General features: G+C 45.9%; 1 protein-coding gene across 1 annotated transcript; it reads left to right on the forward strand.

Annotated features, from left to right (window-relative positions):
- Positions 1–17,824: 17,824 nt before the first annotated feature.
- CACNG3 (calcium voltage-gated channel auxiliary subunit gamma 3) lies at positions 17,825–103,733 on the forward strand. The gene is made up of 4 exons (XM_039234434.1): positions 17,825–18,496; positions 91,458–91,541; positions 97,101–97,241; positions 102,646–103,733. Exons 1-4 carry the CDS (start codon positions 18,286–18,288, stop codon positions 103,155–103,157), a joined length of 948 nt encoding a protein of 315 aa, XP_039090365.1. The 5' UTR covers positions 17,825–18,285; the 3' UTR covers positions 103,158–103,733.
- The last annotated feature ends 40,446 nt before the right edge of the window (positions 103,734–144,179 follow it).

Raw genomic sequence — 144,179 nt, forward strand, 5'->3', positions numbered from 1 at the left:
GCCTTTAGAGGGGCTCACTTGAGAACCTCACGAATGGTAAGAATCGTGGAACCCAAGTCCCCAAGGGACCTGGCTGAGGGCAAAGGGACCCTCACACTTGTCCCCTCCTTTGGAAGGAGTGTGCCTCTGCTCGGTTGGAGCTCCTGTGATGGTAGAGATGGTGAATCTCCTGTGAGCCGATGCTCACTGTGCTTCTACTTTTATCACATCCGCTTCCCAGAGAGGCCAGCAAACTGGCCTAGAGTCTCCAGGCTAATGGTGGCAGAGCCAGAATTTGAACCTCAGTGGTACAAACCTAGCGCTCCAACATAATAATCATAATGCCTACCAGGAAGAGAGCACTGAATGTGAATGTTTGGAGCCACTTGACAACGGTATTTATTTCTGCTAATGAGTAAAGAACCAAGATGCTTGGATGGCTCAGTGGGTTGACTGTCTCTTGATTTTGAGTCAGTTCATACTTCCAGAGACATGGGATTGAGCCCAGCATCAGGCTCTGCACTGAGCGTGGAGCCTGCTTGAGATTCTCTCTCTCTCCCTCTGCCCCTCTCCCTTGCTCTTTTTTTTTTTTTTAAATGTTTTATTTATTTCTAGGAGAGAGACAGACAGCGTGAACAGGGGAGGGTCAGAGAGAGAGGGAGTCACAGACTGAAACAGGCTCCAGGCTCAGAGCTGGCAGTCAACACAGAGCCCGACGCGGGGCACGAACCCAAGAACCGAAAGATCATGAACTAAGCGAAAGTCAGACGCTTAACCGACTAAGCCACCCAGGCGCCCCCCCTCTCTCTTGCTCTTGTGCTCTCTCTCTCTCTCTCTCTAAAATTAAAAAAAAAAAAAGAATCATCTGGCCCATACACCAGTTACCTCTCATTATGGCTAGTTCACTGGTCTTATACAAGTCCACAAATTCTTTGACACATCATCCACCCAAAGGTAGAGACTAATGCACCTCCCCTTGAGCATGGACTGCTTCTCACAAATAGAATGTGGCAGAAGTAATGCCTTGTGATTCCCCAGGCTGGGTTAAGAAAAGCTACTGAGCGTCCAGCTGACTCCGTGAGCTGTCTTGGGATGCTTGCTCTTGCCTAGGCTGCCATGCTGTGAGGAAGTGCAGCCACACAGGGGCCACATGTGGGTGCTCCCTTGAAGAGCTCCTGCTGAGTGAGGTCCCAGCCCACAGCCAGCATCGGCACATGAGTGGGGAAGCCTCTGAGATGCATCGAGGCCCAGCCACGAACTAACTGCAGCCAGGGAAGAACTCTGAACAGGCACCACACAGCTGCTCCCAGGTCAATTCCCAGGACCATGAGAGGTAATAATAAGTGGCTGACGTGAGCAACAGTTAGTGTCGATTAGTGCCTGTAAAAAATGATCAGTCTTTGGGCCCTGGCAAAAATAAATAAGTAAAATAAAATAGCAATGAGCTGTTTGACTTGTATGATTTTGCTCCAAACTGAATAGATTCCAATCCTACAAAATCTCATCTGGGCAACGCTCCACCTGCTTCTTTCATGGTGCTTTTATTAATTAATTGTGATGATGGTAGTGGTGGTGGTGGTGATTTGTGCTAGTGCTTCTTGAGAGCTTTGTGGTGCCACATAGGGAGCTAAGGGCTTCACCTACATTGTTTCTCTCTCTCTCTCTCTTTTTCCTTGAAACATTTCCATGGTATTGTCAGGTTTTGAGGTTTGGGACTGTGCTCAAGGAGCTAAGGTGTCCAGAGACGCACAGCTAGGATGCAGCAAAACCAGTTGTCATGGATTCCTGGTGCAACGTGGATGAAGTGAGCTCCTACTACGTGCCCCACTCTGTGCCAGACTTGGGAGACACTGTGGAGAAGACTTCATGCATGCAGACTCCAGGGCAGTGGCAGCTAATAAGGAAACAGACAAGCAAGCAAGTCAGTCATAACTAACCACATTGCTGTGTAACCCTTGCTGGGAGGAGCAATGAGGCTGGTCGTAGCCCAAGAGCTGCCTTCGATCCCCTCCGAGGAAGTGGCCTTTGTGGGACATGCATCCTGGGCAGCAGAAACACCCAGAGGGGAGCCAGAGTTGGGTGAAGGACCTGGCACATTCAAGAAGCAAAATAAAGAGGCCAGTCTTGAAGGGAACAAAAGAAAACAGGGCACAAAATGAAGACTAAGAAGGAGATGAGGCCAGATGTCACATGACCCTGTTGGCCAAGGTGAAGAATGTAGGTCTGTTCTAAGAAACATGGGAAATGTGGAAGTTTTTGCTTTTTAATTGGGTAGTGACATGATCTGGTTAACTTCTGAAAAGGTGGCATTTCTGGCTGTTCCCTGGACCAAGCCCAAGGGGGTGATGGATAGACTGGGAAACTACTCGGTGTTGGTGGAAGGGAATACAATTGGACTATGTAACACTGAACTTGAACTGAACATCAGACCCTTGGGATCTGAGACTTGAACTGTTTGGCCTGACCAGAACACTCTCTCCTGAGTGAGAGTTCTCTCTACTCAGGCAACAGGGACTTGACAAACCAGTGTGTGGAAGGGCCCAAATGATAAGGTTGTGAATTCAGGATGATAGAGTGGGCCAGGAACATGAGAGGTAGAGGGTAGCCACAATAGTTTCCATTAATTAAAAAATATATATTACCTAAAAGTACAATGTGCAATTCTATGCTGGCAAACTAGAAAATCTTGATGAAATTGATATGTCTCTGGAAAACAGTTACTAGCATTCTTTCCTAGTATAATATAATCTTAAATAAAGTAGCATAGTGATTAAGAGTGTAGGCTCCTCCATCAGATGGATGTGGGTTCAAATCCAGCCTCCACTGCTTACTAGCTGTGTGATCTCGAGCAACACTCAATTTCTTCCCTTGTATTTTATTTTATTTTATTTTATTTTATTTTATTTTATTTTATTTTTTTGAGAGAGAGAGTGGGGGAGGGGCAGAGATAGAGGGAGACAGAGGATCTGAAGCAGGCTCTGCACTGATAGCAGGGAACGCAAAGCAGGTCATGAGATCATGACCTGAGATAAGCCAAAGTCAGATGCTTAACCGACTGAGCCACCCAGGCACCCCAGTTTCTTCCTTTGTAAAATGAAGATAAAGAGAACAAGAAGCATGCAGAACATATGTGAAGAAAAATCATCCAGGGAATTTAAAACAAGATCAGACCAACAGAATTAAAGAACGATTATTCCATAATGTCAGTTCTTCCTAAACAAATACATGGGTTTGATGCAATCCTAATAAATATCCCCATACAGCTAATTTTATATTTGTTGTACTTGTTTGCCTTCGGCAGGAAGGAAGAGAATTTGACAAAGTAACTCTAAAATTCAACCAGGTAAGTAAATGGCCAAAAGAGCCAAGAATGACTTCAAAGTGAAGAATAATTAAGGGACACACTGAATCCAGATACTAAAATGGGCTATAAAGTTTCAAAGATGAGAAAAGCATAGTGCACGTAAGTACTGAAACACAGATCAATGGAATAGAGCAGATGATGCTGAGACGATCTTTCAAGTACCTGACTTTATGAGATAATAAAAGCAGCCACACAAAGGCAAGAAAGAAAAAAGTATTCAATAAATGACAGTGGGATAGTTGATTAATATTTGGGGGGAGGAATAAATAAAGCAAAATTAAATTTTCATCTCACACTATACATCATGTAAATTCCAGATTGAATAAAGAGTATAAAGTAATTTAAAAGTTAATTGAAACTAATAAACAATCTAGACTTCTGGGGACAAAGGAAACTTCTGGGGACAAAGGAAACTTGATCACTTGATCCCATATCTAACATCTTTCTGGTCCTCCTACCTCCCAGATGCCTGTTTTTATTTTATTTTATTTTATTTTATTTTAATTTTATTATTTTATTTATTTATTTATTTTTTAAATGTTTATTTCTGAGAGAGAGACAGAGTGCGAGAGGGGGAAGGGCAGAGAGAGAAGGAGACACAAAATCCAAAACAGGCTCCAGGCTCCGAGCTGTCAGCACAGAGCCCCACTCATGGCTCAAACCGATGAACCATGAGATCGTAACCTGAGCCAAAGTCAGATGCTTAACCTACTGAGCCACCCAGGCACCCCGATACCCATTTTTAAAAACTTTGATATGTATAGGGACGGTTGGGTAGCTCAGTCAGTTAAATGTCAGCTCTTGATCTCAGCTCAGGTCTTGCTCAGGATCACAGTTCAAGTTTCTTAAAACTTAAAAAAATGTTAAAAAATAAATATGTGTGTATATATAAGTTTATACATAAAAATATATATGTTTGTATGTGTACACATATGTGTGTTCACACAATATATATACTTATATAAAACCTACTAATTTTTAAAGAGAGGTAAAACTATCTCTCTGCCAACAATTATGGAAGGTGGCCATGCATATATTTGAAACTTTAAAATATTTTACACCCAAGATGATATGGATGAGACAAAATTCAAAAGTGGATCTTTGGTGGATGTTGGGGGTCAATAAGAAAGAAGGAAATCTTTAGTTAATCTGATCAAGAGGAAGGGAGACAAGGAACCACTAAACAGGAGAAATCGAAACAATAAAAAGAATATGATAAATCAGAATTAGCATTAAGGAAAATAAATGAAACATGCAAGAAAATATTATGCATAACTACATACAGACTAGGAAATTAGAAAATTTTGATGAAATAGGTTATATAATAGGAGAATATAGATGGCCAAAAAACCGATTTCAAAAGAAGATTCAAAAGATCTGAGGATAATATAACACGGGGGGGGGGGGGAGGGCTGAAAAAGTGGTCAAAGAATGGCAGCGGGCCCGCTTGGTTTCATGAATGAAATCATATGTTGGGCAAACTGACAGAACTTTGTGGAATCCGTCCTTCCATGTCTCTGTTTATTCTAAACTAGGGGTCTTGGGGCTCCTGCATGGCTCAGTCGGTTGAGCATTGGACTTCAGCTCAGGTCATGAGCTCACAGCTCGTGAGTTCAAGCCCCACATCAGGCCCTGTGCCAATAGTGCGGAGCCTGCTTTGGATCCTCTGTCTCCCTCTCTCTCTGTCCTTCCCCTGCTTACGCTCATGCTCTCACTCTCTTTCAAAAATAAAAAATTTAAAAAAACAATTTAAAAAATTAGAAAAATAAACCAGGGGTCTCACTGGGCCCGGCAAATGACTTAGGAGTGGTGTAGACAGAGGATCATAGAGGAGGCTGGGGCTGCGGGTAAGCTAAAGCAGGTATGCCTCATTAAAGTGAGTAGATGGCTATCCTCCTCCGACTAACTGCCGGCAGGAATATGGGCCCACACTCAATTCACTGCAATGCAAACTGCAAAACTAAGTGGGCACAGCCAAACATTAGCAGACTGAAAGGATCCTGGGAACTACCAGTGTGCAGGAGACACTATACATGGCGACCTCCATACCACTGGAACCATTTTGAAAACTGTTTCTCTAAAAGGATGATTAGTCTTTCAAGGTGGGACATTGAATGACTTTGCACCAGTAATGAGGCATGACAATTACGGAAGATAAAATAAGATTTCATGTTTTACCACAATCTGAGCACCTCTCGGGTATGGTAAAGGATTATTTTTATTTTTTTATTTTTATTTTTATTTATTTATTTATTTTTTAAAAATAGTTTATTGTCAAATTAGTTTCCACATAACTCTCAGTGCTCATCCCCAAAGTGCCCTCCTCCATGCCCATCCCTCCTCCCTCCCACATCTAACAGTCCTCAGTTTTTGTCAGCATTCAAGAGTCTCTCATGGTTTGCCTCTCTCCCTTCCCCCACCATTTCCCCCCTTCTTCTTCCCCTTGTTCCTCCGTCAAGTTCCTCCTAATCCTCCTATACGTGCAAACATATGATATTTGTCCTTCTCTGCCTGACTTATTTCGCTCAGCATAACACCCTCAAGGTCCATCCATGTTGCTACACATGGCCAGATTTCATTGTTTCTCACTGCCATGTGGTATTCCATCGTATAGATAAACCACATCTTCTAGATCCATTCATCCGTTGATGGACACTTAGGCTCTTTCCATGTTTTAGCTATTGTGGAGAGTGCTGCTATGAACATTGGGGTGCATGTGCTCCTATGCCTCAGCATTTCTGTATCCCTTGGGTAAATTCCTAGCAGTGCTATTGCTGGGTCATAGGGGAGTTCTATTGTTAGTTTCCTGAGGAACCTCCACACTGTTTTCCAGAGGGGCTGCACCAGTTTACATTCCCACCAACAGTGTAGGAGGGTGCCCGTTTCTCCACATCCTCGCCAGCATCTAGAGTTCTCTGATTTGCTCATGTTAGCCACTCTGACTGGCGTGAGGTGGTATCTCACTGTGGTTTTGATTTGTATTTCCCTGATGAGGAGGGATGCTGAGCATCGTTTCATGTGTCTGTTGGCCATCTGGATGTCCTCTTTGGAGAAGTGTCTGTTCATATCTTCTGCCCATTTCTTCACTGGGTTGTTTGTTTTTCGGGTGTGAAGTTTGGTGAGTTCCTTATAGATTCTGGATATTAACCGGTAAAGGATTATTTTGAAAAGAAAATTGCCTTTCGTTCTTTTATTCAACAAATATTTATCCAGCACCTGCTAAATGTTGTGTGCTATTATAAAAGTTTGGGGATGGGGCTCCTGGGTGGCTCGGTCAGTTAAATGTCCAGCTTGGGCTCAGGCCATGATCTCCCAGTTCGTGAGCGTGAACCCCTGTCCGGCTCTGTGCTGTCAGTGCAGAGCCTGCTTCAGATCCTCTGTCCTTCTCTCTTTCTGCCCCTTGCCCCCTTGCACTCTCTATCTCTCTCACGGTCTCTCAAAAATAAACATTTAAAAAAATTTAAGTATGGGATAGAGCAGTGAGTAAAATGGAAAAAGTCTCTGCATCCAAAAAACTTTATGTTCTAGAGATTGTAAAAGTAAACAACAGACAGAAGCCAGGGTCTCCTGGTCAACCTCAATGTTAGGAACCTGAGTTTTGTAATTAGGACTCATTCGTTGGCATTCAAAAGCCCGGAAACAATATGGTATCTGGGACCTTCTTCAAAATAATTCAGTGAGAAGGGACGGTAATGGAACACAGAGATGAGACGAGATGGGCCGTATGTCAGTAGCTGCTGCAGCGTGTGGCAGGTAGTATGGGACGTTCATTCATTATACTTCCCTCCCCACTTTTATGCATGTTTTTTAATTTTTTCATAATGAAAGGGTTTTTAGGTCCAGTTCCCTCAAAATCGAAACCCCAACTTTGCACTCAATCCAAAGCCTTTCTTTCTCTACAGATCCAGCCTGGCCATGAGTGCCAGGCCTCCGCAGTGGGAGAGGAGGCTGGGATGTTCTTCTCTGCTCCTTCTCCTCTCCGGCTGCTGGCCCCTGTGGGGCTGAGGACCAGGAAGGGATGGTAGCCACAGTGGTTCTCTTGTAGCTGCTGATGCTCTGCTGATGACCTCAAACGCTGCCCTCCCCAATGCTGGTCTCTTGTGTGAATGGTCCTATGAAGAGAGTGTGAGCTCGGTGACTTTCCTCAGTACCTTTACAGCACTCAGTGCATCTTTGCATCTGATCGTCCTTGATCGTCCAGGCTGCCTTTCTGGAGTCCTCTCTCCTCGCCCTATAATGGGGGAGCCACTCCAGCCAGCCACTTGCCTCCACCGTTCTCCAGGCAGGAGCCAGGCACCTCTCTACGTCCGTGCCTTCATGGATGCTCCAACAACATTCAACACTTGTCAGTTTGTCTCGCGTGCTCCCTCCCGGGGCTCTGCTCCAGCCCACCCTTAGTTTCCGGCGCCAGCCTCGAGCATCCATGGCTCAGCAAGCACAGGCCAGGGAGCGAGGTGTCCTTCTCCCCTCTTGCGTATGCAGAATCTCTCCAATGAGTTGGCTGGAACTCTTCTTGACTGGTTTGGTGGGTGAGAGCCATCCCCTCCTCCACCACGGGGATGGGACAAAAGAACCAAAATACCTTTCTCCTCCCGCCCTCTTATTTCCCTCACCTCATTGAATCCTACTCTTCAGCCCATAGAGTCTAGACGGGAGTTATCAGAGGCAGAGCTGCAGAACCCATCTGGCCACCTCTTCCAGACCCCAAGGGAGTTACTTGGCAGCCCTTCGGCTCCAGATGTGGGAATATTTCGTTTGTTTTTGGCCCTAGGGCTTTGGCCAACATTCCAGGCTGTAGGAAAAGTCCTAAGCCACATCCTGTTCCATTGATTTTAGGAAGGTGTCCAAAAGAATGCTAAGTGTCTTAGTTACGTATTGAGGTGTTTATCCTACCTCTCAATAAAGACACCTTTTGAATCTCTAAGTGCCTCTTGGGTCATTTTGCTTTCCTAGCACAGAGTTCTCATGGAAAGTGATTAACCATGTAATAGTCACCCGTTTGTTATTCTGAAGGTGACAGATTAAAACTAATCTCGTTAAGAGGATGGGCTTCTTTGGCATCATTGCTTTATTTATAGCTACAGCTGACATTTATTGAGCACTTCATATATGCCAGGCACTGTGTTAAGCCTTTCTATGTAGTGTCATATATAATCCTCATTATATAATACGGAGGTCACATGGACCAAAGTCCTACCATTTTATTTACAAGGGAAGAGTGGCACAAAAGGATTCCGCAGTTTTCTCAAGGTCATAGAGCAAGTAATGCAATTAGGATTTAAATCCAGGTTTCAACGGACTCCAAACCCACACTCTCCACCAATTCTGTCAGACGCCAACCAAGTAGAGGGTTTGGTGCTTCTGTGGATATAAGCTTCTGTCCCCCAAAACTGTTAGAGATAAGAGAAGAACAAAGGCTCCTTCTCCTAATTTTTCTGGCTAAGTTTGTCCAGGTTTCCATTTGAAGGTCTCTACCCTGAGTCTGATTCCCTTAGTCAGGTCTTGAGGAAAAGACGATGCCCTCGTTCCACATGTCTCAGCCTAGAAGGTGGGAAGGCAAGCAAATCTCCTGGAGAGAAGCTTGGGGCCAAAAGAGCCTGCTATTTTCTTGTTATCTTCTTGGTCTCTGCTGTAATTTCTATTCCACAGAGGAGAGCCAAGGCTCTGATGTAACACACACACACACACACACACCCAAAAAATCCACCCTGATCACATCATTCCCTGCTACAGCATCCCAATTCCCCACTGCCCTCAAGAAAAAGTCAGAATCCTTAGCAACCCTACTCTGAGATGCGAATACTTCTAGCTTGAGTTAAAGAAACAGCTTTCTGGGGCCCCTGGGTGACTCAGTCACTTAAGCATCTGACTTCGGCTCAGGTCATGATCTCAAGGTTTGTGAGTTTCAGCCTTGCGTAGGGCTCTGTGCTGAAGACTGAGAGCCTGGGGCCTATTTCGGATTCTGTACCTCCCTCTTGCTCTCTGCCCCTCCCCCACTCATGTTCTGTGTCTGTCTCTCTCTGTCTCTCTCTCTCTGTCAAAAATAAATAAACATTAAAAAAAAGAAGAAGAAATAGCTTCCTAATTTGTGACCAGACCTTCACTCTTGTCCCTGTAGAGTCTACCCCTCAGTGATCAGAATGAAATTTCCAAAGTATAGATCGAATCATTTTACTCCCCTCTCTGACATCATGCAGTAGCTTTACACTGTTGAAGAATACTTGTTTACCCTGGCCCCTGTTCTGCATAATCTGACCCCGGCACACCTGCCTGACCTCACTTTGCTATGATTTTTTGTCTTGTGCATAAGATTCCCACCACACTATCCTTTCTGTTCTTCAGCGAGCCACATTCATCCTCATTTCAGGGATTCTGCACCTGATAATTCCTCTGTTGGGGAACACTTGCTCTAGATCCTTTTAGGGCTGACTCCTCTACCCTTGACTTTTCTCAACTTAGTCACCTCCTCAGAATGCCCTCCCTGACCACGCTACCTAACGCAGCCCTTCCTCCACTGCCAACACCAGTCATATCCCATTAGATTACCTGATTTTATATCCTTCACAGAATTGGTCATTGCATTTTGTTTGTTTGTTTGTTTGGTTACATGTTCACTGGCTGTCTCTCTCACCTAGAATGGAAGTTCCTTAGGGGCAGAGAGTCTGTGTTGATCACTACTGTATCTACAGCAGGGCCTGGTAAACCAGTGGATCTCAAGAGATAATCTGTTGAATGATCTAACATGCCTAAAAGACCCTGGACGATCTGTATCTTCTTATCTCTGGTGCACCACGAACATCTGTTAGCTTTGACATCTCATCATCTACTTATCCTTCTTCGGACAACACCTCCTTGATTTCCCCTACAGAGTCAGCCCTTTATCCCACTCTCAGGCTACATGAATTAAGGTGAGGCTGATCATCCTTGTATGTTCAAGGACAGAAAGATAGCCCAGGCCCGAAAATCAGTGAATCTTACTTTCCGGGCACAACGATTGATTCAGGTGGTTATGAACAAAATGACCTGTCCCAAGACCTTTACTGTAACTGTTGATGGAGAAATGTTCTCTTTCTTCTAGGGCTGCTCAGTCAGGAGGATGCAAGCCAGGAATTCTTGGTCCTTGAGAAGAGAGCCAATCTAAGAATGGACCCATCTAGAGGGAGACAAGGCTGAGAAGAAGATGCAGATCCCAGGTCCAGCCATACATGAGTATATCTACTTTGCAGTCATGTGTACTGATTGATGGCTTTTGTTTGTCTTATATGCTTGGAGATGGGTTTCTGTCAACTGTGACTAGAAACTTCATGAGCAATAGACTACTTCTCTAATTTCACTTCTTGTCATCTATATAAATTGGGATTTATGTTCATCTGCTAAACTTGAAAAGGGATGAAATAAATTGAATCTATTTTTGTCATGTAATAAAAATTTTGGAGATAAGCAGTCCTGGCCTGGAAGAAGAGCTCCTTTTAAAAGCAGAGACTGAGGTACCCGTAGCAGACAAAGTTCATAGACATTACCTAATCCAATTGAATAGGAATAACAAAAATTCCCCTTTTCTGAGAATGGAAGAAGTTTCCTAGTGAGCAAGGAGGAACTCCCTGATTTATTGCTTTCCTCCATCCTTCTCTGTGCCCTCTAGGAGATGCTCTTCTGTCAATCTCTCTTCCTGGACTTGTCTGAGGTGGAATGGGGGATGACCAGCTCCCAACTGGGCTCAAGGATCTTTTAGAGATTCACTTGTTTCAAGGTTTAATATTCACAGGTTGCTACCTATCAAGCTTGGGAATCAGTTGGCAACATAGTTCCTCCCAAAAGCTAACAGGCTTCAAATTTTTCTTGAAGAGTATTCATGGCCAAACATCTTACCTGTGGCCTTCATAATATTCAAGCATGAAGAGTCAACCACGCTAACTCCACATTATACACCTGCCACACTAAACATCTTTCATTCCCTCAAGTCCATTATGCACCATCCTTTGCACATGCTAGTCCAACGCATGGAACACAATTTCTCCTGCTCTTCACTTGGTTACCCATCCTTAAGCATTCAGGTTAAATGGGACTTCCTCTGTGAAGCCTTCTTCCATGACCCTCTATGATATTAATTGTCCCTGACCTGCGCTTCCCCTCACAGAGCCCTTGATGGCCCTCCTTGTTTTCTTAGGAAGAGTTTCCTAGAAGCAGAACCTGAGGCAGGGATTCAGATACATGTAATTTATAGAAGGAGTGATCTTTGGGGAAAACCTGTAAGGGAGTATGGGGAGCGGCATTAGGAAAGCAGTGATTCTCCACTTGTGATTTCTCAGAGGAGCACCATTAGCATCACCTGGGAACTTACTCGAATGACAATTTTCAAGAACCACCCTAAAAGCTCTGGGGGTGGAACTCAGCGATAATCTGTTGTGTAGCCAGTCTCTAAAGCAATTCTGATACACACTGAAAGTCTGAGAACCACAGGGAAATGGGACAAAGTCAAACAAGGGTGTGGCCCCAGGTAAAGTCTAGGCTTGGCCTCGCCCACGGAGGACTCTGGAACATCAGCTGTGCCACAGAGTTGTCTGACAAGAGGGCAGCCTTTTGTCCTTTGTTTCAGCCACTGGCTGACTGCAGGCTGCCCGAGGGAGGGCCTGGCAGTTCCTTGGGTGGGGTGGCTCCCATCGGCTGAGAGCAATTCTCCCAAGAATAGGCAGCAGGTAGAGGCGCTAAAGAGATCAAGATTGGGGGTACAAATGCACCAACCCAGGAAAGGAGATCTGAGCATCTGGGGGGTGCCAGCAGCATCTACTACAATTGCTCTTATTTGTTCAATTACCCCTGTCCTGTCTAGTAGACTAAGAGTTCCAGGCCATTAATAACATGTCTGTCTTGCTTATTATTACTGACTTTCCAGTGTCTGTTGCAGGGTGTAAAATGTAATGATTCTTTATGCAATTAATTGATTAATCAGATGCTAATTGAGTACCCACTATATTCTGGGCACTGTTCCAGGGTCTTCTAATTTAAATGTGAACAAGACAAAACACCTACACTCTCAGTATTCTTTTGCTCTAGTTGGGAGAGATGGCAATAAACACAAAAGCATACATACATGCATATGGACAGATATGTATATACATAGAACAATGTCAGATACTAATAAATGTTATGGAGACAGAGAAAAGAGTCAGAGGACAGAGAGAAGCACAGGGTGTTATTTTAGAGAGAGCAGTCAAAAAAGGACTCTCTGGGAAGGTGACATTTGAGCTGAGATATGAATGAAGTGAGGGACTGAACCAGGAGAACATCTGGTGGCAGTGACTTTTATGTAAATTCAAAATTATTTCAAAATAAATGTGTTTTTATGTAAAAAGGCTATCTCAGGGAAGAGCATTCCAGGCACAGGGAATAGACAAATGAGTCACAGGAAACACCTGGCATTTCTATACTGATAAAGCAGGAGGCGGCTGAGAGAGATGGACAGGTGGCAAGCTGCATGCTGTTGTCATTTATTTTATAATCGATTAAACATTTATCAAAGGATACACGCACAAGATTTGTAATCAAATAGGATGGAAAGCCCTACGTGACTGGTCCCAAGGGACTGGTCTCACTCCTGTCCCTGTCCCCAAAAGGCAACCACAGCCACCCATTTTTTTTGGTCTTAGTTCAACTTGCTTCACCCTAAATACAATTGTAGAATATTTTTAGTTCTTCTGTTATCTTTGTAACTCTCAATAACATGCTTCAACCTCTAGCTCTCCTTCCGTTAACTCTAGATGGTATATCTTGGCTGTTCTCTTTGTAATATCGGGGTGCTACATGTCTGCCATCCATCCCCACCACTCCACTACCCACTGTCCCATCACCTTCGTATATAGTGGGAACAGAACTTGCAAGTACTTGGGTGTGAGCAAGTGAGGACAGGGGGCTTCAGTTTCCTAAAGGTCGGTAAGACTAGACTTTCAATAATAATGGGAAGATGTGCTTTATAGCCACATGTCATTTTCAGTGCTATTTTTCCATTAAGTTGAATCTAAAAGTAGAAAATGAAGAGCTAGACTGTGTGAAAACATCAAGGAGAAATTACAAGATGACAGGAACTATACTACTCAGTCTGAGTCTGCTTGGTTTTCACCAGCTTCCTTGACCTTTACCTTAGGTAAGTCTGGAAAAGTTTTTCTCTTTTAATCTTTGACCCTTGGAATAAGGGCATAGACAAAAGGTGAGGCTGGTGTGGTATCACTGGTACTTAGCCCAGCACCACTTCTATTAGATGCTCCAACAGTCCCCCAATCCTACCATGTTGTCTCCTCATTCATGATCCTGCTTTACTGTTGAGTCCCTGGGCTTCATGGAGTGGCTCCAAATGTAAACCACGTGGACTTTTTGTAGTAGTCATTTAAGACGTCGCAGAAATTTCTCCTACTTCGGGATCTTTCCCCCCTTCCTCAGCTCAACAGCAGCTGGTCCTGATTGCCATGTTTATAGCACACGACCCTGTCTCCATGTCCACAGCTGGCCGGGCCGAGAAATGGCACATGACATAAGTAGACCAATCATTTGCTCTCCTGGAAATTTGGAATAGGGACTAAAACTTCCCACTGCAGTTTGGGACTCTTGAGTAGAGATGATGTAAAAACTCAAAATCCAGGTTTTATCTTAAGGACTGAAGAACAGAGAAGGCAAAATGATTTTTCTCAACAACAACAAAAAAAAAAAAAAGAAAGAAAGAAAGAAAGAAAAAGAAAAAGAGGCCGAGATGAAAAATAAAGTGACTGGCGAGATTCCTGATGGTTTTTATTTCCTGGTTTCAACTCCTTGCTGAGGCCTGATTGTGTCTTTGCCCTAAACTTCCTTGAAATGCCACCATTTCTTTATACACAATTTAAGAAAATACAATTTCTTAAACTATCTCCAGGGAGTTTCCAGTGTTTACAGCTGAATGTAGTAATGAAATACTCTCTACTATATAATGGGCTCCTTGGGGGACAGGAACCATATCTTTGTGTTCTGCAAAGTGCTAGGCCTTGCACAGAGTAGGCATGCAGGAAGTATTTACTGAATAAGAACAACTGTCAGTACACCTTCCTGAAAGACACAACCACCTTCAGGGGACACTGACCCCTCCTGAGTTGAGGGTGACTCCAATATATAAATGGATACACAGGGAAAAAAGCAGATATAAAATGCCAGCTACTCAACTAAGGGTCCAATTTTTTAAAAAAAAGAGAGAGGGAGAGAGAGAGAGAGAAGCCTCGAGGCACCTGGGTGGCTCAGTCAGTTAAGCATCCATTTCTTGATCTTAGCTCAGATCTTAATCTCAGGGTTTGAGTTCAAGCCCCATGTTGGGCTCTGCACTGAGCATGAAGCCTACTTTAAAAAGAGAGAGAACGAAACCTTAATAAGAGGATCAAGCATCCGTTTTAAGCCACTTAAGTGCCTCCCAGTTTCCCACCACCAAAGTAGGATCAGAAAGTATCAGCAAACAGGGAGAGCCAGGCTCCATCACTGTAAGAGGAGATAGTGCTTTGAATCTGTTTGGTCCCTGATTGATCTGGTGAAAGAGCCCTCTAGTGGTAGAAATGAGCAATTAAACCTAAGTTTAAAAGCCGATTCTACGCTCCCATGTACATACGCCTACACATTCAATTGAATGAAAGGATGAGGTCACCCCCTAGTAAGTGGGGAATCATCACGGGGAACTAATTGATGGCCTCCCTACCTCTGCACTCCCACTCCAGGCAGGTGTTCTTACTTGCTCCAAATGCAGGTTCAGAACTTCCCGCATTCTGTGCTCAGCTTTGGCCCTGGGCAGAAGTGGCGAAGAGTAATCCTGCCTCACAGGCCAAAGGCTCAGTATAAAGCTCCATCGTGTAACACGTGTCTCTTGCTTTCCTTCAGAAAAACTGTCTACAGTTATCCTGACCTACAATTATCACCTTCATCCGCCTAAGCCCCTGACTCTCCCCTCCCTACCCCACAGCATCCAACTTGGATACCGAATTCCTTCTGCTGGACCTCCTGGGCACAGACAGCTTAGCTGAAGCTGCTCTCATTTTGCGGCAGGTCTGCTGAACAGTGACTGGAGCATACTCTCTGTAAGCCCAAAGTCACTGACCTTCCATCTACATGGCCCTGCTCTGGGAAAAGAGCTTTCTCATCCTTACTGAACTAAGGGAAGAAAGAAACAGATCTTGGAATGGCTTTTGTGATCATTTTTAAATTATTTTTTATTATTCAAGTTTCTGAGAGGAGGGAAAGAAATTTTTCACTAATTTAATAACACCTCCCAGGGAAGAACAACTTCACCTCCAAGTTCCAGATAGCTTTTTCCTTGAAAAAGAGAAAAAAAAAAGTCAAAGCAGAACTTTGTAATAAGAAGCAAATTTTATTCTTAAGAAAAAAATTTAAGTCACTTATAGAAGGCCTTGGAGATCTTCCTCCACGGTGTCTTATCATTCTTTGGGGTAAAGCTAGCTATGGTTCTGGGCCCAAGTTTATCTTTTTCATTTTGTTTATGGGGTAGATTTTTCATATTTCTACTTTCTGCCCATAAAACAGTATTTGTGAACCATGACATATGCATATGCAATTAAATGCATAGAGGTGCACAAACATATGCTATGCCTATACACAAGCATGCACACCCACCCATGCACACAGCTATGCATTTGCAGCAAATCTATTCATATGGCCCACAACACTGCCGACAGGTACATGTATATATTTGCATACATTAGGCATTCAGAACTCATAACTAAATGGAACACAGCACAGGTTAACATTTAAACATAATCACACCATAACCTTATATTCAAACCCATGTATGCACAGGTATGTTTATCTAACACCAAGAATCAAGTCTTCCAGTGACCTTAACCGCCCCCCCCCACACATACAATATAGCAAAGTCACCAAGAAGTTGAGATCTACATCTGAGAACTCTTCAATACATTACTGCTACTCAGTCATCTGTATAGAAGCTCTCAGACAGAGAGCCTGAGATGGCGCCAGGGGACTGTATGTGTTTGCGATTACTTTCCATTACATTTTTGTCCAGTTTAATAATACTCAAACATGACAGTTGGCAGTGCACACGTCTCAGAAACTGCAGAAACATCCCAAGCAGCCTCAATTCCAAACACCCAGCTTCCCATCGTGCCATAGAAAATGATGATGATGATGATGATGATAATAACAATAATAATAATAAAGGCATTCTGTGGACTGTCCTTAGTCAACTCTGTGTGCTCATGTGTATGCCAGAATACATGGTAGTAGAAAGCTGGTCAAATGCTGATCATTTGCAACACTGACTATTTTAAAGGGAGAGTCTCACTAGATTTCAAGTGTGCAATGGTACTTGCACTTTGGACTAACAAGGAAAGCAAACCTAACTTCACCAAAGATGTTAACAAATGAACATTCCAGGGACCTTTGGAAGGAATTTGACATTTTTATTGACTATCCCACCTTGAATCCATCAACCCCCATCACCCGCAGATGCAAAGATGTTAAAATATATGAGGTGTATTCAGAGACCGATATCTCACACCCCATCGCCCCAAATCTGAGATATGTGTACAACAGAGTCTATATACATTCAGTTCCTTCTGTCTTTTAGGAATACATGATCATATGTATATGAACAGTTCCGGGTCTGATCTGAGCACGTTGTCTCCGGTGTAAACGAGAGCTCCAGAGAAAGGAGGGTAGACATATTGGTTTGTTTTCTGGAGAACCAAATTGAGACAGACTATACACAGATGTGCCTGTGACAACACTTTTTACCCGCCCAAATGAGACATAGATCCGTCACTGGGAGTCGCCGGTCCCTTTAAGAAGACTCGGTCTTCCCCAATGGGCTCCAGCGGCGCCCGCAGCAAAAGGCAAACTTGCCTGGCTCATTGGTGGGGGGGCGGGGGGGGGGGGAACCGCCGCGCTGGGTGGGAGCTGAGAGCGCGCCTGAGTGCGCTGCGGGCTTCTTTCCCCTTCCCCTTTCCTTAACCCTTCCGGGAGCGGAGGAAAGGGTGTGCTGCAGCGCCGACGAGCCGGGGCGCTGACTGCCCTGGGCTCCGGAAACTTTGCGCGGAGCGTGGGATTGACCAGGCAGAGCCGAGCCGGTGGCTGGCCTGGAAAAAGACGCGGGGGAGACTGCGGGAGGGAGGACCTACCCTCCGGCACCCCAGGTCTCTAGCCCCGACGCGGGAAAGGCAGCCGCCGCCGCCGGGGAGCTGTCCCTTCAGCACCACAGACCTAACGCCTGGGTGTTAGGGAGGCGGAGGCGGGGCAACAGGCGGGAGCTGTCCCTCAGCACCGAAGACCTTTGCCCTCCGATGAAACCGGCCGGCCCCCGCCCCAGGACTCTGTCTTTTTCTCCAGTTTGAGCGGGGGTGTCAGGAGCAGGCGGAGAGCTTTCCTGGGAGGCTGGGGAAGCAATGAACACTCTTCTCAGCGACTCGCCTCCCAGCAGTGCTATTTTTTGCCATCCGCCCTCACCCCCAGCACACGCGCTCGCACACACACGCACGCACGCACACACACACACACACAGACCTCTCTGGATTTCTTTGCCTTGAGTCTCCCGGGGCTGTGAGGAGCCAGGCTCATCTCAAACCAAGCTGGCAGCTCCAGGCTCCGGAGCCATGCCCTGCACGGACCCTTATCTTTACCAAGCTCCTGAGGAATGAAAGGAACCCAGGGATCCTCAGAAGGCAGCAGTGATGTGGACCAACCCCCTGGAGCCTGCACCCTTCCAAGGGCCATAGGCGACCCAGGGAACCGGAGAGAGCTCCAGACAGGAAATCCCAGCTTTCCTAAAGTCTCTGTGGATGCTGACAAAAGGAGACCCGAATTTTTGGAAGAGCCTGCCTTAGGTTACCCAGCTGCAGAGTGATTTTCCCCTCTGGCATTGAACCTACCCCTCCAACCCCCAGCCATCCAGAGTACCATGAAGAATTATGAGGATGTGTGACAGAGGTATCCAGATGTTGATCACCACCGTGGGAGCCTTCGCAGCTTTTAGTTTAATGACCATTGCAGTGGGCACGGACTACTGGTTATATTCCAGAGGTGTGTGCAGGACTAAATCTACAAGTGATAATGAAACCAGCAGGAAGAATGAAGAAGTAATGACCCATTCAGGGCTGTGGAGGACCTGCTGCCTAGAAGGTATTTACAAATTTCTCTCAATGGCCCCAAATAATGCAGTTTCTGATATTCTGATATTCCAGCGGGTGTTGGGGGAGATGGAGTGATGGGGAAAAAGGAATAGTTGGAATTATTGCTGAGAATGTGCAGATGTCCACACTGTTCCCAGCAAGACGAATGTTGTGTGAGATGAAGGGGTTGGATCTTGTTGATTGTTTATGGTTTAAGCTTCGCGAGATGCGATTTTGGGCACTCTAGGCAGCTTCTGCAGTTGAGCAAAGTCTTCAAATCCAAAATTCCTAAGCATCTTGTGAACTACTTTGATCTGTGGCTTGAAATGGGGTCTTTGGCTCTGCTTAAATTGCCTTTCAGTGGAGGAGGGAGAGGGAGAAGGAGGAAGGAAGAGAGAGGGCAAGGGAGGGAGGAAGGGAAGGAGGAATGGAGGGAGGAAGAGGGAGAGAGAGAGAGAGAGAGGGAGGGAGAAACTGTGACCTAGGCTGGCACAACTCTGAGCTATTTCCTTCTTTCTAACATAGTCTTATCAGTTTCTTCTGAGTTTGGTCTAAGTAGATATTTTCACGAACTTGCATTGCCAACCAGACTAACATATGTGAACGCTTACACACGCACATGCACACACACACACACGCACCCATTTTAACAAAACTTCCATATTAATATGTTTCACTATTTGGGATCAAAACAAAACTGAAGTGTTAATATTTGGTATCCACTGGTCTTCTTTCTTAAATCATCTCCAAACCTAACAAATCTATTCTCATGACATTTGCATAAGATTGATTCTCCAAAAATCACAGCTTCTAATTTTAAAAACTGAAGATTTTCTCTAAATTATAACAAAGAGGACAGACCAATTTTTAGAATGTCAAGCTCTTGGATAGCCTGACTGATGATTAAACTCACTTTCACTACATCAGGAGTCACTCTCAGCATCACTGGGAAATGCTTGAATGTCAGTGGTAGTAAATAGGAAGATAAGAGAATAAAATCAAAGCTCTATGAAGCTTATGTGCCTGAGGGAAGGCACTGGATTAGAGGGGTAAAAGGGAGTTTTCTCAGCTTCTGAGGAATCTGTGCAGCTTGTCACAGTGATGAGCAAGGAAATCTGGGTTTCCTGTATGTTCCCCTCCCCTGTTTGCCATTGGTTCTCCATGCCTGCATTCCCACTGGCTGGCATTTGTCAGGGTTTTTTGAGAACTTGCATTTATGTAAATCGCTTAGGAAATCATGCTATGACATCACTTGCTAGTGTAATATTGCATCATTCCCTGGCCTTCTTCCCATGTCCTCACACTCTGAACAACTGCTCTCCTGACTGTAGCACTACTACCATTGATTCTGTTTCCAACACAAATTTGCAACTGGTGGGAATCCCAGGTAGGAAAAGATTACTTTAAATGCAACAAGGATCGTTGTACTTGAAGTCAGAAGACCGGGGTAATGCTGCAAACTATGCATGTGACCTTGGCTAAGACATTTACCTACTCCAACCCTCACTTATTAATCTGGGAAATGATTAATTTGAAATAGGTGATCATGAATTAGCACTATCCAAAGCTCTTATTTTATCCAATGTTCTGACAGAAATTTTAGAATAATTCTTTCGCAAACATTGACAAAAATCTAATATTTGTGATCATTGGTGATCAGATATGGTGAAGTCATTTACCTTAGGGAAATTCCATAATTCCCTTTCCTATATTGACAACAAAGAATTGAGTTGTCTTTTGTAAAGTTGTGATTTGGTGGATGTTTTGATGTATACATGGTTCTAAGAATGGCATAAAAAAATTCTGAGTCAAACAAGGTACATATGTAGAACTTACTTTAGTTATTTCCAATTCTTCTGCCTCTTGGAACAAAATCTGGGAATGTAGAATTAAACCCCAATTTTGGATTCCCCCATTAGGGCCTAAAATCCCTGAATCCTTGCTCAGAATTTCTCAACTGATGGTTTTTCTTTTCTCCAACATCATGTCCTACACCCACAGTTTGCACAAGAAACTGGAATCCCACCCAGGCATTCTGTGGGCTTAGTGGGAGAAGTGAGAATTTGAATCAAGACAGAAATGGATGAATCTAAGATATGTTCTTGATCAGGTGAATTCTTTTGAAAAAATTTGTTGCAGTCTTTATGCAACTTTGACCCAGCTATATATATATATAGATCTTTGAAGTATTGAATACAGTAATATGCATGAACTTTAATGAATCACAGTGAATTTTTAGCTATGTGTACACCCATAGAACTATCACCTAGATGGGACTGGCTGAGAGTCTGAAGCCAAGATTTTTCTTCATGTACTGAATATAGCAAATGTTCAAGGAATTTTCAGGAACCTCTGATTTCCTGCATGGGAAGACACATGCAGTAGGCAGTATCCATCCTGTGAAATAAAGCTGCATAACCATTTTTCATTCAGTACCCCCTGTCTCCTCTCCCAGAGTCTTGGCATACTCATTTTTCTGGTTCTTTCATGTCAAAGGATAACTGGAGGTCTTATAGCTCAGTTTTCTCTGATATCAAATTAAAAGAGTCAGTTTATCCACACTTTTTTAAGATTCATGAGAGAATGTGACTATTTAGTCCAAAAGAGAATGTTCAGGAGGGACATGACAGCTGTCTGCAAATATCTGAAAAGTTGTCATATGGAAAGGAGATTTGAAATGTTCTGTGTGGCCTCCAGGGGGTAGAAGTAAGAGCAAGAGGAAAATAGGTGTTACCTCAATATAAATAACTATGCAATGTGGAGTGGCCAGCTTTAAGAGGTTAAGAGCTCTCCACAACCAAAGATATTCAAGAATAAGGAAACCACATCAATGTTTCCAAACTTGGATAATCATCAGAATCACATGGACAGCTTTAAGAAAAAAGATTATGAGGCCTCACAAGTAGATTCTCTGCTTCCATAGGTCTGTGGTGGATCACCGGAATCTGAATTTTCTGAAACATCTCCAAGCCATTATGATGTTAAAACCAACAAGTATTGACTATTTACAGTGGACCTGGCAATTATTATATGTGTTAAGAAAGAGCACATCACTCAAGTGAGAAAAAGGATGTTTCCAGTTTTCATTTCTGTAACTCACCAGAATGTCAATTATATTTAGTACCCACTATGTGTTAGCACTACTCTAACAAATTTGAAAATTTAACTTTTTCCTCTTCAGAGGAGCTCATTGATGTAGGCATTATTATTGTCTTCATTTTTTAAGTTTATTTATTTATTTCAAGAGGGAGAGAGGGCAGGAGAGGGACAGAGAGAGAGGGAGAGAGAATCCCAAGCGAGCTCCACACTGATAGCACAGAGCCCGATGCAGGGCTCAATCTCACAACCACGAAATCATGACCTGAATGGAAATCAAGAGTTGGACGCCTAATCGACTGAGCCAACCAGGTGCCCCTATTATCCTCACTTTACAGGTGAAGAAACTGAGGCCTAGAGAAATTATATGACTTGCCTGACATTACATACCCAGCAGGCACTACTTCACCTGAGCCATGTTTCTTCTCGGAGCATTTGCTAGAGAACATTAATTCATGGCCCAGTGGATAGGTTGCTATTGGTGCAAACATTAGCTTGTGAGAATGCCCAGACACATGGGTTTTTCCATTCAGAAGTCCCAGGTCCCGGAACACTCAGCATGCCTGTGCAGCGTCAGCAGGGGTGCAGGAGACATCAGACAGCCACACACTCAGAGACAGCAAAGGACACGTTTTGAATGAAAAAAACAATCGACCTATGTAGAGACACCCACACTCAGAAACCAAAACGAATGCCTGACTCATTATCTGGAAAGCACGCAAGGCATTCACAAAGTAAGGCCCCAACTTGCTGCGTGTTTTCAATGACAGCATGTGGATTTGAACGAGAACTTGTTCAATGCCTGATCCTCTCATTAAGACCCCTTGAAGTCCTAGACACAATCAAAGTGATGTATTTACATAGTGGAAAGACCGCTGGCCGTGCAGCAAAGAACCCTGAGGACTCATCACATTTGTGTCACTAACAGTTCTGTGAATTATGCACATTATTTTCCTCCCTGGGGCCTCAGGTAAGATTAAGGAGTAACAAATCCAAATGTCCATGTGGACAAAGCAAGTAATGTAACAGTTGAACTAGTATTTCGCTGTCCTCTCAATTCTATGAAGGGTAAGGGAGAAGTACGAGCATTTGAGAAGATCTATAGTAACTGAAATGTGGTCTCAGGGTGGGGCAACAGAGAGTGGTGGGGACTGAAGCAAACCAGAGAGCAGAATCCCCCATCTAAGGAATAATTACTATGGGACTTGAGTCAATTTTTACTCTGGGAAAATGTGTACCAGATTCATCCCAATGTTCCAAATATTAAAAAGCCTGATGTAAAATATCTTGATTTTTAAAATGTGAGCAACTAGGGGCGCCTGGGTGGCTCACTTAGTTAAGCATCCAACTTCGGCTCAGGTCATGATCTCACGGTTCCCAAGTTCTAGCCCCGTATCAGGCTCTGTGTTGATGGTTCCTAGCCTGGAGCCTGCTTTGGATTCTGTGTTTCCCTCTCTCTCTGCCACTTCCTGCTCATGCTCTGTCTCTGTCTCTCTCTCTCTCTCAAAAGTAAGCAAACATTAAAATTTTTTTAAGTAAATATAATGTGGGCAACTAGATTAAAACAAATTTTTAATGCAGTACCTGCCAAGCCAAACTTACCTTGTTGTTGAATATGACCCATGGGCTGCCAGTTTTGAGCCCTAGAAATTATCTAAAAGGCCTTTTTAATCTAAATTTCTGATATTTTCATATTTTATTCCTGAATTGTTCTCCATTAGTCAATGATCACTTTTTCAATTCATTAAAAAAAAAATGCTTACTAAGAAAATAAAGCCCACTTAGCTTTTAGGACAAGGAACTTAAAATTACAGAAAAGAGTTTCAGCAAAATGCTATTTCTGCTACAGATGGGCCTGAATGACATCAAACATCTGGCTGAAAAACTGAAAAAAAATTAGCCAGTCATTAGAAGTTCCCCCATATTTCCAAATCTCCAGATGGTTGACTTTTTCAGCCAGATGGGGTTGCAGCTTTATTTATGTGTTCAGAAGCCTTCGGGGAAGCTGCAAAGATGTGATTGAGGACAGGGATGAGAGAAGGACATAACATTTGTTGAGTATTCCTATGTGCCAAGCTCTGTGCTGGGTACTCTCACATATGGTAACTCATACTTTTCCGATTTCCAAGCTTCCCTCCAATAGAATATAAGGACAAGGATCCTTGGCTGTCGGGAACACTGCTCTATCGCCAGAGCTTAGCAATGGTACCAAGTAGTCACTTCTGCTCCTCCACTCCTAGATCCGATGCAACACCTTCCCTTAAATGTGGGTACAGAATGTTCTGATGCTCTTCCCTACTCTTGATCTTCTTCCTGTTCCTTTCCCTGCATGCTTCCTCTTTGTCCCTAAAACCCCAGAGGCAAATGGAGGGGGAGAAGTGGACTGGAGCTTTAAGGCAGGATGGGGGTGAGTGACTATGCCTGTGTTTGTAGGACCAGTCAGGATTGGGGAGGTGGCAGAGGTTGAGGTGTGAGCATGATAACATCTAACTAGAACATGTCTGTATGGCCATATTGCTTGTTAGAATGTTGAAATACTTTCCTACTTCTTGGTAAACAGCATCTGGCCCAAGTCCCCCATCAAGCCTCCCCCTTGCACTGCCACTATAGCTAACCCTAGGCTATCCTGGAACTTCCCAGACACCTATGAGATCTGTCCAGTTAAGGGTTAAGACTCAGCAGGGATCATCATAATCCTGCCCCAACCCCATGGGAGCATCTATTCTGCCTGGCTGGTCTCATGTCTTACCTGTGATTAAATATTTCTGAAGTTCTATCATTGGTGAAAAGGACCGACTCCTTTCTACCTCAAACCCAGCCCCCTACCATCCTACTCATTCTAGAAGTAGATGATTTGAAAATAATTCTGTTTGCTTCATCACTTGACATTTTATCTTCTGGATTAGAAAAAAGGCAAGTGATCTGAATTCCAAGGTTGGGTAAGCAGTGTGGGTTATTAGCTTGGTGACTAGTGTAGCTTACTAGCATCCATCGTGAAAAAAATAAAACAAGAAAAAACCCACACAAAAAGATGACTGTGTCCCTTGAATGTTCTCTCAGAGCAGCGTCTAACAGTCTTACCAAAAGGGATCATCTGATCCTCTAGGGAAATGTAATTTTGTTTGACTTAAGTTTTATTATAGATTCAAGGCCAGTGGTATATAGATGTTTACTTGTAGAAACTTGGAAAGATGAAAATTAATTTGCTCATTAGAGCTGCAAATGATTTCTATTCATTAGAAGAGGCAACCCCAAATGTTGTAGATTTATTGCCCTTTCTCTAGAACATGAATCAGCTTCCTATCTAAGTTGACAATCTTACTTCAGAATTTTTTCCCTGAAGAATATATATAACATCCCCCTTTGAACTAGCTTTGTCATTCTGCCAGTTCTCTCATTGATGAGTTGAATAAAACTTGACACAAGCTCGTTGTATATTTTAGGAAAATTATGTTTCTGACTATTTAAAAATTATACTCTGACATGTGGAAGTGCCCCCCCCTCAATGAAACCAGTGTTTCTAAGGCTAAAGAGAAGCCCACAAAACTCCAATGTTATCTTTCTTTTTCCTCCATCCACACGACCCTGCCAGAGCCCACTTTTTCACTGTAGGAGCAAACGGGCTTTTAATCATTTATGTCTTCTTCTCTGACCACAGAGAACATGGGATAACAGCAAGGGCCTTGAGAGCAGGTATATTTTGGGTTCTTACCTGGATCCTGCCATTTATTGCCTGCAACACTTGGAAAGTGAGTTTCCTTACCTGTAAAATGAAGAAACACAGTAGCAAGCATTTTCAACTATTTCCATTTTTATGCTTCTTGCGATTCGTCTATTCCGTAGTACCTCTAAATAATATGTTGACCAGTAGTCCTTCATTCATCCTTTAAAGATAATACCTATGTGCAAAGACAAATGATAAGCTAGCTTTCTTATACTACCTCCTTTCTCCCAATACTTGTGGTGCTTTGGTGAGTTGCCTGTGGTCCCAAGAAGAATCATTCATAAAGATTGAGGGTACCTGGAAAAAAGAGAGACTAGCTTCACATTTCTAGGTTGGACACTGCTTGTGTGCCTATTTCGGCAAGGAAGTTAGGGGGAAACACCAGGCTGAGAGAGGGAATGACCCTGGGGCAGACTTTTTGGAATGGGGAGGTTCAGTGGGTTGTGTGGATCTGGTGAATAGCTGAGCTTGAGCCATTTGGTCAGTATCCAACCCAAGAGAGCAACCCATTAGGCAAAAGGATCCTGGTCATAGCTACACGATGTTCATGAAAGTGTTCAAGCCTACATTGGGGCTCTGTGCTGACAGCTCAGAGCCTCGAGCCTGCTTCAGATTCTGTGTCTCCCTCTCTCTCTGCTCCTCCCCTACTCACTCTCTGTCTCTCAAAAGTGAATAAATGTTAAGAAAAAAAAATCTTTTAAGAGGGGCAAACAGGGATAGAGCATTGCAATCTGGAAGTTTTAACAGGCACAAGTGACTGGAAAGTTATGACATCTGCTCAAAATATCATTAAGGAAATAAGAGATTAGATACAACACACTTGAAAGCTAAAATGAAACAGTTACACATTTACACTCCACTTATTTGACACTCTTCAATAGATAGGGTATATGTCCTCATGCTATGTTTCTAAAATTGTGGAACTTGACAACCCAGTAATATATATCTACTGTGATACATAACTATATCTCAGGGGTTGGCAAACTATAGCCCATGGACCAAATTCAGCCCTTTGACTATTTTTGTACAACCCACAAGCTAAAAATATTTTGTACATTTTTAAGTAGTTGAAAAAATTAAATAATGTCCAATAATATTTCATGACACATAAAAATGATGAGAAATTCAAATGTAAGCATCTGTACTTCTGAATGTTGCCAATAAAAATTTTATGGAAATTTGTTTTCTCTCTTGTTACATATGTACCTACATAGTATCCTCAATTTTGCTGCTTGGCCTGCAAAGCCTAAAATATTTACTGTCTGGCCCTTCACAGACGAAGTAAAGTTTGCCAACTCCTGTTATATCTCACTGGAGAGGCATGTAGGAATCCATAATAACATTTTATTTCTGGAAGTAGCCTTTGTTTTCCCAGGAATATTGGTGGGGAGAGGGCTGTACTATTAGTCTTTATCATAGACTCTTCATCTCACCAGGTATTCTGGGAGTCCTCTTCTCTTTCTTGGAGAACTGGCACTTAGTTCTTTGCCCAGGCAGTACTTTGCTTCTTCCTGAGACATGGAGAGGGTGAAAGAAAGTCAGTGAGATCCTTCCCTCTTAAAGGTTCCTGGAGGGGCGCCTGGGTGGCTTAGTCGGTTGAGCGTCCGACTTTCGCTTAGGTCATGATCTCGCGGTTCGTGGGTTCGAGCCCCGCGTCGGGCTCTGTGCTGACTGCCAGCTCAGAGCCTGGAGCCTGTTTCAGTCTGTGACTCCCTCTCTCTCTGACCCTCCCCTGCTCATGCTCTCTCTCTCTCTCTCTCCTAGAAATAAATAAAACATTTAAAAAAAAAAAGGTTCCTGGAAAATCAACTGCTGCCCGGGTATACAAGGAACAATGTCTGTCAGGTCCGGCAAAAGGGGGAAACTTTGGGAGTCAGTGTTCTGAGGGCAGTGAAAAGAACAGGATGCTAGAGACTAGGATGAATGCAGACTCCATCATAGATAGTTACCGAGTGAGGGTGAGGGTAAAGAAATTGATGCCCACAAAAAGCAGGCACTTGGTACTGGAAGTCTACATAGCAGGATCCCTCCATTTGCTCAATAGATGAGGTTCAGTGTGTTCATGAAAGTTGAAGAAAAATATTATGTAAATGGGTGCTTTTAGGGAGAGAGTTTCATCCTCCAAAAATGTTAAGGAGCAGTAATGTAGAGCTTAGGTCAGAGGTGAAACCCGGGATGGCCTTAGGATCACCCAAACATAGATGGAAACTGAAGACTTGAAAGTACGCAAGAAGGGCCAGAGAAAGATCAATGACTATAAAGAGGGAAAATGACAAAACCCTAGGGACCGTGGACCCTTAGGGGTCAAGGAGCAGAGGAGCTGGTGAAAATTGGAAAGAAAAGCAGAGGTGAAGAAGAAGTTGTAAGGATTCGACTAGCATTTTAAAGGGTCTCTTGAGGCTTGCTCCAAAATGATGTAGATGAACAGTAAAGTCTAGACTAGCAGCTCTCCAGCCCAAGATGGTTGCGTAAGAGCACCCCCTTTGAGGACAGGTCTGCCCTGTCTCCTGGAATCAGTACACGGTGGGGGGGCGGGGGGGAAGCTGTTGTCCATTAGAGGTCCTGGGGACTGCTTCCAAGGAAGCTGAAGAAAGAGAGGCTGGGGCATGAGAACCCGGAAGTGTCAAGGACACTTAATGAACACCTTCCGTGGACCAAGCTATGATGACTAGGGCAGACTGAATGCTCATGTCTGGGCTAATTCCTGAGCATTTATTTGCTTATTTAACAGACACATACTGGGGTGCCTGGGTGGCTCCATCAGTTAAGCGTCGGACTTCAGCTCAAGTCATGGTCTCGCAGTTTGTGGGTTCAAGCCTCGTCATTGGGCTCTGTACTGACACTGACAGCTAGGAACCTGGAGCCTGGAGCCTGCTTCAGATTCTGTGTCTCCCTCTCTCTTTCTGCCCCTCCCCTGCTCATGCTCTGTCTCTCTCTCTGTTTCTCAATAATAAATAAATGTTTAAAAATTTAAAACAAAAAAACAAACAAACAAACAAAAACAGACACATACTATAGAGGTGACTGGGTGGCTCCATCACTTAAGTGCCTGACTCTTGGTTTAGGCTCAGGTCATGATTCTCATGGTTCGTGAGTTCAAGCCCCACATGGGGCTCCATGCTGACAGTGCGGAGCCTGCTTGGGATTCTCTCTCTCTCCCTCTTTCTCTGCCCCTTCTCTGCGCGCACTCTCTCTCTCTCAAAAATAAATAAATAAACAACAACAACAAAAAAAAACAACAACCCAGGCACATACTATATACCAGCCACTGTTCTAAGTGACTGCTTGACAAATATGATTTGATCCTTGTTACTTCTTCAGGAGGTAGATACTATTATTATCCCCATTTTACAAGGGAGAGAATGGAGAGCCAGAGAGCACATGGTTAATAAGAGGCAGAGCTGGGATTCCAACCCTGCCCTGTGCTGCCTTTCATTACTGTATTCCATGCACTTGGATAAGCACTTAGTGTAAACAGATGCAACTTACAATAGCCCCACGTATGGCTAGGAGTCCTACTCCACCCATGAGGAGACAGGCTCAGAGAAGCAAAGTCCCTTGTGCTGGGTCACCTGACAGTGTGATCACCAGAAGCTTCACCCTAACCACCACACTGCACTGCCTTCACTGAAGGGCCCAGGACCTGGCAGACAGGTCTTTTCCAACTGGTGCACTCCTGTGCCAAGGAGTGTTTGGTGTTAGTCACTGGCTCTGAGCCATTCAACAACTGAAATAACTGTGAAAAATAATTGTCCCAACCTTTCCCAATTTTTATTCTAAATCCAGCAAGGAAAAGAAATGGTAAAGCTAAAGAGATTCAGATACTGTAGCACTGGGCTATAAATCAAATGTAAATTTTTTTAAAAATTTAATGTTTATTTACTTTGAGAGAGAGAGCGCGGGAGCAGGGAAGGGTCAGAGAGAGAGGGAGACCTGGGGAAGCCTTTAGGTTCATGGCTGTCCCACTTCCTGAGAAGTAAACATGGACACATCATTTGTTTGGCTTCTTTGAGTTTTTGACTCTGTGTCAGGCAGGAATCAAGTTCTGACATAGATACCTGTTACTTAGGAACCTGCAGCCTGATTCTCACACAGCACTCAGAAAGGCTGACACCATCTATTTTTTTTAAGTTTATTTGTTTTTGAGAAAGAGAGAGAGAGGAGGGAGCAGAGAGAGGGAGACAGGATCCTAAGTGGGCTCCATGCTGATAGCAGAGAGCCCGATGTGGGGCTGGAACTCACCAATTACAAGATCATGACCTGAGCTGAAGTCGGACGCTTAACTGACTAAGCCACCCAGGCGCCCCTGAAATCATCCTCGAGGAGCACTAGACATGCAACAGATCAACGTACCACCAGGCCTGCTTCTTGGTGACCTTGGGCTTGGAGGGGCCAGAAGTGGGCACCTGGGATGAGATTGGGGCGGGCAAAACCTGACACCATCTAACTACCTTTTAGCCTGCGTGTTGTAAGAAATATTATCAAATACCTTATTGCCACCCACTCTACCCACCACATTTTGCTAAACCACCTAGAACTGGAACATACTAGATACTCAATAAATATGCATTGAATCCGTCACTTCAGGGTAGGTAACTCAATTACTTTGAGCTTCCCCTAGTGAACCCATGCTAATCCCTACCAATCGCTGTTCTGCTCTTAAGCACTCACTTTAACCACTTTAAAAATAATATATCCTATAATCTCTGCCATAATTGTTGGCAATTCAGTAAGCATGTCTTTTGAGGAAAACTGATGTCATGATGTTGAAATTCTCAACATTATTTGTCCATCACTTTTTTCTCACATTTCCCCTAAAAGATTGTCCAGAATAGTTCAGCAGTCTCATTGCAAAATTCTCTCAATACTCTGGGTACATGCTCAGGGAAAGAAAAAATTAACTACATGTTGTATGGACAAACTGTGCACAAATCCAGCAGACCCTGTTTCTATTCTTTGTATATTCGGTTACCTGCATGGTTAGGAAATGGTAACTCCGCCGCTCTGTATCCTGTGACGTAAGCCATTCAGCATGATGCAAAGCTGCTTGCAACACAATACCCACCTGTTAAAATGGTTCCAAAACTCATGGGTGACTGAGTCACATCTCAGCCATTTCAGCCATTTCAAAATTCTACTGTTGCCTGTGGAAGGTGGTTTTGGCATGCCACAGTTAATACAGATGCATTATTTACAACAAATCATTTTGACCCTTTTCAAATTACAGGACCGCAGGACCAATTAGCGGTTTATCAGCTGAAAATGCCTTAAAATATATACTACCCAGTAAGCCCTGGTTTTTCAAAATAGCACTTTTCACCAGAGATGAATCCGGCTTGTGATCAAAACGCTCTAAGTGTTTAGAGAAAAATAAAAAGATCAAATCAAGAGGCAATGATGTTAATCTGAGTCAAAGGTCTGCTGCACAGCATAATAATTGCTCTTCTCTGCTTTCTCACTCTGTGGTGAGTGATGGCTCAGCTCCCGAGTGCTGGGGGGATGGCAAGGGGTAGGTTCCAAGAGATCATAAGGTCTGAACCGAGGAAAATTCTTGCTGGGCCACCCTCAAAGATGATTTTCCAGTTACAGTCCCTGGGGCTGAGCGGTGGGGCCATCCCTTTAGCATAGGTAATGGAGAGCCCCAGCCCAGTACGATGGACTTTCTCCAAACTGTCCAAAAGCTGGAAGTTGCACTGGAGCAGGAAGGAGGGGGAAAGTGTGGTGTGATCAAGGTAGGCTTCCCTGAGAAGGTGACATTTAACCCCAGATATAAAGGAGATGAGGAATCAAGCCAGGAGAAAGAGCATCCAGACAGAGGGGAAAAAACAGCAAGTGCAAAGCCCAGTGGTGGGATGTGGCCGAGGTGTTCAAGGAGCAAGGGAGCCACGGTGGCTGAAGAGGATGAGCTCAGAGGAGGAAGTTCATCAGTGGAGGGGGCTAGACGCCAGACTGTATAGGGCCTTGAAAGATGTTGTAAGAACTTTGACTTTGACTCTGGGTAAACTGGAAGGCTTTGGAGGTTTTGAACCCAAGACTGACATGATCTTTTTTTTTTTTTTTTTTAATTTATTTCTAGGAGAGAGAGAGAGAGACAGCGTGAGCAGGGGAGGGTCAGAGAGAGAGGGAGTCACAGACTCTGAAACAGGCTCCAGGCTCCGAGCTGGCAGTCAGCGCAGAGCCCGACGCGGGGCCCGAACCCACGAACCGCGAGATCACGACCTAAGCGAAAGTCGGATGCTCAACCGACTAAGCCACCCAGGCGCCCCAAGATTGACATGTTCTTGAGTTTGCCAGGTCTGGGTCTCCCCCTCAATGAAGTTATTTGCTTCTTGATAAAAGGAGTGCTTTGTCCAGTGACCTCCCTTGTTTCTTGCAGACACAACCTTCTTTAAAGTTTTTGCCTTACCTTGCCCTGGTGATTCTAGAAAACTGGGCTCAGTGGAATAGCACCCCTTCACCATCGTCTTCTTTCCTTCTTTGCCTGGAAGCAAGCTCTTGGCCCCTTACTATTTTCAGCATTGTATCTCTTATTGTGAGGAAATGGGGTAGATTACAGTGACATGGAAGTTTCTAATGTTTAGTGAATCTTGCAAAGTTCTTAGACTCACTCGTCCCAGTGGGCAGCCCCTCCTAACTCAGATCCTCGCCCGTCTCCAGCTCAGGCTGACATCTTCTCCTGGACTGGTCCCTCTTCTCAGTCTGGAGATCCAACAGGGGGTATGAAATGAGTGGTTTGCATCCGTGGAAGATGCAGCCTGGGTCCCCTGCTCTCCAAGTCCTTACTGAGCACTTACCGTGTGCTAAGTGCTGAGGATTCAGCAGAGAGTAAAGTAGACAAATTCTCATCGTTGGTATGTCCAGAAATGTGTAGGAAAGATGCTGAGAAAGTACATCCAGGTGAACAAACAGGCTGTCTCTTGGACCAGATGACTCTGGGAGCATGGAGTTAGGGTCCTGTTATTCATCAAGGGGAGAGGGGGCTTGCCACAGAATGTTCTCTTGAGGCTTGTATGTCTCCAAGGGGCCTGACCTACAATAAGGGCTCAAAACACATTTGCCAAATGCACTCACTGGAAGGCTGTGTAGCTTACACAGAGGAGAACTGACTTCTCCTAAGTGCCGGGGGCTGGAGTAGAAATGAATTCAGAGCTCCTGGTTTCTTATCCTTAAGCAGACGGGAAGGAAAGCAGGACAATAGCCTACTTCTAGAAAAATCCATGGAGACAAAATGAGAGATTATACACGTTGGTTAAATTTTTAAGCTCTCTTTAAAAAAAAAAAAAGCAAGGATATTTGATTTTTATCACGTTTTCTAGTGGTATATTTTTCTTATTGTATTTTCTTAAAACACTGGTAACATTCAACACTGGGAACATACAAGTACCAAGTACTCGTTCTTGATACAGATTTCGGAAACAAAACGGGCCAGGCAAGGCTCCCTGTGCTGGGTCCACATCATTGTAATCTCAACCCCTTGTCCCAAAATGACTACTACTTCCAGTTTGGTGAATTTGTAATAAATATCAGTTCCCTGTCTTTGTGATCCACCATGTCAGCAAGATGGGAAAGGGTGTATTTTTCTCCTCCAGTTCAAAGTCTTCGCAACTTACTCAAAAGCTTTTACAAATTATCTTATAATTTATTAAGGCATTTAATCATGCACGTTATTTTAAAAATTAGATCATGTAGAGAGGCGCCTGGGTGGCTCAGTCAGTTAAGCATCTGACTCTTGATTTCAGCTCAGGTTTTGATCTGAGGGTCATAAGTCTGGGCCCCACATTGGGCTGCACGCTAGACACGGAGCCTACTTAAAAATTAAATCAGAGGCTCCTGGGTGGCTCAGTTGGTTGAGCATCCAACTCTGGCTCAGCTCATGATCTCATGGTTTGTGAGTTCTAGCCCCACATCAGGCTCTGTGCTGACAAACAGCTCAGAGCCTGGAACCTGCTTCAGATTCTCTATCTCCCTCTCTCTCTCTGCCCCTCCCCTGCTCATGCTCTGCCTCTCTCTGTCTCTCAAAAATAAATACGTGTTAAAAATTTTTTTAATTAAATCATCCAGAAGGGCTTTTAATGACAAGCATCTGCCTCAGGGGTGCTTACTCCCCCCACCCCAAGTTCTATTCTTCAGAGCAAGATTTTTATTTCCTCTTTAACCATTTCGGATTCAGTTCTTCCTGTGGTTACATCTGTATGTCTAAATAACATGTTTATCCTTTATTTCCTGATTTATAATCTATCGACTTCCTGCCGTAATAGGTCAGGATCTAGCTAAATCACTCCACCCTCTGTATTGATTGCCTTTCCAATTTCTAAAAATAACGTAAATCTTTATTTCTTTCCCCATCCACTTTGGGGAGAATGTCTCAGCTTCCCACTTTCTGGAATGATGGTGTCCACATTGTCCCTTCCACTCACCCACATCTGTTTTATTTTTATGTTTCATTGTCAAGAATTCATTCCTTTTGCATTATGTTCTGTAACCATGCCAATGCCTCCCAGGTGGGGGCTCTAGGTTGATTCTGAGACTTGAAAGCCAATGAAATTATGATGATTAGGTGGACAATGTTCATTGCAAAGCTAAGTTGTTTTCTAGGATTTCATTTTTATTTTTGTGGTTTCAATGTCACAGTCTCGTAGCCATTCAAAAAAAAAAAAAAAAGGTCCAAATGGAATCTTTTTTTTCTAACACTTAAGCAGTTGTTCAAAATCATGCCATGTATTTATTTGCATTGCACTGTGCTTTTTGGTACAGTTTTCATTTTTCCTAGAGTTTCTGAGTGACACAAAGGGTTTTTTAACAGGTCATTTCAGAGCAAAATTGGGCTTTTAAAATATAAGTCCTGTGGTGGGGGAAAGAACCTTCTGGAAAAAACATTTGCCTCCCCCCTCCTTTTTTTCTGCTTTCCTAGTACAGTGTAGTAGTTAAGAGCTCACTTCTACAGTCAGGTTACTTGGACTCAAATCCCAGGTCAAGAGTGTATAACAATGCACAACAGTATACCAATGTTACTTAACCTTTCTGTGTCTCTTTCCTCATCTGTAAAATGGGGGCTCTTATTATACCACTCAGAAGGTTGCTATGGGTATTTGATGAGCTCATATCTGTACAGCATATAGAAGAGTGTCTGGCATGTATAGGAACTAACTTGGTATTGGTTATTACCATCATCCTGTGATAAACAGATTAGACAGAATATCCCCATCTTCGTTGTCCTGCCCACAGCAAGGAACTCTCTAGGCCATGGTTACTATTCTGTTAGTCCCTCCCCCCCCCCACCTCCATGACCACCAACTCTCACAAATCTTCACGTCTTTGCTTTTTAGGGACAAAGCCAGTGATACAGCTGATGGAGATCCTACCAGGGAATCAGATTCATGTGATTCTCTGTGACACATCTTTAGGGTTTTTTTTAATGTTTTCTTTATTTTGGAGAGAGAGAGAGAGAGAGAGAGAGAGAGAGAGGCAGGGTACGAGCAGAGGAGGGGCTGAGAGAGAGGGAGACACAGAATCCAAAGATGGCTCCAGGCTCTGAGCTGTCAGCACAGAACCCGACGAGTGACACATCTTAAGCCTGATTCTTTTCATACTGGTTGATGAAGTGGTCAAAACCTTAGGAAATCTGTATTCTGGAATGTCCTCCGGGATGAGCCACATTGAGGAATCATTAGTTCTATTAGAACCTTAATAAATAACATTAGAAAGTTCATACTGAGTGCTTACATGCATTATCTCACTTAGTTCTCTCAAGGACCCCGCAGGGTATTATACCCATTTTACTGATGGGCAAACGGAACTCAGCATAGTAACTTCCAAAGCTTCACAGCTAGTGAGTAGTAGAGGTGGGATTCAAAAATCCGCGTCTTTCAAATCTGACAACTGAGATCCTTAATGCTGTTGTGATAGTTCAGTGTTCTCAGAGTGTGTGCTGTTAACTCCAGCAGATAAGGAAGGTCTCCCAAGCCATTTCATGGCGGCGAGCCTGCAAGGTCAAGTCTATTTCAGAGCAATAATAAGATGTTATCTGCCTTTTTCATTGTGTTGACATTTGCACCAATGATGGCAAGGCAGCAGTGGGTGACACTGCTGGAGCCTGAGCTCGAACAAAGGCAGTGGCACCCATCCACACTGGCTGTCACTGTGTTTATCACCATCGCTAAAACTCACAGTGCAAGAAAACACTAGGGTCCCTTCAAAGTGTCCTTATTAAATTTTATGAAATCTCCAGCCTCACATGTGACAACATGGGAAGCACACAGAAAGCTCTTCGTTGGCAAAGCCAGTCTACACTGTTGGTCTCCAGCAAAGGTGTTTGTGCAACTGAGTTGTGTGCTGAGCTAGCTGCTTTTTTTCCATGAAACACCACATTCGCTTGAAAGAGTGACTGACAGGCAAATGATGGTTATTTGGTCTTGGATATTTGGCAGGCACTTTCTTTAAAATGAGCTAAGTGAACCTGTCGCTTCGAGGAAAGCCACTGATGGTATTTGTTGCCAAGGATAAAATTCAAGATTTCAAATGAAAATTATAATTTTGCTTGTATCTGCCCCTGTGAGCAAATATGATTTTTTTATATTGTGTAATGAAATGTGCCAAATTTGGAAGACCCATGTAACTCAGTGAACCGATATTTCTCAAATGACCAATGTGTCATGTTAAAAACTATTCCTGGGGGCGCCTGGCTGGCTCAGTTGGTAGAACACATGAGTCTTGATCTCAGGGTCATGAGTTCAAGTCACACATTGGGCATAGAGCCTACTTAAAAAAAATTTATCCCCGGGTAAAAGATTTGGTCAAAATACAGGACTATAACAAAGATTCTAATGTATAAGAGCATGAAAAGTGGGGCACCTGGGTGGCTCAGTCGGTTAAGCATCCAACTTCAGCTCAGGTCATGATCTCACGGTTTGTGGGTTCAAGCCCCATGTCGGGCTCTGTGCTGACAGCTCAGAGGCTGGAACCTGTTTCAGATTCTGTGTCTCCCTCTCTCTCTGACCCTCCCCTGCTCATGCTGTCTCTCTCTCTCAGAAATAAATAAATTTTTTAAAATGTTTAAAAAATTTTTAAAAGAGCAGGAAAAGTTAATTAATATGGTTTCAGATTCCACATGGCCATCAGCCTTTAAGAAATCAGTGTTTGTTGAGTTTTGGTGTAGTATCAAAGAAAAATATCCATGATTATCTCTAAAAGCTGTTCAGATACTCCTACGTTTGCCCCCCACATACTGGTGTGAGGTTGGGTTTTCTTCTTATACTTCAACCAAAACGTTTGGCAGCAGATCAAATACAGAAGCAGATATGAGAATCTGCCTTCTATTAAGCCAGACATTAAAGAGATTTGCAAAAACGTAAAAACAAATTCCACTCCTCTACTTTTTTTTCAGGGGGGTGGTTGGAAAATAGCACTATTTTCCATAGAAAATGGCTGTATTAACATGCAGTTGGGTTTGATATTATTTGCAAGATGAATTTTAAAATCACTAAATTCTCTGAGTTTTATTTTCCAAAACAGGAAATACCGGTAAATATAACCCACGTAAACAGCAGCTCAGTAATTTGCACAAATAGAAAGGAGTCCTGAGATCAAAAATGTGGAGAATCGCTGCTACAGCTGTTATTTTAATTCTGTTGGCAATCTCCAAGTGGCTGAGGGGAGAAACTGAAGGAGCCGCTTTCGTACTTCCTTCAGAAGATTTCCTTCTAGTTGTGCCTTATCTTCCCCACTGGGAGATGAAACAGTCCCCTTGGCGCGTTCCAGTCTCTCTGCTCTGAGTTCTCTTTAGCTGCAGCTAAGCTCCGCCATTGTTCTGCCATCACTGGGATGTAGGAGGCGACGTGAGTTTCCAGCAAGCATTGAAAGCGATGTCTTTGATTAAAATGCAACCCTGCTGGTAGAATGCCCGACAGGGCCTGGAGGATTCATCGCGCCTTGTGTCTTTGTTCAGGAGCACCAGCAAAGCCCGGCCATGACTCCACAGAGAGCTGGAGGCTCAGGATCTGTGGAGAGATACCTTACATGCGAGACAAAGCAAAGTGCAGGAAAACTGAGCTGAGTCCTCAGGTTTTTAGCGGATGGGGGCTTAAACGTATAAACTGTCTACCCTCTACCTGTAATTAAAGGACCTTGTACGGGGCGCCTGGGTGGCTTAGTCGGTTAAACGTCCGACTTTCGCTTGGGTCATGATCTCGCGGTTCGTGGGTTCGAGCCCCACGTCGGGCTCTGTGCTGACTGCCAGCTCGGAGCCTGGAGCCTGTTTCAGTCTGTGACTCCCTCTCTCTCTGACCCTCCCCTGCTCACGCTGTCTCTCTCTCTCCTAGAAATAAATAAAAAAATATTTTAAAAAAATACCTTATAAAAAAAATAAAGGACCTTGTGCGTGAAGATGGAGAGTTTGGGGGGTGGGGGGAGGTGGATGCTGCCAGGCTACCAGAGAACAAGCATTGCCCCTGGCCAGTCCCAGTGCTGGGCACCAGGACACAATGTGAAATGAGGAATAGGAGGGCTACTGTGGGTGCTGCCAGAAGTGTCTGTTCTGGTGTTTGGCCAGCCCCGCATCCATCCCCCCCCTTCTGATAACAGTCTTCTGATCTGCTTTGGGGGCTGCCCCATCACTCTATCACCCTATCCTCTCTGTCCATGTGGCTGGAGTGGCACTGACCTCAGCCTGGCTCTCAGGATGAGCATGTGACCCAGGAATAACCTTGAAGATCATCATAAGGTATCCAGAGTTTATGCTAAGGCAGTGGTTCTCAACAGGGGATGGTTTTGCCCCTCAGGGGACATTTGGCAACGTCCAGGGACATGTTTGGTTGTCACGACTTAGGTAGGGGTGTAGGCGGGCACTGGCATGTACTGGGTGAGGCCAGGGATGATTGCTAAACATCTTGCAATGCACAGGACAGTCCTCACAGCAAAGAGCTCCCCAGTCCCCGTGTCAACAGAGCCACCTGGAGTTGAGAGGCCTGACTGAAAGATCATGAGAAGCCATTGAAGGGTTTTGAGCAGAGGAGTGATGTGGTCTGAACCGACATTTTTTAAAGTATAGTCGGGTGCCACATGGAAACAGATTTGAGAGATTTAAAAGGGAAGCAGAGGGATTAAGTCATGGGGCTATTACAGTAATCCCAGAGAGAAAACTTTAGAAGTTTGATCTGGAAATACATACTTAGAAATTGTCAGTGGCAAAATGTGGAGCCTTGGGTGTGAAAAATAAGAGAACAGAACCAAAGAAAAAGCCTTTCAAGCAACTGTGTATGGAAGTTAAATAATAATGATAATATCTAACAGTGCTTCAGAGCTTATGTGCCAGCTACTATGCAAAGTAATATACGTGATCACATTTGATTAACATTAACAATATTTATGGTCTCCATTTTACAAATAAGACAACTTAGGAATGGAGAGGTTAAGTAAGTGGCCCAAAGTCACACTTCTAGTTTTTATCTGAGAAAGAATTTGAATTCACAACAACACGACTCTATGGCTTTTCCCTTTAACCACCAAGCTGCTTTCTTCCTGGGCTAAGAATCTTCCAAAATAAAAGTTACAGGGGCATCTGGGTGGCTCAGTCAGTTAAGCGTCTGACTTCGGCTCAGGTCATGATCTTGTGGTTCATGGGTTCAATCCATGTGTAGGGCTCTGTGCTGACAGCTGAGAGCCTGGAGTCTGCTTCAGATTCTGTCTCCCTCTCTCTCTCCTCTTCCTCTGTTTGCACTCTCTCTCTCTCAAAAATAGATGTTTTTTTAATTAAGAAAAATGCAATTCTCATAAGAGCTGAAGGATGAAGAAGAGTTACAGAGACGAAGGAATAAGATGGTTGTTGCAGACAGAGGGAACAGCATGTATCGAAGTCTCAGGGCTAGAGAGACCATGGACTAATAGGGAAGCCCAAGCATTCAATAGTGCCCAGAGGAAGGCGTAAATTCACAGGTGGGGTGAGTCCCAAGAAAGCAGGAGTCATTCAGATCGGCCATTCAGATCTATGGAAGGTATGTTAAGTTTGTCCTGGGAACAACAGGAGTCCTTTGGAACATTTACAATGTAAGTTTAAAAATTGGATATGATAAGGTTTTCATTCTTGAGGCTCATTCTGGCTGTAGTGTGGACAGTCAATGAGGGAATGGAAGAAGAATATTTGAAGGCCAGTTAAAAGTCCTTCATGCAGGAGCATCTGAGATGGCTCAGTTGATTGAGCATCCAACTCTTGATTTCAGCTCAGGTCACGATCTCATGGATCGTGGCCTCAAGCCCCATGTCGGGGTCTGTGCTGATGGTGTGGAGCCTGCTCAGTTTTCTTGCTCTCCTTCTCTCTCTGTCTCAAAATAAATCAGTATTTAAAAAAAAAAAGTCTTTCATACAATAATCCAGGTGCAATGATGGATTTCCCTAGTGGGAAAGTGACAGTGGTGACAGAGACATTGGCTGTCACTTTGGGAGATGCTTAAAAGCTGCAATCAACAGAATTCCCTGTTTGTTGGACATCAAGGACAAGGGAAGACAAGATCAGGAGACTCCTATGTTTCTAGCTTTAACCTCTGGATGACAGTGATGCCTTCTATTGATGGAAAGTTTATAGGGGGAGCTGGTAATTAGGCTTCAAACATGATGAATTTGCAGCTTCCCGTCTAACATTCAAGCAGGGGTGTTAAGAAGGCCACTGGACACACTAATGGTGAACTCAGAAGGGATGTTTTATCTAATTTCTTCCTCATATTCATCCTGTATTTTTTGATCAGGAAACACTCTAACATGGATATTCCAACCCCTGCAAATTCTATCACAGACAACCAGCGAAAGGTTATTAGATGAGGTTCCATGTGACGGAGTAACTGATGTTAAAAGTCTGAACGCAACCCGGGGAGGTCATTGCCAGTCTAATTGGGCACAAATAGAGTTTCCTGGGTCATGGAAAGCAAGCCGTGTGTAACCATTGTTTCAGCTCCTTCTCTTTTCATTTCTGATTTATCATCTGGTTTTGGGTGAACATTAAGGAATCTATTCATAAATGGTGACCTTTTGAAATTTGAAATGATGGTTTCGGTTAATTTCCATTCTAGCCCTGGGGCTGCTGCTTGAAGGTCATAAGCTTGAAGCTCCTGATTTGTCTCTAGTCCGTGCTCTCAACCAGTATTTGGAAAAGGGCAGTGTTGTCTTCATCCTTAAAATGCCCATCATTTGGATGAAGGATCATCATTCATAATTCTGTGACCACACACTGAGGATGAAAAATGCCGAGTTTGTGTTAACAGCAAGACCCAATCTATTCTGATGAATTTGGGAACATATTGTCTGGGCTCATAATAGGACAACAACACTGCTGTGTCGTATAGAATTCATTCAATTGTAAGTGACAGAAAACCCAGTTCTAATGGACTTAAGAAAAGAGAGACAGACAGACATTCAGAGAGATCTCTATTGGCTCATATAATTGGATAGTTAAGGGATGGCTTCACACAGGGATCAAACTCAGAAGTACACAATTTCTCTTACCATTCTTTTCTCTCTTCCTCTCTGTTGACTTCAGTTCAGAGTAGCACAGGAGTGGTGCTTTGTAAACTTCCCCACATACCCCAAGGGCAAGGAGAGACCCAAGAAAGAGGCAGACTACTACAGATTGGAAGGTGGTCGTTTTAATAGGCAAGGGAAATTATATACAAGGCTTGTCTTGAGCGGCTGCGAGACAAGTTGTTCTCTGCATTGTGTGCCAGAATTGTAAAAGCTTACATAGAGGCCTTAACTGGGTTCAGTCACATTTTCAGTCCAGATGGCCTCAACACCACCTTACTCTCTCAAGATTATGACCTTGAAAATGGCTCCCACTGTGGAGGCAGTGAGCAGAGCATACATTCCAAAGGTGGGGTGGGGGCGTGAGAAGCCTCCAATTGCCCGGGTCCAGCTCATAGGTCAACTGGGAGCCACATCTTCTCCATGACCTTCTCCAACAATGAGAGACTCAGGGATGCAATATGTATGAGAGTAGCTGTCAGGGATATATTCATCTTTGCTTGAATGGAGCATCAGGGTATGAGTTTCTTTTGCAGCAGGTAAAAGTCTCATTTCATTTCATTGGCTCTGATGAGGTCACATGCCCATTATTGACCCAATCGCTGTAGACCAGAGGTCCCAGGGGGCTGATTGGCTCAGACCCAGTCTTGCATTTTAACCTTGGAGTAGGAGAGGCATAGATTCTCCAGAGATAATTATGATGATAAACAACAAACATTGATTAGCTAGTACATGTCGGCACTGTTCTAAGTGGTATGCTCCTTGTAACAACGCTTCGAGTTATCTTCTGTTGTTATCACCCTTCTAATGATGAGGAAAGCCAGAGTACAGTGAGGTTAAGTAAACTGCCCAAGGATCCACAGCTGGTAAATGACAAAACCAAGGCACAAAGAGCCTTTCCAAAGAGCCACAGATAGTAAGTGATGCAAATTAAGGCAGCCTCTAACCGCAGCCTGGGCTTTTAACCCTAAATTAGGATCGGGTTACCAGATGTCTACCATCACTCAGTGCTTTACGATCACAGAGGGCTTTCATCCATGCCTTCATGTTTCCTCCCAACTTTAGGAATGACACAGGACTTGGGGGCATTATCCTCATTTTCTGGTGAGAAAATTAAGGTTCAGGTTGAGTGGTTTGCCCTACGTCAAACATCAAGTAAACAGTGCAACAGGGACTGACACCCACACCTATTCTTTCTGACCCTGCAATAAAGGAGCCTAAGAGTTTAATAAATGTTTGGGAAGCCACAAAGCCTGGAAACTTGTGCTGGGCTCATAGCAAGCTAATCCTGAAGGCTTTATACCCCTTCTCCTGCCTCCGTGTTACTTTCCTCTTGTGTCTGTTGTAAGCAGTAGGAAAATACCAAGCACTTGGGCACAAAGTTGCCCTAGATATTTAAACTGCAAATTACACTATTTATGAATTATGAAATAGTTCATCCACATGGAGTTGAATTATGACCTTTATCTTTTATTAAATGCATGTATACACACACACATAATAGAACTATATCTGTTTCTGGATTTTCTATTCTTCTCTTTTAATCCATATTTTTATTTCTGAGGCTTTATCATTTTGTTGTTTGAAATAATATAGCTTCATGAGACTCTTTATACTGGAAGGGCATGTTCTCCCTTGCCATGCTTCTTTATCAACATCTTCTTAGTTCTTACGTTTTGACTTTCCCCTGTGAATTTTCTGACCATTATATCAATTTGCCAGGAAAACTGGGATATTAATAAAAATTTAATCAAAAGACTAATAATAGAGGTATAATCGATCTCTTTCAAACATTGAGTCTTCCCCTATTTAAAAACATAATACATATCCCATTTATTAATGTTTTCTTTTATACCTTTTAGAGAAGTGCCATTTTCCTCATTCAAGCCTGTGCATTGATTGGGTACATTGTTTGTAGGCAGGTTTTATATTTTGGTTACTAACATTAATGGATGGTGTTTTCCAAGATACTTTCTCAGTGGTTAGTATTACTAGCATATGAAGAAGCTACTGATTAGTAATTATCTATTTGTAAGCTGCTTGAACTTGGCTAGTGGTGCCATGTGCTCTGTAATTAATTTAATTTGGTTTTCCAGGTAAACAATCATATCATCTGCAAATAGTACATAGAACTGTTTCTCCCCTGCTCCTTTTCCTTTGAGGCTTAGAGAAGAGTCAAAGCATAGTTAGAGGCTTAGTTAAGTAATGGTGATACTCAAAGGTCACTTTGCCCAGCTCCTAACTGTAATTGTAATGCTTTGCGGACAGGATTTCTCAAAGTGTGGTTGCAGATTTGGAAATAAATCACAGACTTTGTGCAAACCTAGTAATCTGCATTTTAGCAGACTCCTGGGTGTGATTCCAGCTCCCCCTAAAGTGAACAGCTGCTCTGAGGTTTCACCGAGAAGCCTAGCATTTGCTACTGGCTTAAAGCATTTTCTTTATCATGCTATGGAGTTTTCTATCACTCTATAGCTAAGTAAGAACTTTAATTGGGTATGGAGGTTTCCATTTTTGGATATCTATTGACATGGCTAGCTTTTTCTCCTTTGGCTGGCTAATAGGCGAAAGTTAATGCCTTTCATATTCACCAACTATCTTTCATTCTTGTGATAAATCTGTTTGAGACATATTTTATTTTTGATAATGCTGAAATAGATTTGCTAATATGTAATCTAGGCTTTTTTTCTGTATTTGTCAAAGAAATTTGCCTTTTTTGTACTCTTCTGTGTCAAGTTTTGGAGCCAGAGTGGTAGTGGCTTGATAAAATGATCTTCTTTGCTGTGACGTGGATTCCGCAGCATGGAATTCTTCGTATAAAACCTTCTGGGCCTGGGGCTTTTTTGAAAGTAGTTCTTTGATAACTTCCCTCACGTCTTATTCGTCTATATTGGGCCTTTTTCCGGAGTTATTTTTGTTGCCTAGAAAATTATTCTCTTCACAGAAATGTATAAAAGTTTTAGTACAGAGTTGAACAGTGTGATTGCTTACAGATTATTTTCTTTCAGATCTGTCTTTTTTAACCCTCTGTATTTTCTCATGTCTCCAACTGCATTACTAGTTGGTGTTGTTTTTCCTGAGCCTGTGCCATTAAGTTGTCTGTCAGTCTTTGGTTTTAGGCTTTGAGTCTTTATCTCTTTCTGGTATGTTATGTATTTTTTAAGAAGCTGGGAAAAGCTGTTGGGAGGTAGCTAGCCAAATGCCATTTTGAGCCACACATTCTTGCCCTAGGGACTTCTTAACCCAGATTTAAATTTGTTCCTTGTTTAGGTTGGTATGTGTTAATGTGAAGAGGTCCTTTTAGGGATCCTAACCGTCATCCAGCAAAGTCACTAGACTTCCCAGCTAAGTGTCATCTTCCAGGGTGATTGACTAGCTTGCCACTTCAATTTTTCACAGTCATTGATACAACCACTGAAAAGGAAACATTGAAGAACACAGCTCTGTGGTGAAGAGTTAGCTAAGCCTGAGCACCATCAGAAGAATTTTCTGAATGGAAACTCGCTTCGTGTTCAATGAGCTCCCTGGAAAGCCAGATCCCATAACACTGGCTGAGTAAATGCTCACTCACGTATTTCACACTTACTGAGGACTTCCTCTGGGTAAGGATGGCACTGAGCAGGTCTGAAATAAGCAAAGCTGAAAAGGTGTGACCCCTTTCCTCAGAGACTTGGAGTATCAGGAAAAGCCTATTTTATGTGACCGCCCATAGCACAAGGTTATCTCACACCGTTATTATTTTCTTACATCTGCAAATACAGATTAAATTCTCCCTTCAAGAACTGTAAGAGCAGGGCTTCTGGCCAACTCAGTTAGTAGAGCATGTGGCTCTTGATTATGGCGTCCTAAGTTTGAGCCCCACGTTGAGTACAGAGATTACTTAAATAAATAACATTATAAGAGTGGCGTGTGTTTACTCTAAGCAGTGAATCTATCTTAAATTAGAAAAGGAAGTAATAATTGCCCTGCTCAACTCCCACCCTGTCCCCTCCCTACCTCACCCCAAAGTGACCAATGTCAACACCTAGATGTTTCCTCTACATCTTCACTCTCAAAACGCACACATACATGCACATGGTGGGGCAAAAGGCATTGTTTGATTTTTAAAATGGAATCACACTGCAGATATTAGTCTGCCACTTGCTCTTCTCCCTCAGTACATCACAGATATTCCTCCAGGTCAATAGACACTGATCTGACTCCATCTTTTTAATGGTTGCATAATATTCCACACACTGGAATCACTTCAGTGTCTTCAATCTTTTCCCTGTTGATGAATATCCACCTTGTTTCCAGTTTTGTTTTGTTTTGTCTCACTTTCAGTCATTCTTACACATGTGTCCTTATATGCTGATGCTTTTGTTTTTATAGGCTAGATTACCAAACACGAGATTGCTCAATCAATAGAGGTATGGGGTTATCATCTTAACAGATATGAACAAGTATAATCCTGAAAGATTGTAGCAAGGGAGTGGTTATCAGGCAAATGTCTTAATTATTAAAATACCTCCCCCCACACACAAGTTCAAGAATTTTGTGTTGAAAGGAGACGACCTAGCATGGGTTGGAAGTACAAATATGAGCTCTGAGTTTCAGTTGTCCCTAACATCCTCTGTTGCCACCCCCATGCCTAGCCATAGGGCGCACTGTTCTAAAAACAATAAAAACAGCAAAGTCATTTATCGAGTGATTCCCATGTAATAATCTAGTGCCTTAAGTGCATGTTTGTCATTTTACCCTCATCGCCATGTAAGATATAGATCTTAATAACTACCACCCTCACTTTACAAAAATGGAAACTTGGACTTGGGAAGTTTAAGCCACTTACACTAGGTCATCCATCCAGTAGGTAGCATAGCTGAGATGTGATTTTCTGCTCTTCTGGGCTCCAAACCTGGGCTCTTAACCACTGTGTGGGATTTCTTCCATGGATGCCACTGCTGGGGCTGTTTCATCAGAGCCCCAATGACACAAACTCTGCCATTTGCCTTGACCAATGGCATGGGCCAAGCCCTGTCTCTTGCTATGAAGGAGGAATACTCCTCTATAAGGTATTTAAAGTGATCTTGACCTCCAAGTAGGGCCTTGCTTATTCAAAGGAAAATGAATGAGTTCCCAGGACACTAGGTTGGCATACTTGTTTGCCCTTACACACAAATCAGATGCCAGCTTTCTTCTTGCTCTCCTTCTCTCTTTTTCCTCCTCAAAGCAAAGAATGAAGCAATTAAGAGAAATGGAAACACTTGGTTTCACCTCTCCCCATTCTCTCCTGAGAGAGAGTAATATGGTAGTCATAATAGTCATCGTTGAAAATATAGACTCTGGACTCAGAATGACCTGTTTGGAAACCACTTTGTTATCCTTGAGCAAATGTCCTGATACTCTCTAACCTCTTGGTCTCCCTGGAAACATAACCATTCTACTCAGGTTTTGTCTTACCTATTAGAGGATCATCTCCTTGAGGACAGGTCAATGTCCATGCCTCTTGGCTCACAGGCCCTAAGGGAACCTGCATTAAACTACAAATGCTGATTCTCAATAACTAAATTCAGTGATATTTTAAAGTAAGGTTGAGAAGGACAACCTTGTGAGGATTGCAGAGCTAGAAATGATGGTGGTAGTGATGATAATGATGATGATTATGATGATGATGGTGATGATGTTGATGTTGAGCTGATGATGATGATGATGATGTTGGTGATGGTGATGATGATGGTGGTGGCGGCGGTGGTAATGATCACGGTGATGCTGCTGCGGCTGATAGTGTTGCTGCTAATGGTGGCGGCGATAGCTATTGTTTACTGAACATTTGCTCTAAGTAGACATGATGCTAAGAGACTTCTTTGCATTCTCCCATTTAAGCCTCACAAAAACCCAACAGGTGAGCCCTATTATGCCCAAGGTCCTAAAAGATTAAGTGACTTGTAAAAGGCATTCAGTTAGTTGAGGGTTGGGGCTGGGATTTGAACCCAGGTCATTCTGATTCCTTAGAAGCATCTCTCTACTTTGGTAGTGAAGGCCTTGGTGGCAGTTATTCAAATTTAAACATTCAGCGTTTTGGACCACTCCCAAATGGAGTGTCAGGCAGCTATACAGAAGGCCAGGACTTTGGAAGAAGAAACCAGATTCTGCCTCTGCCTGTCTTCATCCCTTCAGCTTTTGGGCTCTGTGGGCAACACTTTCATTGCAAGATTCTGCATCCTGTCTCGTGGTCATACATACCGTCTGTGCTTGGCACAGCCTGCTGTCGCCATGGAACATCTGTGGCTCACTACTACTGTGAGTGATTCTATTTTCCACACATCCCCAGCTCGTTAGAAAGCAAGGCTCCTATTTGTTGGTGGATGTTTGCAATCTGAATCTGAAACACTGCAAAATGATGATTGAGCTGATTCACACTGGGGAAGAGTCTGAGACACATAAACACACACACACACACACACACACACATACATGACACCTAATTAGTGAGGACTGAGCTGACATCTGATCCAATAAAGGTAGGAACTTTGTCCACTAAGAGGCCATCTGGCTCCTGGTGACAGTTGCTGAGCCGGGAGCTTTTCATGCAGTGATGGTGGTCCTCTCTGGCCAGGGCCGCACTCCACGTGTCCTCTGGGCCACCCAACCAGCTGAGGTGTCAGTATTTTAAAGAAACTCTTGGTCACCAAAGGTAGCAAGAAAGCTGAAATAAACAACATCCACCCCAGCAGACCCAGGGGTCTGCAGAGAGGAGCGAGCTTCCCCCCTCCCCCTCTGTGAACATCCCTTAGAACTTCCTCAACATTCCTCCCAGATTTTCCACTTCTGGTCTTTGGCCAAATGCAATCTTTAAAAATACACATTTGGCAAGAATCTGCAAAAAAAAATCCCTTCAGATTGTTATGTGATGGTGGGGAAAAGACACTTTTTTTAACTCTAAAAAAAGCACCTTAGCATTTGTAGGCTTTTATAATTCTGAAACAGCTGAAATGCTAAAAGTTTCAAGTTGGCAGGATTGAAACTGAAATCTGCAAAGCCGGTTCAAATTGACAAGAGTGGGAGCCTTGCATTTCAGAGGGTTTTGATGAGCCTGTGGGCCTGAGCCATCAACACAATGGGTGGCCACCCACTCACAGGGAGCCCTTCATGCCTGGGTCCCGGTCTCCCCTCTAGCTACCTGCAGAGCTCACTCTAAGAGACTCTCCTGGCTTGGTCCATGAAGGCCTCCCCATTGCCCTGGTAGCTCTGGTAGCTTAGCAGAGCGGGGGAGGATCCAGCCTGTGGGCCAGACCACCTGGGTTTGCAGCCCTGATTCCACCACCTGTAAACTATAGGACCTTATTCGAGGCACTTGATTCTTCTCTGCCTCAGTTTCCTCATCTGTGAAATGGGGCTAATAACTACCTAATGGGATTACTGTGGGGGCTAAGTGAGTTAAGTATTGAAAATGCCTTAGAACACGTATCAAGTACAAGGGAAACATTCACTAACACTGGCTACTATTTATTAGCAGAGAAAACACAACCACAAAGGAAGATTCGGAGGTAGTAGCTCAACGGTGGGAAATCTGGTCCTAGGGAGGTCAGAGAGGCTCAGAACCTAGCAAGTCAGGAGTGAGGTTAGGACAAAAATCACCATAGACAGAATGCAGACCTACTGTGCGTCAGAAGCTTTACTGAGATTCAAGAGTAATATTTAATATATTTGTTGATTGATACCCATCTTGCTTTGGAAAGGAGTTAAGGGGGCTTCTAAGTTACACAAAATAAGAAAAGATGGGTCCAATGTTTTAAACTGGACTGAGGAAAAAAAGGGCACTGGACAGAACCAAGAATGAGAGCGAATTGCACCTCACAATGAACTACATTCTTGCTAAAGTGGTTCATAAAGCTGCCTGTGAACCAAGCTTCCTTGCAGCCCCTTGACTAGGGGAAGCTCCATCAACCGCACACCCGCCATGCTCAGAATACGGGAAAACCCGGTGCCGAAGCAGACCTGCCGTCAGCCTGGCTCTGCGACAGGCTCTGTGCTTTGTCCTTGAGCAAACTGCTTAATCTCTTGGAGCCTGAGTTTCTTTACGTGTAATGGGGATAAAATTGTAGTCATGAGGTTATTTTGACGGCAAAAGACAATATTATAGAGGAAGTGTTTATCACAGCACCAGCCACTTAGTACGTGTTCAATAAATAGTTGCTAGAATAAATAAGTTTGAGAATTTATAGACACATCCCACTCTCCTTGGTACCAAGATCAGATAAGAATATCTTCCTTCCTAAGAGGATGACGTTTCGTGTAACAACACAGGGAACACAGAGCTTCCTCAACATGGGCTAATGGCAAAATCCCCAAAGCCACAGAGTGCAGTGCTCTGTGTTGGAGTCCCGTCTGGCTCTGCCATTAAGTAGCTGTGTGATCTCTGGCACATTGCTTCACTTTTCTGGTTCTCAGGTACCCATCTGTAAATGGGCAAAGTAATAGTACCTCCCTTATAGGGTCGTTATGGGAATTAAATGAGATAATAACCGATAAAGCACTTAGCAAAGTGTTGGTACACAGTTACCACTCAATGACTGTGTTGGCATCATGGATACTGACAGCACTGAGTCATCCAATGCGAACCCGGCTTGATCCAGAGGGATGGATACTCAGAATACCTGGGAGATGGGCGGTCTGCATATCTTGACACCTTTGCCAAATACTCCTCTCACAGTGGCACTTCTGTACTTTCAGTGACCACGTTGTAACAATGCACTTGAAGACGGTGCTCTCTGGCAGACTTTCAAGAGCAGCTATTTTATCTTGTTGGCTTAGTACAAACCATTCAGTCTTAAATAATCAAGTGAGGGGTAGAAGCAGTATCCTTTAGGAGAAGATGACAAGGGGCCTTATAGAACCTGGACCTTGGGGCGCCTGGGTGGCTTAGTTGGTTAAGCGTCCGACTTTCGCTTAGGTCATGAGCTCGCGGTTCGTGGGTTCGAGCCCCGCGTCGGGCTCTGTGCTGACTGCCAGCTCAGAGCCTGGAGCCTGTTTCAGTCTGTGACTCCCTCTCTCTGACCCTCCCCTGCTGACACTGTCTCTCTCTCTCTCTCTCTCTCTCCTAGAAATAAATAAAAAACATTTAAAAAAAAAAACTTAAAAAAAAAAAAAAAAGAACCTGGACCGGAATGAAAGGCCAGTATTCTCCTCAGAACAGTTGTGTTGGTGAAGGCCAGGTGCACAGGGTTGAGTTATTATGGCTTACTGGCTAGAAGCATGGCATAGGGGGTCAGACAGACCTGGGTTCGAGACCTGCTTCTTCCACTTACTGGCTGTGTGACCTGGGACAAGTTACTTAACCTCTCTGTGCCTCAGTTTCATCATCTGTCCAGCAGAAGGGAATGGACAATGACAGCGCTAACCTCATATGGTTGTGAAAAGGGTTAAGTGGATTGGCACATGTAATGTGCATGGAACAGAGGCAGCCGGTAGAGCCAGCCTAAGTGTTAGCTGTTATCATCACGGTCAATGACAAGGTAAGCACAGGGGGTGACAGACAAGACAGGCTCCTGCGCACAGGTGGAGCGGATAACTGGGTATGCGGAGGTGGAAGACATTCAGGATGAGCAAGGTGGCAGCTAAGCTTAGTGCTGGAAGGGAGGGAATTGAATATGCATGAACTGCCCTCCCGCTGAGCCAAGCGGCTCAATTTTTCAATCGCACCTCCTGGGGAGTCATAAATGGGGAAACAGAGTCAGCAGGAATGCCCCTGTGGGGTACAGCCTATGCCTGTTTTCCCTGTGTTCGGGCTACTGGCTTCCCCAAAACCGGTTAGGGGACCAGAGAGAGACCTTCCTTCCCTCTGTTAACAAAACTACCTGTTTAGGGGCCGTGGAAAAGATCTTTCAAAACACACATTTGGGCCGGGCATTGATTCCTTTCTGACCGAAGCAAGGTCTGGTTTTGGGGCGTAGCTTGTACACAGCCAGAGGTGGGAAAGAGTCATGGCTGCTTTCCTGGAGCTGGGATTCCGCCTGCCCTGCCCGCTGCTCTTCCTCTCCCCCTCCCCTCTCCCCAGCCTCTCTCTTCTCTGCCCCTCTTCTCTGATTCCCTCTGGATCTCTCTCCCACAAATCTATATTCAGTTCCTGTCTTCCAAAAAGAAAAAGTGAGTAGGAAGACAAATTGTTTAGAAGCAATGCAGCTATTTTAACAAAATGCTATTTCCTTTGAGTCAGTCCTAAGAAATTTGGGTACAGTCTAAACCAGAAGGAACCAAACAATAACCCTAAAAAATGAAATGGCTTAGGGAAAAGATAACAAATAGGGAATTTTATTGATAAATCCCCCAGGCCAGGATGGGGCCCGGGGAAGGGCAGAGAGGACGGGACTCCTGTGTGTTGCGAGAAGAAACCAAACAAAGGTGTTTGGTTAGAAGAGCGGAAAGTCGGCAGGGAGAGAGCGAAACATTATTTCCATCGCTTGGATGTCAGGTTTATTCCACGCCAAACGTCTGGCTCTAGAAAACAGGTGGATGATTGTATAAACCTGGTGTTTTGTATCTTGACCACTTTGGACATGGGTTCTCGCCCAAGTCAGGAAAATACGTGTCCCTTGTATTTAAAGATCCTGGAGCTGTTGGGAAAATATTTGAAATCTTCACTGTTAGAAGAGCCAGAATCTTAGTTCTGGACTCCGCTCTGCCCCAACTTACTCTGTGCTCAGGAGTAACTCATACTCTTTGGGGGGCCCTTCTTTACAGAATGAGAGGATTGGATGATCTTAGGGTCTCTCAACTCTGTCACACAATCTCTGGTTCTCTTGTCATTCCATTTATCCAGTTAGGAGTATAGACTTCAGAGCTACCTTGCCAGCATTTGAATCTTCCACTATAGCTGGCAGCTGTGAATCTTTGAACAGCAGACTATGAAACTCTTGGTGTCCTCAGTTTCCTCATCTGCAAAATGGACAATAAGTTTGTTCACTCCACTTTCTTTTTCCACCGCATTGAAGTGAGAATATCAGAGTGAGAACAGAATCCAACCTAATTTATAAAAATTACATCCCTTGCACGTTTCAGAACCTACACAGCTATTGATGATAAGATTCTTGTGATGCCTCTACAACTGACTGGGAAATATCCTGCAACTCGGATCTGGTTCCATTTCAGTTCCGGCCTGAGAAACCTGACCTCCAGTGAAACAAATCTATCTCCCCAGCGTCAGTCCACAGATGTGCTGAGTCCCCTGGATATCACCAAGGGACCTGTAAAGAGGAGAGGTTCTCTCTCACCCCTGACCATGCATCCAGTTCCAGGATCCACACTAGAAACATGGGCGGGAAAGAAAAACAAAACATAAAAACCTTGAATCAAGAGCTTTCCAATCATCTTGCCTCGCGTCCCATCCATCTGACGCCCAGCTCCTTCCTCGGCTGCAGGAATGTGTTTTCATAGAAAACAGTGCTTGCCTTATCTCCCTCCTGGGAAAACTTGCCGCTTCCAAAATGATATATTCTTCCCACAAACAGTGCTGCGCACCTGTCGTAGGACCAGGAGCAGGAGATAAACCTAGTAGAGAAATCGCCTCCTTTGGCTTTTCTGCAAACTCTTAGTGCAGCGAGGGCCAATGCCCTTCTTCCAATGAAGAAGACACCAGAATGTCTCCCCTCCAGGCAGCTGGGCCAGCAATCCCCTTGGCTTAGGAATGAGAAATCCCCTGAATTAGCCAGTGTGAAGGGACACAACCCCGTCCCTGCTGGCAACAGGGTTGTCTGTGACAAAGCCGTGGGGTTCCCAGCCGCTGTTCATTAGTGCTGCCCACAGGCCAAGGGAGAAGTCGGCCTGCTCTGATGGGCAGGAGGTCCAGGTTCCAGAGCACTGGAGGAGATAATTGTCTTCGTAGCCAGGAGATGCTTGGCGAGGAGGTCAAGTGACTTTATACACTCCAAAAACGTCTAGGCGGATGATGGTGATAAAACCATATTGTCCTTAACTCCTGGCAAAACAAACGGACGAAAGGTATTTTAGAAGCCGCGTGCTATCGTAGAAAGAACAATGGGGGTCTGAGACCTGGAATCTTGCCAGTTACGAGTCCTGTCCCAGGTTATCCGGTAAAGTTGGGAAAATGATCCTTGCCTCGCACAGTTCGTAGGGCTTTTATGAGAATTAAATGAGATACTAGGTGTGAGACTTGGAAAAATGTATGTCATTCATTCATTCACTTGTTCATTCAGATAGATACTGAGAGCCCTAGGTGCCAGGCATTGGGGATAGAGTGGTGCTAGGTGGTGACTGCCTTCACGTGAATGCGGTGGACAGGTGTGCCATGGCCGCCTGAGCTGAGGAATGGTCTCTCAGGAGCGCCCCCAAGAGGCCAGGTCCAGCAGCCCACCTGCCAGTTTAGCCGGAAGTCCAGTTTCTTTGCTTGGGTCCTTCTAAGTCTCCAGGTTGCTTCATGGGGTCCAAATGGTCAGTCCATCTTTCTCCAAAGTCTCTGCCTGAACTGGAACCCAGGGAGATGTGTTCCCTGGAGGCTACGATGTATCACAACTGCCACCGTAGATTCTAGCTTCAGAAAGGATCCCCACTGCCGAGCCACCCAGCCTGCCTCCTGGGACAGGAAAATCCCAAATACATTCTCAACGTGCTACTCTTGGTGCTGATGGCAGCCAGATTTCAGTCTCCAGAGGTAGTGCTATTTCTACCCATGCTGCTGCAATCCTTCAAGGTGTGAGTAAAAAAAGAAAGAAAAAAGAAAAAGCTGACATTTATTGAGTGATTTAGTGATTTCTGGACTGCGTGTTATTCTTAGCATGTTTCGTACAATAACTCATTTAATCCTTAAAACAACTCTAAGAGGCGGGGAACCTGAGTGGTTCAGTCACTTGAGCGACTGACTCTCGATTTCAGCTCAGCTCATGATCCCACGGTCGTGCGATAGAACCCCACTTGAGATTTTTCCCCCTCTCTCCCTCTGCCTCTCTCCACCACTCACATGCTCTCTCTCTCTCTCTAAAAAAACAACAACAAAAACAAACAAACAAACAGAACAAAAGAACTCTAAGGGGTAAGTATTAGGATTAAACCCATATTACAGGTGAGGAAATTAAGATTTAGAGAGGTTAAGTAACCTCCTAGGTCACAGCTATAAGTGACAGCACTGGGATTACAACCAGAGCCATCACGTCCAGCCACCAAGCTCTACCGGAGCAGCTAAGGAGGAGAATTTTGCAAGAGGTACATCACACGGAAATAAGACATACAGATTTTTAGGTTCAAGTTCAAGCCTGCCTTCCGGATGTCAAGGTCAGGAGTGTTCCCATTGTCCACCAGTCCATGACTCTCTTTCCCTTTTGATGACCTCACTTCCGGGCCTATCTCCCCATCCGCCACCCTCAGGGAGGCTTCCATGTTGGGGGTGGGGTGTCCACCCTGCCTTCCCACACCTGCAGCTGGGCCAGTCTGCCCTGACAGGGTTCCGTAAGTTCCCATCTTTGTCTCCTTCCATAAATCTGTCCGCTCAACTTGCAGCTCTCCCAGAACCACGGATCAACTGTTTCTCTTGCAGAAAACAAAATTAAACCACTTCCTCACCAGACACCCAGCTGTGTACAAAAATATTAATCAATTATTTTTGAGATAAGAGCTGCAGAGGAGAAGCTCTGGGGTGCTGTGGGAGTACTCCTGTTATCTCTGAAGACACCCCTGAACTATTCTCTGGAAAGGGAGGCTGGGCTTGCTGGGGACATGTGCTCATCCCAGGGGGTGTTTCAAGATCGACAGGCTCCCCCATAATGCCTCTCTCTCTCTCTCTCTCTCTCTCTCTCTCTCACACACACACACACACACGCACACAATCTCTTAAGTGACGATATTAAAGCATTAACCCTCCTCATTCCTCATTCCTTCATGTGCATGACCACTACTCCTGTGTCTGAAGAATGAAATGAGCTGTCTGCCATAAACCCAGGATTATCTGGATGCCATGAAGGGGGGAGGGGCCGCCAGCGCCTGCATGAGCCACCAAGGTCCCAAGCAGGTGATGCCCTGTACCAAAAAGGACTTGGTCATTCATTCACAGTCTGCCGGTCACTTGGATCTGCAAGTGGCCCTTACCAGCCACAGCCACTGCCCCCCAGCCAGTACAGGAGCTGGAGCACAGCCAGCAAGGCGGTCCCCAGTCCTGGCTGCATAGAAGGTGACCCGAGGAGTGCTCAGAAGCACCGATGCCTGCCCCCTCCTCCAGATCCGCTTAAGCCCGAGTCCTGGGCTTGTTTAGAAGCTGCTCAGGGGATTGGAATGGGCAGCCGGAAGGAGGACGGCTGTGCTACAGAAAGCAAGGCCTCCAAAAACCAAAATAGAAACCCTCTCAACTGAGAACTGGAAATGAGAGAGGACGAGCGAGCAGAGCAGAAGATGCACGTGTCTGTCCACTTACCCACTGGCTCTCTCAGCAAGCGTTTATTGAGAACCTAGTGCCCGTCCGGCGGCTGGGAGAGTCCCCCAGACTTGGCAGCCTGAACAATGGAAACCTCTCAGAGAACTGTCCAAGAAAGGAGCCTGAAGATGGACAGGAAGGGACTGTGGGCAGGTGTCTGCAAAGTTCTAGAACCCCTCCACCCATGTGTGCCATTTTGTTCTCTTCCCCACACATGTCCTGCAACAAAACGTTTGTTGTTTTACTAGTGGCCCTGATGAAGAGAAAAACTGGATTTTACCCCAAAGCTGCTGTCGCCATGGGCAAGTGGGGGTCCATGGCCTGGGCCTAGAAGTCAGCGTTTCCTCTCCTTAAAAAAATACACACACACACACACACATATATACCATATACATATATATGCATATACTTAATACATATGTATATATAAACATATACAAGCTTAAACACATATGTATGTTTAGATGTTCCTTTTTTACAATAGAAACAATGTGTTTTCACTCTAGAAAACTTAGGAAATAAAAATTAGTTTGAAAGGAACAAGTAATAATTATCCTCATATTCTCCTAGCCCAGATATAACCCCCATCAAATATATATATTTATATATATATTTCTACTCTACTTAGCTATCCCTTATTTTTTTAAGTTTATTTTTATTTATTTTTGAGAGAGAGATAGAGAGCAAATGGGGTAGGGGAAGAGAGAGAGAGAGAGAGAGAGAGAGAGAGAATCCCAAGCAGGCTCTGCACTGTCAGCACAGAGCCCATTGCAGGGCTTGAACTCACAAGCCGTGAGGTCATGACCTGAGCCAAAACCAAGAGTCAGATGCCTAACTGACTAAGCCACCTAGGCGCCCCATCCCTTATTTTTCTTTTCATGTTTATCCATTTGTTTTGAGAGAGAGAGAGAGAGGTGGGGAGGGGCACAGAGAGAGGGAGAGAGAATCTCAAGCAGGCTCCATCTACACTGCCAACACAGAGCCTGACATGGGCAGGGCTCAAACTCATGAACTGTGAGATCTTGACCTGACCTGAAATCAAGAGTCAGATGCTCAACTGACTGAGCCGCCCAGGTGCCCCAGGAATCCCTTATTTTTAACCAGAATGAGATTATACCATAAATTTTTTTGTAATGTACTTTTCTATTTACTAAAGCATCACGAACATCTTTTCTACATCAGCAAATGTTTTACTGCATCATTTAGTGCCCAGATAGTATGTCATTTTCTGATGTATCATAATTTTATTTAGTTCATCCCCTATTTTTGGGTGTTTAGTCTGCTTCCAGTTAAAAACAATAGACACACAGATCATTGTAAATAAATTCTTGCACACATTCAGAATTATTTCCTTATGATGGAATTAAGAGAACACTGAGTCAAAATGAACATATGTTTCAATAAACTTTTGACTTAGAATAGTATTTGACTTATAGAAAAGCTGCCAAGATAGTACAGTGAGTTCCTGTGTATGTACATCCAGTTTCTCCTGATGTTAAGAACTTACATTAGAATGATACATTCATTCCAGCTAATGAACCAATATATTGACACATTATTAACTAAAGCTGAATTTTATTCTGATTTCCTTAGTTTTTTAAAAATTCTTTTAATGTTTATCTATTTTTGAGAAGGACAGAGACAGAGTGTGAGTGAGGGTGGGTCAGAGAGACAGGGAGACACAGAATCAGAAGCAGGCTCCAGGCTCTGAGCTGTCAGCACAGAGCCCAATGCGGGGCTCAAACTCACAAACCATGAGATCATGACCTGAGCTGAAGTTGGAGGCTTAACTGACCGAGCCACACAGGCGCCCCACCTTAGTTTTTACCTAATGTCCTTTTCCTGTTCCGGGATTCCATCCGGGCCACTCCTATTATGTTTTGCCATCATATCTCCTTAGGATTCTTTAGGAGTTTCTTAGACTTTCCCAGTTTTTGATGACCTCAATAGTTTTGAGAACTACTGGCTAGGGATTCTGTAGAATATGCTTTCTCATGATTACATCAGGGGTTACGGGTCTTCGAGACAAAGACTGCACGAAGCACCGTTCTCATCACGTTACCAAGGGCACGAGCTCTCCACGTGACTTGTCACTGTTGACGTTGACCTCCATCACCTGGCCGAGGTCGTGTGTGTCAGGTTTCTTCCCTGTAGAGTTGCATTCCCCGCCTTTCCAGACTGTGCTATTTGGAAGGAAATTCCGCTGGGAAATTATGCTCCTGTCCTTGAGGTGGCCAAAAATATATAAATTATTTGAAATCCTTCTGTACAGGAGATTTGTCTCCACCCCACCCCATTTACTTACTCACCCATTCATCGTTTTATATCACTATGGACTCATTGCAACTTATTTTACACCTTGGATTATAATCCATTACTCCACTACTACCTTGTTGCTCACACTCTTTCACCTTGGGCCTCTGGGAGCTCTTTTGGTTGGCTCCTGTGTCCTTTTTTTAAAATTTTTTTGTCATGTGTATTTATTTTTGAGAGAGAGAGACAGAGAGCGAGCAGGGGAGGGGCAGAGAGAGACAGAGACACAGAATTGGAAGCAGGCTCCAGGCATCGAGCTGTCAGCACAGAGCCCGACGCGGAGTTCTAACCCACAGGCCATGAGATCATGACCTGAGCCGAAGCCAGATGCTCAATTGACTGAGCCACCCAGGGGCCCCACCTGTGTCCTTTTGATAGACACCCACTGGTGGATGTCTTGAAGTCTTCCTTGTCTCCTGGTCTAGGAGATGCTACAGGCTCACTTTGTGTGTTCCCTGCCCCAGTCCTAGAGGAAGTAATTTCTCTGCAGAGCTCTGGTTCTCTGATTAGAGATCAAGATTCAGGGTACTGATTATGCTGAGTGCACCAGCCTGCTGTTGCTTCTAGGCCCTGCCAGCAGACAGAGCTCAAAAATGCATGTGTGTATACAAACCCAGGTATATAGACGTATCTATAATTCTTCTTGTATTTCCCTATCTATATTGATATTAAGCTAAACATGAGTTTGCCATCGTATCTCCAGTTGAAACCCAGAATCACATGGTTTATTCCAGACTTCTCCCTCCTCGGAGATAACCATATCTCAACGCTTTTTGATTTATATTGCCACGTTGCCTTCCATGAGCTTATTCTGAGGGGTGAGGGGAGGACAGGAAGGGGAGAGGTGTGCCCTGAACCTATTTGCGGCCCGTCAGGTCTTAATGAAGTCGTTTGCACACACACAGAGGCTAGAATGATGCCTCCTAGGACAACATTTCCCATGCTATTTGAGGGACTTACAGTCCTTTTTGCTTGGAGAGATCAAAATCTGAAAGTACTGGTGTGCACAACTCACCCACTTTGAGAACCAGAGACCACTGACATCAAAGGACTCCAGGTGGAAAGCGGTGGTTATTTCTACATTTATTTCTCACTTTGTAGACTCCTTTTTTGAGCTATGACTAAGATCTTTGATCTGAGTGGCTTCCAAACTGCTTTTAAGTCCAGACAGAGTCAGTCTTTTGTTCCCAGCCTGTGGATCTGGGACCTCATGGGGACCAATGGACTCTGGAATCTGGAGACAAGGGCCACAAACTCGGGTGCCTACAGAGGGTTGTCTCGAGGGAAGGGGTTGGAGGCATGATGGGAAACCGGAAATTTTATGGCCCCATACAGAAATGTGGGACCCATTGTTGCTTGGTCCTCTGATTTTTTTTTGGAAGAAAGCCAGAATTCTAGATTTTTGTTTTTATTAATATTTTTTTTTTTAATTTCTGAGAGAAAAAGAGAGAGAAACAGCGTGAGCAGGGGAGGGTTAGAGAGAGAGGGAGACACAGAATCTGAAACAGGTTCCAGGCTCTGAGCTAGCTGTCAGCACAGAGCCCGAAGCGGGGCTCGAACCCACGAACCATGAGATCATGACCTGAGCCGAAGTCAGACGCTTAACTGACTGAGCCACCCAGGCGCCCCTGAGCCTCTGCAGTTTTTAAATGCTAGCTATGACCGTCAGTCTTTCCAAAATGCTGGAAGAGCCAACCAAACTACATCCTCTGGTAGGTTGTGACCTTCAGAACCCTGGTTTTATACTCCCTGGCTGCTAGAAAAAAACATAATAACTCGATTATCTGGGGATCTATGATTGTCCTTTTATACTAAAGAGGGGTCCTGCACACTACAAAGTTTGGGTACCATTGGGTCATTTCATCTTGCAAAAGCATCCACTTTTATTTCTCTCCTGGTCAATGAATTTCCAGATAAGTTGGGATCCATTCCCTGGAGGCTGACGGATGAAGCCAGGAATGTTAGCCCAATGTTAGCTGGAGGCAGAGCAGCCCAAGTCAGCCAGCTTCTCCTCTGGCTGACTTGGATTATAATCTATTACTCCACTACTATCTTGTTGCTCACAATCTTTCAGCTTGGGCCTCTGGGAGCTCTTTTGGTTGGCTCCTGTGTCCTTTTTTTAAAAATTTTTTTGTCATATTTATTTATTTTTGAGAGAGAGACAGAGAGTGAGCAGGGGAGGGGCAGAGAGAGACAGAGGCACAGAATTGGAAGCAGGCTCCAGGTATCAAGCTGTCAGCACAGAGCCTGACGCGGAGTTCTAACCCACAGGCCATGAGATCTGGGGGGAGTATGACGGCCATAGGAGGCACGTGAGCAGGAAGGACCTCTGTCCCCTCCAATCTTCTTCATCCCCCACTATCTTCATTGCACCCCTTGCTTCTCTGGCTCCTGACTCTTTCCAGGACTGCGGAGACTGGTCTGAAGGCACTGCCCAAGGCGGGGAGTAGGACTCGGGGAATTATTATCCCTCCTCCAGGATCAGCTCTCCAAATAAAAGCCATCCTTCCTCTGCTCACCTTGGCCTCTCTTTCACCCAGGAGAGCGCCATTAGTGGTCAACCAAAGAGGTGAGACCTCAGTGATCGCTTTCTTACGGTTTAAAACAACTGTATACTTGGTTGGTCCTCCGCGCTTGCCCAGACCTGCACCTCCTTTGTGCTCTGCTCGGGGCATAGATCTGGCTTTGAAAGTCATTGCTTAGTTGAGTTGCTCCTTGTGGGATAGTTCTGAGTATCTGTCTAGTGAGATGACACAGATAGGTATTCGAGATCAAAGCCTTGGACACTGTAGATTTGTAATCTCTCGCACACTCTCCCAATGCCCACGGCCCCTAGGGCCTCGGGCAGCAGGGAAAGCAAGAGAAGTCACTCAGCCTTCCCCCTTGATGCCTTTATCCCTTACCTTCGAGCACCCACTCTTTTCTCCCTCCAGTCCACTTTCCACATTGTCGCCTGAGCAATCTTTTGAAAATATCCAGAAGGTCATGCTACCTCTCTTGCTTACTATTCTCCAATGGCTTCCCTGGCTCTTTAAAAAATAAGCCTCCTTATCAGAGCCCAAAACCTTGCTACTCAAAGTGTGGTCCTCAGACCAGGAGCAGCAGTGTCACCTGGGAGCTCACTAGAAATGCAGCTCCTGGAGCACCTGGGTGGCTCAGTTGGTTAAGGATCCGCCTTCAGCTCATGTCATGATCTCACAGTTCATGAGTTCGAGCTCTGCATCAGACTCTGTGCTGACAGTCCAGAGCCTGCTTGGGATTCTCTCCCTCTCCCTTTCTCTGCCCCTCTCCTGCTCACGCTCTCTGCCGCTCTCAAAAGGAGTCAATAAATTTTTTAATTGAAAAAAAAAAAAGAAAGAAATGTCACTCCTGAACCCACCTATTGAGCGGAATCTGCATTTTAACAAGATCCTCTGGTGAATGGGATGCACACAAAAGCTCAAGAAACTTGAATATGGGCTTCTAGTGCTCATGGTTGCTCATTTAATCACCTGGGGACTTTTTAAACACACTCAAGCCTGGGTTGCCACCAACTGTGTATGTGTGTGTGTGTGTGTGTGTGTGTGTGTGTGTGTGTGTGTGTGTGTAGGGGGAGAGCAGGGTTCCAGGCACTGGTATTTTTCAAAAGCTGCCCAGGTGCCTGTGAGGCTCTGTCCCTGCTTGCCTCTCCAGCTTCCTTCTCATCCCTTCCCCTTCTCTCCTCTCCTCTCCTCCAGCCACCTCAACCCTTTGTTCATACCCAGCAAGGTCTGTGGTATTCCCGCTCCCTCAAAGCCCTTCTAAGGGAGGTCGTCTTACCACTTAGGAATCCACTTAAATATCATCTTCTCAGGGAACCTCCCCTGGCTCTTCACACCCCCCACCAGCTCCGTGCCCCATTGCCCTGTCTGATTTTCTCCATTGCATGCATTGCCATCTGCAATCATCTCATCTCTGTATTCATTTGCCTATGGAATGGCTGCTTTCCTTCGTTAGAATTCTAGTTTCAGTAACACAGAGACCTGGTGGGTTTCGGTCACCACCGGGGCTGGATTTGGCATGTGCTTTGGGCCAGAACTCGTGGGGGAGTGGAGAGAGAGAGAGAGAAGCTTTTTAAAAATGAGCTTTGATATTTCAAAACCTGACCGGAGTAGGCATCATGGAAAAAAATTAGAATGTGTTGTATTTCCTCGTACATATGTTAAGGAGAGTAGTTTCTCTAATTGCACATGGAAAAAGGTACCATCATCTTTTTAGGACTTAGAGCTTTTCGATTGTTAAAAAAAAAAAAATCAGAGTGTAACATGCGTACAAAGAGATGCCTCCCACGCATCCCACGTCAGGAAGTTCCGTCTGCTGAACACACCTGGTCACCAGCCCCCGGCTCGAGAAAGGTGCACCTGTTCAGCCTCCTCATGTGTCTTCTGGTCACCACCAGCTCTGACTCCTAACAGTGGAGACTGGGTTTTTTGAAAGTGTTCATCCAATATCATCCCCGCTGAGGCCCGGTGACTAAGCAGTGCCCGGCAAATACCAATCGGTGTCTGTTGAATGAACTGATGGACCAATTCATTAACCATTTGCCTCCAAGCATTTCTCTGCACACCCTTGCTAGGGAATCCAGCAAGTGTGGCTCTCAGAGACTGAACTAACTTGAACCCAAAACAGAGGTAGGCTCAGAGCTGACCTCAGTCTCCTCTTTGGACACCAGGCGATGATGACACATTTTGCGGGTCCGGTTGGCGTGGAGCCTTTGGAAGGAACCAGCCTGGTGAATTTTCTGCGGTGCCTGCTCCGGTGTCGCTCACCCAGCTGCGCCATTGCCTTGAGGGGATTATCCCTCCAGTGGGCTTTTCTTGGAGTCTCACTGCCCTTTAGGTTTCTTTGCATTTGACTGGGGCTTATATTTAGCCCCATGGAAGCTCGGGGTTCCTATTCTTCCTTCTGGGCTTTTCGCTTTTTCCATTCCAGCTGATGAAGCCGCCATGCTGAGCCAGGTGAAAAGGCTGAATGGTGGTTTCAGAAGCCGAAAGGTACTAAACTCTGGTTTCCCGTGTGGCAGGAGTGTGGGGCAAAGGGAGGCGGGTGCTGACCCCAAAGGACAAGGACCACTTAGCCATCTGCGGGCTGTTTCCCACCACTGGGTTATTAGCTCCTCCTCTGTCCGTATTTCACCTCCCCGTATTTCACCCCACACCTCTCCCTGTATGGCCAGTTTCTTCAAAACTCAGCTGTCTCCAACTGTGAGATGCCTTCCCGGGGACCATCTTTCCCACCCCTAACTCCCGCCCCTTACCATCCTTCCCATCCCCCACCACACACAACTCTCCTCCCCCCACCCCATTTGCTGTGCTATTTCTGGGCATAATAAAGACCTCTCCTAACACTGCCAAGCCCTAGGCTACACTCCGCCTGCAGCCCTCCATCAGCCCTCACCCCGGCCCTAGGGAGCCATCCTGGCCTCCTCCCCCTTTTACAGATGGGGAAAATGAGGCTCCCGAAGGTTGACTTAGCCAAGATCCCTCGGCCAGAAAGCAGCAGAGCCAGGATTGGCACCGCAGTGTGTCTGATCTTTGCGGCAGGTGTGTGGGCTCCCCCTCAGCCCTCCTCCTCCTACTGCTGGGATTGCACCTGCTGGCCCGGCCTGTTCACAACTGAGCCCCTATCCCAGAACTGCCCTTGGCATGAGGAAGCTGCCCTGGCCAAGGTCACACGCCCATCCCACATCCAGCGGCTGGGCTGGTCCAGGTGGGGATGCAGAGGCCCTGCCTCCTGGCTGTCATTCAGGACACTCAGAAATGCCTTCTCACGGCGCCTCGGGATCAGGTCACCATGTCACGATTGGTGAGGTTGAGCCCCACATCAGGCTCGCTGCTGTCAATGCCAAGCCTGCTTCTGATCCTCTGCCCCCACCCTTTCTCTGTGCCTCCCCTGCTGGCATTCTGTACCTCAACAAAAGCAAACATTTACAAAAAATAATAAATAAGTAAATAAATACTGTGATAAAATGCCTTCTCATCCACAGTCCCCGTGGACCCGCTGAGACCACCTAACAGCTGCACGGCCAGTCCGCTCCCCGCCCCCTCACCCGTGCCGGCCCCCGCGGATCGGTCCCCAGAGCCCGCCCCAGTACGCCCCTGGCACGTCCGTCTCCAGGAGTCTGTGTCCTCGCAACACAAATACCACAACTCCCAAGGCACACACTGGACTCCTAGGCTCCGCTGCAACCCGTCGCCACGCGCGCCCCCTCACGGTGCCCAGCGAACAGAGAAGGGACAGAACAGGGCAATCCTCCATCTCTCCGTTCCACGCACCCCTTGGAAGAACCGGAGGCCCCCCGCATACCACAGAATGCTCGCGGGGAACACGCAGCCGGGGCCAGAGTCGTGCCTGGTGTGTGACAGGGAAGGGCTCTCCTCCCCAGCGTGGGGGTGGGGACGGGGGGCTTCATTGTGTCCTTCGCGTTTCTGAGGCATGGCTTTGCGTCTTGGGGTTGGTGGCGTCTCCAGAAATGGGGGTGGGGGGGGTTGCAGAGGCTGGATGCAGCCCTGGGCCTGCAGAAGGGTCTCTGTTTATTGTCCCCTCATCTGCACTTAAGGGGTCTGGGGGGAGGGGGGATGAGCTTGCTGATGCATCTGCCTCCTCCCCACCCTGAATTCTTTACTTGCCCCCTCAACCCCGACTCTTATTTGCATCTGAAACTTCCCAGGCATGGAACAGAGGCTTTGTCTCTATGGACACTCAGGAAACATTGCTTGGGTAAACAGATGAGCCAGGGACCCAGGAGGAAGGCCCATGCCCACGGTGGGGGTGAGACGCTGGGTCACCCCAAGGCACCCCCCATTCTAGCCATCATAATAGCTCAAGCCCCTAGAGAGAAGTGCAGTGCATTCTGCACTGAGTGTGGCTGTTCTGGAAGCAATCTGCCCTTCTAGTGCCTGCAGCTGGCCAGGGCCTGGACAGACACACGTTTCCCTCCTGTGTTCCCGGGCATCTGGCCACCTCTACAACTTCGAGGCCGGTCTTGTATTTTTCCATCCCGTCCATCCTCTCTGCAAGCCGCCCTTATCTGGGCCTGAGCCCACTCGTTAATATTGTCAGTGCTAAAACTAATCGTTTTGGTTTTTTTAATGTTTTATTTACTTTTTTTTTTAATGTTTTATTTATTTCTAGGAGAGAGAGAGAGAGAGAGAGAGAGACAGCATGAGCAGGGGAGGGTCAGAGAGAAAGGGAGTGACAGACTCCGAAACAGGCTCCAGGCTCTGAGCTGGCAGTCAGCACAGAGCCCGACACGGGGCTCGAACCCACGAACCGTGAGATCATGACCTGAGCGAAAGTCGGACGCTTAACCGACTAAGCCACCCGGGCGCCCCTTATTTACTTTTGAGAGAGAAAGAAACTGAGTACAAGCAGGAAAGGGGCAGAGAGAGAGGGAGACACAGAATCTGAAGCAGGGTCCAGGCTCGAGCTGTCAACACAGAGCTTGATGCAGGGCTTGAACTCGTGAACGAGGATATCATGACCTGAGCTGAAATTGGACACTTCACCGAATGAGCTACCCAGGCCCCCCTAAAGCTAATGGTTTTTAAAGCATTGATTAGGTGCCACTGGCCAACTCACCTTTCCTGAATGAGTCATCCTTCATAACAGCTCTGTGAATCGTTATTCTCACTTTGCAGATGTGGAAACTAAGGCACAGAGATGTCGAGCAACCTGCCTGAGGTCACACACAACCTGCCTGAGTGTAGTTAGGCTCTAGTACAAATGCTAACCACTGCTTTATATCTCACAATGTGCACAAAGTTAAGGCATTTGAACAAACAAACAAAAAAGTACTAACGAGTATGTAGGGTAGAAAAAGAAGGCAATGAGCAGATATTTAGTGCCTAATACACTAGCTACTTTTCTGTATTTTATGTCTTGTTCTCCCAACAGCAGCATCATTGGGGAGGGGAGGCTCAGAGAGGTTAAGTAACTTGCCCAAGGTCATCACAGCAAGCGTCAGAGCTGGGATTCAAACCTAGGCCTCCTGACACCTGTTAGAGCAATTGCACTCTTTACAGAAAATTCTGGGCCACGGAACAGTTTCAGCCTGAGAAAACCAGCAGACACGCTTGCAGCTCTGGCTCCGACCTCCTGGTGTGCCAGCATATGACTCATTTGTCTTGGTCTTGCACACACTTCCCAGCACAATGGCTGTTGGGTGAGCAGATGGATTACAGCTCACGTACCTTCACGCAGGGGTGCCTGGTGCCTGGTGGGACTGGGTAGAAACAGTGCAAGGGCATGCTGTGTAAGTAATGATTTCTCCACGAAGGAGGGGCACGATCTTCTTCAAGAGTAAATCAGATCATGTCCTACCATGGATGATGGGGAGGGCGTCTCTGAGGAGGTGACATCTGAGCTGAGACCTGAGTAGGAGATGAAGCCAGGCATGTGAGGATACAGATAATGTATTCCAGGCAGCCGGAACGGCATGTGCTAAGGCCCTGGGGCAGTGAAGAGCTCAGTGTGTTTGCAGCTGGTGCGACCAGAGCACGGTGACCAAGGGGGTAGCATGGGAGGAGATGGGGACCGGAAGACAGGAGGGAATCAGATGACGGAGGGACCACTGAGCCCGGGGGGACGTCAGAGGTGGTTCTAAACATGGTGGGGGTAAGGCAGTCATGTGAAGTGGTTTTCTTTGTGAGACATCAGTGGGGGCCAGGAATGAGGAAGAGTAGAGCAGGAAGAATATGTAAGTTACTGGAGCCACAGGTACGAGGTGCTGGTGGCTTGGACCAGCGTGCGGCAGAAGTGCTCCAAACGGTGACATGCTTTGGAGGCTGACAGAATCTGCTGACACAGTGAACACCTGAGGGCAAGGTATCAGATAGTCAATCTGAGACAGGAAATACCAAACAACGAATCAGCCATCGCTTAGACCATGTCCACCAAGTGCTTGGCTCTGTTGTCATCACTTACCACAGATGAACTCATTTAATCCTCACAACATTCCTATGTGATAGGTAAGGCTGTCATCCCCATTTGCAGGAGGGGAAACTGAGGTTCAGAGAGGTTAAGTGACTTTCCCAAGGTCACACAGCCAGTAGGTGTTGCTGCAGGGATTTGAACCTGGGCGGCCTGGCTCCAGAGTCCATACCCTGGAATTTCACTTTGGAATCTCCTTCTCAAGGTTCACAAAGCAGGGGGCTTTCTGGACTCCCTACCTCCTGCTGTGAGGTGCTCAGTCAGTGTGCACAGATCAGCTCATTGGAGCGACTCTCCCAAGGGTGCTTGAGCTCAAGCAGAGGTAGACACTCTTCCTGGACACACTCTAGGTGATGTGACGGCAAGGGACAAATTTCGAGGATTCTAGAAAGTTCTACAGGCTCCTGCTTCCTGGGTGCCTCTCCAGCATGGACACAAGGGACCCAGGCCCTCAGAGCATTCTCAGGCTGTTCCCCTTTCCTCTATCAGGAAGTGGGCAGCCACCCACAGGACACCCGGGTTGCCTCTTTCTTGGCCACAGCGTGGGGCGAAAGTCAAGAGCAAAAGCTCTACAGATAGACGCAAGACACATTACTTGACCTCTCTGTGCCTCAATTTTCCCATCTGTAAAATGGTAGCAGTGTCAGTATCCCAGGGGGTTACTATGAGTTACTATCTGTAAAGTGCTATTTAAAAATACCTGGTGTGGGGCGCCTGGGTGGCTTAGTCGGTTAAGCATCCGACTTTCGCTTGGGTCATGATCTCGCGGTTCGTGGGTTCGAGCCCCGCGTCGGGCTCTGTGCTGACTGCCAGCTCAGAGCCTGGAGCCTCTTTCGGTCTGTGACTCCCTCTCTCTCTGACCCTCCCCTGCTCACGCTGTCTCTCTCTCTCTCTCTCTCTCCTAGAAATAAATAAAACATAAAAAAAAAAATAAAAACCTGGTGCATTTTAAGAGCTTTTTAAGTAGGCGATAAAAAGCAATGAGAGGGAAGGGTGGACACAGGGAAGTGGGAGAGGCTTTTCCAGGCCAGGCCTACTGTCCCCAGATGCGTGTTTCCTGCACAGTTGGTTGTCCCGTCTGTCTTTGGACCTGACTTATTTGGGGGGTGATTTGGAAAAATGTTAAGAGTCTGCTTTCACCAACCTGCTCTAAATATGAAATCGGAGTCAACAAGAAGGAAGACGGAACTAAATATCGGTGGCTGGGGCTGGACTGTATCAGGCAGCGGGGAAAATGGTTTAGACTCTAAACCGTGGCCTCCTGTTCCGAGGATGCAGGTCGGAAACAGCCAGCCCACTGGGCATCTGCACTTGGCTGTTCCATAATCCTCTCTAATCGAGCTGTCTATAATTCAGCTCGCAGTTTCCTCCCTCCCCACCAAAACAATCTATGTCCCTCCCCAGCTTTGGGGAGTTGCATAGCAAAGAGGAATATAGTGTCCAAGTCCAGAGCTAGGCCACCTGTGTTCGAGGCCCAGCTCTGCCACTTCTTAGCTGTGCTTCCTTGCACAAGTCACTTACCCTCTCTGTGCCTCCATTTTCTCATCTCTAAAAACATGGATGAAAACAGCATATCTCATGGTGCTCTGGTAAGGATTAAATGAAAATATGTTTCCAGCACCCAGTAGGCACTGAATAAATAGTAATCACAGCATGTATAACAATTTGTCTTTTTTAAATAATAGTAGCTAAAACTCTCACAATTCTAGGAACTTTACATACATAAAATCATTTATTTCTTACAAAAACCCTCTGAGACGAATCTAGTATCTCTGATTTACAGATGAGGAAAGTGAGACTCAGAGAAGTAGAGCAATTGGCCCAAGGTGATACAACGTGAGCAGCAGGGTCAGAATTTGAACCCAGGCACTCTGGCTCCAGAGTCAAGGCTCATAATCCCTATGTTGTTGTTGTTTTTTAAGTTTATTTATTTATTTTGAGAGAGAGAGAAAGCACACGTTGGGGAGGGGTAGAGAAAGGGGGAGAGAGAGGGGGCGGGAGAGAATCCCAAGGCGACTCCAAGCTGTTGGAAAGCACGAAGACTTTCAAGATGGTGAGGGCAGAGCGTTAACCCAAGCACAGGACTCTTCTTTTTCTTCTTCTTTTTTAAAAAAATATTTAAAAATGTGTTTATTACCTACTTTACACTGAGCATTTCAGAAAAGGATTACAATGATTTCAAATGCAATTCCTGGATTCAATAAACACCCTTTATAATTACATCCAATCAACATAGAATCTTTGTGGACACTATGTCAGCTAACAAATAAGTAAAATAACTGTTTTAATCGCAGGGATGAGAAACATGCATGATCATTTAAGTCGTTTCTCACCGTGTTTTTTTCAAAACATGATTCAGATTTGTTTCAAGTACATATACATCCACTGCAAGAGTTAAAGCGGTCTGCTGATGTTAACACCTTCAAACTATGATCTTTGTTACCTGAAAAGAGAATTCAGTTTAGTACAAAGACATCCAAGAAGAAAATTTCAGGACCCTTGATCAGAAGATTTCGGAGCTTGTCAGATTTCTCTGCTGCACACAGAGGTTCAAGTAAGGCTGAGAAAGAAGAAGGTTTGCTCTTCCCACTGAAGATTGTGTCTAGGAATAGTTGAACTAGCAAATTCTATAAACTAGCTAGCCACCAAGAGGTTACCAGTAAAGGATGCTTTGTGTAGCACAGGACTCTTCTAAGCACGGGGACCTGTAAGTGGCTCCGGGACCAGGCCCGTGGAGCTGGCCCTGTGCAGGGTGTGGATCCCCTCTGCCCGCAGCGGGGCCCAGCGGCTGTGGCTGACCGGGTGGGTGGTGACCCACCGCCCGAGTGGGTGGCTTTGCCCTTCTGCCCCAATACACCACGATGATGCGAAAAATGTAGGAAGCCTTTCCCTTGGGGACAAATCTAGACAACAGGCTCTTCCTCGGTCTGAGCCCGGTTCTTTTCCCCAGGGTTTATTAGCCGTCACAGCGCTCCGCACGTGTGGGCGCCACAGCCCTCACGTATAGATATATATGTCCCTGTGTTCCCACCGACTCCCCAACTGCCATGTGGCAGCTTCGTTCACAAACCTGGCAAATCGTCTAAGGACTCACAGCTGCGTGTGCCTCCCTCTTCTCCTCCTCCTCTTCCTCCCCCTCCTCCTCCCCCTCCTCCTCCTCCCACCACCAACCCCTGTCCAAGTTCATGCCATCCGGGAGCCCCCCTGCCACACAATCAGGGAATGCAGGTGGGTGACAGTGGGTAGAAGACAGGAGCCTGCGCTCTGAGCATGATGGTATTTGAGAAGCCACAGTCCCCACGTGGGCAAGGCTGTGAGCCCCCTGGTCACCGCCTAAGGAAGCTGCAGATTCATGCAGCTATTTTTATGCTCTGCTGGGGATCTTAGGGAAGCTCCCGGAACAAGGGAGAGGCCCGGCCCACCTGAGGCTCTGAGGAGACAGGAGACAGCTCCAGCAGGGAGCTTCCCTAGCCCGGCAGCCCCAGCCTTCTCTCAACGCCCCGTAGAATTATTTTTGGGACCCTATTAATTCAACAAGTATTCATTGAGCACTTACCGGGGACCAGGCCACATTGTCATACAGCCCCTCTGCCTTGTGTCTTCGACCAAGATTTCTACATCTCTGTGCCTTGCCCAGACATTCTGGGAGAAAGGTCTTCTCCGAATCCGGGGAAGGGGCATTTGGACTTCTCGGGTGTATTTCTCCGGCTGTGAGAACACACCTGTCGCTTTATGGCCCCCACTCTGATCACCACCCTTCATATCCCCAGCAGCAGACGTTAACTGAGAGCATTTATTGAACATGCCAGTGTGTACTACATGCCAGTGTGCTAAGTGCCCCAGAAGCGTTGCCTCGTCAGATCCTACAGCGCACCCAGGGGCCTTGTATCTTTATTACCCCCTATTACGGAGGAGCAAACTGAGGTGAGAGAGTGTAAGTGGTGCGAGGTCACCCAGCCTGAGAGCCACGCTGGAGCCATAGGGCAGAGGTCTTCCCCACCGGGAGGGCCTCGGGAACCCTTCAGAGCTCATCCATCCTGCAGGGCTGCAAGAACAGGCATAGCCATCCTTTCCAATCCCTGGCAGGAACCCCCGCCTGGGGATGCTACCCTGGCTACGCCAGCTCCTGAAATGCGACCGCCCCACGCCTTCTGCATCAGTGACTTGGCTGGGGACCAGGCTCAGACTTACCTTCAGCCCAGCCTGATGCCCGGCACTCCAGAAGCTCCTCTGAACCCTGAGGACTCCCTGCCCACTCCGAATGGATTCTCCCTTTGTGAGTCCATGCTCTCTCTCCCCAATGAGACAAAGCTCCCGCGGGAAGGTCCTGACCTGTTTGCTGACATCCCCACGGAGCCAGCACTGTGCGGGAGGCCATGTTGCTCACTGGGGCGACAACTGATTGATCCGTCTGTGGCTTCATTCTGCTCTGGGCACCTTTCCAGATGGATGGCCTCCCAGCAGCCCAGCTGAGACACCCTAAGATTCCACCCCAGCCGCAGAAGCTCCCCAATTTGACCCAGGCTGTGCCTTGTCTGCCCTTGGCTCCTGGAGCGAGTGACAGTTCTGCCCAGTTTGTCTGGCATCCCTCACCGTCCTGTTATGGCGACCCCTTGGGGAGTGAAAACAAACAGATCCGGGTTCAAATTCCAACTCAGCTACTCGGCAGGGTCTTCCTCAGATCATGTCCTTCACTTCCCCGAGCTGGAGTGCCCTCGCCAGTGAGATGTGGGACAGAATGCTCAGGCAAACACAGAGCAGGACAAATGCCTCATGTAGCCCTGGGACACACACATCACAAGGAGGGCCAGCTTCCCAGTCTGGAACAAGGGGACTCCTGTGAATGAAGGGTTCCCCCGAGCGACCCACCAGGCTGCACAGTGACCATCAGCATGATCCTTGTCCACATAGCCCGGGACGCAGACACATGCCAAGCACCCTATTTATATCATCATCTCATTTAATTGGCCACTCCAGCTCTCCAGTTGAGAAAACTGAAGCTTAGACATGTTGAGAAATTTGAACAAGGTCACAATCAGCAAGAAGGGGCAGGCAGGTTCGAAACTGGGGATGGCTATTCCTGAGCCTCAGCTCTGAACTACCAAGTCATCGCGGCAGGCTGGCTCTTTTTAAGGCTGTTGTGTGGTGGGGGAATCAGACGATGGGAGGCGAGATGGGTAGAAGAGAGGGGATGTGTGAGGTCCTCGGCCTCCTCCAGGGACCACAGCAGAATGTGGAGAAGTCACTGCTCACAAGGATGGGTGAGCCCCCCGAGCCACAGCACTGGAGAGAGCGGGGTTTCTGTTTCTGTGCAGGCCAGCAAGTGGTGCCGGCCAAGAGAGGCCACGGCCTGGTTTGGGCGTGTGGAGTGTTTGCGGGTCCGGAAGCCCAGAGAGACTGCACAGCGCCACCACCCTGGGCTGGGGAACCTGATTGCAGGTGGCATCCGTGGCTGTAAGGAGAGGAGCTTCTCTTGAGAAGCATCATACATGCAGGAGTGTGGGGGTGCGGTCCAGACCCTGGACCGGCAGCATCAGCATCTCTGAGCAGCTGGTGCAGAATTCCGGGCCCTGCTCCAGAACTCCCGGCTCAGAATCTCTGAAGAATCTGTACTTTAGCAAGTGCTCCGGGGAGGTCTGCACCCCCTGAAGTTTGAGAAGCACTGTGCATGAGGACTGTAGACTCTGGGCCTTTGCACATGTCAGCCAGCCCGCCAGAATGCTCTCCCTCTTGTTCTTAGCGTGGCTGACTCATGTTCAGCCTCCTGCCTCAGCTCACATGCCTCTTCAAGAGGCTTCCCGCCCATCCCACTGTGACTGGTGGTCATGGCACCTTACTTAGTGCCTTCATAGCATGTTTCCAACGCAGTAATGAGCTCGCTCCTTCTCCCCCCATGTCCAGAAAGGCAGAAATTTCATGCATGTAGTGTTCCTTTGCATCCCTGTCATCAGGCCTGGTGCTTAGCACACAGTAGGCACTCTGTAGATCTTTTTTGTTCCTGACAAATGAATGAACAAACATCTTCCTGCCTAGAGTACAGCTCCTGGCCAAACCAGCTTAGAGGCTTGCCATCACCTCGTTATCAGATGGAAAGGGGTTATCTGGTCCCTTCCTTCCCCCAGGGGGCTACCCGACAGCCCACCACCATCAGAGGACATCCATGTTCCAACAGCAGATGCCTGGTGTTGGACAAGGCACTAAATAACATCTCACCTCATAAGGACAAAGGTATTTGCTTTTCAATTCACAGTATCCAGCTTGGATATAATAACATCACTTTGTTTCCATTGTATTTATTTTTTGCAGTGCCCTTCTATTTATGGCCAGTGGTACTAGCTTTCCATTTCCAGTTGGGTTATCAAGTTTCCTTTTAAAAGGCATCTCAGTTAAAAAAAAAAAAAAGTGAGTTGATTTAAAGAGCAATAGAAGACAAATGCCAAAACATGTGATATATAAATATATGGAGAAAGGCACACATATGGAGGGATGTGTGGTTTTGTGGTAGCTGTACCTCTAGTCTCTTCCTCAGATGCATTCCAGGAATCAGAATGGCAGGATTTTAGAAAGGTGCTAGGGGACACCTGCCGTAGATAGCAGCTACCTCTGTAACAGCCTCCGCCGTCAGATAGATGCGTTCATCATCGGCAGCAAGACAATAGTTGCACCAAGTGAGACCAGTGAAGGCCATGAACGCTTTCCCAGGTCAGCTCAGGTCAGGCTCTGCCCTCAGGTGAGTCCACATGATGATCTCATAGTTTTGCTCCCAAATAAATGATAAGGCACATTTATTTGTTCAGAGCTGTTTGGAATTCCAAACTTCAAATTAAGGATGGTAGCCCTGGGAAATGATACTCAGTCTGATCCATCCTAGCTGGGAGTTAATAAGTATTTCACCAAGGGGCACCTGGCTGGCTCAGTTGGAAGAGTGTGTGACTTTTGATTGCAGGGTTGTGAGTTTGAGCCGCACTTTGGATATAGGGGACATATATGTATATATACTTAAACAAATACGTTTTTAAAAATTTAGGGGTGCCTGGGTGGCTCAGTCGGTTGAACCTCTGACTTCAACTCAGGTCATGATCTCGTGGTTCATGAGTTCATGCCCTGCATTGGGCTCTGTGCTGACAGCTCGGAGCCTGGAGCCTGCTTCAGATTCTGTGTCTCCCTCTCTCTCTCTGCCCCTCCCCTGCTCTCTCTCTCTCTAAGTAAATAAAACGTTAAAAAATTTTAATTACTTTTAAAAATGAGTATTTCAGCATGCTATCTGCCTCGTCTATTTGATCTCATTCAATCCTTACAACAGCCCTGAGAGTTAAGTACTATGACTATACCCATTTTCCAGATGAGGAAACTGAGACTCCGCTTGCCAAGGTTACACAGCTAGCACCATGGTGGAATCTGCATTAGAAGCTAGACAAGCAGGGAGACCTGGAGCCACGGCCATGCCCCCCTGGTGACTCCCACTGTCCTACTTGGATTGAGCTCCTCTCATCAGCATCACTCAGTAGTTAGGAGAGACAGAGGAGATGCCATCTCCAGGTGCCCAGCCAGCACCTGAGAATAGCCCTGTGAGCTCACAAGCACTTCTAAGGGACCCTGGGGCACCCCTGGGGACCGCCAAAAACTGCCCACACGGGCTGCAAACTTCATGGCAAGGGCTTCTTTTAGCCTCCAGCCTGCCCTTCATCCCACATACTCTTGATTGCCTCTTTTCCCCCTCTGGTGGCTGTGTTCACCGAACACACAGACCCTGCACCAGACAGTGATCGGCTAGACATTTCCTTCTATATTATCTCTGCTTTTAGTTTTAAAGTTAGTTCAAGTTTTAAATTTGAAAAATATAAGAAAATGGAGTAAAAAAAAAGCAAAACCCACTCATAATCCACTTTAAAAAATAGAGAGTAAGAGCCACTTCCCAATTCTGACACTCAAATGCTATGCCCTCCCCACTGCACAGAGGTAACCACCATTAAAAGTAACTTTCTTAATTATTTCCTGTGCCTATTGAGATCTATCTATGTGCAGATCCATATCCATGACTATTTGAAATCAATATCTACCTATCTAGCTGTCAATCCACAAAAGAACCTATGTTCAGCTGCTCAGGTAGTGCACTGCTCAACTCCCAGGGCCACCAGCCACATTAACTGCCTTATAATCCATTTGCACATACTTTTTGCTCACAAAAATGAGATGAGGCCTTCTATATTGAACTGCAACTTTTTAAAAATATACCCATTATGGACCTCTTTCCTGGTCACCCATATAGTGTATCCAACCTTTCCTGCCCTAAGAGTTGTCTAAGATGTTTCCAAGCTTTTTGGCTCTCACACTGTTCCTTTAACACTTATAGCAGCCCTCCAAGGATGGAACCACTATATCCATTTTAAGCCAAGGAAACTAAAGCTCAGAGAGGTCAAATACCTTGCCTGGGGATAAACAGCTAGTAAGTAGTAGAGCCAAAAGGCAATCCCAGGTTGCTCTGATTCTATGTTTATGTAAAGTACTTGATACTGAGCATGGACCCCAGCATCTCTCGATAAGTCGGGCACCTTACTACATGCATTATGTACATTATTTTATTGCATCTCAGAGACACCCAACAGTGATGAAGCCTTTTAGAAAGATACCAGTGTCATCATTTACAGAAAACTCTAGCTCAGGCAAAGTAAACCACCCAAGGTCGCATGGGAAGTGGTGGAGCTGGGATTTGAACCCACTTCTTTGCTTCTGTTTCTAATAGATATGTATCTAATAGATACCACAGCCCACAAACCCATGTGTGCATGAATGTAATTTCATTTCTGACGGTGAACTTAGGGTCTCCATTTCCTTTTTCCTTCCTAAACCTGCCCCTTGCCCCTTGCCCAACCTCCTTTCCTGGTACCACTATTTAGTCCAGTGCCACGAGCTGGAAACTCAGACCACTCTGATGCCTCTTTTCTCCCCCCGCATCCACCATCCCACTCCTTACTGGCTCCTCTCCGTCCCTGATGCCCCAACTCATTCCCACCCGGGGCCCCAGCACTTCCACTTCCCCCACTGCCTGAATGTACTGGGCCCTGATTTGGAATGGAGCTGGTTCCTTCCCAATTCAGCCCTCAGGCCGCACTTCCCCCTGAGAAACACCCTCCCAGCCTGGCACCCCTAACCCCCTCATCCTGCTTTAAGTTCTTCACAGCTCTGCCCACTGTCCAAAATCACTTCTTTTCTTGTCCTCCAGCTCTCCCCCACCCTCGGAGGGTCCCGGGGTCCTCTCTGCGTCATGCGACAGTGCTTAGAACGGTGCCGGCCACCTAGTAGGTGCTAATAGTTATTTACTGGGCAACATGAGTGAATGAATTGCTGTTACAAGCCCTGCTCCCTTGGAGGAGGGGGGACCGGAGTTTCATCTCAGCCAGTCTCTCTCCTGGAAGGGCGTCTAAGCTCGGAGGGGCAGGAGGTGTGGGTGCATCTGGTCTGGGTCATCTTGTATCCATTGCCGGCATCTGCTGAGATACTCTCCGTCCTGGAGCAAAGCAAAGGATGATAAAAGTAAGGGTTGGGGAGCATCCGTTAATGTATGAGACCAGTGACCACCACGTTCCTTGCGCTGCTCGTCCCTCCGCACACGGGACATGCAGTGCGGTGCAGCTGAGCTCTGGGGCTTGCTGCTCAGCGCTGCTCCTGTGCAGTGACCAGCGACCCGCAGTCTGCAAGGCGCCTGCGCTCATCAACTCTTTGATTGCCATAGAAAGCCTGCAAGGTAGGAAGGGGAGGGCAGGGGAGCTCCATTTCATAAACACAGACATCAAGACCAGAGATCGTTATTTGAGCTGCTGGGTTTGCAGTGCAGGTCTGGGGCAAAGCTGGTAAAACTGTGAGACAGATCTGTTCAGCTCTGGAGTCCACTGGTTCTTTTCAACGGGTAGCTTTTCAGACAGTTGCTGGAGGTTGAAACCACAGGAGAGTGATGAGAGATCGAATCCTGAGGACCTTACCTGAGATCCTGGATCCAGCCGTGCCTGAATCAGCTTTACCTCCTGGGCGTACCTATAACACCTGAAGTTTGGTAGCTGCTGAATGCCATCCCGGTCCTTTTGGCAGAGGACACCCAGACTCATTCATTTATGTAAGAAATATTTAAGAAGGAAGGAAGAAAAATTTACAGAGTAAAAGGAATAAGAGCTCTGGATTCCTAACAGTGAGACCCTTAGCTTAGTGAAAGGAAGGGGTCCAAGCTAGGCATGCACTGAGGCTGAAAACTCTCACACCCAGACACGGCCCTTTGGAGGAATTCAGCAATGAGAGCCTGGTTACTGAGCCCCTGCTTCATCAGTCACAAGGAAGCCCACTCAGATACTCAGAGTCAGAAGGACCTGCAGTTAAGCTGTGAATCTGCTGCTCCTAGGCTGCGTTAATTGGGCAAGATGCGGAACTTGCCTCTCTGAACTTCAATTTATACAGCTGTAATAAGGTCATAACAAGGGCTGATCGTATGAGGATGAAACAGGATAATGTGTATCAAACAGTGTGGTAAGTAGAGGAAAGAGAGAGACAGGATAGCATAGCGGTAGACGTGTTGACTCTGAAATCAGATTGTGGGTCTGAATCCTGAGTCCACCACAGACTGAACATGTAATCTTGGGCAAGTTACTCATTTCTCTATGAGTCAGTTTCCTCATCAATAAAATGAGCACATAATAATAGAGCCATCTAAACGGATTAGAGCTAAAGTTCTTAGAAATGGGCTTGGCAGTAACAAAATCTTTCATCATCATCATCATCATCATCATCATCAATTACATAGTTAGCGTTTGGTATATAGTAAAAACTACGGTTCCAAAAAAATGATCATAAATTTGTGAAAACTCTCAATGGCAAAGGACAGAAACCCATCTCAAATAATCATAAGCAGCCAGAGCTGCTGGCTTACATAACTGAAATACCCAAGGATTAACTGACTTCAGGCACAGCTGGATCCAGGGGTCCAAGTGATGTCATCAAGATTCAGACTTTGAATACCTGTCAGCTCTATGTTCTTGTCACCAAGACATTTGTCTTGTCCTCTCCAAGAGGAAGCCCTTGGCAGCTCCAGGTCCAACCCACTGGGGGAAAAAACATGTTGCTTTCTCAACAGCCAAGCCTTCAGGACTATCTTCCCTGGGCTAGCTAGGTCACGTGCCCATCCCTGAACCAATCACTCTGGCCAGGGAGGTAGAATGTGTTGATTGGTTAAATCTAGGTCATGTGGTCTTCCTCCAACCCACCACAGGCACATTTGGAACTCTGACTGGTAATGAATTGAATGCCCACCCCAGACTGACAGCAGGGGTCCCAGCCACTCCCCCCCACCCCCATGCACACTGACTGCTTTGGAAAGGCGGCTCCCTGCAGTGGAATCAGGGCACTGTTAGCAGAAGACAGGAGAATGGATACTCCTTAGGCAGCAAGAACAGATGTCCCTCCAGAGTCCTGGTCAGCCTCCCTGACATCAGAGAGGGACCTGCCCTCATCTCTCCCCGCTGCCCACCCCGCCCCCGGTGCTGAGCCTGCCTGGCTAATGACCCCTCAGGCTCCAGGCCTGAGGCTGGCTGACCATTCCCAGGGGACAGGAGGGGGCATGGGAAGGTGCTGTGAGCCAGAGCGTCCTCCCCCTGAGGAGCGAGGCATGGCTCTAGGGAGTGGGCTGAGCTAGGGAACCCCAGAGGAAAAAGCCACAGCCCTGGAGGAGGAAAAAGGGAAAGGGGTAAGCGAGGGCCAAGGCTTTGAAAGTCTCTGGAATAAAAGGAAGGTCTCAGGTGGTGAAGACATATCCTTCCAAGAAGCTTTGAGAAGAATCTAGATACGGGGGAAATACTCAATACTCATTGCTTCATTTACTCATGTGTTTATTTGATGACCTACTATGCCAAGCACTATGAAGACATCAGGAGACAAGATGGAGATGCACTCTTGGGATTTATGGTGGTGTAGGATAAACAGACACATAATTACACCCATAATTATTTATTTATAATATGTCCCCCAAAAGAAAAGCATGGAGTGCAATGGAAGCAACTAATTAGATAGCCTCAGCCTGAGGACCTGCTTCTGGTAAGATCCTTAGGACAAGGAGAAATTAATCAAATAGAGAATGGTTAGAAGAAGGATGTGTGAGGCAGATGGAGTGTAGGGGCAAAGGCCCTGAGGCAGGTGAGAGAAACAAAGTGGGTGGAAGAAGCTTGGATGGGCAAGGGCCAGGTCACACAGAACCACATAGGCCAGGTTAACAACTTTGATCATTATCCCCTGAAAAGCCACCTTATCTGAGATTCCCTCTGATGCAACACACAATGGACAGACATTTGATAAACACCTAACAAATTACCTACTTTGTATGAGGTCTCACGTAAGATGTTTGAGATACACTGGTGCTTGTATTCTAGTGAAGGAGTCAGAAACTAAACAAGGCAATGAATAGAAATAAGATAATTAGCACACTCACACAGAATCATAAGCTCCATGAAGGAAGTGACAGGAAGCGATCAAGGCAGGGGGAGACCTGAATGTTAAGACTGAGCCAGCTCCCTGAAGGCCCAGGAAAGAGCAGGCAGGCAGCCACGGCAAAGGCCTCACAGACAGGCTATTTGTGTTAGAGGAACAGGAAGGAGACCGGCAAGCAGCTGTGTGGCTGCACCTTACAATCACCTGCTGGAGCCTCTAAAAAAGACTGGGCCTGGGGGTGCCTGGGGAGCTCAGTTGGTTAAGCCTCTGACTTCGGCTCAGGTCATGATCTCATGGTTCATGAGTTCAAGCCCCAGGTGAAGCTGTGTGCTGACAGCTCAGAGCCTGGAGGCTGCTTCACATTCTGTGTCTCCTTCTCTCTCTGCCCCTCCCTTGCACGCTCTCTCTCTCTCTCTGTCTCAAAAATAAAAATTTAAATAAATAAGGCAAGGCCCACATCCACAGGCTCTGATGGACCATCCTTGGTAGGGTCCAGGCACCAGTGCTATTTGAGTTTCAGGGGAAAAGGGGTGCTTCTGGGGTCAGCCAAGACTGAGAGTCAGGCCTGGCTACTCAAAGTGTGGTCCTTGGACCAGCAGCAGCAGCAGCAGCACCCAGGAGCTGGTTAGGAGTCCCAGAAGCCGGCAGAATCTCGGGGCCTCCCCCGGAACCTACGCATTCAGAACCTGTATTTTCACAGGGCGCCCAGGCTGGTCGCACACATATTCAAGTTTGAGAATGCCTGACCTAGAAGACAGCAAGAGGGAGAGCAGGCGAGGAGGACAAGGTGGGATAGCGGATGGGAGAGAATGTCCAATGGGCCCTACAGGAAGTGCATGGTTCCGGTTCAGGTGCAACACTGGCAAATGTGCGCCACGCACAGGAACACACACCCCCGCCAGCGCACGCAAATATAGTCAAGTGCACACCCAGGCACCACACACCCCTTTCCATTCTCTGTTTTTCTGGAATACGTTTGCATCCGCCTCTGCCAGCCCCAGGTGTCCCCCTTCACCTGCACACTGACCCCATCACACACACACACACACACACACACACACACTGCTGCCCTCACACGTCCCGCCCAGAGACGCCCTGCCACACCTCCATCATACTGCAGGTCCCGAGGAGATTCTGGTGGGGGAGTGGGCAGGGGGCTGGGGAAGCTAGAAGGAAAGACCCGCCTCCTTGCTCCTGCCCCGAGCCTGGAGCAGAGCTCAGACGGCAGGGAGAAGCCCGCGCAGGCTGCAAGGTTACCTTGCAGAACGAAATCCCAGTGTGGTGTTTGCTTCAAAATGCCAGAACTATTCCTGGATGTCAGGTGCAGTTAATGGTTGCCATGGCAACCGCCCATGCTTAATGAATAGAAGAGAGTAAAAGACGCTGGATATAAATGTCAGGGCCTGGGATGGATTTGCTTGGGAGCAAATCTGTTAGCGCTGGGCAGAGCTGACCAGTGGAGGTTGAAATGAGCAGTCTGGGGAAGCGGGAAACAGATCGGTGAGGTTCTCTCTCCCTTTTCTCTGCGTAGCAGAGTCAGAGGGGCATAAAATGTCAAAAAGTAGGACTTTCTGTACAGACAGTTTAAATGCAGGCTCTGGTGCCCTGGGTTTGACTTTGCAACATGTTTACAAAGTTTGTAGGGGCAGAAATCTGAACCCAGCTCTTTCAAGAGTTAAGAGCTGCCGCTTTTTAAAACACTCCCCTGGATTCTTTTTTTTTTTTTTAATGAAGAAAGTGCCAAGTCAGTGTTTAAAAAAATAAACTTTTGGACAGACAATGTCAAGAAGATAAGAAGACAAGCCACAGGGTAGGAGAGAACACATATGCACAAGACACATCTGATAAAGGGCGATGAGCCAAAATATACAAAGAAGTCTTAAAACTCAGCAATAAGAAAACAGACAACCTGACTAAACCTGGAAACAACCAAGATGTCCTTCAGTAGGTGAATGGATAGAGAAAACTGTGGTAGATCCAAACAATGAGATTTTAACCGGTGCTAAAAAGAAATGAACTATCAAGCTAGAACAAGACATGGAGGAACCTTAAATGCATATTACGAAGTGAAAGAGGCCCATCTGAAAAGGCTGCCTACTGTGTGTTTCCAACTATCTGACTTGCTGGGAAAAGGCAAGACTATGGAGACTGTGATAATGTGTCAAGGTAGGTTTGTGGATGGTAACAGATGCACTCTGGTGAGGGACGTTGACAACGAGGGAGGCTGTGTGTGTTGGAGGATATGGGAAATCTCTGTACCTTCTGCTCGGTTCTGCTGTGAACCTAAAACTGATCTAAAAAATAAAGTCAATTCAAAATAAAAACAACCTTTCGAATCCCACACCTCCACATGCTGTATTGTAATTGTAGCATTTGCATGTGACATACGGAAGTTAGAGAGCAAATGGAGGGGTCCGGTCATGAGGGGTAGGTTGGAAGCTGTTCACTGAATGTCCCTCAAATGTTACTGTGTCTCCGTGATCATGTGCGGGGCTGCGTTTGGGAATGATGCCGAAATCCACTGATGCTGGTGAATGTGAAAGCCAAGTTCAAGGCACAGGTGTGCTCTGAGCCCACAGCCAGGGACGGGCTGTGTGGTGCTCACCTGTTGGAAGACTTGCTGTGTTTTCAGCTTCTTCCACCCTCAGATCTTGTAAGAGGGAATCGCTGCCCTTAAAGCCTACAAACTCCAGAGCCTACCTTCCCCGACCTCCGGCCAAGGTCTCAAGCAGAGGCCAAGTCCTTTGTGTGCGTGACAACGACCTTGCGTCCACTTGGCTGGAGGGTGTGGCTCTCAGACTCTGAGGCGCTGGAATCTGAGGCATCTGATAAGAAGCACAGATGCTCAGACTCTAACTGGTGCAGCCGGTAAGAGGCCCAGGCTCGCGCTTTTTAAAAACAAAGGTCCAGTTTATTCTTTCACCTTCAGATCCACTTTCAGGTGGGTCCAACTTTCCCAGGCCCCTCTGGAAGGAAGCAGGCTACCAGCTAGGTACAGAGGAGACAGGTAACACCCACAGTTCCCTCTCCTGGCTGAATTTCCTGTCCTCGGTGGCCTGCCTTTCCACCCCCAATTGCCAGTTACTTCTTCAAAGCGTTCACAGTGGCTTTCAATGATTCCTCTGAAGGTGCACTCCATCCCTGCTCCTCTGAAAGCCGCTGGCATCCAGAGATCTTTTAAACTATAAATCAGATTGCATTTCTTAGTGGCTTAAAGCATCGTCTCACTCCTCCATGGACCTGCTCTCCCCCTACTCACTCTGCATCACTTCTCTTGGTTCCAGAAACACACTACGCATTATCCTGCCCCAGGGCCTTTGCATATGTGATGCCTTCTTCCTAGAAAGCTCTTCTCAAATCTCCCCGTGGTTGGCTTCCTCTTGTCACTCACACCACCTACTCGGAGAGGCTTTCCCTGTCCACCCAATCTCATGATTGTCCCTCCCTGAGTCAAAATAATAGACTCCACGTTTATAATTTTCATAGCACATATCACTATTTGAAATGACCTTTTCCTTTTTACAGAACCATTTGTATCTATTCTTCCTTCACTGTAGGTGTCTCCCCACTAGAACATAACAGCCTTGAGATCCAGAACCTAGTCTATCTAGTTCGCTGATAAACCCCCAAGTGCCCAGGACAGAGCTCAATGCAAAGCAGGCACCTCGACAGACCTTCATTGAACACGAGTGAATCGGAATGTACACCGTCAGCAGTTCAGTAACATCAAAGAGGATCTTTCTTTCTCCCGAACTCACTCGCTCCTGTGGTTCTCTTATTAGAAGCTGTGAGCCGTGATCGCTATACTCCACATGCTCAGATAGACCAGGTCAGTTCAGGGCCCCCATTATCCAGGAGTTCATTACCCAAATCCCCGCATATGTTCAGCTGAATGGACAAGCAAGCAAACTCCATCTTCACGGGAATATGTGCAAGAATGGTCTCACCACTTATAAAACCAGGCTCAACTAGAACACCCTCCCCACCCCATCCCACACCCCCACCCCCATTCTATACCCCGCAATTCACGGCCTTTGTCTGGCAGCCTCTCTCTGACTGCCAGCTCTTGTCAACATGGGACAATCCAATGCAACGCAAATAGAGGCAAAAACGATTGCAAAGTGAGATTGCATATCTAGCAAAATCCACAGAGCTTCATGGAATGGACATGAGGAGTGGTGTGATATGCCAGCTGGGAGCCCCAGGAGCTGGGCAGAGGGACGCCCGTTAGCAATGGAAGGAGGAAAAAAATCAACAAGAAGAATGATGTGCTAGTGCACATCCCGTGATTTGAATATCAAAGGATTAAGAGAAGCTCTTGAGAAGATGATGACGTACTCAAATATTTTTTGCCAAAAGGACCTACTTTATGATCCTACTGGGAGAGTCAGACTTTATAATCCAGCTGGGAAAGTGAAGGATTTCACATTCTCTCATGTGATTTTATCAGAAAAAAATTATGTTCTCTTCCCGCCGAAAATCAACACAGCTTGCTTTTTGTTCATCCCAGCACATAGTTGGAAGAGATAAGACAAAACAAATATATGCTCATAAATGATCGTTTCATTTTCAAGATAAAGATGAAAGCGTCTCTTTGAACCTCATTCTTAACTATGAAATAAAGGCCCCTATTTTCAAATGGACTCACCTGAAAGGGGGTGGTTATCAACCTTGGCTGAACAGTTGGGCTCATCTGGGGAGTTTTGAAAACCCTATGCCTGGATGGCTCAGTCAGATAAGCGTCCAGCTTCGGCTCAGGTCATGACCTTGCAGTTGGTGAGTTCGAGCCCCACATCAGGCTCTGCACTGACATCTCAGAGCCTGGAACCTGCTTCAGATTCTGTGTATCTCTCTCTCTCTGCCCCTTCCCTGCTCACACTCTGTCTCTTTCTCTTTCTCTCAGAAACAAACATTAAAAAAATAAGAATAAAATAGAAAACTCCAGATGCCCAGATGGATTAAGTACGATCTCTGAGGGTAAAACAGAGCCCCAATATCTTCCAACCACCCCAGCCTCCACTCCGGAAGTTCCAACATGCAGCCCCTTTGGAAAAACCATTATTTTAAACTATTTTTATCCTCTGTGCTAAAGCTCTCCTGTAATACCAAGAACCCAAACATTTTCATAATCAGACAGTTACTTTGCTTTCTTAAGTATTCCTGGTGCGTAAACAAACTTGATGTTTGTTCCTTCTTTGATTCCTTAAGGCAAAGTCATCACGATAGGGACCTAACAAAAGACCTATGTTTCTGGATGGAGAGCTCCAATCTCCAGTGAGCCTTGGTTTTGAGCTCTGAGCTGCACTTTGGGGGCCTGAAATTTGGGTTCCCCAGATGGGCTGCTGGCTGAGATGGGTGCCAAGGTCCGAGCACTGGGTTGGCAGGGTTTCTGGGCTGGACCACATTCTGGGCACTGGCGCTGAGCTGAGAGGGGCGGTTAGGGGTATCCACCCTCGTTCTGAGCACAGGGTAACCATCCAGAGACTACTCGGAAGTGATGCCCCTTTATTAGGTTGGGGAACGCAGGTGCCACAGCCACCACATCCTCTCCCAGGATTGTCAGCGTGGGCTACGCACCCTGCGCACAGCAGGCAGATGGGGAGGGTCCTTCGTGAAAGACCACCTGAGGTCCTGCTGATGCCAGAGGAGGCACATCCAGCAGATTGCTGCCCCCACTCAGGGCCTCCCTTCAGGACTGCAAACTTGAGAAGGTCTGTCCGCTCTGTGTCCAGTATTTCTGGACTTGAGGCCAAAAATGCTTGAGCGGAGCTGTCTTAAGATGACCCAGAAAAGCTCTATCTGGCTCTTGCCCAAACTTGGCACAGCAGGTGGTCTAGGCTTGTTCTCACTAAAGTTTGATCCGGTAAATCTGCCACAAGAGGCCTTCTTTAACCTCCCCCCACCCACCCTCTGGGCTCCCTTCTGTTCCTCAAACAAACGAAGCTCATTCCCACCTCAGAGCCCATGCCTCTGCCTGGAAAGCCTTCTCTGCCTCTTCACATAACTGGCTCCTTCTCTTTATGCAGGTCAGAGCCCAAACATCCCCTCCCCCAACCACCACCACGCTGCCCCAAATTGCTCACCATCTGCCCCCACCCCTGGCCTAGTCACCCTGACATCCTCTTCTGTGTCCTTCAAAGCACAGGGATCTTGTTCATTGATATAGTCTGTAGACTCACTCCCCAGTGAGAATGTCAGTTCTAGGACCAGAATCTTCTGCCTTGGCCACTAGTGAATTCCTAAGAAGGGAGGGCAAAGTTCGAACCAACCAGTCTTCACAGCCCAGATGTCAGAGCTGCGTTCTCCCAGGTTGCCACCCCCTTACTGCCACTCACCCCAACCTCTGCCTCTGTCTCCCAGACCAGCCGCCACTGATGCACGCAACACCCGCAGCGACTCTGAGTTCCCAAATGAGTTTTCCTCTCCCTCCCGACAACACTCACGCCACGGTACTGTGCCTGGGGCAACAGGATTCCCTGACTCTGATGAACTTTTACTTACCCTTCAGATCTCAGCGTAGACGTGATTTCACTCAACATTTGGTTAACAGAAATCATTCTACTAAGCTATCAGGTGACAGAATTTGAGGGGATGAGGGAGATGCTTTCTCTCTGAACCTTGTGCCTTTCTGTATATACTGTCTGAATTCTCCACTTATAAATATGTCCTTTTTTTACGTTTATTTACTTTGTTTTGAGAGAGAGCGCGAGCACAAGTCAGGGAGAGACAGAGAGAGAGGGAGGGAGAGAGAATCCCAAGCAGACAAACCATGAGATCGTGACCCGAGCTGATATCAAGAGTCAGACACTTAACCGACTGAGCCACCCGGGTGCCCCTGTATACCTCTATTCTTTTCCTTTAACAGGGATTATCTGAGCACGGGATAGTGGACTGCTTCTTACTTCCCTTGTAATATTTCTCTGCATTGACAAACATTCTCATCAATGTTACTCTTTAAACATAAGTGCCACAATGACTTAATTATTACTGCTTTCTTATGTGGTTTAATATCTTAGCAGAGGCCACCTGACTGAGCTCTTTCATTCATACTAATATTTTGTCCAGCAAATTGCCCTGAGCTTTCCAAGTAGACTATTTTCTCACCTGGGGAAAAAAATGATAATTTTGTCCTATTTTTCTCTATTGCTTGTTACTCGCAACTCTGCTTTATTTCTTCTTGAACTAGAACTTGTAGAATCGTGGTAAATAACAGAAGCGATGGTGGGCGTTCTTACCTCATTTTTTATTTTATTTTATTTATTTTTTTAATGTTTTATTTATTTCTAGGAGAGAGAGAGAGACAGTGTGAGCAGGGGAGGGTCAGAGAGAGAGGGAGTCACAGACTGAAACAGTCTCCAGGCTCTGAGCTGGCAGTCAGCACAGAGCCCGACGCGGGGCTCGAACCCACGAACCGCGAGATCATGACCCAAGCGAAAGTCGGACGCTTAACCGACTAAGCCACCCAGGCGCCCCCTCGTTTTTTATTTTAATGGGAATATTTCTAGGGTCTGACCTTTCAGAAGGCTTGTTGGTTGAAAGGAAGTCCCCTTCCTCTTACGGAAGACATGTTTTTCCGTCAGCTGAGCCAGAGATGAACCACTAGCAGATTCTTTTCCACGCAAGATGAGGCTTGTTTTCACCAGAAAGCCAGTCTCTGCAACTGATTCACTTTAACACACCCGGAAACCTGCCCCGGCTCTGTCTTCCATTCCAGACCTCTTCCCGGGGTCCTGTGGTCTGCGGGTTCCCACAGCCTAGCTCTCACACCTGCCCTACCCCGCATTCCCATTGATTCTCCCCTGTAACCACGGGATCTGCACCCACGCCATCCACCACCGATCCTCCCCCTGGTTTACCGCATTCCTGCTTTCTGCTTCTCTCTGCCCCAGGGCCTTGGCTTAAACTGTGCCGCGGTAGTGCTTGTCTCTGTGTCCTGACCTCATCCTTACAGGGAGTATGCTTTCAACATCTTTCTTGGTTCCAGCCTTGACAGTTCATGGGCAAGTCCAACGCCTTCCTGTTTTTCTTAGATTTACTGATAGGGGGAAATACTCCTGAGAAAATGTAAGTGAGAAGAACAGCATGATCTCAATTTTATAAAACCATTTGTGTGTGAAAGCATGGCGGGGCGGGGTGGGGGGAGAGTCTGGAAGGAAATATACAGAAATGCTAAATAGTGGTTATTTCAGGGAGCTGGCAATATGCTCCTTGCATGAATGGCCAAGTTCACTTTTTGATGACTCGTGATGCCAGCAGCTTCCTTTTCAGCGTGGAGTCTTCCTCAGGGAAATTCTTGATTCCCTTTCGTTTTAGATTGCTTTTTTAAATCTCAACCTGGCACCAATGTGTCTCTTCTGGTCCTAAAATACCTACCAAAACCAATGGTAGTAATAGCTATAATTTATTGAGCTCTTACTATGTGCCAAGAGCTGTACTAAGTGGTTTACGTCATTGCCTGATTAAAAGAGTATGTGCTGAGAATACCAGCCGACGCTCTGTCTGCGGCTACGGGCTCCATTAATTCCCATGACGTTATTATTACTATCGTCATCCTGCAGAAGAAGAAACTGAGGCTGGGGGAGGTAATGTGCCACAGGTACCTCAAGTGCCATAGAGCTGGGTGGGGGCGGCAGGGGGAGTTTGGTCAGCTGGGAAGTTCGCTCCTGGTCTCCAGGGGGCTGGGGCTACAGGGAACTGTTCTCCCACGGAAAAGTGGGACAGAGATCCCTGTTTTTTAAGAGAAGCTCCAAATGACGCTTTTATGTGACATACCCTGCATTTTAAATTGCAGCAACATGTTGGATTTTTTTAGAAAATACATCAAAATAGGCATTAAAATACTGCAGGTAAAAACATAAAACAAACCAAGCAAACACAGCAAACAGAACATTCCGTGACCCAGATTTGGCCTAGACCTTATCTTCTGTAGAAGAACCAGCTGGGATTATGTCCTCTGCGAGTCCCCAGAAGGCCCAGGCCTTTGTGTGTGTGTGCTACCTCACAGGACAGGGGTCTTTAGACCACGGGTCAGCAAAATCTTCCCCAGCAAGATAGTAAATATTTTTGTTCTTGCTGTTTCTACCACAGTGGCGGCCCTGACGTTATAGCATAGAAGCCATAAACAAACAGGCACCGTTGTGCTTCAGTACAATCTTATTTACAGACACTGAAATTTGAATTTCATATAGTTTTTTGCATGTCATGAAACAGTATTCTTTGGGCTTCCCCCCCCCCCCACACCACCCATCTAAATATGCAGAAACCATTCTTAGCTCCTGGGTTGTGCAAGAACGGGGCGGACTGCATTAGACCCTAAATCCCGGGACCGTTTCTCCGGAAGCTTCCGGTGTTTGCTGGCTCTAAGCTCTAGTTTCCAGGTGTGAACCACCTCGGGTAAGGCCCGCTTTACAAGCAGGTGCAGACACATGCGGAGCTCCTTATTCCCACGTGGGTCCGACTGGCCTGTCTCAGTAACGCTCACATTCCATCTTCAGCTGAAACTTCTCTTCCTCTGAAGCCTCTGTGGTGTATGTCAAACAACTAACCACAGGTGACCCCACAACCACCACCTTGGCCCTGCTGGATGGCCCCCAATGTAGATTATGGGAAAAAACATGGTTGATAGAAAAAATCACTCACTGGTGCAATGCATTGCCACACTCAATGGCTACGGATAGACCACAAAACTGTCATAAAGCCCCAGGCACAAGATGTTGCGGCAGTTCTCAATGTGGGGAAGAGAGTGCAATTCTCAACAGTGGTTAGGAACTTTGGCTGCCTGGGGGGCTCCATCAGCTGACTCCTGGTTTCAGCTCAGGTCATGAATTCACAGTTGGTGAGTTTGAGCCCTGCATCGGGCTCTGTGCTGACAGCTCAGAGCCTGGGGTCTGCTTCAGATTCTGTGTCTCCCTCTCTCTGCCCTTTCCCAACTCATATGCATGCTGTCTCTCTCTCTCTCAAAAATAAATAAACATTAAAAATTTAAAAAAAGAACTCTGGCTTTGGAGTCAGGCTGACTTCCATTTATTTGAGCATGCCACTTACGACAATACCGCTTATGCCTGTGTCCCTTGACGAAATCATTCACTTCACTAAGCCTTAGTTTTCTCACCTGTAAAAAGGGATCATAATACCAGGTACCTCATGAGGCAGCTTTGAGAGCTAAAGACGATAAAGCATGTAAAGGAGTTAGGTTGGCACCCAGGACAGGACATGGGCTCAGCATGTGTGACTTACTGTGACTTATTATTCAGCTACCTGGAAGGGAATGGGTTGTTTTTTTTTTAAATTTTTTTAATGTTTTATTTATTTCTGAGAGAGAGAGGGACAGTGTGAGCAGGAAAGGGTCAGAGAGAGGGAGATACAGAATCTGAAGCAGGCTCCAGGCTCTGAGCTGTCAGCACAGAGCCCAATGCGGGGCTCAAACCCACAAACCATGAGATCGTGACCTGAGCCGAAGTTGGACGCTTAACTGACTGAGCCACCCAGGCACCCTGGGAATGGGGTTTAAAAACTAACAGGAATATGTGAATGGAACTCTAAAATCTAAACAAGAAACATGAAAAAGGAGTGCCTGGGTGGCTCGGTGGGTTAACCGTCCAACTCTTGATTTCGGCTCAGCTCATGATCCCATGTCATGATCTCGTGGTCCTGAGATTGAGCCCTGCATCGGGCCCTGCACTGAACATGGAGTCTGCTTAAGATTCTCTCTCTCTCTCTCTCTCTCTCTCTCTCTCTCTGCCCTTCTCCCCCATTCACTCTCTCTCTCTAAAATAAAAATTAAAAAAAAAATTTTTAAGTCTGAACAAGAAAAAAATGAAGGCTTTTTCTTTCAATATCAGGGAAGAAGCTATGACTTTGTGTTTCTTTGAAGAATTTCCTTGAGTCTGCAAGTCTTCTCTCCAAGAAGCCCTCCTTGGTTCTGAGTCCACTCTGCTTGGTGTGCTGAGAATCAGAACTAAGGGGATGTTCTACATATTGCATCGCATTTATTGGGAAATGCCTCTGGCTTGGAGCCTACTTGTAGCAGGAGTTAAGTGCATGGCACTCATTATTACAAGATAGTAATTGACATAATAATAATGGCTACTATTCAACGTCTAATGGTGAAAACCACAGGCTCTGAAGCTTGGATTCAAATATCGATTCTTCCCCTCTCCAGCTGTGACACCTCAGTCTCTTCTGTGATCTGGGTTGCCTCATCATCAAATGTCAGGATTAATAGCGCCCACCTCCCAGGGAGACAGACAAGAGTAAATGGGAGAAGGGATGTGAGGTTTCAGCTCTGTGCTTGGCCCTTTGGGAGCATTTAACACGTACTAGATGGTATGATGACAGGCCTGGAGTTTTGCAAAAATTATCTCCACTTCATATACAGCTTTATTGAATCCTTGCAGTAACTGTGCTGAAATGTAAGGCCAGAATATAAGATGTGATCCCAAACCTTGTCTGCTCTCCCTGACACCACACTGCCCCTCGTCTCCATGCCGCCCTTCCCCTCCACGCCACATTCTCAGACTGGGATGAGAACAATGATGCATAATGTCATGCTGTGTTTTGGTGAGGAGTTCAGAAAGTGCCGTCATTTTTAGGAATTGGCACAGCCATTAACTGTCCCAGAGATTGGTTAACTGGCTAGTTAGCAAATACTCACAATGACTATCAAACACCCAAAATGACTGAAGTCATACTGATATCAGGGGTGCCTGGGGAGGCGCAGGCGGTTAAGTGTCCAACTTTTGATTTCCGCTCAGGTCATGATCTCAGGGGTTCGTGAGGTCGGGCTCTGCACTGACAGCATGGAGCCTGCCTGGGATTCTCTCTCTTTCTCTCTGTCTCTTTCTTTTGCTCCTCCCCCACTCTCTTTCTCTCTCAAACAAATAAATAAACACCTTTCTTAAAGAGAACAAAGGAAGCAAATGCTGACAGTTTCTGCAAGAGACACCTGTTCATTTCATGTCTCCCAAAGATGTGGGCCGAGCACGGCAGGGAGAAGGGAAGGGTTGAGGGGACAGTCCTCTGTCAGATATGAGCAGGATCAGGGACAGTGGGACACCTGGGAGTCAGCAGACCTTGATCGGAACACTGGCTCCTCTATTTACCGTGTGAGCTCAGGCAAAATTCCCATGCCCAGTTTCCTCATCAGTAAAATGGAAAATTAATACACACAAACTCCATTTCCTTCTCCTTTTTCCGCTCACCAAATGGGGGCAGAAATAAAGCAAGATAGTCCTCATGATGAATGATTGTGTTTCATAGCTATTTGCCCTTCTCAGTAGATCTCAACATCATGCAAAATCTAGGAAGCAAAAAAGTTAAGTCTTCTGCTGCTACTGCTTCTTCTTCTCCCCCCCCCCTCCTCTATTGGTCTATCTTTTGTGTCCCAGGACAGATGTTGACAGGCCAACAATATGCACAGCCAGCAACACTATGGAAGGATCTTCACCGTAGGGCTGAGGACCTAGGTTCACCCTAGAGGCTCTGGCTCCTCCCCCACCCAGCTCAGGCCCACATTTGTTTCCACAGGGGCTTTCCGAGGAGTGTGCAAGAAAATCGACCACTTCCCTGAAGACGCTGACTATGAACAGGACACAGCAGAGTACCTCCTGCGTAAGTTTCCACTCCTGGGGTCTCCCTGGGGAGGGGGGTGTGGGGAGGGCGACCCTGCAGTCACCCAGCTGCCCCTGAGGCTCCTCAATGCCTGCCCCTGGAAATGGATGCTCCAAAGGGGCTTCTGGGGACCTTTGCTACTAGACAGAGACATTCAAGTGATTCTGATATCTAAGTCTCTTTAATGTAAATGAACTAGAAATAGAAAGGGGAAAAGTAAGTGAGTCAAAACTGAAAGGTTCTTTTTAGTCTGCTTAGGAGAAAATGTAAGGAATTTTCTCCAACTAGAACACAAGTTTTCACCTTCCGGAGAGAGTTGAGTTGAGGTGCTAATGGGTGAGGTGCTAATGGGTGAGGTGCTAAGGGGCAAGCCCTGGGAGAGTAAATGCAAATCCAAGTTCACCTCTCTGCAGTTTCAATCCTATTGGGTCAGGGCCAGTATCTCGCTGGGGTTGTCCCAAGGTGGGTAACCTGGATCTGACATGGGACTGTCACGAAGGCAGCACATGGGAGGCAGCAGAGCATGGTAGCTTTAGTGCGAGGTTTCTGGGTTCTGGTAGACCTTTAGTGCGAGGTTGCTGGGCTTTTACCCTTGTTTGACTCCCTACTGGCTGGATTAAACCTGGGTCAAACTGCTTAACCTTTCCATCTCTCAACCATCTTTATCTAGCCAGACATGGAGATGATAATGTCATCTATGTGACAGGCTCAAGAAATTTAAATAAGCTCTTGCACATCACCCTCAGCGCAGGGCTCCATACGCAATCATAAGGCCATGTGGGCTAGCTCTTTTCTGTGGCACAAGACAAGCAATAGCAAAGCCCAGCTGCAAATAGGGGCCTGACATTGACCTAGGCACAGAGAGACCTGGGGGCTTAACGTAATCTAAATGTAACTTCTTCAGCAAAAATGTGTGTCAAGTTCATGCAAAGGGAATTTCAAAGGCATTGACTAAATTTACTGTTAGGGAATGTTAAATGTAAGGGTTTCTTAAATGACTATTATAAATAAAAACTTCAAGGGGCGCCTGGGTGGCTTAGTCGGTTAAGCGTCCGACTTTGCTTGGGTCATGATCTCACGGATCGTGGGTTCGAGCCCCGCGTCGGGCTGTGTGCTGACTGCCAGTTCAGAGCCTGGAGCCTGTTTCAGTCTGTGACTCCCTCTCTCTCTGACCCTCCCCTGCTCACGCTGTCTCTCTCTCTCTCCTAAAAATAAATAAAAAAACATTTAAAATAAATAAATAAATAAATAAATAAAAACTTCAAGAGGAGCACCTGGCTGGCTCAGTTGGCTAAGTGTCCGACTTCAGCTCAGGGCGTGATCTCAAGATTTGGGAGTTCGACCCCTGAGTAGGGCTCTCTGCTGTCAGCACAGAGCCTGCTTCAGATTCTCTGCCTCCCTCTCTCTCTGCCCCTCCCCCAATTGCTCACTCTCTCTCTCTTTCTCTCTCTCTCTCAAAAATAAACTTTAAAAATTAAATAATAAAAACTTCAATAAGTTGTCCTATTCAGATTATGTTTGCAACTTCTAGCTCAAGAATGGTGTTTAAATTACAACCATTTTTAGCCCTGCTCACACCCGTTAGTCTGCAGATGGACTGTAAGTCTGCGTATGAGCCTCGAACCACATCACAGTGTAAGTGGTAGTGGGGTCGATTAAGAAATTTTTAAAACGTTCCCTCTCTCTCTGACCCTCCCCTGCTCACGCTGTCTCTCTCTCTCTCCTAGAAATAAATAAAACATTAAAAAAAAAAGAAAATTTTAAAACGTAAACATAACCATTTCTTTTTCTGCAGTAGGATTTATCCAAATGCCTACTAGAATTTGTACCAGCAGCAGAAACATTTGGCATGGGAAATACAGGCCACATTTAGAGGTGTAGCTTTGTACATGGACCTGCTCAGAAGAATGGCTTAACGCCGTCCCCAGTGAGATTTTACTGCATACCCATGGGTTTTCATTCTTTTTTTTTTCCTGCTTAATGAAACATAGTGATGTTTGCCCTGCTGGAGGTGAAATACAGCTATAGCTTCTATTTCACAACTTGCAAAACTGATTTAAGTTCTTCCCAGAGGTAGATTGCTTTTCCAACAGAATATTTTGCTCCCTGTAAGAATGTGGGCATCCTCACCCCAATCCCACGGTCCACCCACGCTTCACCATGAGCCACAGAACCAGACTAAGGTTACGGAGAGGCTTTTATGAGCACACGAATGTCCCGCTGTCCCAGCACACTGAGCCAGGGTCCTGTTGCTGCAAGGGTCTCTGACCTTCACCTACCCCTAGATAGTTTGGGGAGGAGGAACAGTAGAGGAAAGAAGTAACGGGGGAATAAAACCTTTTTGTTCTGAAGCCACCACGTGTCCCCTGGGCTAAAATGAAAGTGGAGTGGATGAGATGGACTTGGTGACCATGGCTGCTGTCCAGAGGCAGAAACACCTGCAACCCTGTATCTCATTTGTGGGGTAAAGTGTGAGTCTGGCCACCAGCTGGTTGCCACGTGGTTACTGGCAGCCACCTTTCAAAGCTGCATTTTTATAGCCAACGCAATTCAATGGCTTCAAACATTCCAGTTGTTTCCTTTGTGCATAATCACAACTTAATCATACTTTGAATTTTTTTTTAATTTAAACAACTCTTTTAATCAATTAAACGTATCATGTTAAATATTCGAGCAATTCCTGCCCAGACACAATGCAAATGAAGGCCTTAAAGGTTTGTTCACAAGTTTCACTTGAAACCTTTGGAGGCAGATCGACTCCTGATACTTGTGGGGTCTCAGGCTGAGGGTCCAAATGGGAGCCCATAAGTCATACGTGTCAATACGTGTCAATGAGCTGTACCTGCACCCGGGCTCATGTGCCCACCAGGACTCCAGAGACCCCTCCCCAGGAATTCCCTCGAGCTGGGGGCTGAAGGAAGCAGAGGTTCAGCCTCTCCCAGAACCTCACCATGGAAGCAAAGTGTTGGGAGGGACTTTGTTATGGGGCCCAGGTCTGCCCAGCCCCCGGTGCTGAATATTGGGACAGCTGTCTTTAAGCAAAAGCAAGCACTCTTTCATTCTCTTCTCATTACGAGAACCTCACCTCCATGTGCCCTCACACCCTCGCCGCACTTCTACTCCAGTTCCCCTCCCAGGCAACCCTGTTGCTAAATCGGCTACCAAACTTTCAGAAAACTTTTCCATGAGATTAAGTTGTAGAAAGAGCTTGGCCGTCGACACGTAAGCACCTCCGTGCAGCAGCAAATAGAATCAGCAGGAGTTGGGTCACCATGAATAAGGGGCTTAAAAGCCTTGAACCTTCAACTTTGAACTTTTCAAGGGCAAAAATAAACGCACACCTTTCCTGCTGTGACTGCCCCCACCCCCTACCCTCAACTGCTGCACCTGCACACGCCCCAGGCATTTTGGATGCCACCCTGAGCTCAGCGGCAGAGCACCAGACATAGGCACGGTTCTCAGCTCCTCTGTCTTCCACCACGCACTGCCAATACTGGTGGCTTCATCCTAGGATCACATCCTGGGGCATCTGCGTGGCTCAGTCGGTTAGCATCCGACTCTTGGTTTCTCAGGTCATGATCTTGGGGTTTGTGAGTTCAAGCTCCACATCTGGCCTCATGCTGACAGCTTGGAGCCTGCTTGGAATTCTCTCTCTCTCCTTCTCTCTCTGCCCCTCCCCTGCTTGCTCACTCTCTAAATAAATAAATAAAACGAAAAAAGAAATATATCTTAAATCCCACAGCTTCTCACCCAGTCCCAACCATGGTCAGCTCAAGTCTGGCTTCCGCTGCCCTTGCACAAGAGCCGGCCCTTCCAAGAGCCCCTTGGTGTTCACTGCTCTCCGGTCACCATCTTGAAATCTTTTTTTATTTTGTTTTTTTTTAATGCTTTTTATGTATTCCTGAGAGAGAGACAGCATGAGCAGGGGAGGGTCAGAGAGAGAGGGAGATACAGGATCTGAAACAGGCTCCAGGCTCTGAGCTGGCAGTCAGCACAGAGCCTGATGCGGGGCTCGAACCCACGAACCATGAGATCATGACCTGAGCCGAAGTCGGATGCTTAACCGACTAAGCCACCCAGGCGCCCCGCCATCCTGAAATTCTTAACAATTTTGGAACAAGAGGCCTCGCATTTTCATTTTGCACTGGGGCCTGCAAATGACATAGCCATGCCTGGACTGTCAACTCGACCAGCTTGTAAGCCCCATGAGGCCTGGGACCCTAGCTCTTTTGTGCACCAGTGAACATGGAACTTATTCAACTGGTATGTTCTGGTCTGGACACACCAGGAATTACCCTCATACTGGCTGGGTAAATATCGGAACCCCTGCCATAGGAACACTCCCCAAGAACCTTAGGGCCTCTCCATGATCCAGCAACTGAAGAGTTAACTCGGGGGCCTCTGGGAGCTGTGCCAGCCCCTCAGCCAGCCCCTACTTCGGAGGGCAGCACCTGCACCCTTGCGGTTGCCGCACATTTCCACTGGTGGTACCCCGGGACCCCGCACAGCGCCTGGCATTTAGTAGGAACACTGTAACACTGTTGAATGAATAAATAAACTCATTTGTTCATTCCGTGGCTAAGTGGGTACCAGTCCACGTACTATGTGATGGGAGCAGATTCTGCATTTTGGTGAGCGGCATGTGACCTGAAGGGGGGCCGTGGACGTGGGCCACAGAATCACCAGGGTCCAGCACATAGGGAGATCCCGACTCCTCATTCAAAACATGGGTGCGAAAGCTTTTTCTTTCTTCCTGTTCTTTCTCTCTCTTGATCTGTCACGGTATCTTTTATTTGCTACTTAATGTCACACTACCCCCAGGGGCATACAGACACTCTGAGGGATGAATGCCTAGCTTCACAGGTGCCTGGGACTTGTGCCGAACCCTGATCCTCCCTCTGCCCATACCCAGCTCCCACCAGGAACAAAGGGTGACAGTGATCACTGGTTGCGACAGGAGAATGGACAGCTACGGTCCCATCCCAAGGAGAAGGGGGAGTGGGGAGATAGAGAGGTGACGAGTCAAGGCTCTAAGCCCCCGAGTGCATGCTCGGTGGGCCCGTCAGACTTGACTTCTAAAACACAATCCGGGGGCGCCTGGGTGGCTCAGTCAGTTAAGCGTCCAACTTCGGCTCAGGTCATGCTTTGAGGGTTTGTGGGTTCGAGCCCCGCATCTGGCTCTGTGCTGACAGCTAGCTCAGAGCCTGGAGCCTGTTTCAGATTCTGTGCTTCCCTCTCTCTCTGACCCTCCCCTGCTCACGCTGACTCTCTCCCTCTCTCAGAAATAAATAAAACAGTTAAAAATATATTTAAAAATTTTTTAAAAACACACACAATTCAAAGATAAAATGATTAAGAATTTCAGGATGGTGACTGAAATTAGCATCAAGTACAGAGCCCTGAGCACCCGTGCTGGTCTCACGCCCGCGTTAGATGCAGGTTCTGTCCTGAGCAGGTGCCAGTTACCCCCCGCTCCCATCTCGGGGCACCCATGCCTGGGGTGGGTGGAGCCCGTGGCTGGCGGGACGCAGGTAGATCGCTGTCCCCTTCTTTCCGCAGGGGCCGTGAGGGCCTCCAGTGTCTTCCCCATCCTCAGTGTCACCCTGCTCTTCTTCGGCGGGCTCTGCGTGGCAGCCAGCGAGTTCCACCGAAGCAGACACAATGTCATCCTCAGCGCCGGCATCTTTTTCGTCTCTGCAGGTGAGCTTCTGGCCCCGGCACTGGGATCCTCACAGACACCAAACCCACGCCAGGGCCGAGAGGACAGAGCAATGCTACTCAAGGGTTCCACCCAGGGAAAGAACAAGAAAATACTCCACTTGAGTGACGAATGAAGAGCCAGGGGCGCCTGGGTGGCTCAGTCAGTTGAGCATCCAACTTTTGACTTCTGCTCTGGTCATTATCGCAGGGTCGTGGGATGGAGCCTGGCGTTAGGCTTTGCACTGAGCATGGAGTCTGCTTGAGAGTCTCTCTCTCCCTCCCTCTGCCTGTCTCCTATACTCTCCCTTTCTCTCTGTCTCTCTCTGAAACAAAACAAACAAACAAAAAAAGAACGAAGAGCCAAAGACTCTACTTAGAACCAGAGATGCTGACGTGCTTGGGTGGCATCACAGAAAGGCAGGAGATCAGGGCGCCAGGATCAGCTCAGAGGGAGAGAGGGGCTGATTAGTGAGAGAGCCTACGTACAGTGACCCTTGAATGACATGGGTTTGAACTGCGCGGGTCCACTTAGAAACAGGTCTTTCAGTAAATGCATATAGTAGTGTAAATGTATTTTTTCTTCCCTATGATTTTCCTAATAACATTTTCTTTTCTCTCCCTTACTTTATTGTAAGAATACAGTATAGAATTCATATAACAAACAAAATATGAGTTCATTGACTGCTATCGGTAAGGCTTCCCGTCAAAAGTAGGCAATTAGCGTTAAGTTTCGGGAAAATCAAAAGTTAAGCACAGATTTTTGACTGTGTGGAGCGTCAGCACCCCTAGCTCTCTTGCTGTTCAAGAACCAGCTGTATATGTTTGCACACAGGGTGGGGGCCCATGTGGCGTATGTGACCTGTGACCTGAAGGACTGGTCCAGTGTGTTTTAACGAGGTCCACCTTCCGGTTCACTTGGGCACGTTCGCATATGTCTCTGGCCCTTTGAGCCATGTCACAGCTTTCCAAGGGCTCAAATCCTCACATCGTTCAAAGCGTCTCTGGGAAGAAGGTAAAAAGCCAGCAGCTGCAGATGCTCTCCAGGAAGACCTCATAACTGATAGCTGGCCTGTCCAGAAGGTGGCAAGAAGGAGTCAGTTCACCAAAGGGTCCTATGCTTTGCCTTCTCTCTCTTCCCTCCACTTCCATCCCTCCTCCACCTGCCTCATCTTCCTCTCTTACCCCTGGGTTTCCACCCTCCTTCCATCTCTTCCCACCCCATCCCTCAATCAGTGCCCTCAGGATGAATACTTTAGAGAAGCTTAGGACAGGTGGGGTGGGGGAGAAGGGGACTCGACTCCAGCAGTGGCCTTCAAACGCGGCCCGGTGATGGCAGACTATTTAGTAGGATGGGAGCAGTAGAGAACATAAAATGGTGGATAAGGGGGTGCTTTTCCTCTGGATGTCAATCCTGGCTCTATCTGGTGAACCTTGAGAAACTTCCCGACTCTCCACACCCTGGTTTCCTTGACTGTACAATAATTATATCCATGTCACAGTGTTGTTGGAAAGAGGCTGACCATATAAAGCACAATATTATTTTCTTTTCTTTTTAAAGTTTATTTTTTTAGTCTTCTGTATACCTAATATGGGGCTTGAGCTCACAACTCTGAGATCGAGAGTCACATGTTCTTCTGACTGAGCCATCCAAGTGCCCCCCAATATTATTTTCTAGTATTGGAAAAGCAGCAACAATATAGTTCCAAAGTCTAAAGCCCAGCACCCTACCCCTTCTAAGACCTGGCCCCCATTCCTTCCCCACTGTTCGCCCTGGGGAACAGGGATGGGGAAGTTATACTTCACCAACTCCAGCAGCAGACCAGAGAGAATGCCGCCATCTTGCTACAGGGATGCGGTCAGCCCCAAGGTGGCCATGGCCCCTGACCGCACTCTGTGTGGACTGATAGTAGCAACTGGCAGACTCGGGAATTTGTGTGGCTTTGAGGCACTTTCTAGTCATCGGTGGCCCGTCCAGACCCCCTGGGCTCTGACTGACCCAGCGGATAATGCATTGTGCTGACATTCAGATTTCCCATACAGGAGAAGATCATTATTTTGTCCCCCAAGGGGATTGTCAGGGAAGAGTGTGTCACCAGCAACTTCTTTTTCACAAGGGGTATTGTGAGAGATGGCAGGTGGATCGGACACATGGGAACTGGGAAACATGAGGGGTAGCAGTGAAAGCCCTGAGGAGAAGCCAGAAGCTTGGGGTCTATTCCTAGACACCCCCCATCTCCCAAAAGAATATGAAATCCCTCCATTTTTCCACCTATAAAATGAAAGTGTCAGAAGATTTGGCACTCTCTAAGGCTCTTTTTTGCTCAGCTCTTCTAAGGATCTGCAATTTCAGGCAAACAGTCAACAACTTTTAATTGAGCACCTACTACAGGGCAGGCCCTGTGCATAATGCTGAGGAGGAGGGGCTCTGAAGCCAGGCTGCATGGTGCAGATCTACTACTTCCCAGCTGTGTAACTTTGTGCAAGTCCCTTAACCTCTCTGTGACTTAGTTTCCTTATCTAAAAAGTGGGGGTAATGATGCCCCTACTTCTTGAGGCTGTTAAGAGGCTGAAATTAGTTGGTATCTGTAAAATGCCTAAGATTGCACCTAGCACACAGTAACCACTTGCTACATAGTAGCTGCTGGTATATCCATTGCACCATTTAAATCTCCCGGCAACTCAATGTAGTTACTCATTCAGTAAACACTCTTGGCTATGGCCAAGCTCTGGTCTAGGAGATGGAGTCCAAGCAATGAACAAAGCCAGCCTAGATTTGCCCTCAAGATGTGGACAGTCTAGTGGTTGGGAGAAAGTGGTTGCCCACTTATGTCTTATTCTTCCTAAAACCTGTTACTGAAATCTAAATCCACTGTGGCCAAGAGACAGGCCTGGGTTCAAATCCCACCTCTACTATTTCCTAGCACTGTCAACGTGGGAAGTTATAGATCTTCTCTGTGCCTCAGTTTCATCATCTGTAAAAGAGGGTTAGGGGCACCTGGCTGGCTTAGTTGGAAGAACGTGCGACTCTTGATCTCAGGGTCATGAGTTCAAGCCCCACGCTGCATGCAGAGATTCTCAAAAAATAAATAAATAAACTTTAAAAGAGGATTAATTTTTTAAAAGGTTTTAAGTTTATTTATTTATTTATTTATTTCTATTTTTTTGAGAGAGAGAGAGACAGACAGAGAATGAGCACAAGCAAGGGAGGGACAGAGAGAAGGAGAGACAGAATTTCACACAGCCTCTGTCGCAATCAGCTAAGAGCCTATTTCAAGGCTCGACCTCACAAATGATGAGATCATGACCCGAACTGAGACCAAGAGTCAGATGCTTAACCAACTGGCTCACCGAGGATCCCCAAAGGAAACTTTTTTTTTTTTTTTTTTTAAAGCAGGTCTGTTGTAGTAACTGAGACGGTGCATGTTAAGACTTTGCATGGTGCCTGGCACATGGTAAGCGCCCTATAAATAAACGGCAAGCCACTTGGCTTCCTGCCTCCTTTAACCTGGTCTGACAGCCAAGTCTTTCTCTGAACTTCTCCCCCACCCCCTCCCCCAAAAAGGCTTCCTTTAGGGGCTTCCCAAACTTTGCCACCAAAATTTCCCTGCTGGCAGAGGAGAAAGAAAACATGGCCCTGGGGGCTCAGGGGGCATCACTGGAACCCGCTTTCAGTGAGCTGAAATGTCTTTGAAGTCTGTCTCCCATTTACACTTAAAAATTCATGTGAATTCTGCTCTCTCCTCCTTATTATATCCATGTTCATTTTAATATAAAACAATGTGTCCTCCCCACTAATCTTCAAGCCGAATTGACACTCCAGAAGGAGGAGGGGTTTTTCATCCTGTGGTTTCCTGCAGCCTGAGCGGGGCTGTCCGTGTCAGCCCCCACGTTTAGAAATAGCTCGGTGATTAGAACTCACTGCCTACCTGCCGGATGCCTGCGTAGGATCGTGCCTGCAAGGGGAGACCGGGCAGAAGCAGACCCCCCAGTCTGCCTTCCAGAAGCAAGTCCTAGATGGAGAATGGCCGGCGATCATACTCACATATTAACTCCCCCCAGTGCATGTACACCAGCAGGTCCGAACAGCACTGGAGCAGTGTCGTGGGCCCTGTCATGCCCTGCGTTAACCCTTAGCCAATGGCCTATTGGGGAGCCACAAGAAGAGTATGGGGCAGACAAGGACCAGAAAGGGGTTGCAGGAGGCCACCGGATATGGTTATTCAGCAGCCAAGCTAGGAACTGTAATGAGGGCCAGGCTCCACTTAGCTCCACCCTAGACTTGGAGGCAAGGAGATGCCCGCCGTTATACCAACTTCTCTGAGTCAATGTTGATAATAAGCCCTAGAAGGGACAAAAAGAGACATTCAAACTCTGGAACAATAATGTGAGGAAGGTAGTCAGAGATCATCACAGCTCCTGGGTCCTCAGGTTCTATTGTGTCTTCTTACCGCCCCCTAGAGAATCGGTTCATCTCTGACTGTTTCCAGTGCTAACCCAATGTCTGCAGGCCTTGTCTACTAAGGACAACGGCCTCACGCTTCCCAATTCCTCAACCAACAGCAAATCGAAAGCCTTATCTTCACCTGTGCGGATAAAAAGTCTTAGTAAGCTACTGTCCCTTCCCCCTTGGGTTCACTAGTTCCCCAAACTGCAGGTATAGACCCGTCTATGTCCACCGGACAGCTGCACTTAGACTCTCGATAAACACGTCCAAATCCGTGCCTTCCAGACCTTCCTCTTCTCTAAACCTGTTCTCTCTGCTGCCTCTCATTTGAGCTCAAGATGCCACCTCATCACCCAAGCTAATACCCGAGCAGGTCATTTTCGATTCCTTCTCTCACATGACATAGTCAGTAGCCTTTCATCTCCTGGCTCAGCCCTATTCAATGTCACCTTGTCTTCAAACCCCGGTGGTGCACCTGTTCTGCCTCCCTTTGCTCCTGAACCATTTTTTACATGAGTCTCTGGTAGAGCGCTCCCTGTATTTTGCTCTAATTGCATTTACATGTCAGTCTCTCCTACTCACGGTGAGGAACTCGGGAGGCGGGGGTGGGGGGGGCCTGCATTTCCTTCATTTTGCCATCCTCATGACTTAGTGCCAAAGATCGGGTTTTGATGGAGTGAGTGGCTTGTAGGGGAAAATACATGCATTCCGAGCTCGCCGGCGCTCGCTATAGGAATAGGGTGTATTCTGTAGCTGAACACAGGCCACCTGGGACCGAGCAGCAGAATTCCTCATTTCCCTAGAGACAGACCATGTGAGACATGATCAGTGGTGGGATTTCCCGGCCATAAATCCATTCCCCTGTCTCCCTGTTACCTCCACGTTTTCTATAAATATTTCAAGTCTCAAAGTTACCACAGAGGTGTATAAGAGATGTGTTTTTCTCTTCCCTTCTTTTAGGGTTAAGCAACATCATCGGCATCATAGTTTATATATCAGCCAATGCCGGAGACCCCGGGCAACGTGACTCCAAAAAAAGCTACTCGTACGGCTGGTCCTTTTATTTCGGGGCCTTCTCTTTCATCATCGCAGAAATCGTGGGAGTAGTTGCCGTGCACATCTATATAGAAAAACATCAGCAGTTACGTGCCAAATCCCACTCGGAGCTCCTGAAGAAATCCACCTTTGCTCGCCTTCCGCCCTACAGGTATAGATTCCGGAGGCGTTCAAGTTCACGCTCCACGGAGCCCAGGTCCCGAGACCTGTCCCCCATCAGCAAAGGCTTCCACACCATCCCTTCCACTGACATCTCCATGTTCACCCTCTCCCGGGACCCCTCAAAGATCACCATGGGGACCCTTCTCAACTCCGACCGGGACCACGCTTTTCTACAGTTCCACAATTCCACGCCCAAAGAGTTCAAGGAGTCGCTGCATAATAATCCGGCCAACAGGCGCACCACGCCCGTCTGAACTGACCTCTGCCCTCTGGCCTCAGCCCCAGCACAGCCACGGGGGTAGCGTTCAGAGGTGGCTCTGAGGTTGCATGGCATGGTCCTCGTGATGGTATTATTTTTACAAAGAATGAAACCAAATGGACTGAACCCTCTCCCAAACTTGGCCCCTGGTCCTCCGGGTCCTAACCCCCTCCCCCAACTCCCAACCCTCTGCTCCAGACCTCCCCCACTTTTCAAGCCAATCCCATGATGTCATTTCTCTCTCTGTGTATCTGTGCCAGATGTTTTCCTCTCTTCCTTCTTTACTGGAAGGACCTCCACATTCTTCCCTCCTTGGAAGAGGACTTTACTCAAAGTCACGGGTGGTGGCTTGGGGGGGGTAGGGGGATCCCCGATTCCCCAGGCGCGTGCAGTTGTCACCATTGCCCACTCACACAAATCCTCAGGACACCCACCGCCCAGGTGGCCCTGAGAGAGGCATTCACCTTTACGTGTTAGAAAAACATGACCAGAAATCAAAGATGTCAGAGCCCCGAAGCAGCTAATGTAATAAGCACTCATGTTATTAAAGGTTTTGCCTTGTTGTAACCAACCAAGCCGGGGCATTCTGTTTCTTCCGGCTACTTCTCGCACAAACTCACTGCCTGCCCTGGGACTGGCTCACCTCTGCGTGGGAAGCTGAATTTTGCTCATCACATGTTAACCACCAGAAAGTCTCCTGGCCACGCTGTCACCCCTTGAGGCCGGCAAGGTGCTCCCCACCCATGTCAGAGTCACGGGTCCCTCACCTGAAGCTCTGGAGGCTAGCTGGGGGCAGGCAAGTGTTCAAACACATGGCTCTGGTATCAGCAGCTCTAGATCCTGGGGCAAGTCCACCTAACCTTGAAGCCTCAGTCCCCTCATCTGTAGAATGGAACATGATAGAGCGCTCTCCTCCACAGATTTGTGAGGCTCAAACAAAATGTCACGTATAAAATAATTAGCACATTGTAAATAATCAATATATAGATTTTTAATTTTGGGGTGCATTCTAAGCAGAGAGAGCATGACCTGAGTCAGCATGCATTGTTCTAACAAAACTCCACAGACAGAATGGCTTAAGCATCAGATATTTACTGCTCATCCTTCTGGAGGCCAGGAAGTCCAAGATCAGGGTGCCGGCAGATTTGGTTCTTGGTGAAGGTGGGGTGTCCCGACTGGGTGGAGGCCGGTGACGAGGGTCAGGCAAGGATTCACCCAAAGCAGAACAAAAGCGAGAAGAGTTTATTGAATACCCTGCAAAGGGAGCAGCGGGCAAGGCAGCAGAGTCCTTCCGGCACCAGGAGGTGGTGACGCCAAGTCACAGGGTGGAGTGTGGGAGGATGGGGATGATGGAATTTTCCCTTTTGTTTTCTGGCATCTGAGGTTGGTTGTAAGCAGCCCCTTGGTCAGTGGCTTAGGGCCTGTGGCTTAAGGAGCCTCGCCGTGTCCATCCACATGGTCTTCATGGGTCTTTTTGTCTTGTTAAGTGTCTGTTGCTCAAGCCTGGAGCCTAAAAGCAGCCTGTATAGTGAGGGCTTTCCTTCTGGCTTGCAAATTGCCCTCCTGTGTCTTCCCAGGGCAGAGGAGGGCGGTGCTCTCTCTGTCTGTCTCTATCTCTCTGTCTCTATCTCTCTCTCCTTCTTCTTCTTACGTAGCCACTAATCCCAGCGCAGGGCCCACCCTCATGGCCTCATCGAGCCCTAATTACCTCCCAAAGGCCACATCTGCAAATACCATCACGACAAGGGTTAGAGCTTCAACATAGGAATTTGGGGGCTAAGGGGGACACAGTTCAGTCCCCAGCAAGCACTACTTCAGGAAGACAAGCCAAATAGGAGCTGTTCTATATCGGCGGGGGAAGGGCAGGGGGGCTCTGAGGGCACTGGGGAAGGACATTTGAATATTTTGAACATTCCGTACCAAAAAGCATGAGAGGTCAATGTCCCCTCTGCCAACACCAACTTCCTGGAGTGCTTTCGGCACACGCCGGACACTCGCACTTCCTGAAAGCTGTTGCGCCTGGGGCTGTGATTGCTGCAGAGGGCACGGTGATGGCCCCAAGAGCTCACACTCACCTGATGCTGCCACGTGCCAGGTGTGGTCTAGCACTGTACACCTACTTCGTTATTTAATCCTCCCAGTAATACCCCCACTTTCCCCAAGGAGGAAACTGAAGCACGAGAGGTTACATGACTTGCCCAGACTACATCCTCACCAGGGGACCGAAGCCCCAGGGAGTGAGGCGCTCACTCACACCCATGTGGTGAATTCGTAGAGTGAAGACTGCCAACAATTCATTTTGTTTGACACTTAAGAGTCATCACACGCAGGGGTGCCTGGGTGACCCAGTCGGTTGAGCATCCGACTTGGGCTCAGGTCATGGTCTCACAGTTCATGAGTTCAACCCCCACAGCAAGCTCCGTGCTGACAGCTCAGAGCCTGCTTCAGATTCTTTGTCTCCCTCTCTTTCTCTCTCTCTCTCTCAAAAAGAAATAAACATTAAAAAACTTTTTAAGGAGTCTTCTCGTGCAAATTACACTCACATATATCAAATTATCTCGTTGAATCCTTTTTTTTTAAACTATTTTTATTTATTTCTAGGAGAGAGAGAGAGACAGAGTGAGCAGGGGAGGGTCAGAGAGAGAGGGAGATACAGACTCTGAAATAGGCTCCAGGCTCTGAGCTGGCAGTAAGCACAGAGCCCAACGTGGGGCTCAAACCCACGAACCACGAGATCATGACCTAAGCGAAAGTCGGACGCTTAACCGACTAAGCCACCCAGGCGCCCCTATCTCGTTGAATCCTTAAAACAACACCATGTGTAGTAGGAATTACTATCCTATTTTGGCAAGTGAGGGAACAGAGAGGCTGGAAGGGTAAAAGTGTGTTAGACACTAATGAGCAGAATGGACACTGATAGTCAACCTCTGCTCCTCATGTGAGTGACCTTCTCGTCTACCAACGTCTCCCGAACCTGTCACCTGAGCAGGGCCCAAGTCAAGCTTTCCACATGCATGTATAACATCCACAATTACCTGTTGAACGTTTTTCTTGAAGTTGACTTGTTTTGCTTCAATAAATAGATTTGACAGTGAACTTTATGTCACTACTTTAAAAGGAAAACTAGAATTGTTTGCCATAAGGAAATGGCACCTGGGAAAATAGACACAATAAAAACAAAACCCTCACGTCGTACCCCAGCGGCTGCCTGTTCTAAGCTGACGGCTGCTACCTGATCTTTGGAAGAAGGATGTAACCAAAGTGCTAGAAAGATGTTAAAGGTACTCTCTCGTCAGAGAAGATGCTTCCCTCAGCTTAATCAGAAAGATGAAAGGTGCACAGGGAAGTGGGTAGCTGTCTCACTATGGAATCGCTGCCCTCTAACACTGCAGATGTGAGCCAGGTCCCGTTGTCTCATTCCTGGCTCTGGGAAGAGAGGCTTCAGGCACCCTTGAAAAGGGAAGGAGCTGAGAGATGGAGCAAATTGGTGGCGACTCTTGTGAAGTGGAACAAGCCTTAGCCTGGAGCCCTGGGAACTAGGACTTTATCAAAAACAGGGCATCTGGGGAGATGGGGACAGAGAGAAAGCTCCCAGGGGCTTCACTAGCCGGATATCTGCTCTGGTGACCAAGTATGGAGTATAGGTACAAAGGCCAGAGAGCAGAAGAGAGAAGTAGGCACCCGACCCCTGGACCCCCTGCCTGCCTTTCCCACGTCTGGCACCATCTAGGTCTGCTCCCTACAAGTTTTTGGCCCATGCAGCCTCAGATACCTAGCTGGCTAGCATCAAATAAATATTAACATTACCACTCACAGTTTGCAGCCAGAATCCCGGGCAACCCCATGAGGAATATTTGTGGTCCCTGGCCCTTGATCTTGAGGTTGTGAGTTCAAGCCCCATGTTGGGTATAGAGCTTACTTAATAAATAATAATAATCTTTGGCCTGCAAGGAACACCCAATTCTAACTCACATAACTTGTCTTCCTTAGATCATCAAGACTGCCTTGTTTGCAAATAAAGCCCAAAATTTCAGGAGCTTAACCCAACAAACCTCAATTTCCTGCTCACACAAAGCCCGCTGTAGACTTCCTAGCTGAGCCACACTCCTGGGTGGCTCTGCTCCAGGCTGTAACTCAGGAAACCTAATTGCTTCATTTTACAGCTATGCCATCTTGTGGTTCCAGGGTCATCCTGATGTTATCTACCTGTGTAGATGAAGTGAAGGGGGCTCAGGGGCGGGGTGAGGAGGTGAAGAGTTGTGTACACCTACACTCAATCACCCAGACCCGAAGTAACCCACTCACGTCACGTTCCATTAGTGAGAATGAGTCACATGGTCCCATCTAGACCCCAGGGGTGGGGATGCTGAAAATGTCATCCACGTTTGGAGACAAACATGAGGTGGAAGAATGTCCTGTCCCCGTTGAGGTACTTCTAGCCAGACTGAGAAATCAAACTGCATGAGACAGATTATCAGGAGAAAATCAAATTTAATAGTGTACAGACATGGAGTCCACACAGACGTGGAAATTCCAAAGACAATCAGACAAAATTAAGGTATACATGTCATTCTGAACTGAGGAGAAAGGAGTGGTGTCTGGGACTTCAAAGGGAAGGCATGTGATTCGCAAGGGGATGAAAAAGAGTATGTGTTTGGTGAACAAATGTTTGCTGGGTCAGTGGGACGTAGAGAACGTTGACCAAACAGGCCTTCCCTCTCCACCATACCTTAGTTTCTATCATAATGTTTGGTTTTCTATGGTCATAGCTCTCTTCATGGAGCAGTTTCTCTATCGAAATTCTTTTTAGGCAGTTGTGGGGGAGATAAAGAGCTTTTCCTGAACCTTCTGGTTTCTGATTGCTTTTTAATTCAAAATAGTCTTCATCCCAAAGTGGCCCATCTTGGGTGAGCTGCCGCCCTTGACCTTACACTTCCAGGTAATAACTAGACATCATATAAGGTATGCATGAATCTTTGGCAGGTGACTAGTCATCTCTGCCACACAACTTAGGTAAGAAACACGCATCCCTTGTAAAAAGTAATCTCCAGATAAAGGGGCCCCATGGCTAGTTAATCCATCGTCTTAAAGATAAATCCAAGGACCCGAAGTCTTGTCGTCTTTCCACACTTCCATCCATGGGCCAGTATCCATCATATCTAGGTACAACATCCCACAGGAGGAGAGCTGACTCTTTCCTGTGTCTCATGAGGAGGCAAGAGACCTTTCCTAGAAGCGTTCCATTAGACTTCCCCCTTCACTCTGGCCCAGATGGGGTCACACGAATGGGGTCACCTGTCTGTCTATGCCTAAACCCACCCCCAATAAGGGGAATGGGATTACCATGAGGGACCAGGACCAGTGGGCCTCAGCTCTAGCTGCACAGTAGCATCATCTGGAGGAAATTTTTTTGTAAATTTTTTTTCAATGTTTTATTTATTTCTAGGAGTGAGAGAGAGACAGCGTGAGCAGGGGAGGGCCAGAGAGAGAGGGAGTCACAGACTCTGAAACAGGCTCCAGGCTCTGAGCTGGCAGTCAGCACAGAGCCGGATGCAGGGCTCAAACCCATGAACCGCGAGATCATGACCTGAGCGAAAGTCGGACGCTTAACCGACTAAGCCACCCGGGCGCCCCTGGAGGAAATACTTTTAAAAATACAAATGTCTAGGCCCCACCGTAAAAACTCTTACTTGATTCATGTGAAGTGAGCCTGGCCTTCAGAAGTTATCAGTTGATAGTTTAAGGATGGAAGTCCATTTACATTCTTGTGTGCCTTGATCCATCAGGCGTTCCTAAAAACTGGGAACTTAAAACGATAAAGCCAATGGGGCAAAAGGTTAGCAGCGGTCGAATCTGGGTAGAGGACATAGAGGCTCTTTGGGGAGCCTGGGTGGCTCAGTCTGTTGAGCATCCGACTCTTGATTTCGGCTCAGTCACGGTCTCACGGTTCGTGAATTCAAGACCCACAACGTGCTCTGAGCTGACAGTGCAGAGCCTGCTTGGGATTCTGTGTCTCCCTCTCTCTCTGCCCCTCCATGCTTGTGCTGTCTGTCTGTCTCTCTGTCGCTTTCTCAAAATAAATAAATAAACTTTAAAAAAAGGAAACTCTTTATACCATTCTTGGAATTTTTCTCTATGGGCTTGACATTATCTCAAAATTAAAAGTTACCAAAAAGAGGGGGAAAGTCAGAACTTACACATAAAAGCCAGTCTCTTTAGCTTCTTCGGAAAATCAGAAAAGCTGGGAGAACTGGGTCTGTGTTCCTGCAGAAAATGAAAAGCAGGTGCGAGTAGTACCGCCCAGGCCTCTGAAGGAGTGCATCCAGGGCGAGGCCCTGGGCATCCGTGGTGTTGCCTAGAGCTCAGGTGAGGCTGAGAATCAGGCGTGGGAATCACTTCCTGAAGTCCTTTCCATTTGTATCTATTTTCTTCTCTCCTGTTCCATCCTTTTCCAACCGCTAAGTATAGCTTGGATTATTTTTTGCCAAACGCGGCACCTTGCACTTGCCCACACTGAAGCTCATCCTTGGCAATTCCTCTGCCCACTCACACAGCCTGGTGAGATCTTCCTGCAGCTTCTCACCAGTGGCTTGGCATTTCACTACCTGGCACCACTAAGTGTCACCAGGGAATGTGGGGCCCACACCCCTCACTCCTCCAGATCGGTTAGGCAAATGTCAAAGAACACTAGTCCCAGCATTGACACCCCACTGTTTTAGATTAATTAATTAACTATCTCATGACAACCCGACCGTGTCTCCGGCTGCAGTTGCGAGCAAAGGAAGCCAACTGTGGTTAACTTAAGCAACAGAGGAATTTCAAGAGGAAATTCAGGGCTTTGCTCCAGCTGTGCTGTTGACACTTGGGCTGGATAGCTTTTGGGGGGTTGGGGGGAGACTGTCATGTGAATAGGATGTTTAGCGGCCTCCCTGGCTTCTACCCACCAGATGCCAGTAGCACAAAGCCCCCTCCCTCCACCCGCCAAGTTGTGACAGCCAAAAGTGTCTCCAGACATTGCCAAATGCCTGGGGTGGGGGGTGAGGAAGTAAAAGTCTCTCCTGAAAGGAAAGCTGAAGCATCAAGTTTTAGAAAACCTGGCAATCTGAGTCATGCTAGGGTTCTAGACAGCAAGGACCAATAGACGGTTGAGTTTGAATCCCAGCTCCTAGCTGTGTGACTTTGGACGAGTTACTGAATCACCCTGTGCCTCAGTTTGCCCTTCTGCAGAACGAGATAATCGGGATAGGTTGGCTTACACAGTGGGAACAAACAGCCCCAGGGTATCAGTAGCTTAAAACACATGCCATGAGCCCAATGCGGTGGGCGCAGGCCGCCCACTCCAGGACGCCCACGCTCGGAGAGGCTCCACTGTCTGGATACTACTGGTCAAAGTGACAGATGAAGAGGAAGAGAGGTGTGATAAGCTCGCTCTTAAATGTGCCTACCTGGAAGTGATACATGTAATGCCTGCTCGTAATTCATTGCTCAAAACAAGGCACATGGCTCTACTGACTTTGAAGGGAACAGCAAAGTAAAAACCTACCATGTCCCTAGAGAAAGAAGAGGAAATACAGATCGATAAGCAGCACTGATGTTGAACACAGGTAATAAGAATACTGACTTTATAAATGTGCTGGGAAGGGAAAATAACGAACACATACAAGGTTCTTAGAACAGTGTCTGATATCTATTAACCACTCAATAAATATTGGCTTCTTGTTCCCTCATAATTCAGCAAGTTTGTTGATCACTGGAATAACCCAGTTATTCCATCAAACACTAGTCAGGTGTTGCTGTGGAGAAAGTGTGTAGTGTGATTAACATCTATGATCATTTGACTTTCAGTGAAAGGGCTTCTTTTCAAGAATCTGGGTGAGCCTGGTATAATCAGTTGAAGGGTCTTAAAAGCGGAACTGAGGCTTCCCTAAAGAAGAAACTCCACCTGTGCATAGAAGCATCAGTCCCTGCCCAAGAGTTTTCAGCCTGCCCTTCCTTCATGGTCTGCCCTCCAGATTTCACATTTGTCTGGCCTGCCCCACACTCATAATCAGCCAATTCTTTGCAATGAATGTCCTTATATCTTTAACCCTTAACATCCCCTTCCCTGCCTGCCTCGTCTCCCACTTCCTACTGCCTCATTATAAAACAAATAAATCCTAGGTTTTATTTCCCACTTCTGGGGTTTCTGACCCTTTGGGGCTGACTCCCAGTCTCCCTGATAAAGCTTCCTGGCTTGACTCACAAGTCTTCCACATCCTCCTCACTCTTTCCCCTCCCCTGCTACTGCTCATCTCTACAAGTCTGCCAGCTCCTTCCGTTGCTGACTGTCCTGAGGGCTGACGGGCTTGGAAAAGCAGAAGTGTTGAGCTACATGACCTTGACCTCCTTGCACACGGCGGTCTGCTCCTGCTGCCCCAGCCCCACGTTCCCCTCTTTAAAACAGACCCCATTTGGGGCACCTGGGTGGCTCAGTTGGTTAAGCGTCTGACTTTGGCTCAGGTCATGATCTCATAGTTAGTGGGTTCAAGCCCCGCGTCGGGCTCTGTGCTGACAGCCAGCTCAGAGCCTGGAGCCTGCTTCAGATTCTGTGTCTCCCTCTCTCTCTGACCCTCCCCTGCTCACACTGTCTCTCTCACTCTCTCTCAGAAATAAATAAAACATTTAAAAAATTAAAACAGACCCTGTTCAAGGCCCTTCTCTGTGATTTTAGAGGCAAGTTGCGCTCTATAGTTTACTCAGCTGGGGGAGGGGCTTAGGATATGCCGACTCAAAATATGCCCCCCCAGCACACATAAGTATTTTGAGCTGAAGGCAATCAAGAAACAGCAAGTATAAGAAAATCTCTCTACCCTCCCCCTTTCTGCCTAAAGGCAGGGCATAAATTTCCCTTTGTGAAGCTGTCCCCCAAGTGCCCACTGACACCACGAAAAGGAAAAGATTCTTATCACTGGAGGTGGCACCAACTTGAATCTGCATAAACAAGTCTTACTGAAATAACCTTCCACTGGCTTCCCCCATACATTTCCCGTCTCACACTCTACTGCCATTTGAAGCCCAAACCTCTTTCATTTTTGTTGTGTCACTTCACCATAAACTTGTCACCCTTTGTGAGAAGGGCACATAAGCTCCCAGGCCTACCTGCTTTGAGTTATTCCTTTTCCATGAGATCTTGGCCTGCATGAAAAATATTAAAACTATTAGCATCTTCTCCTGTTAACCAATATTTCGTCAGTTTACAAGACCCAGGGACAGAACAGAAGGGGATAGAGGAAAAAGTTTTTCTCGCCCTCTACTCCAAAATGGGGATACAGTAGAATCCGCCTTCCTGGATGAGGGGATGAATAAACAAGGGGAATACTTCTGTGGCACTTAACGCACCACCAGCTCAGAGCCAGTGCTTAAGGAATGGAAACATTTAGTACTACATAGTTGCCAATGCTAGTCCTGTCCATCCCCGGCCCCAGTATCCTCGCCCCTTAAGGTCTCAGGACAACTTAGAGTAGGCAGAATGGCTGAGTCGCGGATTTTATTAAGCTCAAGGAAACAAGCAATCCCTACTTCCTGAGACGGAAGGAGAATTCCTAAAACTCCAATCTGCCTGTTTTCTTCAAACCCACCCTCTCCCATCAGGTAATGAGGCATTCGCGTTCCCCCTCCCTAGCCCCCACCATCCAGTCTCCGGTACCGTGCAGTCCATGTGTTAGTATCACAGTTAATATCACACCAGAGGGGGACTCACAGGAAGGCCTGCGCTTCGCAGTGTCTCAGTTTACCTACCTCTTCCATATCAAGAGGGAAGAGGACAAGCATTATTGGCAAGAAAGATAGGGGAGTAGCAGAGGTCGAACATTCTAAAGCAATCAGTTGGGACCACAGAAGGAACAAAAGGAATGATATTATGCAAATGGAAGCCATTCCACCCTTGAGAAGATAATGTCCTCTCTGAACACAAAGGAAGATGGTGAAAGCAGTTCGGTTCATTCCAATTCTGTTTGAATAGTATGCTTCCTCCTGATTAATATTGGGCTCGGGTAGCATCAGTCCTGGGAATGTTAACACTTTCACATTCCTCGGTAATTATGTTAGCCTCAACTGTATTAGGTTTTAAATATTTCACATGACCGGGCGGGAGTCACTACAGTAATGAATCTTAACGTTTGTCCGGAATAACCCAGAACAGGCTTGAGCCCACACCTCTGCCCTGTTTTGGCAGGCTTTCCCTGTGTAGCCTTTTGAGGTCTCCCGATTCGATCAGGAAGTCAGTCCTCAGGGAAGCAAGTAGCGTCTGATTTCAGCTGCCTTGGGAGGAAAGCAAACTAGAGCTGAATTGGAAAGTGTCCCCCTCTGTCCTTATACCCCTCATCCGGGGGACCAGGACCCTTCCTTCTCTCCATGTTGGGAAACCAGGAGAAACTGAGATCAGAACTCATCCTTCCTCACTGGCCAGAGAGCCAAGGACAGCGGCCACCAGATGGGCAGCTTGGTGGCAGGGGCCTGGTTATTTGCTGGACCAGGAGACCAGATTTTAAGGAAGGACATCTGGGGACATAGGTAGGCTTCAGAGTGAGACAAAATTGGGAAGGACTTTAGAATGGGACAAAATCGGGAAAGACTTCAGAGTAGGAAAAAATCGGGAAGGAGTGAGGGCGTTAAAAAAAAAAAAAGCCACAGGGTCAAAGTGGGGTCACTTGCCCCCAGGACAGCAAAGCAGGACTAAATTGCAGGTTCATCCTCACTTCAGAATTTTGAGCCAATCAACCTGGGATTTTCTGATCAGCACCAGTGAGGTCATCTGTCACGTGGGCTCTCCGTCCTCCACGGGAAGATGAGGTAATCCACCTGCTCCCTGCCCTTCCCCCTAAGGGAAGGTGACCTTGCCCGGAACAATCCTTTCTTTTCTTTTGCTAATAACTTCCCGTCCCTCCCTTCTACTTATAAAAATTTTCCGTTTTGAACGACTCATCAGAGCTCCTCTCTACTTTCTGGATGGGACGCTGCCTGAGTCACGAATCACTTAATAAAGCCAGTTCGATCTTCAAATTTACTCAGTTGGATTTCGTTTCTTAACACTTGAGAAATAATAAATCTGCCCTTATTAGACTAAGGACACAGCAACCCCTTTCTCGACTTGGGTTTTACTACAATGCAGCCCCACATTTACGAAGTGCCTCTCCTCACCCTCCAGATACCTTATTCTCACCTGGCCTTAGCACTAGAGCCCCCTTAGGAAGTTCAAAACAGGCAAAAAACACACCTATTTCCTGTCTGTAAGCATTAACCATACTCTGAACCTATGTTCTGGCTATTCCTCTTCCAATTAGATGCCCAAGAAAAATATATGCACCCCCAAAAATGAGTTACACCCAAAGATATGTACAAAAGTGACCACGGGAGCTTTCGTTACAATAGCCAGAAATGGAAAACAGTCACATTTCTATCATAAATAGAATGGACCGATACACTACGGCATGTTCGATCAATGGCATGAATTACTGCTGCCCTCTGCAAGGTAGGTGAATATCACAGGCATTAAGAGCAAGAAGCTAGATCTAAAAGAGTGTGTGCTGCATGGTACCATTTATATGAAGTCAGGTGCAGGCAAAACTAAACGAGGTGATAGAAGTCAGAATAGTGGTACCCTGTGGGGGGAGGGGCAGTTACCACCTGAGGGAGGGGCCATACAAGGAGTTGGGGGATTGGTGCCAGAAAGGTCTACAGCTTTATCAGGGTGGTGGTACATGGGTATATATTTCTGTAAAAATTCCTTGAGCTGTACACTTAAGATTTGTGTATTCTGATGAGGTTTTGGAGTGATGGTGGAAAGTCCAGAGCCCACGACCAAGAAAGAATTCTGGAAGATATCTTTGGTGCAAAAAGGTGGTTTTATTAAAGCACGGAGATAGGACCGTGGGCAGGAAGAACTGCACTGAGGTTGTGAAGAGTGGCTCGTTATATACTCTGAAGTTGGGGAGGTAAAGTCAAAGGGAGGCCTCCAGAGGGACTCTGATATGCTAAGGAGGACTCGAGATATTGGAGGCATCCCTATCGTCAAGCTAAGGTTGTTTTCCCTCTAGTAAGGTGTTACCATTATGGGGGAGGGGAGTCCCGGAGAAATGTTACACTCTGTATTTGCCTCAAGTATTGTCAATGGGCTGCAGGTTATGAAGACATTTAATTTTCTTGCCATTTCCTTCTTGCCTTTGTTCCCCTATCACTGTGGAGGGAGGGTGATGTTGGGCCTCCAGGAAACTGAGTCTACAGGTTTCTGGAGATTAGGCTGTTGATAAGATTGCCTTTGTTTGTTACTTACTAAGATATTTGTAAACTGATGGAGACCCAAGTCCTGTATCTCTGTGATCTCTATGAGTAGGCCATTTGTTTTCTTTCCATTTCCTTTGTCCTTGAGGAGCCAAGAGAGCCCAAGGCATTTCACAAGTACCCCACCTGGGGGGGGGGGGTGGAGGGAGTTGCTAGCCTGTATTTTGTCCTCAGCCCACCCCATGCTCCCTCTTCCTATTCTATCGGGGGCACCTGGGTGGCTCAGTCAGTTAAGCTTCTGACTCTTGCTCTCAGTTCAGGGCTTGATCTCAGGGTTATGAGTTCAAGGTCCACACTGGGCTCCTTGCTGGGCATAAAGCCTACTTTATTTATTTTTTAAAAAACACAACAAATGTTATTTTATTTTATTTAGAAATGAAAATTTTTTACAAATAATTTATTGTCAAGTTGGTCTCCATATAACACCCAGTGCTCATCTCCACAAGTGCCCCCCTCCATGCCCATCACCCCCCTCCCCCCCACGCCCATCAGTCCTCAGTTTGTTCTCAGCATTCAAGAGTCTCTCATGGTTTGCCTCCCTCCTTTTCCCCCACCATTTCTCCCCTTCTTCTCCCCCATGGTCCTCCGTTAAGTTCCTCCCAATCCTCCTATATGTGCAAACACATGATATTTGTCCTTTTCTGCCTCACTTATTTCGCTCAGCATAACACCCTCAAGGTCCATCCATGTTGCTACGCATGGCCATATTTCATTCTTTCTCGTTGCCATGGAGTATTCCATGGTATAGGTAAACCACATCTTCTTGATCCATTCTTCTGTTGATGGACACTTAGGCTCTTTCTATGTTTTAGCTATTGTGGAGAGTGCTGCTATGAACCTTGGGGTCCACGTGCTCCTATGCATCAGCACTCCTGTATCCCTTGGGTAAATTCCTAGCAGTGCTAGTGCTGGGTCATAGGGGAGTTCTATTGTTAGTTTTTTGAGGAACCTCCACGCTGTTTTCCATCCCTCCTCATCAGGGAAATACAAATCAAAACCACACTGAGATAACACCTCACGCCGGTCAGAGTGGCTAAAATGAGCAAATCAGAGGACTCTAGATGCTGGCGAGGGTGTGGAGAAACGGGCACCCTCCTACACTGTTGGTGGGAATGTAAACTGGTGCAGCCTCTCTGGAAAACAGTGTGGAAGCCTACTTTAAAAAACAAACAAACAAACAAACAAAAAAGCCCTCAACTGATTGAGGGCCATCTAGGTGCCTCAGGTGGCTAAGCGCCCAACCCTCGATGTTTCTGTTCAAGTCATCACCTCAGGGTTCCTGAGATCAAGGCTGTCAAGCTCTGCACTGGCAACACAGAGCCTGGCTTCTCTCTCTCCCTCTCTCTCATTATAAATAAGTAAACTTTAAGATTTGTGTATTCTAGGGTGCCTGGGTGGCTTAGTTAGTTAAGCATCTGACTTAGGCTCAGGTCATGCATGATCTCATAGTTGGTGAGTTCGAGCCCCGCGTCAGGCTCTGTGCTAACAGTTGTGACAGCTTACAGCCTGGAGCCTACTTTGGATTCTGTGTCTTCCTCTCTCTGCCCCTACCTTGCTTGTGCTCTGTCTCTCAAAAATAAAAAAATGTTAAAAAAAATTTTAAAGATTTGAGTGTTCTACCATGACTCAACACAAATGTTCACAAAATTAGCAAAACTATATAAAATACAAAATATCTATGCCAGGACCCACTTCCCTGAGAGTCTGATTCACCTGACTTTGGGTGGGGCCCAGACAAGGGAATCATTTAAGAGTCAGAGTCTAGGGGGGCGCCTGGGTGGCTTAGTCGGTTAAGCGTCCGACTTTCGCTTAGGTCATGATCTCACGGTTTGTGGGTTCGAGCCCCGCGTCGGGCTCTGTGCTGACTGCCAGCTCAGAGCCTGGAGTCTGTTTCAGAGTCTGTGACTCCCTCTCTCTCTGACCTTCCCCTACGCATGCTGTCTCTCTCCTAGAAATAAATAAAACATAAAAAAAAAAAAAAAGAGTCAGAGTCCAGGGATTTTTTATTTCTTTTTTCCCCAACTTTATTGAGATAGAATCGACATAACTTTGTGTAGGCTTAAGGCACAGAACTTAACGATTTGATATAGGTATATGCAGTGAAATGATCTCCACCATAGGGTTAATTAACACATCCATACCTCACAGGGTCACCATTTCTGTATGTCTGTGCAATGAGAACTCTTGAGATCTACTCCCTTAGCAACTTTCAAATATACAGCACGGGATTAACTGTGGTCTTCACGCTGTATGTTACAGCAGGGGAGTTCACAGCTTGAGAATTCTGACCCAGATGAATGGACCTGTGCTCAGGTAGCTTCTCTCTGACCCTGCAGACCACCACCACCCCCCCGCCTTGCAACCATGGGGAGAAGAGGGGAGAGTTTGGGCACGTGCAGGAATCTCTCATCAGCTGGATGGAAGGAGGCCACTTGGCCTTGAGGTTTAAGTAGACCTTCTGGCTCCGCTGTGTTCCAGATCTTATCACCAGCTGATCGGTGAGCCAAAAGCAATGAGTGCCGAAAGAGGAAGAGCAGTATGCACAGGGGGAACCTACCCTCAGCCTCCGTTCCATTTAACCTTTCTGCTGCAAGGGGGAAGCAGAAAGGCCGTGAGAGAAGAGCCAGCCTCCCAATCTGTAGTGGTTCCCAACCTTGGCTGCCCAGTCAACTCATGTAGGGAGTTTTTTTTGTTTTTTAAAATTCTGATGCCCCAGCCGGACTGCAGACCAGTCATATCACAGTCTCTAGGGGGTAAAGCTCCCCAGATGATTCCATCGTGCAGCCAAGGTTGAGAACCGCCTCCCTCTCCCCATGAAATCTGTGCTAATGTGCAGTGACCTTGGCCACAGGCTCAGAGTTCTACCCAGTTCAGTCAGCTAGGAGAGAGATGGACACAGGAATGAGATCCAGCCAGAGACCTCCACCTCGTGCCAGCTCTGGGAAGGACGCTGTTTTAGGCATCTCGCAGCTGGAATTCAGACTCTCTCAAGGGCCCTACATCTTGGGGCTGGAGTACATGACCCCATGAGCCACAGCTGGCAGACAGGGACATTTTCCATTGTGCTGGATTGTTCTACCATCAGCCTGGTTAGACCGGGAGCCCCCTTTCCTGTGCAGTTCCTGGTCAGAGCTGTGATGGTGGGGGAGGGGGAGGGAAGAGGTGACACGGTACCACTGAAAGTTCCAGATGGTGAGAGACAGACGTTGAGGTGCCGCCAGGCTCCGGCTCACCCCAGCTCTGCAATCCCCACGCCACATCCAGCCTGGAATCCAGCTTTGCTGATGCACAGGGACCCCATGATCCACTGTCAGAAGCTTCGGTGTGAAATCAGACAGACAGCAGCTCCCATGGGCCTACAGCCTTCCACAGGTTTCTGCACCAGACCCTCGGTGGTCTCACTCCTCCAGCTGGACATGACCAGCTTCCGTGGTTCCCTGCAAGCTCTGAACCACTTGCCTGTGTCCACGCATCCAGTGAGCGCCTTTTCTCCGATTACCGTGTACCCTCTATTGGACTTTTATTTCCCCAGATCCTCCCCTGGTTGGGGCAAGGTCAAATTCTTTTCATGTCTGCTGACCTAACTCTCATTGCACTTCTGTTTCTCTGATCCCATCTCCGACAGATCCGCCACACAAGGGCAGGAGGGGGTTTTCCAGGATGCTGGAAATGTGTTAAATCTTGATCTGAGTGGTGATTACATGGATGGGATCTCCGTATATATTTAAAAGCTCATCAAATCTTAAGATGCGTACACTTTCCCATTCGTGTGCTGCATCTCAAGAATTTTTTAGAAGGATGATTTAAGACACTTTATCAGCCAAATACATAAATGAAAGCACAACAATGGGGAGACTGAATGGAATCCCTCTGGGGCACCTGCATGGTTCCCAGGCCCCCAGCCCCAAGAGCACCTGCTCACCTCCTCCCAGACCCCAGCCACACCCCTCCCTGCTAATCCCCGCTGCTGAATATGTACGAGCCCCTGTAAGGTCCCCTCTGCCTGCTGGCTTTGACAATAACAGATCATGATTACAAACGCCTTTCGACTGGAGAAAGATCTTTGGTCTTCATTAAGGTTTATTTGTGACTGTTCCAATGGTGGTTTCTGAGAGAAGAGAAAGAAAGCCGATGGTAATTAGGCCCTCCTAATTGCAGTACTCGCTGATTGCCTGTATTAAAAACATTTGAGGAAGTGTAGCAATTATAGCTTTGGGAAATATTTAAAAACAAAGTGAAAAGAGGCTTCTAAGTGCAAGGACACAGAGCCCCTGCCCAGCTGGAGTGGACCGCGAGCAACCCTGGACGTCTGAGCATCTCTACCTACCCCCCACGCCACCCCTGGGGACGACGGCCATGACGGGCTGAGAAAGAGGCATGTTTCCACCCAGTTTCCCTCCAGAGGCGGCTGTGAATCAGCCTGTGCAGAGACAATTTTGCAAACAGGATAATAATAATAATGATAATAAATATATACATGTATAAATACACACACACACTCATTAGCCTGCTAAAATCCATACAACTGAGCTACAACATTGTTCCATTTTAAAGATGAAGAAACTGAAGTCTTCATCAACAGAGACAGGTAAAAAACTTTCCAAGGTCATACTCACAGCAGGTGGCAGACCCCAACTCCAACCCAGTTCTGCTGGATCCCAGGCCCCTAACTAGTACATTATTCTGTCTTCCTCAGTCCCCAAACCTTGGATTCCTCCAGCCACTGGCACCCAGCAAGGCAAGCTTACTGGTGAGTTCAAACCACAGCAACCCACCAACCCTTTACTGTGTCTTTCTCAAGAACCCATGTCCAGCCACCAATCTAGGTCACGGGTCCCGTTGTTCTCTGTCAGCCCTCCCCAGCCTTCCCCAGAAGCTGGGGAGAGAACCTCTCAGCCTCTCCCCACAAGCTCCTTTAACCCTTGGGTTTCTCCCCTCCTCTTGCTGGCCAAGATCAGGAGTCCACAGTCATTCATCTGTCCCTACAGATCTACCTTGAAAAACCTACTCATGCTCATCACTGACCTTGAACTATTTACCACTATCATCCAAACTTTCTTTTTCCTTTGACCCCTTGGGCTCCCAATACCCTCCAACTGGAATATAAGCAACATGAGGGAAGAGACTTGGGTCTGTTTTGTTTCCAGCTACAACTCCTGCTCAACAAACAGTTGCAAATAAACGAGTGCTTTCTTTTATCTAGCCAGAAATACATTCTCTACATTTCTCCTAGGCGTCTCTTGGTATGTGATGCTTTCTTAATCACCAGAAATGCATCCTTCATGCTGTATCAATCACTTTCTCTAGATTCATAGCTTCGTGCCTTCCAACCTAGCCCAGCTAGATCCATATGGCCACTGTCAGAGCTCAAGAAGCATCCGTATGTCTAAAGCCTGACTTGTAAGATGATGACCTCTATGTCACAGCTCCAGTGCCACCACAGGTAAAGATGTTCTCAAATTCACCTGTGTAGTGCCCTGAAGAAAAAGGGTGTTGCCCCACATTGTCCCATGTCCATCAGGGAACAAGATGAAAACAAGATGTTCCATCTCCTAATCGGTACTGGCATCCCAAGAGAAATACTGGCCCATTTAGTAAGGAATGCTAATTGCTTACTCACCCCCTGCTGACAGTGATGACAGCCTTGGTTAAGGGTTTTTATTAAGGCCCATTAAAGGGAAGACAATGCGGCACACTTCTGGCTGGGTTGGCAGGGGGAGCAGACACATGGATGCTGAGGGGCGGGGGCAAAGTAGAGAAAGTGCAGGTGCATGAGGGGACAGACTTGGAGGAGGGAGGGCTGCTGGTAAGGTTAGACTGCCTTCAAGTAACACAGATCACGTGACCTTTAAACTGTTTTGAATCTGATATGTTCGCTGTTCACTGTTTTTTTTTTTAATTATTGTTTTTAAGTTTATTTATTTATTTTGAGAGGAAGAGAAAGAGAACATGAGCAGGGGAGGGGCAGAGAGAGAGGGAGAGAGAGAGAGAATCCCAAGCAGGCTCTATGCTATCAGTGACATGGGGCTCGAACTCACCACGAGATCATGACCTGAGCCGAAATCAAGAGTCAGATGCTCAACCGACTGAGCCGCCCAGGCGCCCTGTCGCTGTTAATTTAAAACAAATCTAATCCTTATTGATTAATATGCCACAGGTAACATTCTAAGTATCTTCTGTGCGTTGTTGGATTTGTCTTCATGGCAGTCCCACCAGATGGGAATTATTACCAGCCCCATTTCAGGAGTTGGAAAGTGAGGCCCAGAGAGAGAAAGTAATGCTAGGAATCCCCTAACTAATCCGTCTAATTCTACAGCACATCTCCTGAACGTTGTATCACAGCGCTCAGAACTGAGAGGCTAATGGGCTTTACAGTGTCCAGAAGTTTCTCTACCAACCACCTCTCGCTTGATTCGATCTGAAAATAACTTGCAAAGGACCTACAGTGAACCAATTCCATGCTCTGTACTCAACACATAAGTAGCGTGCTCAGAAGTTCCCTTGGAGATTTGTTCAAGTGACAAACTGAGCATAAGCACTTAAATCTGTGTTCCCCTCAAAACCCATGAAAGAAATCTATATCAGTATGAAAAACAGGCAAGTGGCATCAGACAGTCAGAAATTTTAAATCAAAGCTTAAAGCAGGGAGGCAGATAATGGTAAACAAAACAGGAGGTAAACATCACCAAAATCTGCAAGAGCATCTCCAGAGAAGGCAAGAATGTGGGGAGAGGGACTCTGAGCTGCGCCTCGATAGAAGGAAAGGTGGGCCCAGAAGTACTTACCAAGGTACTTGAGGAGATAAGACAACATACGAGCCCTTGTGGTAACAATGAGAAGCTTGCCAGATAAGAGCACAGATGAGTAAGAAGAATTGAAGATAATAAAGAGAAAATCCTAAAAATTTCCAGAAAGGAGAAAATGTTCACTTAAAATTGTTGTCCCTTGGTAGAGCATGCAACTCTTGGGCTCAGGGTTGTGAGTTCAAGCCCCATAATGGGCGTGGAATCTACATAAATAAAAAATAAAAAATAAATAAATAAATAAAAGATAGTTTTAAAAACCCTACAAGTTGGGTTTTACAGGTGAAATACCAAAGTTCAAAGGAGTCCAGATACCAGCCTACAATCACACAGTGAATGGAGGGGTAGAGCCAGAAATCTTAACCAGATCTGACTGATTCCAAAACTCATGATACACCTTAGAACAGCTACATTAAGCCATTTCAAAACTCTTTTGCTAGGGCAATTAGATAAGAGAAAGAAACAAAAGGTAGCCAGCCTGGAAAGGAACAAGTGAATCTATCTCTATTTGTAGATGGCATGGTCTCATATATAGAAAATTTGGGGGGATATACAAAAACTACTAGAACTATTAGAACAAATACAGCAATAGTAACATATAAACATCAAATATTAAAAAATCAATTCTATTTATATACAGTACCAATGAACAATCCAAAAATGAAATTAAGAAAATCATTATGCTTACAGTAGCATCAAAAAGAATAAAATACTTGAGAACAAGTTCAATGAGAGAAGTGCCAAATTGGCACTAACTACTGAAGAACATTGCTGAAAGAATTAAGGAAGGCATAGGGTGCCTGGGTGGCTCAGTCAGTTAAGTGGCCAACTTCAGCTCAGGTCATAATCTCATGGTTCATGCGTACAAGCCTCACATCAGGCTATGTGCTGACAGCTCAGAGCCTGGAGCCTGCTTCAGATTCTACATCTCCCTCTGTCTCTATCCCTCTCCTGCTTGCGCGTGCTCACTCTCTAAAAAATAAACATTAAAAAAATTTTTTAAATTAAGGAAGACCTCAGGAAATGAAAAGACATCCTAATTCATGGATCAGAAGACAATATTATCAAGATGACAATAATCCCCAACCTGATCTACAGATTCAGCACAATCCCTATCAAAATCCCAGCAGCCTTTTTGCAAAAATTGACAGGCTGACCCTAAAATTCATATAGAATTCAAGAAGCTCAGAATAGCCAGAACAATCTTGAAAAAGAAGAACAAGGTTGAAAGACAACCTCCTGATTTCTCAACACTTCAAAACTTCACTATAAAGACTGTGTGGTTTTAGGAAGAGGGTAAACATACAGGTCGATGGAATCAAATTCGGAAGCTAAAGACAAGCCCTTACATTTATACTCAATTGGTTTTCAACAACGAAGCCAGGACAACTCAATTAGGAAAGAATAGACTTTTTTTTTTAGTTTATTTATTTATTTTGAAAGAGAAAGAGCATGAACAGAGGAAAGGCAGAGAGAGAAGGAGAGAGAGAATCACAACCAGGCCACACAGGGCTCAAAACTATGAACCACAAGATCATGACCTGAGCTGAAACCAAGAGTTGAATGATTAACCGACTGAACCTCCTAGACATCTCCATAGACTTTTTGTTAAGATTTTATTTTTATGTAATCTCTAATTCAACATGGGGCCCAAACTCAGAAACCCCAAGATTCCGAGTTACACACCACCTATCTAGTCCCCACGCGCCCGGGAGAAAAGAGGCTTTCTAGTAAATGGTATTGTGACTACTGGATCTCCACATGCAGAACAATGAAGCTGGACTCCTCCCTCACACAAATATAAAAATAAACTCAAAATGAACAAGATCTAAATGTAAGAGCCAAAACTACAAAACTTGTACAAGAAAATGCTGGACTAAATCTTCAAGACCTTGAATTAGACAGGGATTACTTAGATATGACTCTAGAAGTATAAGTGATAAGAAAAAAATATATATGTATATAGGACATCGCCAAAATAAAAAAATTGTGCTTCAAAGGACACCATCAAAAACACAAAAAGGAACCCATGCAAGGGGAGAAAATATTTGTAGATAATATAAGGGGCTTATACACAGACTGTATAAAGAACTATTACAACTTAAGAATAAAAAGAAAAATACCTAGTTATAAAATGGGCAAAGGACATAAGGATTGGAAAAGATTAGTCATTAGAGAAATGTAAATCAAAAGCACAATGATATTGTCACTAGAAGGACTAAAATATAAAAGACAAGACAATCACAAGTGTTAGTAAAGATACAGAGAAATTGGAACTCTTATACATTGTCGGTAGGGTTGCAAAATGCTGCGACCACTTTGGAAAACATTCTGGAAGTTTCTCAGAAGTTCCCATGTGACCTACCTACTCAATGGTGACTCAGAAAGTTACCCTGTGACTGAGCAACTGTACTCTTGAGCTGCATCCGAAAGAAATGGAAATACATCCACACAAAGACACATACAGTAATGTGTATACAGCATTATTCATAATAGCCCCAAACTAAAACAACCCAAATGTCTATCAACTGATGAGTGGAAAAAACAAGCCTGTGTCCATGAAAAGGAATATTATTCAGCCATAAAAAAGGAATGAAATCCTGATATGTGGTACAACATGGATCAATCAAGAAAACGTCATTCTAGTGAAAGAGGCTGGTCACAAAGACCACATACTGTGTGATTTCATATATATGAAATATTCAGAATAGGCAAATCCTACTGAGACAATAGATAGAAAATTAGATTAGTGGGTTCCAGGGACTATGGAGAGGGGGAATGGGGAGTCCTTCCTCATGGGTATGGGGCTTCCTTTTGGACTGATAAAAATGTTCTAAAATTTGAGAGTGGCAAGTGGTTGTCCAACTTTGTAAATATAATTAGAAAAATCATTGAATTCTATCATTTGAAGGGGGTGAATTTTATGGCATATGAATTATATCTCAATAAAGCTGTATTTTCAAAGGGCAGCCTTTGGAGAGGAAGGAAGGAAGGATGGGGATGGGAGAGTGAGTTCTGAGGGCTCCAAGTGAGTAATGAGGTCTGAAATCAATGGCAGGAAGTGTGTCATAGGATTGCTAAGCGGTGATAAGGCCCCTTCTGAGACGCAACACCACAAAATTGTAATGGCACCCATCTGCCAGGTTGGGAGTGCCTCACATCTGTACCTTCTGGTCTCGAAGCCACAAGCTCAGAACACCTGGGCACTAGAGTCGGACCCCCAGAGTGGGCACCGAGCCTGGCGGCACCCGGCAGGAAGAACTGAGGCATACCTGCTGCTCCTTCCCACCCACATCCCAAACACCGCTGCTTTCACACCCAGCAAGAAGAAACGCTGAGGACTTGGCTAACTATTTCTCAAGTGGAATTTCTAGAACAAAAATATCTCCTAAACCTGCTGCCTAAGCATCAGGCAGGGGACAGAATAAAAAGAAAAAAGGAAAGGAAGGCATTTTCCTTGTAATTAAATCTGAATTATTCACAACCTGTTAGACAGTTTTTTTTCCTCTGATGTAGAAGAATACATTTTCATTTCTCCCCTAAGTCCTAAATGCCTTTGCAGTCAAGTTGAATTGGGGACTGAGGGCTTTCATTTTACAGAAGGGGCTAAGGGCAAAGACTACTTCTCACTTTTGTCATCAACAGACCCTCCCCCAGTTCAACCAACCTCCACCAACTCCAGGTGCTCAAAGGGGCCGGTTTTACCTAATGCCTTAATCTTCCCACCTTGATTAATTCCTCCAAGGCTTGTATATTATGAGGGTTCTTCAAATTGTTGCAAGTGACCTAGTTTCAAGGAACTGAGGCAAAGCGGGGAATTTATTGACCAAAGTAACTAAACCTTGGGAAGACTAGGGATGCAACTGCCTTCACGATCAATAAAAGTGAGAACTCTCATACCTCCTGCTCCCGCTGAGCACGTGACTGCTCACCTCCCCCCCACTGCCCCCTTACCCCCAACACACACACAAACCAGGTGAATGGTACTTTCTTTTTTTCAGACCTGTTTTCTCCATGAAGCAAAAAACATGGCAATTCGTCGTGGCCAAGCTCATCTCTTGCCGGTTTCGCCCAACATTTCATAAGTTTTAATTCAGAAAATTGCAAGGAAGGCTCTGATTTTCTTGGTCAGGTTTGATGCCGTGAAGCAGGAGGAGCAGGGCGTGTTGTGGTTGGCAATCCTGTTAAAACCAGATTGCTGGACTGAGAGTACGAGGTGATGTTCCTAGGCAGAAGAGAGTCCAGGGCAAGCAGAGCCACAGACAAGCCCGCCCATGGCAGCCAGATTCCCACAGCTCAGTGGGAAGTGCTTGGGATCTGGAGCCAGTCAGAATTCTTGCCTTTGAATATAGCTATGTCACTTACAAGCCATGTGATCTTGGGCTCAGTTTCCTTGTCTGTAACATCTGCATGATAATATTTTCCTTATATGGGTAATTATTCAAGGGAGCAGAGAAAGACCCCATTTTCTGATGGCAAGAGCTACAGAGTATGGGAGCCGAGTTTGAAATCTACCGCTGCTTAGAAACAGCTATGGATTCATCAGGTTGGGGGTGGGGATACTGGGCAGGAGAGGGGGAAATGGGGTATTCCGGGGAAGATAGGACGGAGTCTAGAAGTGGAAAGAGGCAGACAGTGACATCTGGAGTAATTGACCTCTAAATTAAGGACAGGAAAGTAGGGATGGACTCAATGGAAGACAGGGGAAGAATGTTCTAGGCAGAGGTACTAGCATACAGAGAAATGCAAAAGGGAGGAAAACATAGTGCACTGAGATTGCTAAAAGTAGTTCAGTGTGACTGGAGCATGAAATACCTGTGAGTCTCAGAGGTAAGCAGGGGACTCAGCAAGTACCTTTTCCAAGTTCATGGTAAGGATTCCAAGCTTCATCCAAAAGCAACAGAGAATGCAGACAGTGGAGCAGGAAGAAGTATGAACCAATTTACAATTTGTGCATGCAAAATATTACTGTACATCTACTGGCGCACCTAAAATTTAAAATACAGACAATAGTGAGTGTTGGCAAGGATGTGGACCAACCGGAAGTCAACTGGAATTTTTTTTCCAGTACAGTGGCAAACTTTTGCTATACAGGGCCTTTTCTGACAAAGTGAGATTCTTGAGGTGGGAAAGATTTCTGGCTCATCTTTGTAATCCTCTCCTCGTAAGCATGCAGCACCTAGCTCAGTGGTTCTCAACTTTGACCACATCACCTGGGGAGCATTTTTATTTTTATTTTATAATTTTTTTTAATTTGAGAGAGAGTGTGTGAGTAGGGGATGGGCAGAAGTAGAGAGAGAGAATCTTTTTTTATATATAATTATTTGTTTGGGGGAGAGTACAAGCATGGGAGGGGCAGAGAGAGAGGGAAAGAGAATCTGAAGTGGGCTCTGTGCTGATGGGCAGACAGCAGCAAGCCCGACGTGGGGTTTGAACTCATGAGCTGCTAGATCATGACCTGAGTCAAAGTCGGATGCTTAACCAATTGAGCCACCAAGGTGCCTGGAGAAAGAGAGAGAGAATATTAAAGAGAATCCCAAGCAGCTTCTATGCTCAGCATGGAGGCCAACGAGGGGCACGATCCCACGACCCTGGGATCATGACCTGAGCCAAAATCAAGAGTCAGATGCTCAACCGACTGTGCTGCCCAGGTGGCCTAGGGAGCTTTTTTAAATCTTCAGGCCCAGATACACCCAAATCACTTCTCTCTCTATGGGTAGCACCCAGACAGCAATACTTTCTAAAAACTCCCCAGATTGTTCCAGTGTGATGCCTAGGTTGAGAATCACCAATCTACCCCATTATTTATTACAGTGGTTCTCAACCCTGGCTACATTAGAGCCTTAACCTCAGGAGCTTTTAAAATATGCAAATACCTTACCCCCAGAGACTCAACGCCAATTGGTCTGAAGTAGAACACTTATTTTGTGTGTTTTTTTAATCTTTATTTATTTAGTTAGTTAATTAATCTCTGGACTCAACATGAGGCTCAAACTCACAACTCTGAGATCAAGAGTCACATGCTCTAGGGGCACCTGGGTGGCTCAGTAGATTAAACATCCGACTTTACCTGAGGTCATGATCTCATGGTTCATGAGCTCAAGCCCCTGGTTGGGCTCTGTACAGACAGCTCAGAGCTTGGAGTCTGCTATAGATTTTGTCTCCTCTCTCTACCCCTCCCCTGCTCATGCTCTGTCTGTCACTCTCTATCTCTCAAAAATAAATATACATTAAAATAAAAAGTCACATGCTCTACCTACTGAGCTAGCCAGTTGCCCGGAAAAGCCCTTCAGGGACTTTCAATGCAGAGTCAAGGTTGAGAATCACCAGCTTAGTACATAAAAAGCATTTGAACAAATGTTTACCACTGACTTCAATCAGTGGTATTGATCTCTGACGTGTCTGGGCGGTAGACACATCAACCCAACTCCTGCACATGCCCTTCTGCTCAGGCTCAGTATGTCTAAGACCCAACTCAACTTCCCAGCACCCCTTGCAGGCTAATGAGGGGTGCACGCTTTTCACTGGGACAGAGGTTCTGGGAGCTGGACCCAGGCTGGGTAAGTACTATTGCCCTGTGGCCAAGAGCAGAGAATAAAGGGTAACTGAAGAGAGTTTTGAGGACGGCGTAAAGCTTAAGGAGCTTAAGAATGAAGTCACAGAGTCACAGAGCTGGATTGCAGGCAAAGGGACAGGAGCCCCCTCGCAAGGAAAGGACTTTCAGCCTCCTAACCTCATGGGCACCTCCTACGTACTCAAGAACTTGGCAAAAGAAACAAACAAACTGGGGGAAGATTTGGAAGTGTCAGTGTGCTGAGGATGGCAGACTGTACGTGAAAGAGTTAGTGGCATTTGCCCACAGAGGGAGTTCTCCATTTTAGCATACAGAATATTCTGGGTACCCTTTATCCGTATTGGCCTCTTCCTATTCATGGCTCACTCCAAGCAACATCCTTCCTCGGAGCTGTTGGGTTTTCTGTTCCCTCTGCCTGGAGCACCTTTCCCTCCAGATATTCACATGACTCCTCTTCTGGTCTTTACTCAAACTTCACCTTCATACTTCCCACCCTCTTTTCTGGCTTTATTTTTCATCCTAACACTTATGACTGACGAGGATGCTATAGATTTTACTTAAACCTCTTTTCTATTTGGTGTCTCCCCATTAGCTATAACATCTGTGCAAACAGGGATTTTTGTCTGTTTTGTTTCTTGGCATATTCAGAGCCTAAAACAGTGCCTGGCAGACAGCAGGTCCCCAGGAGAAGAATGAATTAGTGGAGCAGTTAAGATTGACAACTCGGCCCCTGGAGATTGTAACCCGATTGGGCCCCGGGTAGGGGCCGGGAATGTACGTGTGTACCAGGTGGCCCTGAAGAAGATGGCTGGAGTCCACACACAGGGAGACATTTTTTAGAGAAAAAAAGAAAGCATGGTTTTGTCGAGACACCACTCCCTTAACCGAGCAGGGAGAGCAGGAGGCTGACAATTTAGGGGCTCAGGATCCCCGCCATCTTTATCCATTTCTTTCCTGTGCTGAGACACGTCTCACATCTGGCGATTTGGCAGAGGGAAGCGAGTGTGTGCGGGAGGCAGGGACGTGGGTGGCCAGCTCCTTGGAGAATGCCTCACTGGGAGAGCCAAACGGCACTTCTGGGCAGAGTCCCAGCTGGAGGAAGCCGGGTTCCAGCCGCAGGACAGGGCCCTCGCAAAGCAGGAATCTGAACTCAGCAGGGACCGACCTGGACCCACACGGCAGCACCCTTCCCCCCAAACCTTGCTGGGGCAGCAGGTTCAGCAGTGCCACTAAATGCTTAACGACCAGCTTGGGGCAAGGGTGAGGGAATGCACGCATGTATATACAGACCAAAGTTCATTATAAATTTTGCTGATACAAAAATGTGTATCACATGCTTTGCAAATAATAAAATATAAAACATCTTCACTATATCTGTCACTCTGTGACAATAACACATAGCCAAAGGATTCTGTGTGTGTGTATGTGTGTGTGTGTGTGTGTGTTGTGTGTGTGTGTGTGGTGGGGCACTTGGGTGACTCAGCCAGTTAAGCGTCCAACTCTTCATTTTGGCCACATCTCGATCAGACAGTCTGTGAGATCGAGCACCACATCAGGCTCTGGCTAACAGCACGAGCCTACTTGGGATTCTCTGTCTCCTTCTCCCTCTGCGCCTCCCCCACTCGTGCTCATTCCCTCGCTCTCATTCTCCCAAAATAAATAAATAAACTTTAAAAACGAAAGTACAATAAAACACAAAATAAAATACAATTTTATTGTAGGAAAAACATTTAACCTGGAGATCTGCCTCTTCACAAAGTTTCAAGCGTAGCATGTGGAATCATTATCTATCGGCGCAATGCTGTAGAGCAGATCTCTAGATCATTTGTCAAATTGTGTAACTGAAACTTGATACCTGTTGATTAAGAGCTCCCCATTTTCTCCGTCCCTCGGGCCACTGGCAATCACAATTGTATTCTTTGCTTCTATGACGTGTGACTCTTGTAGATTTCTCATATAAATGGAGCCACACAGTCCTGGACTCGTTTCTTTCACTTAGTATCAACATCCTCCAGGTTCCTGAAAGGATTTATTTATTGCATTGTTGTCTGTAGCAGGATTTCCTTCTTTTTAAGGTTGAACAATACTCCATGGTATGCATACTACCTTTTCTTTGTCCATCCATCCCTCGAGGGATATTCGGGTGATTTCCACATCTTGACTATTGCAGCTAGTGCTGCAGTGAACATGTGAGTGCTAATATCTCTTCAAGGCTCCTGATTTCACTTCTTTGGGATAAATACCAGAAATGGGATTGCTGAATCATATGGTAGTTCTATTTTTAATTTTTGAGCTACGTCCATACTGTTTTCCATACCAGCTGAACCATTTTACATTTCTAACAACATTGTACAAAGGGTGCAATTTTTCCACATCCTCACCAACACTTATTATCTTTTGATTTTTTTATATAATAGTCATAACAGGTATGAAATGATATCTCATTGTGGTTTTGATTTACATTTCCCTGATTATTAGCAATGGTGAGCAGTTCTTCATATACCCATTGACCATTTGTATGTCTCAAGTCCTTAGCCCATTTTGTAATCTGGTTCTTAGTTATTTTGTTCATGAGTGGTAAGAGTTCTTTATATATTTTGGAGATTAACCCCTATTAGTTCTAAGGCTTGAAAATATTTTCTCTCATTTTGTGGATGCCTTTCTTTAGAAAGATTGATTCTTTAGAAAGATTGTTTTCTTTACTGCACTTAATTCCTATGGAATGCTTTTGCTGGATCTTGCTGAACTCCTATATCTGTACCCAACCTTTGGTTACAATTCAATCATGATGTCACAATATTTTGTATTATTCACGGTGTAACCGCTACAGACATGACAATACATTTTTATGTTTAATCTGCATTATTAAAGCTTTCTCTATCACCTTCTAAAGTCTAGACATTTAATCAAAAAAACAATAAATCAACCTTTGATTTGATGTGTTGGCTGATTTCCATGGTCTGAATACTCAGTTACAGCTGATTTCAAGCTACTAATATGATGTCATGGAATGCAGAGTTGAGGGTTGCAAGTGATGTTCAGTAGTACCCCATCTTATAGTATTTCCAAATGATTTATGCAAATATATGCTAAATAATATATAGTATGGATGTTTTATACATACATATATACTTCAAGAGCATGATAATAGCAAAATATAAAACTATCTGGAAACAATAAGTTTTGAGTATTTATTACCTTTTAAAATAGAATTCATCTGGGGTTCCTAGGTGGTTCACTTAGTTAAGCATCCAACTTCAGCTCAGGTCATGATCTCGCGGTTTATGAGTTTGAGCCCCGCATCGGGCTCTGTGCTAACAGCTCAGAGCCTAGAGCCTGCTTCAGATTCTGTGTCTCCTTCTCTCTCTGCCCCTCCCTTGCTCATGCTCTTTCTCTCTCTCAAAAATAAATAAACATTAAAATTTTTTTAATTAGAAAAGTATATAATTCAGCAAATCATAAGTTTATATAACTTAATTTTTTAAAGTTTGTTTATTTTGAGAGAGAGAGAGAGCACAAGCAGGGGAGGGGCAGAGAGAGAGGGAGAGAGAGAATCCAAGTTGAGTCTGCACTGTCAGTACAAAGCCCGATGTGGGGCTCCATTTTATAAACCACGAGATCGTGATCTGAGCCAAAATCCAGAGTTGGACACTCAACTAACTGAGCCACCCAACCACCTCTATAACTTAATTTTTAATAAAGGCTGTGTATAACAGCCAGCTTGCAAAAATCCTGCAACTGCAACCATTTCCTCTTGTGAGCTGGTACAAGCAGACAGCAGCACACCACTGGATATAGTCCAACCTGGAAAGGAACTCAGTCATGCATTGGGAGGTAGCAGGTCTCACTCACTTATAGGCTAAGGCAGGCTCACTTCAAAGCAGGATGCAAGGGGTACCTGGCTGGCCTAGTCAGTAGCGCGTTGGACTCTTGATCTCAGGGCTGTAAGTTTGAGCCCCACATTGGCTGTAGAGATTACTTAAAAAATTTTTTTTTAAAAAATCAGTAAATAAAAAGCAGGCTGGAGGGGCGCCTGGGTGGCTTAGTCGGTTAAGCGTCCGACTTTCACTTAGGTCATGATCTCGTGGTTCGTGGGTTGGAGCCCCGTGTCGGGCTCTGTGCAGACTGCCAGCTCAGAGCCTGGAGCGTATTTGAAGAGTCTGTATCTCCCTCTCTCTCTGACCCTCCCCTGCTCATGCTGTGTCTCTCTCTCTCCTAGAAATAAATAAAAATATTAAAAAAAAAAAAAAAAAAAAAAGGCTGGGAGCCAGTGTGCAGATTAGGGGTTTGGTAAGTGCTGTGGTATTCAATACCCATATCCCTCTCATTGTGTTTCTCACCCAGAGCTGGCCACTCCTCACCCCAGAGAATGGTCACGGGATTAGGGACCCCCCCAAGAATGGGTTCAAACATGAATGGACAGATAAGAAAGAAAGAGGACCTTCCTCCATAAGGGATGTGCTGTTTTTTAAGAGTGAAACAGAAGGAAAATTCAATGCAATTAGTGCACTTCCAAGAGTATTTTTAAGGACTTAAAATGCCATTTTGTTCTAAAATTCAGGTTTTCTCGGGGCGCTTGGGTGGCTCAGTGAGTTCAGTGTCTGACTCTTGATTTTGGTTTGGGTCGGGACCTCACAGTCATGAGACTGAGCTTGCTTAAGATTCTCTCTCTCCCTCTCTCTCTGCCCCTCCCCCTCCCTTTGCTCATACGTTTCCATGTGTGTGTGCACTCTCTCTCAAAAAAAATTTAAAATAAAATTCAGGTTTTCTCAAAAGCATCTATTAGAAGATAAAATGGCTTCAAACTTTGGTATCTGGAGACAAATGATTACTCGGAATCTGAAAGGAGAACATCAGAGACTTGAAGATGAATGGAATCATCTTGACAAATAGGTTTTAAATTTGCAGTCAAGACAGGCATGGTGAGAATGCAAGAAGAAAAAGGAAGAAGACACCTGCCTCTACAAAGAGTGTTGGCTCTACTCCAGTAAAAGAGAAAGGAACCACCCTCCACAACCCATTTCACTTGAAAAAGCATAGGAAGCCCCCCAGGGATGGGGTTAGAACTCCAGAGGAAGCAGCACTGGGTTCTGCTGCAAGAAAAATATGGGCAAGAAAGAATACTTTTGACACTACCAAAATAGAGAAAGCTTATTGAAGATTTTTTATGTTTATTTATTTATTTTTAGAGAGAACAAGGGCGAGTAGGGGAGGGGCAGAGAGAGGGAGAGAGAGAGAATCCCAAGCAGGCTTTGCACTATCAGCACAGAGCCCATCATGGGGCTCAATCCCACGAACTGTGAGATCATGACCTGAGCCGAAATCAAGAGTCCCACACCCAATGAACTGAGCCACCCAGGCACCCTTTATTGATGATTTTAAAAGTCAAAGAACACTCAAGGAGGCTTAAATGAAGGTCTTGTGTGGCAAGGAACTGAGGCATCCGCCAACAGCCAGCACCAGCTCACCAGCCATGTGAGTGAAGGGAGCCATCTTGGAAGTGGATTCTCTAGCCCCACTCAAACCTTCAGATGACTACTCCTCTGGCTGACATCCCAACTGCAACATAATGAGAGATCCCATGCCATAATCACATAACTCCCCTACTCCTGAGTTCTTGACTCACAGACACTTACTGAGATAATAAATGTTTATTGTTATGAAAAACAAAACAAAAAAAGCCATGGAAAAGTAGAGATGGAGGACACCCTATTCTTCGGGGTGCTCTTGAGCACACAACAGCTCTAGGCTGGAGAATTGTGGGAGGGAGTGGGGAGTGTCTCCAGCTTGGACACCTGTGGGAACAAGAAGGAGCGTTTGGAGCAGAATGCAGAGCCTCTGTGAATTGGAGAGTAGGAAACAGTTGCATCAAGTTGAATCACTAGGGAGCCTGGTGAGGGTGAACACGTGAAATGATACAAGTTTAAGACAAGTTTCCTATGGAGGAAAGCAAAGCCAGCAAATTGTAAGGAAAAATTAACTTTCATAAATGCAAAGCATCCTGGCCATGAAACAGGATGTGGAGTATGTTTTAAGTACCCCTCGATGAGGACAGTCACATGGCTGGGAGATCATTTTCCCCTAGGATGGTGCCTTGTTATCCTTTTATAGAACATTTGTCCCTGTTGGGTTTAATCTTTCTTTTTCCTGTGCCCTGCTTCCTGTCTGCACTTCTGTGGCACATGGCTGGTAATGAAGCAACTTTTGCCCTTCCAGTCAACCTAGTAGTCTTTTAACTGTAGCAAATGCCTTTAGCCCACATGAGTGATTAACTAAGCTTTCTTCATATATCTATGAATCATGCATTCCTTCCTAGAAAGAATAGAGCCCTCCTGCACGTCATGAAACAGAAACTAAACCCACTTGCACAACCCCCACGGCACTAAGGAACCAGACCAGCACCCTTGTACAATGTCTGTAACACTGAGATAACCATCTGTTGCTGAGACCAGTCTGCATGTAATCAAGAAATGTTATGGGCCATTGCACTGCCTTTACTCATTAACTGCCTTAAACTCTTTTAAAAATTCTTGGGCCAGGCAGAAACTTCAGAGTTGACCTTTGGACAAGAGTTCATCTTCTCCTCAGGTGGCCAGCCTCCTGAATAAATAAAGCTCATATTCCTTTCCAATCAAAACTCATCTCTTGAATACTGGGCTTTGAGCAACAGGCAGCAGGATTTGGAGTTTGGTAATATGTGTTGGGCTCTGAGAGATTATGTGAATGAGTGGATCAGTACCTACATTGTGAACTGCTTGTAAGATTCCATTTATTTCTGGGACATGACAGTGCTTTGGACCAGAGCAGGACTCTTATTTGTCTTGTCCATCCTCTCAATATGTCCTTGTGCAACATGGTAACCAGCAGCCACAGGCAGGTATTTAAATTGAAATTAGTTAAAATTCAATGTAATTTAAAATTCAGTTTCTTGGTCTCACTAGCTACATTTCACAGGCTCAATAGCACTTATGCTCAATGTTCTATATCCGTGTTTCTTTATCTTTTTTTTTCACTATTCCTTCCCCAAGAACACTTTTTATTTAGACACTTTCCCCCTGATTGCTACCACCATGAAATTTTAATAACACAGAGGTACTATGTATCTCTGTATGTATTATATGTATATCTGTGCTTCAAATATAAAAACAGCAAGATTTCCCACCCCACTTCCAACCAGGAGCCAATTTTTATCCCCTTGGAGGCAATATGGCCTGCCATAGAGAATGCATGTGCCATATGGAGCAAGGCCAAGATTAGGGTGAGGCACCTAAGGTGCAAAATTTAAGGAGGCAGGGCTCCTGGCTGGCTCAGTCGGTAGACCATGTGACTCTTGATCTCAGGGTTGTGCGTTTGAGCCCCACATTGGATGTAGAGATTACTTGAAAATAATAATCTTAAAAAATATATATATTGAGGGGTGCCCGGGTGGCTTAGTTGGTTAAGCGTCCGACTTTCGCTCAGGTCATGATCTCGCGGTTCGTGGGTTCGAGCCCCGCGTCGGGCTCTGTGCTGACTGCCAGCTCAGAGCCTGGAGCCTGTTTCAGAGTCTGTGACTCTCTCTCTCTCTCTCTGACCCTCCCCTGCTCACGCTGTCTCTCTCTCTCTCTCTCTCTGCTAGAAATAAATAAAACATTTAAAAAATTAAAATATATATATATATATATGTATATTTAAGAGGCACCTGGGTGGCTCAGTCAGTTAAGCATTTGACCTCAGCTCAGGTCATGATCTCATGGTTCGTGGGTTTGAGCCCCATGTAGGGCTCCGTGCTGATGGCTCAGAGCCTGGATCCTGCTTCAGATTCTGTGTCTCCCTCTCTCTCCTCCCCTTCCCCACTTGCACTCTGTCTCTTTCTCTCAAAAATAAACTTAAAATATATATATATACATATTTAAAATATATATATATTTTAAAATTATACATATGTATATTTTAAATTTAAGGAGACACTCACTCCCAGGGTCATGCAAGTGGAGAATCTGCATCTGACAGTAAGAGCTTCCTTAAAATTTGCCCCCTACCTGCCTCAGTTGCTTTCTTCTATTTCTAGTCCTTATATGACTATTTCCATCATCATGGAATGTTCTCTCAGATTAGGATTTTAGAAAGGTGGAAACAAGAGAGACTTGGAATTAGAGAAAACCCATCTGGACGAGCTGTGGTATAGCTTGTGAACACGTCCAGGCCATCAGGGAGTGATTCTCGACCCTGGCTGTCCATCAGAATCATCTGATGGGCTTTAAGTCTCCTGATGCCTGGGCCCTGCAATGAAGTCTGAATCTCTAGGGACAAGGCCTGGTGAGGTGTCTTTTAAAGCTCACAGGTTATTCTCATGGCCAACCCGGGCAAGACTCTCTGCTGTGAGTCCAGAAGAAAGAGTCCAGGTCCCAGCCGGTGAATAAAGCTTGGGGAGATCCCCGCTGACTGCATTTAAGCAGAAAAAAGTAGAAAAGGAGCTGTAATTACTCTGTGGGAATAAGGGATTACGTTGATAATGGAAGATTTGTAGTGTGAAAAATGTAGAGTAGTGGATGTCTAGGGAATTTTATGTCATGAACATTCTGTGGTTTGGACCCTGTTTATTATATTAAACACTCTCTGGAGGGTCTGCCTGGACACCGTAACTGAGCTCCACTGAGATGATAATTAACCCACCAAGGCTCCCAGGTCCGGTGAAGAGTGTGGCCTTGTGGGTAATTTATTAACTTCTTTCCTGACCTTTTCCACAGCTTCTGGGGTCACTGCCAGAGAGACATTTTTAAAAGGCTCTTGTTAACTCTGGTGGTCACTTTGCATTGGCCCCAGATAAATAGCATCGAGAGATTGCAGTGATTGAAGTCATGGGTAAGATCTTACCTCCTCTGATGGACAACTGAAGTGACACCACCCTTGGTTGTCCATGGTCTGGCTGTCAAATGAACTCTAGTTTGCAGGAGAATAAACTAGGGAGGGGATATTTGTATTCTAACTGCCACCAACCATCACCCTCTCCCCAGGCCCACCTTCAACACACAGACATGTACGCACATCCCAAAAGGATGAGTTTTATGCACAAAAACTCAGGTAGTACAAGCCCTGGGGACTGGGGGATGACATGAAGAAGAGGCAAAAAGCTCTAGCATCCACTTGGTATTTGTCTCTTTTCTTTGGATTCTTATTAATGGATCCCAATCTTGGTGTATGTCTCTCGGATCCCAGGTCATTAGGGGGATGGGAAAGGCTCCAAGCCTTCTACTAAGTAAAGGACCAAGGGGGATCCAGAGTGGGACGGAGGAAAAGGAGTCCTAAAGTAGGTTCTTTAGGCAGGTGGCATGCTCTAGGCTCACGTGCCTGAGGGCCTAACTCAACAAAGGGATGACACTGGAGACCCTGGCCAAAACTCTCATTGTAATAATAAATAATTCCCTGGGGAATTTGCATCTATGTCTGCAGGGAGGCAGAGGCTAACTAAGCAGGAGAGTCAAGGATTTGGGTAGAGGTTCATTTTTCAGCCTTTTTAATTATTTCCCCAGAGACAGAACAGATATCAGTGGCCTTGTATGCCTTAGCTTGGAGGTAGTTTTTAAGGAAACTAAGAGTTTGGACATTTACAGTCCTCCCCCTGCTGCCCCCAAAATCTGTTGTTCCTACTTTGTTCCCTAATTAAATGAAGGAAACCCTCATCGACCTCAACACCTAAGCTCAAGATCTTAAATCATGATAGACAACTCCCTTTCTATCAAATGCTTTAAGATTTCTTGATTTTCACCCCTAAATTCCTCTCCCCGTTCATCCTTTACCGCCATATTACTTCTGGCCACCGTCATTTCCCTCCTGTACTCACAGTTATCTGTTTTATTTAGTTTTGAGAATTATTGTGAACTGCATAAAATATGAATATATTATCATTCTTTAAAAATTCAAACAATACAGATAATCAAAAATTCAAGATGTTACCATGGCAATCAGTTGGGAGTGTTTTGTATATTTTCTATCCATATCTACACAGAAAAAATCTTACTATTTTCTGTATGTTTTTTTTCTTTTTTAACATAAATGGTGCCATAAATGGTTTAGTTACTTCCTTTCTTCACTTAACATGTCTTGGAGATTTTCCATGTCAGTATATACAGAACTGCCTAATTTGGGCTACATAGTATCCTGTGGTGGGACAGGCTTCCTCTAAGATGACTCTTTTCCTGGTTTCATAGCCTTTGTGTAATCCCCTCTGTGATGACTGTGATTAATAATAAGACCTATAGGAATGCCGGGTGGCTCAATCCATTGAGCATCTGACTCTTGATTTCAGCTCAGCTCATGATCCCATGGTCCTGAGATTGAGTCCCATGTCAGGTTCCATGCTGAGAATGGAGGCTGCTTGGGATTCTCTCTCTTCCTCTGCCTCTCTCCCTGGCTTGCACTCTCTCTCTTTAAAAAATCTATTTTTAAGATTAAAACAAAGTAAGAACTATATATTTCGCCTTCATCTTAATTCCTGGCACAAGAATCCAAATCCTTGGAATTCCCTATGATGACAGAGATCAAGATGTCTTTTGTTACATTAATGAGAAGACTTTTGGAAAGGACCTAAGGATGGGAGGGGGTTGGCAGTGGAGCCAGTCATGTGATTAGAAGGTTAGAAGTTTCCATCCCAATACTGCAGCCCTCAGCCCCTTATCCTTCACCCCTGGCCTCCTGGGATTGGAGGTTGACTCAGTCACCAATGGCCAATGATTTAATCAATCGTGGTTATGTACTAAAGGTTCCAAAAAAACTCAAAAAGACAGGGTCTGGAGAGTTTCTGGGATGAACACATAAAGGTGCTGGGAGGGCAATGCACCGAGCATGGAAGCTCCTCATCCCATCCCACATACTTTGCCCTATGCTTCTCTTCCATCTAGCTGTTCTTGAATTACATCCGTTTATAATAAACTGATGTTCAAGTAAGTACACTGTTTCTCTTAATTCTGTGAGCCCCTCTAGCAAATTAATCAAACCCAAGCAGGGATTGGTGAGAAACCTCCAATCTGTAGCCAGTTAGTCAGAAGCACAGGTGACTAGCTGGACTTGTGGTTGGGTTTGGAAGGTGTGCAGTTGACAGCAATGTTGTAAGACTGACTCCTTAACCTGTGGGATTTAATGTTACCTCCAGTAGATTGTGTCAGATTCAAATTGAGTTGAATGGTAGGACAGCCAACTGGTATTGGGGAATTTCTTGGAAAACCCACACATCAGAGTTGGTGTCAGAATCATGCCCTCACTTTGAGTAACTTGTTTCTGTCCAACAGCACATGGCAATGTTGAAACAATGTCACTTCTAGGATTATGTTACAAGGGATCATAACTTCCATCTTTTTAGGTGACTGTCTCTCTGGCTGGCTTTGTTGAAGCAAGTTGCCCTGTTGGAGAAATTCACATAGATAAGAATAAGCATCAAGGAACAGAATCCTGCCAATTATCATGTAAATTAGTTTAGGAATGGATCCTTCCCCAGTTGGGTCTTCTGATGAAACCCTAGCTCTGGCTAACACCTTGACTGCTGCTTGTGGGAAATCATGAAGCAGAGTGTGATGTTAACCTATGCCTACAATCTTGACCCACAATACTGGAAGATGATAAATGTACATGTTTTGGGACACCTGTGTGGCTCAGTCAGTTAAGTGTCTGACTCTTTAATTCAGCTCAAGTCATGATCCCAGGATCATGGGATTGAGTCCTGCACTGGGCTCTTCACTGAGTGTGGAACCTGCTTAGGATTCTCTCTCTTTCTCTCTGCACCTCCCCCTTGCTCACACTTCCCCCGTCCCACTCAGTCAAATAAAAAATAATAATTAAAAAATAAAAGTCAAACCTAAAAAAGTATATATTTTAAGCTGCTAAGTTTTAGGGCAATATATCATACTAACTAATAGACATGGTAGGGATATACCATATTTTACATAATACTTCTCCTTGTTATTTTGTCTTTTAAGTGAGATCCTGTTTAAATGAATCACTTAAGCTTCTTCCATAAATACTTTATAAAACAGAAGTCTGATCATGTTATTATTCTGCTTCAAAACTTCAGTGTGGGGGGCACCTGGGTGGCTCAGTTGGTTAAGCATCCAACTTCAGCTCAGGTCATAATCTCGCAGCTTGTGGGTTCAAGCCCTGCTTCAGGCTCTGTGCTAACAGCTCAGAGCTGGAGGCTGCTTCAGATTCTGTGTGTGTGTGTCTCTCTCTGCCCCCTTCCCACTCATGCTCTGTCTCTTTCTCAAAAATAAAATAAATATTTTTTTTTAAAAAACCTTCAGTGTGATATGAATAAGACGTGCCAAACTGGGTAAACATCCCTAATCTCTCCCATTTGCAATCTGTCCATGGAGTAACATAAACACCAAAATAAGAATTCTGATGGAAACGAGGGGTGTGAGGCCAGGTGTTCTGAGAACTCCGGAGAAGGGACAGGTATGGGGCTTCCTTTCTTGGACTAAGGTGAAGGTTTTATGGCTCCTTGAGAAGAGATGAATGGTGGACATGGGGTTCCTTTGGATGCCCTTGGTGGGGATTGCCCTATCTTGTGATCCCAGCAGCCCTGAAATGGAAGTATTTAGTTGGGCTGATTTGATCTGTTTGAGTGATTGAAAGAACACCATCTGTGCCTTCTTGGATCCCAAAGTAGGAAAGTATAGTCACCCCCTCCACAACCCCCAATGGAGGTGAGAATATTTATGGGTTCATTTCCCACCAGCACGCAAAATACACACACACAAAGAAATCATTTTAAAATGATAAAGGCTGTTTACCAAAAACAAGTAACAACTTCAACATAAGCTGATGTCATTTCTGTCAAAATCACCACTCTTAATATTGCTCTAGAGACCTTAGCCTAATACAACACGTTAAGTGTTATTTATTATTATTAATTAAATACTCCATATACATATTGGAAAAAGAAGAGATAAAAGCTACATTGTTTTCACCCTATATAATTGTGTTTTTAGGGACTCCAGAAAAACTCTACCAAGAACTATTTTAAATAATTACTTTGGTAAGGTGAATGATAATAGTTAAATATATAAAAATAAATAAATGTCATCACAACCTTTATAAGAGGGAGGCAGAGTCAAAGAGTAGGAAATGTAGGAGTGAGTCTGTTAAGGTGCCAAGAGCCAAGGAATGAAGGCAGCCTCTAACACAAGAAAAGGCAAGGAAATAGATTCATTCCGAGCCTCCAGAAGGAATGGAGACCTGCTGACGGCAGCCCTCTGTTTTCTGATTTCTGACCTCCTGAACTGTAAGATAATAAATTTGTGTTGTTTTTTAAGCCATTAAATTTGTGGTAATTTGTCAAAGCAGCAATCAGAAACTAATACATCATTTATACTAGTGATAAAAGCTATAAAATGCCTGTGAATAAATTATTCATAGAAGGCACATGATCTATATAAAGAAAATTAAACTCTTATTGAAGGGCTTTAAATGAAAGCTGAATAACAGGAGATACATTTCTGGGTAGGAAACCCTAATACCTTAAAATGTCAACCCTTCACAAACTAATATATAGCTTTAAGTGAGCTGCAATCTGAATTTCAAAAGAGCTTGTTAGGGGAAAAACAAGGGGTGTAAGTGGCTAAAAATTGTTCTTAATTTCAAATGGAGAAAATAAAAATTTGAGAATAGTCAAGAAACTAATGAAAAAGTAGAGAGTGGTAGACTTACCCTACCAGACATTAAAATTTACAGTAAGGTGATCAAATTAAAATAGTATCAAACACTATATCAAAAGAGAAATGCGATTTTGATATTGCACTGTTATTTTGTAAGATGCTTCCCTCAGGAGGACTGGGTGCAGGGAGCATGAGACTCTACCATTGTCACAACTACCTGTTAGTGTCTCATGATTTTCACATAAAAAGTTCTTTTTTTATTTTTTTTATTATTTATTTTTGAGAGACAGAGCATGAGCAGGGAAGGGGCAGAGAGAGAGGGAGACACAGAATCCGAAGCAGGCTACAGGATCTGAGCTGTCAGCACACAGCCTGATGCGGGGCTCAAACCCACTGACTGAAACATCATGACCTGAGCCAAAGTTGGAGGCTTAACCGACTGAGCCACCAAGTGCCCCCAAAAAGTTCTTTAAACACACACACACACACACACACACACACACATGCACACACACACACAAATGATAATCTGGGAAGGGAATGGAATCTTTGTGAAATATGTGGATAAAGATTAATGATTACTAATATTCAAAGAGCTCCTACCAATTGACAAGAAAAAGACAACTGAATGGGAAAAAATGAATAGGCAATTCACAGAAGGGAGCACTCAAATTGTCAATAAACATATGGTAAGATGCTCAAGTGTCTGTATGAGTCAAAGAAATGCAAATTAAATCAATACAGCATTTTCATACCCATTGCATTTGCCAAAATTTACCATTGGAAGGGTGACACTGTCCAGTTCTGCCCAACAGTGTTGAGAAATAAGAATTTCCACAACTTATTAGAAAGTAATATGGACACATCCATTAAATTAAAAATGCAGGGATGCCTGACTGGCTCAGTCAGTGAAGCATGGGACTCTTCTTTCTTTTTTAACATTTATTTATTTTTTAAAGAGAGAGAGAGAGAGCATGAAAGCAGGGGAAAGGCAGAGAGAAGGGGGAACAGAGGAACCAAAATGGGCTCTGTGCTGACAGTAGAGAGCCCAATGTGGGGCTCAAACTCAAGAACTGAGAGATCATGACCAGAGCCAAGGTTGCATGTTTAACCAACCACCAGGCATCCCGAGTATGAGACTCTTGTTCTCAGGGTTGTGAGTTCTAGCCCCACATTGGGTATAGAGGTTACTTAAAAACATAAAATCTTTAAAAAAAATATTTTTGTTTTAATATAAACATCTATGGATCCAGATATCCTACATTTGGGAATCTATTTTGCTGAAGTGAAAGCCTCCATCTAGCCTAATTTCTCCTCAAGGAGACATTACAACAATATTTTTGTAACTGCTAAAAACAGACAACTTGAAAGTCCATCAATAAGAGGATAGTTGAAAAAATGAATGAGGGGGCACCTTGGTGGCTCAGTTAGTTAAGTGCCAAGCTCAGCTCAGCTCATGATCTCACAGTTCGTGAGTTCGAGCCCCTCGTCTAGCACTGTGATGACAGCTCAGAGCCTGGAGCCTGCTTCAGATTCTGTGTCTCCCTCACTCTCTGCCCCTCCCCCACTCACACTCTCTCTCTCCCAAAAATAAATAAACATTAAAAATTTTTTTAAAAAGAAAAGACAAAATGAATGAGTTCAATCTAACTCATCTAGAAAAATGTCCCTATATTGTCAATGGAAAAAAGCAA

This window comes from Hyaena hyaena, unplaced genomic scaffold (assembly GCF_003009895.1).
Source record: "Hyaena hyaena isolate Hyena2069 unplaced genomic scaffold, ASM300989v1 scaffold_88, whole genome shotgun sequence".
In the NCBI taxonomy this organism is placed as follows: domain Eukaryota; kingdom Metazoa; phylum Chordata; class Mammalia; order Carnivora; family Hyaenidae; genus Hyaena; species Hyaena hyaena.

Coding starts and splice junctions, on each gene's coding strand:
- CACNG3 (XM_039234434.1), top strand. CDS start 18,286: ATGAGGATGTGTGACAGAGGTATCCAGATGTTGATCACCACCGTGGGA. Junction 18,497..91,457: donor GAGGACCTGCTGCCTAGAAG/GTATTTACAAAT, acceptor TTGTTTCCACAG/GGGCTTTCCGAGGAGTGTGC. Junction 97,242..102,645: donor CATCTTTTTCGTCTCTGCAG/GTGAGCTTCTGG, acceptor CCCTTCTTTTAG/GGTTAAGCAACATCATCGGC.